The 140,624-nt window shown below is 47.3% G+C and overlaps 5 protein-coding genes across 7 annotated transcripts in view; all 5 read left to right on the plus strand.

Moving 5' to 3' along the window:
• LSG1 (large 60S subunit nuclear export GTPase 1) overlaps positions 1–5,641 on the plus strand; it is a 12,389-nt gene extending 6,748 nt beyond the window's left edge. The window contains exons 8-14 of the mRNA XM_059822690.1: positions 1–390; positions 693–794; positions 1,596–1,739; positions 2,054–2,177; positions 2,820–2,899; positions 3,562–3,735; positions 5,092–5,641. The exon at positions 1–390 is cut by the window's left edge and continues 21 nt beyond it. Coding sequence (XP_059678673.1) covers positions 1–390; positions 693–794; positions 1,596–1,739; positions 2,054–2,177; positions 2,820–2,899; positions 3,562–3,735; positions 5,092–5,271 — 1,194 coding nt within the window. The 3' untranslated portion in view covers positions 5,272–5,641. The remainder of the gene's footprint in view (positions 391–692; positions 795–1,595; positions 1,740–2,053; positions 2,178–2,819; positions 2,900–3,561; positions 3,736–5,091) is intronic.
• Positions 5,642–54,172: 48,531 nt separating this feature from the next.
• ATP13A3 (ATPase 13A3) lies at positions 54,173–89,693 on the plus strand. 3 transcript variants are annotated; one of them, XM_059822342.1, is made up of 32 exons: positions 54,173–54,251; positions 56,177–56,350; positions 57,127–57,312; positions 57,623–57,693; positions 61,357–61,437; positions 63,112–63,181; positions 64,052–64,186; positions 64,971–65,043; positions 65,777–65,908; positions 66,936–67,115; positions 70,002–70,159; positions 70,822–71,010; positions 71,933–71,994; positions 72,586–72,736; positions 73,201–73,317; positions 74,304–74,321; positions 74,413–74,566; positions 74,653–74,773; positions 75,996–76,120; positions 77,053–77,231; positions 77,698–77,820; positions 77,904–77,983; positions 78,632–78,674; positions 78,771–78,880; positions 79,724–79,820; positions 80,711–80,783; positions 81,619–81,796; positions 82,440–82,627; positions 83,082–83,170; positions 83,359–83,439; positions 87,288–87,377; positions 88,906–89,693. In XM_059822342.1, the coding sequence occupies exons 1-32, from the start codon at positions 54,201–54,203 to the stop codon at positions 89,101–89,103; spliced, it is 3,777 nt and encodes a 1,258-aa protein (XP_059678325.1). In that variant the 5' UTR covers positions 54,173–54,200; the 3' UTR covers positions 89,104–89,693. The 3 variants fall into 3 exon arrangements, with proteins under 3 accessions (XP_059678325.1, XP_009819500.1, XP_059678326.1); XM_009821198.2 differs by lacking the exon at positions 87,288–87,377; XM_059822343.1 differs by lacking the exon at positions 61,357–61,437.
• Positions 89,694–96,355: 6,662 nt separating this feature from the next.
• Positions 96,356–99,106, plus strand: GP5 (glycoprotein V platelet). Its single transcript, XM_059822854.1, has 2 exons — positions 96,356–96,425; positions 97,152–99,106. The coding sequence occupies exons 1-2, from the start codon at positions 96,395–96,397 to the stop codon at positions 99,104–99,106; spliced, it is 1,986 nt and encodes a 661-aa protein (XP_059678837.1). The 5' UTR covers positions 96,356–96,394.
• Positions 99,107–108,326: 9,220 nt separating this feature from the next.
• Positions 108,327–113,450, plus strand: LRRC15 (leucine rich repeat containing 15). Its single transcript, XM_059822587.1, has 2 exons — positions 108,327–108,353; positions 110,051–113,450. Exon 2 carries the CDS (start codon positions 110,056–110,058, stop codon positions 111,781–111,783), a length of 1,728 nt encoding a protein of 575 aa, XP_059678570.1. The 5' UTR covers positions 108,327–108,353; positions 110,051–110,055; the 3' UTR covers positions 111,784–113,450.
• A 2,006-nt stretch (positions 113,451–115,456) lies between these two features.
• Positions 115,457–117,256, plus strand: CPN2 (carboxypeptidase N subunit 2). The gene has a single exon (XM_059822855.1). The coding sequence runs from the start codon at positions 115,457–115,459 to the stop codon at positions 117,254–117,256; it is 1,800 nt and encodes a 599-aa protein (XP_059678838.1).
• Positions 117,257–140,624: the final 23,368 nt, after the last annotated feature.

The raw sequence follows: 140,624 nt of genomic DNA on the forward strand, positions 1-140,624 counted from the left end.
GCGGAGGACCGTACTGATTCTGAGGATGAAAGCTCCAGTCAAGAAGACGACACAGCACAAGATAGCGCAGAAAGCACATCCACAGGCAATGCTTTGCAAACTGTAAATCAAGTTCTGGTTAGTGATGATGACAGTAGTGATGAGTATGAAGACTGTGAAGATGATGAAGAGGAGTCCTGGCAAACCTGTTCTGAAGATGAAGGCGAGGGCAAAGTAAATGCTATTGCCCCAGAGAGGATGGATAGCAGGACTGATGGGGCTGTAGTGCAGGAGCAGAACAGGAACGTCAGGAACTTCAGCCATCTGGTACAGAGAAATGAGCTGTTGGAGATATTCAAAACCATGCACAATGGACCAAGGGTGAAGGATGGGGAAGTAAATGTTGGGCTGGTGAGTTGGACTTGTGCTTAAATGGAACTTGCTTAATGTAAATTTTAATTCAGTATGCATTCCATGGGAAAAATTCATCCTGTAGCCTGGCTTTCTATGAGGGTGAAAAACTAGCAAGCACAAACCACTGAAGGTTTTGTGCAAAGATTAATTCTGAAGTTCCTGGAGCTCAGTGTTCCCCACTGCTTGCCTTAATTTTTTTAGTACCTTTTTTTGAAGTACTTTTGTGGCAGAGTTCTGCCAGTCTTCTGGCATCGCCCTGCCCAATATCACTGTTACCGTTCCACTTCTTTGTCATCTAGGTGGGTTACCCTAATGTTGGCAAAAGTTCGACCATTAACACAATCCTTGGAAATAAGAAGGTGTCAGTGTCTGCTACACCAGGCCGTACGAAACACTTTCAGGTATTGCTAACAAAGAGTGTTGATTTTCCCCCCACCCCTGACTTCCAGTGGAAGAGAGCTTCATTATGAACTAGTTGGCAACCACGTGGACTCACTGAGAACTCTGTTTTGCCAACCTGAACTCTGCCCAGCAGAGTTCAGGTTGGAGAGGGGGGGTTGATGTATATAATTTTGGAACTTTAGTTCTTGCTTCCAAACCCTTGCTACAGTTTGAGAGTCACTCATGAGAGCTGCCGTACAGTGGGAGATACTTTCCATCTCCTGATTTTATTTAGGTAGCTTGGCCCTTCTTTTTTTGATACCAGTTATGAGGAGAGAACCTCTGAAAATTGAGTACTCCTCTGAATAGCTTAAGGTCAAGCTTTCAGACTGTCCTTCTTTTCCATAGTTGTTGCTGTGAATAAGTCTAATTATGCTGCTGTTTTCATATTGATCAAGCTCTTAATTTTGAGGTGGCAACTCCAGTGCTGTAATGAGCAGTGTGGGATTTCAAAAGGTCCAACACAGTTAAAGGTTTCTGGAGTGATTTCTCCTCTCCCATCAGATTGGAGAGCTGAAGATCTTGCTGCCCCCATCCGGACACCTTATTTATGAACCTTGGAAGTGCTGCTGTCTTCCACATCAGATTTCCTTAATTCACTGGCTGGGGCCAGCAGGAGAGATGTGTCTGTTAGTAGAATTTCTGCTTATTCTCATCTGCATCCTTGTTTCATCTATGCATTTGATTTTTTTGTTGTTGTTCATTTTTCGTCCATGGACACTGGCTTGCCTTGGTGAATTCATTGGTTATTTATTGTGTAGACCCTGTATGTGGAGCCTGGTCTGTGCCTCTGTGATTGCCCTGGTCTGGTGATGCCATCTTTCATCTCTACCAAGGCAGAAATGATTTGTTCTGGAATTCTGCCTATAGACCAGATGAGGGACCATGTGCCCCCTATTTCTCTAATATCCTTTGCGTGGTGTTTGTGAGGGTGTCTGCGAGTGTTGGATCTGGACTGTGCAATGTAGCATGTTCCAGCCCGGCTAGGGGCATGCGTGCTTATGCGTTGAGGGTGGTGGGGACACACTTTGGAAAAAACAGCCCTGCTGTGTTGGTCTTTCTCCATCTTATTTCAAGTTTATCCTACTGCCAGACTTGTATTGTTTTTCTGGTTTGCAGCAAAATCCAAAAGTTGTTCTTAATGTGTGCTCTTGGAGTGACTAGGGCAAGATTACTTGTGTAGCCGAAAATCACCAGGTGGTTTCCTTCACTAGCTTACGTTTGCCAGCATATCCCACGAAACATTTTGGAAGCAACCTATGGAATAAATATCATAAGGCCAAGGGAAGATGAGGATCCAGATCGAAAGCCAACAGCTGAAGAGCTGCTAACAGCATACGGACGTGAGTGATGATCCCTTTAAAACCTGTTGCCTATGCTGTGTGCATGGTCCTGAACACGGCCTTAGGAGAACTTTTTAAAGTTAGGCCCAACTCAGGTTTGTCATGCATTGAACCTCCACATTAGGACTTGCCCTCCTCTCAGGAAGGGCCTTTGTTAACAGCTAATCTCATGTGTGTGTTGCAGTGGTGCTTTGCCAGTTTTGTCCGACAGATGTAGTGGTTGTGTTGAGGATGTTGGTGAAATGCCCTGCCAGTCTGTGAAGTGTGGTGCTCTCATCCTTTTAGATACCTCCCATCAACTGTGTCTTGAATTAGACTTTGAAGAATGCAGTGAAGGTTTATCATCTCCCTCGTCTGATTCTCTGATGCAGTTAATCTTCTCTGGCCTTAAAACAAAAATAAAAAAACAAATCTCTGGTGGTAGGCAGATGTCAGCTCTCATGATTCTTTTCAGGTTAGGATGCTTCTGCAGTCCCTTTAAAATCAGCAATGTTCCCTTTTTTCACTGCTTTTCCCAACAGAAGCCTCTTTCTAAGGGAGTTTTTTTGAGAAAGGATACAAACGTGCAATTAGGCAGCAGAGAAGAATCTATTGAATCTCTTGTTGTACTGACACAGAATGTACTTTGCATTTGCCTTCCAGATATGAGAGGCTTTATGACAGCTCATGGACAGCCAGACCAGCCGAGATCAGCTCGATATGTGTTAAAAGACTATGTCAGTGTGAGTGCTTCCTATGTCTGGGTTTTCTTTCCTTCTAGGAGGTGAATTGAAGGTTTCACTGGAGCATGAAGGAGCACAATAAAGTGAATTCTGTTTCTCTGGATAAAATCACCGTCTATCAAAATACTCTTTAGATTGGGCAAGTGTTATGTTTTAGAAGAATAAATGGAATTTCTCAAGCTGCTTAATCTTAAAAAGCTGATTGCTTAAAAATATGATGCTAATTAAATAAATTATCATATCTCTAAAACAGGCAGCAGATATTCAAGAAACGAACCCATATTTTATAGTTGGACCAGTATTTGGCACTAAGGACTGTAGTTCTGAGTGTTGTAATACTGCGTGCTTCTACAGCACCTCTCGGCAACTTGTTGTTGAGTATTTCTTATAGGATCCTCCAGTAGTCCTGAGAGTTTTGCACTGTATTGTTTGCAGCTGGACACTGCAGCTGGAAATGGTGCTTTGAAGTGGAACAGTACTTTAACTTAGAAGTCAAACCAGTTGTTGCCTGGGAGGAGAAATAAAGTGTACTAATAGTTAGTCTGCCAGTGTGAGCCCCTGGACTTCCGGGACCCTTCTTAGGTTTGGAGTTCTTTTCTTTCCTCTCTGTGTCTCTCTCTCTGAGGTTTTTTGGTAATAACTGTATCCTATTGCTTTCAAAGGGGAAGCTGTTGTATTGCCATCCACCTCCTGGCATTGACCCAAATGATTTTCAGCACCAGCATCAAAGATGCCCAGAGAGCAGAACTGTGCAGGCCAGTGAACAGGTGAAGCCTGAGAAGAATACCAAAGCAAAACAAATTGAAAATGTGGTGGACAAAACATTTTTCCACCAGGTAAATTCCAAAGAAAATGTATTCTAGGAGTTTTTACTGCAGCACTTGTGTGGCATAGTTACTGGAAAAAATAGCTTTGAGGATGGAGGGATGCTGGGTTGAGTTAATGGTGTTGGATGCTATGGGATCTGCATGTAATTTCTACCCAAGAGCTGTCCTTTTTATTATCTCATAAATCACTGGAATGTCATAGGTGACTGAAGGATAGCTAATGAGGTGTGCATAGTTGATTTTTAAAAGGTCAACAGGGTGACCCTTGTCATTATGGGCCTAACATCAATCTTCAGCAAACAGGAGAGTGACTAGGAAGAAAGACAAGGAAGGAGGGTGGTGTGACACAGCAGCTGACCAGGAACATGGTTTTGGACTAACAGGTCCTTCGATGTAACTTTGCTTTCTTGAGATGATGTATTTAGGGAATGTGGTTACGTTTCTTTAAGACAACTGATTTAGTACTACATGGTTGTTTTGACTCAGAACCTGAAATTAGATGAAAAGAACACAAACTGATTTAAAATCTAATTGAGAAATCTCAAAATCAAGTGGAAACTGGGAATTTTTCTTAACTTGTATGCTTCTTGTTAGGTCCCACAGGGATCTGTGTTGCCCCTACACTACTGAAAAATTTATTAATGACTTGTAGTGAAATGTCAAATCTGTAACTAATTAAGTCTGCATACCTGACAAAGATCAGAACAGGGTGTTTAGCAGTGAAGAGGATGGGTCATAGATAGCATGACCTGTTCTGTTTGATTAGCTGGATATGAACAGTATTTGTTTCAGCACAGATAAAGATAGTCATGCATTTTGAAAACAAGAACTCAGGCTCTCTTCAAAAAACAGTGAGCTGTTTTGGAAAACTACGACCTGAAAAGAATTTTTGGGATTACCAGACTCTTCCTCTGGCTGCCCAAAGTGCTGGCACGAGCTGTGAGCCCCGGCAGTGCTACCCACGCTCCAGACTTCAGCAAGTTATTTTAGTCTCTGGCTTTCACAGACAACAGATTTATTTGCAAAGACAGTTTGTTGTGTGCAAAGCAGAGACTGTGAGAATCAGTCCTAGTGCCACAGCTAATGTCTGTCAGAGCTCAATGTCTCGTCAGCGCTCTGCCTTTGCTTGCAGTGGTAGATGCTGAGGTCCTGGCACAGCAAGGCATGGCTGCAGACAGAACTGGAGAGTGCTGGCAGGCTGTGACTCAGCTGTGTGACGTGACCTTTCCTGCAGCTCTGGAGCTGAGGACTGAGCAGATCTTGATGGGTTTGAGCTTGCCTGTGTCTGCTTTTATTAACATATCACAGTTCCTCGTGGTTAAATATCTTCTTATCGGTCACTGGTGATTATATCTCATCTTCCAGGAGAACGTTCGCGCCCTGATGAAAGGGGTCCGAGCTGCAATGGGATACCGGCCTGGCAGTGGCCTCGTGCCTGTGACTACGTCCAATCCTGGGAATGTAGTAGGAAAGCCCTGGAAAAAACATGGAAACAGGAACAAGAAAGAGAAAATTCGCAGGATCACTAAGCACCTGGAGGCTTAGCTGTGGCACTGTATCTGGCCTTTCCAGGGCAGGGACTGCACTGTCCTGCAGGCTTGAACTGGGGGCGGGGGGGAAGGGTAAGTGGGCACCACTAGCTCACCTGGGAGCTCCGTGCTATGGATTGGCCTGGGCAGGGGATAAGAGTGGGCTCTGATAGTTGGAGCTCATCCCTGCTGAGAACAAAAGAGACGTGGCCGTTCGTGTTATCTGGAAGCCAGCCCAGATGTTTGAGTGCTGCTGAAACGTCCTTTCAATGGGAGCAGATGGAGCCATGTGGGACTGTTTTTTCCTTCCATAAAGGATGTATTTTATAGCTGTTGAGATCAAAGCAAGCCCTGTAAAACTGACTAAAATCTTTAAACATCACTCATTGAGATTCAACTGTTTATTACATTTTGAGACGCTATTACTCATCTCCTTTTTTTTTTTAAAGCTCGTTTGTTGATTTGACAGAATACGTTAGTGTGTTGAAAATGAGGTTAAAGGATCTTTGTTGCCCTCTTCCTTCTCTGCTATATCTGCCCTATTCTGTAGAATCCGGTACTGAAGCCACTCCCTGTCTCCCAGCTTAAGGCAGAGCAGAGCATGGCATATGTGCAAGGCAAATGCTGCTTTTCTGTCCTTCACACTGAGCTGGTATCAGTTGTGACTTCTGATGGTATTTGAAAACAGCTCTGTGTGACTGGCCAAAAATCTGGTGCTAATTTGTCCTTAAATATAGTTGAGATTTTACTTCCTATATGGTGTCATATTCTGTCTCACTGACCTGTTAGGCATTGACCTAGTTGCCAAAGTGTCATAATAGCAGATTTTAATGTGTACGTGAGTATTTGATGCTAAAAAGACTGTATTTACTTGGGGTCAGACTTCAGTGAGATTTGCTCCTTGGTTGCCCTGCTGAGACAATGTTTGTGCACTTGGTCAGTGCTCTTCATTCCTAGTCCAGCGCAAGGAGTAATGATAGGACTGGAAAGGCTCGCAGAGACAAGTTGTACTTTATTTTTAGGTGGTGAAGGAGAGTAACGGATGACACTGATACTAAAAAAGGGATTGCTGTCTTGTAATTTTGTGCTTTCCAGGCCTTAAGTGTGAATGGAGACATGAAAGCAACTGCTGAGCAGAGCCACACAGCAGATGTGGGGCATGCAACCAAGCTGGTTTTGTCTTTGTGACCTTTTGTGTGCTTGTCCTGTACAGCCAAGTTGCACTGTGTATGCAGGGGGTGCCCTGACAACAGAGCTCTCGCCTCAGCTCCTGCTTCCCCTGGAGTCCCTGCTCTCAAGTTCTTCATAACAGCACTGGAGGGAAGATATTTCCCTGCCACCTGTAAAACTAAAGCATAATTATACTGAATGAATATGGTCAATGGTATTTTAAGTCAGTGTACCACAGCAGAAAATAGACTTTCAGGAGAGGCTATTTAATCTGGTTCTCCTGGAGAAGTTGATTTTTGCCCTTGTTTCCTGAAGAGGTTGTGCCCTAGCCAAATTGGTCTGTGGTCAGGCTTCCCCACCCTCCTTGGAGGGATGGTTTCTGCTTTTGTCCCTTATAATATTTTAGAGACATGATTGCTCAGAAGTGCTCATTTCTTTTTGTCCTGTCTTGTGTGAAGCTATTATCTGTTAAATTACCTGTCAAATTGAAGTTGGAGTATCCTTTACTGAAGTTTGAATATTTTTTTCTATTCTATTTCTCTCCTTTCAAAGTGTTTTGAAGTCTTAGTTCATGTTGCATGTACCTGAGTTTTCTTCTTTTGGGTTCCCTGCCCTTTCTTGCCAGCTGGGTCTCTGTGAGCCTCCTTGCTGGACAGGCTGTGTCCTGGTGTAGACCCTTCCAAATCTAGTGAATAACAGAAATCCCCAGCGCCTGAGGCTTGGGACGACTCTGCTTGTTGCTCACACAAACCTTTGGCCATAAGGCCTGCCAAAGCACTTGCAGTGTTTGCGTGAGTGAATGGGAGGATAATGTAAATATGACTGAGCAAATAATGTTTGCTCAGGTTTGTTGAATGCAAACTGCTTCTTCCTGTGTTAAAGGACTCTTGCCTCGATAGAAGAAAGACCATAAACAAGAGCTGTGGACCTAAAGGCTTGTTAATATTTTATGCTGCTATTGAGCAGTGGGAAAACTAGGTAATAGGTGAGGACCGTGGTTAAATTAATGCCTTCCTGTGGTGGTTTGGTCTGTTGCTGAACTACATCCACCCTGCCCTAACCTTGCCGGGGAACGCCAGCCGGGCTGTGTTGACAGCTCAACACAGCGCATATAAGCAGCTGGCAGGCGTGAGGCAATGTGGGGACTGCTCTGTTGTCAGGAGCCCGCACAAAGGAGACGTTGTGCTTTGCCCTGGCCACCTGCTGAATGAGCCTCTCTCTTCTGCTCCCGTTTCTTTCTGCAGAAGGCAAGTTTTCATTTTTGAGTGCTGTTTTCTTAAAGCGCCTTCTGCATGCAGAGGGAGCAGGCGGGCTGTAGACAGCTGCGGATCCCAAAGAACAGACTGGAGCACTTTCAGCACCCCAGTGGTCTCCCTTCCCTTTTAGGGGGCTTTGCTTTACAATGCAAGCAGTTTGTTTTCCTGGCTGATGTCGTTACCTGCTGCACTGATACCTGCAGCAGAAGTGCAGAGCCATTTTGGGAATACGGTTTGAAGCTGAACCTCCCTTTTACAGTATCTTGGATTTGCATCGTGAACTACAACTCTCTTCCTTGCAGGGCAGGAACTGGAGCTGCTGTTCTCCTCCAGGTCTCTTCTGCCCAGTTTAGGGGGCCCTAGTCCAGCCTGGAGTCTGCTCCCAGCAATGCAAGGTGCTTTCTACCCCGGGGGAGCTGCTGGGTGCTGTACCGTGGGCAGAGGGTAGTGCTGGGTGCTGCACCTGCAGAGCAGTGCTGGCAGCCCGTGGTGGCATTTCCTGCCTGCCCAGGGACGCTGGGAGCCAGCCATGCAGGGGACGCTGGCTGTGGGGCACAATGGCTTTGCCACCTGGCCAGCAGCTTGCATGGCTGGGGAGCCGGGCTGTGTGTCCTGGGGGCTCTGGGTGCTGGCTGTGCTGTGCTGGATTGCCGCCTGCTCGCTGTAACTCCCTGGGGCTGGGCTGGGCTGCGGGAGGCTGCCAGGCTGCTCTGCTCTGACATCCTGCAGTGCTGAGCGCGGCTGGAACAGCCTGTCCCTCTGCCCTGGGCTGTCCTGTGGGTGCCTGGGGCAGGGCTGGCAGCGGCTGTCCATCTTCTGCCTCCTGTACAGCTTCCTGGGCCACATCTGCAACGCAGTTGGGGCACTGCTCGCCAGCCAGCTCGGCACCCAGGTGAGCAAGACTCCGTGTGGCAGGGTGGGGACACCCCCCTGCACCCTGCCCAGCCTCTGCCACGGCCATGGGACCCACACCTGGCTGCCAGAGGTGCTGCTCTGCTGCCCTGGGCTGCTGGGCCTGAAGGGGGATGGATTTTGGCAGCCTGGCTCGAGACAGCATGGCAAATGCAGCCCCTCATGTGGATGGCTGTGAGCTGCTGCCTGAGGTTTTGCATTTCAGGTAGGTTCAACCTCCCTGTGCCATCGTGTCTCTCCCCAGATCCTCACAGGCGCCTACATGGCTGTGGCCAACGTTGTCCGCTTCCTGCTCACCCTTTTTCCCCTGTGCCCACCCGAGTCCCAGGAGACAGCAGGTGTGTGCAGAGATGCCCCTCCTGCCATCGGTGCACGTCAGCGGCAGCCTGCTCCGAGCCGAGGACTTCGGGGAGTACTCTGTGCCCCTGGCTGGGCACCGCGGCACGGGGATCTTGAGGAGAGCAGTGTCTGGGGTAGCAGCGTGGCACCATGGGCAAGCAGGGGATGGCTGGGTGGCCCCTGGGGTGGGTGAAGAGTGTGGCATCCAGCACAGTCCATGAGGGTGGGATGGGGCAAAGCCTGTCCCTGAGGATGACGCCCTGAAAGTGAGCCTGTGTCCCGTGGAGGTCCACCCCGCCGGTGGAGCAGGAGGAGGCAACTGCAGGATGACATGCTCACCCTCACCCTGCCCCTGTCCATGGGTGCTGGCAGGTCTCTGCTGGCACCCAGCCCCTGGCTTTCCCGGGAGGTGCTTGAGGGAGCCCAGCGGAGGCTGCTCGGGGTGGTGTTCAAGGTGAGCTGCCCCCTGGGCCGGGTGGGCAGCGGGTGGAACCTGGGCAAGCACAGGCAGCTGCCAGGCTCTGAGCACCGCGGTTTCGGTTCGGTGGCATTTTTCCCTTAACTACCTCTGGCGTTGCCCAAGCTGGCATCTCGGCTTCCCAGGGCTTTGTGTCCCTGGGGTGCCCAAGGATGGTGTGGGGTGCTTTTTGGTCGCCCAGGACCCACCCCAGCCCCTGCACCCCAGGGGGTGAGGGCTGGGAGAGGCAGCCCCTGCACACCGTGGCACTTCTGGTCTGGCAGGTGGGGGGTGAAATCAGGGGGGATGATCAGGGGGCCTGGAGCAGCTGATGGGGGCAGTGGGAACAGGGCTCCTGCCAGGAGGTGTGCGCTGGGCTCTTTCAGACCCCTTCTCTGGGCAGACTGTGATGGAGATGTTCCCCTGTTTCTTCTCCCTCCCTCAGGACAACAGGGAAGCGCTGGGTTTTATCCTGGGGCTGCTCTCCGCCCTCATTGCCTTCACGGCCAGGATTCCCGCACTCTCCAGAGCAGTAAGTGTCTGCCTGGCATGGCTGCCCTTATGCCCCCCCAGTCCCAGGCATGGCTCCCTGGTCATGATGGTGATTTGGGTATCCTGTTGCAAAAGCCTTGGGGGGGATGCAGGGTGCCCATGCCCCCTGTACCGCCCCTCCCGGCTGTTTCGTCCTTGGGGCGGCTGCAGGGTTCGGCACAGCAGCCCCGTTCCCAGCAGGGTGCAGGATCCCCGTGCCAGCTGTGGCAACGTCCCCATCTGGGGATGGGGTTCGTGACTCCAAAGCAGGCTCTGGGCAGCTCAGTGCAGGGGGAATCTGTGCCCGCAGAGGCAGCTGTGGGCCACCCTCTGCTCGGCTGCAGCAGGCATCGTCCACGCAGCACGACAGGCAGCCTGCGCATGTCCTGAGGGCCCTGCCCTGGCTCCTGATTGCCCTGGGCTCAGCTGCGCTGGATGTGGCCGTATCCTTTCCAGCTCCTTTCCTGGGGCTCTCGGCTGGGACGTGGAGGTGGGTGGATAGGGCACGGCTACTCTCCTGGCCCCACTGCCCAGGCGGTGGTACTGGCATGGGGAGGGCACTCTGGTGTCACTCCAGAAATACCCTTAGCGGGGGCTCAGGTCTCGTTCCTCGCCTGCACGGCCAAGAGCCAGATGGGCCAGCAGCTTGTACCACCGGTCCCTGATGCCTGGGCTTTCCTGGCTGGAGAGGTACCGGAAGATGACAGGAGCAGAGAAAGAGGAGGGGTTTTTTTCTCTCTCTCTGTGGTTGAAAGGCGGGAAGGAGAGCTGCCCTGCTCAGCAGCATTACTGCTCTGTCTCCCTAGGGGAGGGTGGAGGGATGTTGGGGGCTGGGGCCCCACAGAGGAGAGGTACGGAGGGTCAGCATGCTGCAGGGCACAGCGGGCACTGGAAATGTCACCCTCACAGGGCCACATGCATTTTCCTGCTCTGCTGACCTGGGAGCAGCTTGGCATTGGTGTGCAGCTCCCAGATGCTCCACCAGCCCCAGCAGTTGGTGCAAGGGGGGGAGACTGGTGGGGGTCCCTCACCCCCCCCCCCCCCTTTCTAGGCGGTGTGGAGGGCCTGGCTGCAGGATCTGGATGCATCAGCTCAGCATCATCCTGCACCCACTCAGGTCCCCGGTTTGTGGTGTGGCTGTTGCAACACTGGTGTTGGATGGGGACGGGTGCTGTGCCCCTTGGCGCAGGCTGTGGTGCAGGCGCAGCTCTACTGGTTGTAGCTGATGTGCCTTGCTCTCCTTTGCAGGCTGCAAACTGGGCCCCGCTTAACATATTTCCAAAACCCAGGTCTGGGCCCAGGATGGTGGCAACCAGCCACTGCTTAGACCTGATGATCAGGCTGGTGCAGCAGGTGAGAGGCTGCTGGGTCTCGGTGCACCCCTGGGGCTGGGGCAGGATCCAGGGGTTCAGGGATGCTCTCACCCCTCTGGCAGAGAATGGGCTCTCTGGATGCCTGTGGGGTGTGTGCCCAGATTTTGGGGGGGGGGGGGGGGGGGGGCAGCAAGCTGCATCTGCCTTGCTGTCCTGCACAGCACGGAGAGGCCAGCAGCTTGCATATGCTCTTGCAATGTGAGCCCTGAGGTGCTGTGCATGCACTGGGGCTGCTGGGTTTTGGTGCTCTCCCCGGTGATGTCTCCCTTTGTCTTCCTCTTGCTTTCTGTCACCTATCAGACTGGTCATGGCGTGGCGAGGCTGCCCAGGGATGCACGGATGGGTGTGGCCCACCCTGTGCCACAACATCCCTCTGCCCTGCGCATTGGGGTCTCCTCATGCAGCTCTTCTGATGCTGCCTCCGTCAACTCAGAGCTCGAGGTCAGTGCCTGCTCCTGGCTCTATAGACGCTGTTTCTTCTCCCTTTGGGGCTCTGCCCTGCTGCAGCGTGTACATTAAGGCATCCACCCTCTATGGTGACAGTCCTGGCTCCGGGGGCAGGTCTAAAGCCCTGTTTGGACAGCAGTGCCCAGAATGCTGCCCAGGTGCACAGGCTGCTCTGCAGAGCAGAGCTTAGAAAAGGAGCATGGAGACTAGCTTGTTCTGTAAAGGCGTGGGTGAACCACCACGGCATCTCGGCATCTCCTCGCACAAGTGTGCCAGCCCTGCTTGCAGCCTTGCCTGCCCACCCGGGGATTCCCCTGAAAGGGCTGGAGCCAGGGTGAACTCCAGGCTATCCCAGGCTCACTCAAAGGTATTTTTACTCTGAGCTGTAGCTGATGTAGTCCTGCAGAGAAGCTGCTGTGAAATGAGGGGATTTCACAGGGCTCCTCTTGGTGGTGTTACATTGGTCCTTCTCTTTTTTGTCTGCCTACTAGTTAGCAGAGTTTTATTACCAGGAGAGGGGCAAGACTTGTACCTTTTCAGAGCTTCCTTGCTACCTCCTGGTAGTCTTGCTCAGTTTCTCTTAAGGGCTTTTTCCACTCAGGCTGCTGCTGTTGGCTGCAAGAGGGTTTCAGTGCAGGTCTCCCTGGTGCAACACTGGTCCCAGTTCTGCCCTGGAGGTCCAGAAGGCTGGGGCTGTCCTTCACACACAGGACTTGCCATTGCTTGTCAAAGCTGCTGCTTAGGCTGTCCATCTACTAGAAAATGTGCTTTGCAGGGTTTTGTTTTGGGAGAGAGCAATATTTTTCACTCTGTCCCTGAAAATGGAAGCATTGTAGGTGAGCAAGTGAGGGGGATGCCAGGATGCTCTCATTGACTGCAAATCCCTGAGCTGCTCTGCTGTGGTGCACCGTGCTCTTCTAATGCTTCTCCAGCTGTCCACAGCAGCTGATGTAGGAGCCTCACCTCTCTCAGCTTTGCAGAGCCAGCACTACACAAAAAAGTCCTTTTCCCCTTCGCGGACCAGGCCGTGTGGCTGTCGGGGTCAGGTTTCTCTGATCTTTTCCTGACGTCTCAGCACAAGGATCCATGGGACGATGACTTTTGCACCAGGGAGTCCCACAGCGAGGGGCTGCCTTCTGTGCCCCTCGCCAGCTTTCTGTAGTCACCACCTGGTCCAAAAATACTTCATTACTTCTCTGGAGGAGGCTGAACGCCTTCTCTCCTGCCGTTAGGGGCCGGCCTTTCCAAGGCAGAGGGAGAGCAGCCCTGGCCGCGCAGACGGGCGTCCCCAGTGCAGCAGTGTTGGGTCCCGTTGCAGTGAGGGATCCCAGCAGAGGTGCAGGTCCGAGGGGACTCCCGCCGCACCACCCCTGCAGAGCAGTGCACAAACAAGCTGTTCCCAGCAAGCCTGCTCGAGAAGGTGGTCAAGAGGACCACGGTGGGCAAAGTGGCTCTTGCCCTGGCAAGTGAGGAGCTGGGTCCAGGGCCTTGCAGGCTGCTTCTGCCAAAGTTAAGCAGCTCTTTCCTGGTTGTCCCGAAACACTATTGCTTTAAAATAAGAAGCAGCCTTTTTTTCTTTTTATCTGCTCACAGCTCCTTTCCTGCTCTCACAAGCTTTATGCCATTGTCTGGCCCCAGCAGGTTCTTCTACCCCACACATGTGCTCTGTCACCTGCTCTGTGTGGTGGCTCTAGTCCAGCTTTTTGTCTTGAGGTTTTTTCTTTTTTCTTTTTTTCCCTTTTACAAAAAAAATATTGGGGAAAAATATTGCTGGGCTGCTGAGAGAGAGGCAGGGAGCAGCTCCCTAAGGCACTTCAGAACACAATCTTTCAGGGCTAAATGCCTGAGGTGCCCAAGACATCTTGGGACATGAAGAGAGGTCATGGTGAGGACAAGAGGAAAAGAAACCACTCCTGAGTCAGAAGGACACCAGTGATTTTTCTTGCTGCAGCTGTGGGAAAAGGGTCTGTCCCATGGGTGGTGTCAGGGCAGGAGGGCTGAGCTTGCTGGGTGGAGCAGGCTGGGGTCTGCACTCCTGGAAATGTCCTCCTCTGATCCCCAGCCCCTTGTCACTTGGGAGTCACAGCAGTTGAGGTAAAGAAACAGAAACATTGTCCTGTTGCTGATGGGAAGTTCCCATAGTCCAGCCAAGCTTTTGCTGCCTGCACAGAGTCAAGTGAAGCTGGAAGTCTCTATGAAGCCCCTTTGTGTGGCTGGTGTTGGTGAACCAGCCCAAGCTTCATCTGGGGCTTCACAGGGATTTTAGCAAGGGTTGTCTTTGCCTGGTGGCTCTCAGAACCAGCTGTGCTCACAGCAGTGTGGGGGGATGCTCAGGAACCGTTGCTGTGGAGGTTCCAGGGAAAAGGGATTCTCCCTCTCTTGACATACGCCATGTCTCGCTCGGCCACCACCTCACGTGCTCCTCAGCCCTTGCCTCACGTTGCCTGGGGGGTAGGGAAGCGCATGAGAAAAATGGAAACCAGTGTTGTTCTGCTTTGAGCTTTGCTTGTGTTGTCATGGAGAAAGGGAGAACCAAATACTTTCTAGTTTCAAACGTAGCCAATTCCCCGTTCTGGAAAGAGGTGGTGCGGGTGCTGGGCTGCCCATGGGAGCAGTGCTGCCCAGGGCTCCCTCGCACCCGGCTGTGGTGCCGCCTGACCCTTTCTCTTCGCAGTGGGACTTTGAAGACATGACAGTGCAGTGGATCTGGCCCAGCCCTGCTGCTCAGCTTCACTCCTTGCTGTGCCCAGGCACCTTCAGACAACCCGCAGCCCCTCTGAGATGCCCTGAGAAGCCATTCCCCTGACAGAGCAAGCAGTGAAGAGCAGAAGGTGCTTCCTCAGGGCTCTCCTGGGAGAGGTGATAAGCTCTGGGGTGCCATTACAGGCTGCTGTGCCGTGCCTAGAGCACTGCCTAGGTGGAGCAGTGGCAGCTTCCAGCATCTCCTTTCACCCTTGTCCTGCTGCAGCAGGGTGTGGATGTCCCTCTTCCCCGCCACTGTTGGCTGCACTCCCTGGGATTGGGGCTCACGGCTGGGTTTAAACCCAGCAGTCTCCTCTTTTGGTTGGATTGGTGTTTTCAGCATTGGGGGTTACAAGCCCTGCCCAGTCATGCTCTGCAGGCTCTGGAATTGAAGCCTCCTGATCTGCCCAGCAAGGCAGGAGATAGGGACAGTCCCTACTGTGGCTTCCTGCTGATGGCTGCCATGCTTCCCGGTCATCCCTGGGTGCCAAATACTACCACCACGAGCCAGAGACCAGCGAGACAGAAACCCACCTGGAAGGTTATATATGTCTTAAGTGCTGTATGTGGGGGATTGACCATCCGCTTGTGGTCTGCTTGGCAGGTACCGTCTGCCCCCACTGGCTGCCATAAAGGAGAGCGCTGCCAATTCCTGCGATGGGGAAGTGAATTTCTTCCCCTGGGATGATTTTGTGCCTCAAAATGTGTGTGGTGGAGGGCAGAGGAAGCTGCAGAAACATGGGAGCCCACGCAAAGGTCAGGAGGGAGCAGCCAGTTGGCATTCACAGCGCTGGGCGCGTTCAAGTGCCTTGGGCCCCGTGTATGCTGGTGAGGCTGCAGCTGCAGTGTTGGGATCCCTAGGACCCACAGCCCACGCTGATGGATTTGTTGCACATGAAATGCTGCTTTGTCTCAAACCTCATCTGTACCTTTCAAATCCATGGGCCATGCCCTGCTGCTGGGAGGGGAAGCCCTGGGCGTGCTGGACAATCAACTAGAACAAGAGGATCCAGGGCAGGGACTTGGGGATCTGCCTGGCTGCTTTCTTGCTCCTCTCTGTTACAGAGTACCGTGGAAGAGAAGAGCTTCCCACACAGGAGAGCGGTGGAGAGCACAACTGGGGCCAGTTTGCTTCCTGCAGCTGAAGCTTAGCTCTTCACCCCAGGATGGGTGGCGGTCACTCCTAGAAGGAGCACATCAGGGAAAGAGCCTTTCCTATAGCCCTGAGCTGATGGTGGCTCCCACAGCCTTTTCTGAGGTGCTGATGGCTTGTAGCTGTGCTTCCTTCCCCATGGCACGCATCCTGCCCTGGCCTCCAGGCTCTGCTCCGGCTAAATAAACTGGAAGGAAGAAAGAAACTGGAGACCATGGTGTTTCAATGCCATGGTCAAATCTCATCAAGCCATGCTCCCTGGCACCATCATCCCTCCAGGTGAATGGCCAAGCTGGCACCTGCCTCGGGCAGTGGAAAATGTGTGGCTCATTAACAGGGTGAGGATGGGCCTGGGGCAGCCAGACCCTGCCTGGTTTCCCTGCAGCAGCAAAAGGAGCCTTTGTAGAGCTCCCGCTGATAAGAAGCGCCTGCATTCATGTTTCCAAAGGCCCGAGCGAATTGCTGAGTGGTGAGGCTCAGAAATCCAGACGCCAGACAATGGAAAGGCTGGAAACATAAAGGAAAGGAAATTCTTCTGCTGTATTGCCTTTCCTATAGCGATAAGATAACCCAAAGTGAAACAAAAGTCTCCGCTGCAGACGGTGGGGTGGGCACCTCAGCCACTTTCGAAAGCGGCAGGAGGATGTCTGCATGAGCTGGGATCTCCTGCGCTCGTGGGGCACAGACAGCATGCGTGGCTGTCGCACAGGTATTCACCGGACTGCGGTGTTTGCGGTGCTTTGCAGTGAGTCTTGAAACAACAGGTAACCTGGTCTGTTCCTGCTCCAGCCCACGGGCCCATCCATGTCCTTCATTTATGCACTGACAAGAGAAATCTTACTTTAAATGCTCTGGAAGAGCTGAGAAAAGCGGGGCCACAATATTTGCTAGTGATACATAATTATTGGGTGTATGAACATCCCAAAGCTGGTGGCAGAATGTGTTGAAGGGGTTTAGCACTGCTGAGTGACTGGAGTGCAGAGTGACAGGTTATATTGCATGTCAGAGTGGCAGTGACAGGGACAGGGAGCGTATCCACGTGAGCAGGGCTGGGAGCAGGGTTAGCTGCTGCCGTAGAGGAGGCTGGTCGTGGGAGTGTGGTGCCCTGTGGGAGCTGCTAGAGCAAGGGCTGCAAGTGAACCTGTGCCATGGCAGTGTGTGTGCAGTGCTGGGCGTACCCCATAGCATCCAGAGCTATGTAGGCTATGAGAAGAGGAGCAAGGACGGCAAGGGGCATGGATGGCATCTGAGTAAGGAACAACTAAATGGGGCGAGCCTCTGAAGAGGTGTCCTGTCCCAAGGAGGGGATGTGGTGGGGTGCGTACCATCAGGGCAGCAGAGGAAAGGGAAGGATGAGTGCTTCTGCTGTGTCTCGGAGCACAGGGACAGGGAGCTCTGAAGTGAAACTGGCCAGAGACAAGTTCAGACTACAGCCTGCGTGCTCACAGAAAGCCCAAATTAACTGCGGAAATCATAGTGGGCTATTTTGGGCAGTGAGACGGGGATGAATGATGACAGGAGTTCAAGGAGGCAGGCCAGGGCTGCCCCTCTGGCTCAGGAAGCCCCCGGGCTGTGGCCACTGGGACCCGCAGGGCAAGCTGCAGGAGGTCACCCTGTGCTGCCCTGCTCTGCTTGGCCCCAGAGGTGAGTCTCTGGTCTGCCCCAAGGGCTGCTTTGGTGTCCGTCATGAACAGTTAAACTGTGGGACGGCTGCTGTGCCTGGTGGGGCATCGCCTGCTCCCTTCTTGTGGGGGGTCCTGGAATGGGCACTGTGAAGGGGCACAATGGTGTTTGCTCAGGCTGCAGGGACCCGGGCAAAAGGAGAACCTGTGCGGGAGGGTGCTGGGGCTTGGGCATGTCACACTTTACTGTGGTTTGCAGCTCTGCAGCGGCTGCACTCGCTCTCTGCCCTGGGGCACAGCAAGGGGAAGTCAGTTGTCTCAGCCCTTTCAGATCTTGTGTTCAGTCCACCTGGGTTTTTTCCCCTTTGGTTTTACACTGATGGCTCAGCTCTGGAAAGCAGAGAGCTGAGCTGTAGGCATGGGGAAACATGCAGGAATCAGGACAGCAGCAGCTTCGGTTGGATGGTTGTGACGCTTGCAGTGCCTGGTGATCTGTCCCTTTGTCCTGCCTTGGGAAGCAAGACCCGGCAGCAGAGCAAAAAAGGGCACAGAGCATTGTAACACTGTGCAGGATTACGCATCCATGCAGTGTGGTTTGCTGTAACCTCTCTGCCTGCTCCCTGTAGCCCTCAGTGGCTGCTTCTGCTGGGGTATTTGGGGAGCTACCACTGGCACCAGCACTTCTGATGGAGATGACCCTACCAGGAACCAGTCAGCCTTGGGGAAATGAAGAGCTCTTCCCCATGCAGGGCACACTGGAGCATTCCCACCGCTGCTGCCAGGCCAGACCTACTGCAGCCACACATTGCACAAGCAGTCGCACAATGAGATTGGCTGCGTGCACCCGGCGTGGCCCCTGTGCTGTTGCCCCTTCTGGGCAGGTGAACAGAGTGAGCCAGGCAGCCATCCCCCTTGGGACATCATTGCGGGCTTGTGCTGGCTGTCCCGATGGCCGTCACAGCTGCCTTTCGGGTCTCCTCCTGCCCTGTGGCTTGCAGCAGAGGTGAGCTGAGCACCTGCTGCTCCCTGCGGTGCCAGGGCATGTGGTTTGTGGGATATCTGGACCTGCTCAAGAGGCTCTTTTGGCCCTCCCAGCCTTGCGGGGAAGGTCCCCGGGTGGCCTCGAAGCAGCGAGGAATGGAGAGATGGCAGGAGTCACTCGCTGTCCCCCCTGCAGGGATGCTCTGCCAGCAGAGCTGGGCTCGTGGGCTGCTATTGGGCTTCCTGGTGAGACGACATAAGCTCTTCAGGGAGGAACCTCTTTGTCCTGGGACTGGGAACAATGTGCCTCCTGTTGCAAAGGGTGTTTCAGGGACCGAGTTGTCCCTGCGGTCAGGCTGAGTGTCCCAGGGGCAGGATGGCCACTGGCTGTGCTGGGTCTCCCATGCTGTGGCGGCGCAAGGCTGAGTGCCTTTGAAGTGCCCTGCACTGCTCTCTGCACCACTGTTGGACAGAATCTGAGCAGCCATTGTGCAAAGCAAAACAAACCCTTCCTATCGTGTCGGAGGCTCGGAGGGTGGCTCTGCTTCCAGCTGCGGGGCAGCTGAAGAGCAAGCGCAGCCCTGCCAGAGCCTGCTGATAACCATCTCCCCTTGCAAAAGAGTTCAAGTCTCCGCTCCTGGCAGGTGATATGACCTTATCAGCACTTGAAGGCTTCCGATAAAGGGATCAATCTAACTCCAACTGCATCCCCACCGGGGCTGCAAACACAATGTACAGGGCGCAGTCAAAGTGAGCACAGCCGGGGCCCCGCGTGCTCTTTCACCTTTGGGAGGGTCGCGGCTACCCAGACCCCACATGGCGCAGCGCCGGGGCCGGGAACAATAGTGGCCGTGGCATTGCTGCGGCCAGGGTGGGCGATTACTGAAAATCATGTGCTTACTCCGGCTGTGACAGAGGCAATTTGTCAAAGTCCCATTTTCCTTTCTCTGATAAGATAGGGCTCACGGAGTACAATAATGCTTTCCTGAGATACAATTGTGGCTCTTCTACCCAGCGCACAAACAGGGGAGGCTAATTTTGGCCTCGCTGGGCTGGCAGGGGGTGAGAGGAGGCCTCTATCTGTGCCGGGGCTGCAGTCCAAGGGGCAGAGCAGCTCTCTGAGCCCCGAGGATGAGGACAGCCCGGGGGGCAGCAGGGTCATGTTGACTCCCATGGGCTGGCATGCTCCCTGCCCGCTGCCGGCACTCCTGGAAGGTGCCATGGCTGCAGAAGGAGCTGTTGCTGCTGCCTTCATGACATGCAGCTGATACGATGCGGCACAATGCTGTAGTCCTGCCAACACCTGGTAAACCCTGCCTGAGGCTGGGGCAGCCAGGATCATCAGTGCTCCTCCTTACCCTTGCAGGCACCCAATGCATGTAGCTGCACCCTCACACCCTCTTCCCTCCTGTGCTTTGAACGTTATCCCATCCGAAAGGCAGCACCATGATGCGAGGCCAGTGTTCATGCCCTGGCTGAGGAAAGCTGCCCGTTCCCAGCTGTCTGCACCGTGGCTGGCTGTCCAAGCACGGGCAGGAAGGTGATCTTGGCTGCCTGCTGCAAGCCGGTCCCTCTGCAGGCAGCTCCAGTGCCACCACAATCTCAAGAAGAAAGCAGTAAACAGCACCATTGACAAAGCCAGACCTTATGAATTCCCCAGCCTCCCTGGGAACCAGACCTTTTTAATAATATATATAATATTTGTAGGTGCTGGATCTGGCCTTCCTCAGGAGGGTAATGAGCAGCACACCCCTCCAGCGGAGCCGATGTTTCCATTTTGGCATATTGCTTGGGATGCACTTTCTGCACAGTTTGAAATCTGAGCATAATACTATCGTCACGAACCACATTCACCAGTCTGATAATGTGACCCGACAAAAGGTCAATGGAAAAGTTAATATAATTTATTGGCTGATTTAAAAAAAAATCTAATCATCTGTTTTTCCTTTTTCCTGACCCCCCACCCGCACCCAGCGCCCTGCTGACATTTTCCAGCCATTCCCAAAACAATAGCCAGGGTGGGAATGCTCTGAGCGGGTGCAGCTTTGGAGGAGGCTTTTCCTGAGGGGCTGCGGCCGCATCTGTCTGCTCAGCTCCCCCTCCCTGAGAGGTGTGCAGGGGATGCTGTGGTCAGACGAGGTCACCAGCCTGGCCAGGGACAGGGCTGGCACCAGCTCAGGTTTGGGCAGACCTAGTAGTTTCAGTACGTTTGCTGGGTGTCCTCTGCTCCACGGGGTGACTTGAGCTCACCTGTTTTGGGCTTGAATGGGGACATTCATCTCTGCTAGTTTTGTAGGCGTGGACAGGAGGGAAGAAGGGTCCAGCCAGGTCCCTGGGTGTCAGGCACAGCTGCTGGAGCAGTGTGGCCAGATGTTTTGGATGAAGCACTCAAGGGCCCCGAGAACATCCTCTCCATGGACACAGCGCTTTGGGGAGATCTCCATCAGCACGTGCCACGCTGCCTCACGGGAAGGCTGCAGGAAGCCCCAGTGCGGTGCAGAGGCATGTGCATGTGGGTGCATACATTTGCACGCATGTCTGGGCAGGTAGGACGTGCTGTCACGCAAGCACCCTTCTTCCTTGCACAGTCATCCCTTTGGGTTTCCCAGCCACCAAGAGCATGCTGCTGCTCGCTCAGCCTGGGGCAGGGGTTTGAAAGCTGCTTCACCCCATAGCTACTCAACAACCACTTGTCTCCTCACGCCCTGGAGCCTGCGCTGTCTGCAGAGCCCCAAGAGGTGTCTGGAGCAATCAAGCAGCCAGATGGTTGTCAGGGCATGACCTGTCTCGAGGAGGCAGATAAGCTTGCTTCGTTAGGGTGGAGCTGCAAAAATAAGTACTCATTTCTTATGCTAATTCCTCACAGTTGCAAAAGAAAGGACCCCAGAGGGCAAGGGATGGTGGAAAGGATCTAGCAGTTTCTTGTTCAGCATTAGCTGCTGCTTAGAAGTGGTGGCTCTGGCACTGCCACCCTCTTATGAGCCCTGGGAGGGAGAGCACCGGGGGTGACATCTTCTGGCATGGGCTGGTGGAAGGAGAAAGCCCAGAGCTGACCGTTTCTGTCACGCTGCAGCACTGCTGAGCTCTGTCATGGTGCTACCATGGCCAGGCATGGAAAACCCCTGCTCTTGTCAGCAACCCCTGCTCCTCCCCGGCTGTGCAGCTCTGCCTGCTGCCCACCCTGCCTGGTGTTCCGGAGTTCTGCTGCCCGCCAGCAAACCCAGCCTTCCCGAACAGGGGGAACTGGGCTCCTGTGCTGGGTTCGCTCCCCTGCCTTGCTTGGGGAGCTCAGGAAGGGAAGAGAGCTGGAGGCAGAAGCCCAAGGCCTGGGGTCTATGGCAGGTAGCCCTGGGTTTCTCCAAGCCTTTCACAAGCAGGAGCCTTTGGATGCTGCTGTGCCCAACAGTCCAGCGCGCAGGTACCCCTAGCCAAGACCAACAGCAGGCATCCCTTGTGCAGAGCTGCTTGCCTCTTGTCGCTCTGCAGTTACCAGACTGCTGCTTGTGTTCCCAAGGCTTTCTGCCCGCCCTAGGAACTGCTTTTCAGTGTCTTGTGGGTGAGCCGATCTTCTCTGGCCTTTGCACAAGATGTTCTTTGTCCACAAGCACATTTAGTTCCTGCTCTGTTGCAGCTGGTGCCGGGCCCGGCAGGGCTGGGCTTGCCAGTCCTGATGGCAGCAATACTGCCGATCTGCGGGACGAACAGGGAGCCACTGGCGAGGCACAGGGCATAGCAGAAGTATAGCTTCTCAGACCGTAATAAACTTATGGACTTTGCCCACTTAGTTGAAATAATGGAGATGAAAAAGTTATTCATGAGGCTGACTGACAGTGGGCCAAATAACCAGAAAGCATAACTTGCTCAGCCTCCTTCTCCAAGGTGCCATGCCAAGGAGAGGAGATGCACACAGGCTCTGGCCCCCTGTGCTCTCTGAAAGCAGGCATGACCCAACCGTGCTCTGGAAAGCACAAAGCAGAAGAAAGGCTTCCCAGCCCTGCGCTTTGTTGTAACAGCACGGACTGCCAGTCTGCCAAGTGGTTTCCCAGGAGGTGCTTTAAGAACAAGGTTGCATAAGTCAGCAATAACTCTGCTTGCTCTGCCCTGGACCACGCTGTTAAAATCATGTCCTGTCTCCAGGCACAACAGTGGTCAGGAGCTGTCCCTTAGCCTGGCAGGACAGGGGCATCTTGGTTTAAGATTTGTGATAAACCCCTGGAGAAGCTGTGGATGCCCAACGCCTCTGTCCTGCCCATGTTGCAGTCCCTGTTGGCACAGCAGTAAAAGGGAGATTTCTGTTTGATTCCCTGATGGGATGGTATGCAAGCTGTCCCTTCACCCTGAATTTCAGTACACTTCAGCTCCTTATTGCATGCTTGCCTGCTCTGGGCCAGCTCCGGTCAGAGACGGATGGGACAGTGGTCTGGAGGGACCTTCAGCCTGGCCCAGGATGGCTGCAAGATCTGCTGCTTCTCTGCAACTGATATCAAAGGACAGAAGGTGAAAGCAAGCGTTGCATATGCTCTAAAAATCAAATCCAGGAGTTTTTTTGGTTTAATAGGGGAACTTTGCTACGATAAATATGTCTCGGAAACTGGGAACCCAAACAGCAATAGTTCAAAGGCATTTTTCCGGTGCCGCTATCAAGCTGCTCATCACAGCATAGCCCTTGTTGGGCTAAGTGTAACAGGGATCACGTCCTCCCTTCCTGCCAAGGGTATAAAAGCAAGGCACTAATTCACAGAGCTTGAAGAATGTGCCAGTGGTATTTCAGCAGCTCTAATGCTCTGTAGCCTGTGAAGGCTGCACAGTAACTGAAAGGAAATATCTTTGTTTTTATTCACTTGGCTTTATTCCTAATTCACTCTTCGATGCCATCAGCCTGGGATAATACATTTTCACAGATATGTTTGAAATTAAGGAAATGAGTCTGATTAAGTCCTTTAAACATACTTTGAGGGAGAAACATACAACAATAGAGGTATTAAAGGCCCTATTTTCAAGCAATTCTAATATGAAATCAAAACATCACGCTGCTAGATGGCAAGGTCCATTAGCGGTGTGTGTGCATTCTTCAGCTGGAGACGATATCTCCTTCTCCAGCTAGGAAAGCTGCCAGAGAGCTTGAATCTGTCCTCTGTGCTGGGTGGACAGTGAGAGGCAGATTCATTTCACAGACCCCTTACTTGCAGCCAAATAATAAATGCACAAGCACTTGCCCTTTGCCAATTGTACTCTGCTAAGTAAAAGTAATGGTTTCTCAAGAGTCTTGCGTTCAAGGTTTGCCTGTATATTTTTTTTTTTTTAGCTCTCTCTAGAGCTTTGTTTTTCTTAGCTGTCCTGGGCTAGTTTATCTGTAAATAGGTTACCTGGTATTATGTTTATGCTGTCCATTGGTGTGGGTGGAGCTCCCCCCATTTACTGGAATACCTCCCAGTGAAGTCTGTAGCTTTGCAGGTACCTGCTGGTTCCCCTTGGCAATTTTTCCCTCTGGCTGGGACAACTGCTACCAAACTCAACCCTCCTTCACAGTGCAGCAGCCTTTGCTCTGCTGTTACCATCACCAGTGCTGATGTGGTGCCCGAGGATTTCAGCCCAGCTTAGGGGGCTGGATGTGACAAGCCCTGTGCAATCCATCAGGAGACCGGTGTCCTCGGTGGAGACGAACCCATCAGAGAGCTTTTGGGAGTGCGCTGCATGGCAGCATTAAGAAATAATACGGTAGAGGTGTGAAAGCAGGTAAAGGCACTCAGATCCCACTTTTCTTTAGGTATGCTATGGGCTAGGCAAAGTCTGACAGTCCTATTGACTGAAAAACTTCTGCATTATTTAAAATAAAGAGCGAGAGCGGAAAAGGACAAGTGCGAACCAAAAGGATGTGCCAAGTAGCTCCACAGTGATTCAGTTACGGCTTTGTGGCAGCAGGGAGCCAGGAGAGGAGAGGGGATGGTAACTTCTGGGGAGGGAATAGTCTTTAAAGGGTCTGAGAAGTAACCTGGAGACAGGCGTGACCTCCTTTACTGCTTCCCATGGCAGTCGTGGGGAATGAGAGGAATGGGAAAGCACAGTATTATTCATTCCATCTACTACAAAAAGTGACTATTTAAGATCTTGTTCAAGTAAACGGAGCAATGAATTCCCTTTTCACTCTGACTGCTGCTGAAGGCATATGACTTATTAGATACGCTGTTGTAATGGAACTAACTAGCCAGGCTATTTTAAACCAAGAAGAACTGGATGTCTGGGGAAAGGGGGGAAAAGGATTGGGTGGCACAAGAGAAAAGAGAGGCTTCATCTGTGACAATCTTGGGCACTTGGTACAATTTACTCTTTAAGTTGTTTCACAAGCTCTTCTGGCAGAGAAGTGATAATAAATTAACAACTCAGGCTTGCCAAAAGTAATTTAAGGAGCTTTCAAAGGACACTTTTAAAGACTTGTGTCTTTCAACTGCATGTGAATCATCTTCTTGAAGAGTGAAACTGTAATTGCAGATTGCTAACCACCATTTCATGGGTCACCATATACCTGTCTGTGTTTTCACGAGCTCTGGCACTTGGTTCAAGAGTCAGATATTCCCATGCAGATCCCATGCCCACGTCCAAGAGCCCAGTGCGGCAGCGATGCCATTGCTGTTGCCAACCTACTAAACTTGAAAATCTCAGCTGGCAGAGCCTGCAAGCAGCTGAGGTCAGGGAAAACAAATAAAGGTAGGAGGAGGAATGTCGCGTCCACCCACAGCCAATTCCTTCCCCTTTGTGACTCGGGGAAGGCATGGAGCTTTAGCCATTCTCAGCCCCTTTTCTTATGAGGCTCTTTTTATTTGCCTAAGGATGTATGGGGATTAGAGAGAACAGGCCATGGGGACTTCATCCCCTAAGCATATAATACCCTTGCCAGGCAAGTCAAACAAACAGGGCCAGAGGTGTCCCCCAGGAGGCCCCACGGCTGTCCCCAGGGAAGGCTGGATGGCACAGGGCTAGCAGAGGTGTGCTTGCAGCATCTGGGACCAGATGTGGCCAGCTGGGTGCCTGTGCACTGTGGAGGTGGGTCCCATAACCTCCTCTGAGCTAAGGCACATATTTATACAGCCCTACCAGAAAAGGCAGGGTGGAACATGCTAATGTATACACATTAAAGAGACTGAACAAATAAACAGTAGGTTTTGATTTATTTTCTCTGCTACTTGGATATCTTAGTTTTGGCACAAGATAGATTTCGTACACAAACACGATCTCCAGATATGCTCTTGTCCTGGCTGATTTAGAAATCATGTGCCAAGGAGAAAAAAAGCTTTGCAAATGTTCTTAAAGCAAGATGATTTTTATGCTGTGTACTGCCAAAGCACGTAAAATCCTTGGGCCCCGTCAGCTGGGTAATACACAACAGGCAACAAAGCTGGTCTCTGCCCTAAAGGATTTACAGTTTAAGATGAGAGATAACAGTGGATACAGTCAGACTGGAAAGGACATAAAATATGATTAGTCAGCCTGAGACTCACTAAATGCCATACACCTAATGAGCATCGTTCAGCACATCTGTGCCTCCGCCTGGGAGAGTGCAGGGTTTGCTGGGGCAAAGCCGGACATGGAAAACAGCGTACGCCCTTGACACTGGGGAAAAGGTGGTGGGAGGGAGCAATCAAGAAACATCACCTGTGAAAAATGTTCTAGTCACAGAAAGTCGTAAAGGAGCTGGTAAGTTTTGATTGTGGGACGTGTACCCAGTTCAGGTGGAATATATGTGACTATGAAATCAAAATAGTTATGGTAAGCCCATTAAGAAAGGCCACTAGAAATGATCTAAGCAGGCTGTTACAGCTCCTCTTTCCTCAAGCCCCATGCTGCTTGCCTGCTCCCACATTATTGAGCAAATCTCGAGGAATTACACTGGCTGTGAACAGCCGTAACATTTCCAGAAGCGGTGACAGTGCTGGATTGCGTGCTCTGGCTCATTTCCTCCTGTTAACCAGTCTCACTAAGGTGAACCGAACAGAGAAAAACTGTTATTTCCCTTGTAATTTTTTTTTCTTCTCATTTCTAACTAGGTTGAACACCTGATGCTTTAAAAGCACTGAACACCATGATTTCTGTGTAAGTCATAACTCATGATGCCCTGTGACCCATCCCTTCCCTAGAGAAGCTGCAGCGATGCTGCGGGAGAGTGGAGCTCGCCAAGCACTTCCAGCGGTGCAAACTAGAGTAATGCCAAGAGAGCTGGAAAGCAGCTGAGAAACAGCTTAAGGAGATGGGTGGAGGGAACGTACCAACCACAAAATTAATCTCTGGATTAATAAAAGCCTGCATGGTCTGAGGTTTGTGAAGCAGTAAACGAGCTCAAATTTGCTAGAGACTGAAAAAGAAAAGCAATTAGGTGTTAAGGGAAACCTTCTAATGGGGATAAAGATAATACATTAGAATATGCAATGGGTTAAAAAAGGTGATGAGAAATTAATCTTTAATTGAAAATTGCTAAAGGAATTTTGATGAAGAACATAGAAATGTATGTATCAAAGCAAATCTTTTTACTCTTATTACTAATAGGGAATGACAGAATAAGAGCTTCTGTTTAATAGCACTAATAACTTAGTGATTTTTTTCCTTTGAGTCATATGGTAGACTCTCTTTATCAGTCAATACTTAGTCCAAAAACATCTTCTCTTGGACTTCTCATCATCATAGTCATGTTTCTGGATCTGTATGGATGTCTGCTACTTCTGCTTATGTGTTTTGCCTCCGTTTTTCCATCAATATCCAGGAGGAATGGTACCCATCTCAATCTCCCTGCCTTCGTATGACTCTACTGGGGACACTGCTGCCAAGTTTGAAAGGCTAAAAGCAGTTACGAGCAAAAGCATACCTGAGGAAATACTTCAGTGCACTCTGAATGGAAATTTGGGGAGTTCTTCACCAATGTGTAATTAGGTGACTCAAATGCTCACAATTTCAATGTCACCAAAGGAGGCTTTTCTGGTTTTAAAATGAAACAGAATCACAGAATCACAGAATCATTAAGGTTGGAAAAGACCTGTAAGATCATCAACTCCAACCATCAACCCAACACCACCATGCCCACTAAACCACGTCCCACAATGCCTCGTCCACACGTTCCTTGAACACCTCCAGTGATGGTGACTTCACCACCACCCTGGGCAGCCTGTTCCAATGTTTGACCACCCTCTCAGTAAAGAAGTTTTTCTTAATATCCAGCCTAAACCTCCCCTGGCTCAACTTGAGGCCATTTCCTCTTGTCCTGTCACTAGTCACTTGGGAGAAGAGACCAACAACCACCTCTCTGCAACCCCCTTTCAGGTAATTGTAGAGAGCGATAAGGTCTCCCCTCAGCCTCCTCTTCTCCAGGTTAAACAACCCCAGTTCCCTCAGCCGCTCCTCATCAGACTTGTGCTCCAGACCCCTCACCAGCTTCATCGCCCTTCTCTGGACACGCTCCAGCACCTCAGTGTCCTTCTTGTAGTGAGGGGCCCAGAACTGAACACAGTATTCGAGGTGCGGCCTCACCAGCACTGAGTACAGGGGCACGATCACCTCCCTACTCCTGCTGGCCACACTGTTTCTGATACAGGCCAGGATGCTGTTGGCCTTCTTGGCCACCTGGGCACACTGCTGGCTCATATTCAGCTGGCTGTCAATCAACACCCCCAGGTCCTTTTCTGCAGGGCAGCTTTCCAGCCACTCTTCCCCAAACAAAACATCCTGCTCAAAAGGGGAGGTATAGGCAACAATAAAGAATTGTATAGAGGTGGAAATTTGGCAAGCTGATAGCGATGGGTAGATCAACGGTTTGGAAACAGGGGTAATGAATTAGGGAAATTCAGTGAAAATATATATATGGCCAATACAATTGATAACCACCCAGCGGTGTTTCCTTGAGGTATAAAGAAAATCCTAGCAGTGATTTAGGTTGGATATTAGACAAAGACAATAAAAATTCAGTGAACGAAAGCTGAAATTATTCAGTAAATTTCTGTGTTCTTTGTTTGGAAAATGGACAGAACAATGTCCCCATATTTAATGGAGGTATTTTTGTCTTCCACGTGTAACCAGAGCGAATGAAAATCACTGGTTAATACCCATCTTTAAAACTTGCAGGCAAAAGTGTTTTAAAAATTGCCTGAGAATATCATCAAACACTTAGTACTGATTTCTCAGCAAATATTGCATCGCTGAATTTCCAGAGAACCGGGGGAAGTAACTGTGGAGTCGTATAAAAACCAGTAACTGATGTGTCCCAGGTAAGCAGGAACCAAAGCTCAGCTGGGCTGACACCAACCTTTGGCAGAAGCAGTGAGGAGGGTGACAAAGCATGCAGTCAACACAAAATTAAACTGCAACAGTACTAGAGTTAACACATGAACAAAAAATAGATGGGGTTTTGGGTTTTTTTTGAGTAGAGGAAGGTGACCATTCTGATTTGAGTCAGAGCAGCTCAGTATTATGCCTGATCTGTGGGCAGCTACAAAAAGGGGCAGTTTTGTTTCTCCTTTTCTTTTCCTCTCATTCCCTTAAATAGTGGTCACATGCCTGTGGGGTGAATCAGCTCAACTCACTGGGCCAACAGAAGACTATGTCTTTTCTTTTCTTTTTATTACTGGCAGAGTTTCCTGCTGGATCCCCGTGCTGGGCTGACTCACCCCGGAGCTGTGGGGTCACTGGAGCTGGCGTGGGAAGCCGAGAGCGCTGCTGGGGCGATGGGATGCTCTGCCAGATGGATGTAGCCCCTGTTCAGTCACTGCTGGGGTTGCATGTGATGAGACATAATGGTCAACGGCTCCCTTAATCTGCAATGGAGGAGAACTATTGGGAAAAAAATAGTGCTATGTGAAAATAAATATACACCCTATTGTGGTCTACAGACCCCCTAAATGGTTTACAGCGCTCTTCAAAATCTTTAACTGATGCATCTGAAAACTTAACCCACCATCCACCTGAGGGTACGTTTAGTGAAGTCACACAGGTGTCCCTTCTTGCCCTTACAATATTGATCACCTTTATATGTTACCTGGAAGTAGTAAAAATAATTTCTGATGTAGTGTCTGGTGAGATGCCTAAGTTGGTGGGACAGTAATGGAATGGGCCGTCAGGCATGCCGCCACAGCTGGCTTTCTTGGCTGGGCCTTTCCGAGCAATGCAAATATTATAAAATTAAATGCCGGCTTCTAGGCACTGAGTGCACACAAGTCCCAGCCGAGCATGCCATGGAGAGCAGTGCCACGGGAGAGGGCTGCCGCTGAGGAAAATAACAGGCAGCTGAGCACTGGGCATGTTCCTTGGATACCATTACATTTCCAGATAAGTGTAACGTTAGCTGATGGCAAAGGCAGTTGACAGAAGTAGAGATGGGTTATTAAAGGCAGGCGTGTATCTGACAGTGGGGTCTGCAAAGACCTCTTGGCACTCGTGTCGGGTTGAGGGGAAGAGGAGCTAAGTGCCCTCCTGGCTTTTATAAACAGGGGGCACTGGGTTGTGTCCCACGCCTGACCTGGGGTGTGCAAGGGAACCCCGCGGCAGGTGGTGCCTCTGCTGCGGCGTCCCAGGGCGCGCAGAGGGGACATGCATCTCTTACAGGGAGGTTTCCACAAGCCGTTCCCCACCCTCTCGCACCACCGTGTAACATATGGAGTGCTCAGATACAGTTACACAGCAGCCTGCTCCTCTGGGTGCCGCGGCTGACTGTCAAGCCCGCCATGGCGTGAATGCCTGTGCTGGATGGGGTCAATTTCTCCAACAGAGGCTTTAAAGGCCCTGGCCAGGTACCCCCTGCAGTGCCGCTCCCCATCCCATGGCAGCTGAGGTCTGGGGGTAACTCAGGATGGTAACTTGAGGAGTCGGCCCCTGACTCCATGGGGGTGTCTGCCCTGCAGCTTTTAGGGGCAACGTCCAGCCCCCCAGCGCCTGCAGGACACCCCACAGCCAGTGCCTGTGGCCTGGGGGATCCCCGGGAGCCTCTGCTCCCACCCTGGAGCGAGGCCTCGCAGCCCAACGCCCACCGCCACCCCCAGCCAAGGGCCTTGGTGCGGCCCCACACATGCGGGTCCCCAGAGAGCCCCAGGCCTGCTCCCGCAGGGGCCCCACCCCTGTGCAAAGCGCCTCCCTGGGCCCCACAGCCCCAGAGACCTGCTCTCGTGCCCCACAGCGTCCCCCATAGCCATGTCCCCCCCGTAGCCATGTCCCCCCCTACAGCCATGTCCGCCTTCGGGGTCCCCCCCCCCCCCCCCGGCTCTCCCCTGCCCCACAGCTGCTCCCACCCCCTGCCCAAACCCCGCCCCCTCCCCAGGCGAGGCCCCGCCCCTCCGCCGGCCCCGCCCAACCCCGGAGCCGCGCGGCACCCCGGTCTTCCGGCGCGTGACGCGCGGGGCGGGGGGCGTGTCACTGCAACGTCACTTCCGCGCCCCTCCCTGCCCCCGCCCAGCGCGGCCGGCGCGTGGAGCCGGTTGGCGGTGGATCCGGTCGCGCCTCACGAGGCAGCCGCGGGCGCGCCGCCGGGCGGGCGGGGTGGGGCGGGGGAGAGCCGGTCCCGCTCCGGTCCCGCGCCCGCCCCGCCGGCATGGGGCTCAGCTGAGGGCGCCGCCGGTGAGTGGGGCCCCGGGGCAGCGGGCCCGGCCCGGCAGGTGAGGGAGGTCCGCGGGCCGGGCCGGGCCGGGCCTCCAGCGGCGCCCGCAGCCCCCGCCACCTCGGGCTCGGCGCGGCCGCCCGCAGCGCCCTTCAGCCGCGCCGGCCTCTCCTCTGCCCGCAGCAGCCCCCGCAGGGCGGCCCGGCTCGGGCGCGGAGGTCGTGGCGGGGCCGCTGCCGTCAATAGCGGCCCCCCGCGCTCCTCGGAGCGGGTCCCGCCGCTGGGGCAGCCGCCGCCGCCGGGGAAGGGGCGGGCGTGTGGCCGCGAGCGTCTGCGCGGCTGCCCGGGGTCTCCCGGCCGCCGCTCTCCGGACACGTGCGGCGCCTTCCCAGCGGCCCGGTGGTTCCCCCGCCCCCCCGCTGCCCGGCTTTGCGCCGGCGGCGCCGGTCCGCTCCCGAGGCTGCTCTGGGCGCTCGGGGGGCACCCACCGCAGCGCGGGCAGGAGTCCGCTGGCGCGCCTTCCGTCTGCTCCGCCCGGCTTTCGGTTCTGCCGGCGGGCTCTGGGTACCGAACACCGGCGCGTGAAGCGTGTCGCTGCTTGGGCGCACGTCGGAGTGTTCCGGGGTCGGTGGGCGATGGTAGCGCTCGTGTACCAAAGAGCAACTTGCCCGGCCAAGTGCAAGAGGAGGACTCAGTGCATCTCATCCATTTTTCAGCAGATGAGTCAGTGCGTTATACTGCTGTTGACAAAGGTTACAGAGTACTTTTCTATCAGCTGAGCCGTGGAGACGGTGATCTCACACTGCAAGCACCTCTGACAACCACTGCTTCACCCCAAAGAGGGGGCCTGTTTGTGCTTGTTTAGGGATAAACAACTACTAGGTCAATTAAAACACTGAGAATTGAAATGGAATTGACAGGGCAGTTTTTCTAGAACTGCATTGATACTTCAGGTGAAGAGGAAGAACTTGAGCATCTGCAGTATTGGCTCTGAAAGCTTGCTGCTTCCGCTAGTGCTCTGGCTTGCCCACCGGGAACCCTGTATCCCTCTTGGTGCTGTGGTTGGCGGAGGCTTTTGGAGCCATTCAAGAAACTGTTGTCTCCCTCAGCTGAGGTAACATAGCCTTCAGCAATGGGAGATGGTTAACTCTAAACTGTTCTAACGTGAGTGCTGAGAGTTGTCTGGCTGCACCAACTGACTGCTTCCTCTTCACCTGAGCTTGCTGAGAATTTTGTCCTGTTTCAGAATTTATTACCGTGATTTCTTTGCTGTATGCACTCTCTAGAACTGTACGGTATTTTCTTAGCTAGGGCAGTTAAGTTTCATTTAGCCTATTCATTCCTCTGACTATTTTTTTTTTTTTATTGCAGGTGACTCAGCCATTGTATGTATGAGATTTGTCCACACACTGGCTCTTCAGACAGGTTAGCTATATTTTGCTGCTATCAGTTCTATCATATCTGGAAGAATTGCTACTTTTACCTTTTATTAAAGCAAAACTGACTTCCGTACAACACTGTGTTATCTCCTGTAGAATATTGATTTCACAGAATCACTACAGTTGGAAAAGACCTGTAAGATCATTAAGTCCAACCACCAACCAACACCACCATGCCCATTAAACCATGTCCCACAATGGCACGTCCACATGTTCCTTGAACACCGTTTCTTGAACCTGTGGAAAACCAGCTTTTTTTTTTGCATTATATTTAAATATAATGTATGGTATAAGTCAGGCCCTAATAAACTTAGTGTCCATGCAGCAGTGTCACGGGTGACAGCAATAGATCTTGACTGCATGTACACTGAGGAAATGTTTGTCTTGGTATGTAGCGTGATAGTAAGGGCCGCATACTGCTAGTTTTGTAAGCTGATTTTTCTTGTTGGCTAATTGCAAATACAACTCTACACAGTATGTCTTCTTTAAAATTTGTAAACTTTGAACTGTATAACTGACATGAAAATTTATTGGTACTGACTAAATTCTCCTGACTTCTAAGAAGCATATCGTTAAGATGGCTTGGTGAAATAAAAAGTTAGTGTATTGTTGGTGTAGTCACCTGTGAGGAAGGACACTGGCTTCTGGCAGTGTGCAGCATTCCAGTGCGAACACCTAGGTCAGCTAGGAAAGACTGATGTGCTCCAAAGTACTCAGCTTTTAAAGAGCTTTGGAAAATGGGTGAGAGAGATCTGCTTGTTACCTTTGGCTTTGGCCGAAGCTGACTGTCCATGCCACAGTGAGGAGAAAGCAGTGAAAGGGAGCTGAGCAATTCTGCAGACTCTGTCTCCAGCAGAGCCGCTGGACAGCAGCTGCCGCCTGCCTGAATGCCTCCCAGGAGCAGTGGTGCTGTTCCAGGTGCTCTGCTTGGTGTCTAACAGTAGTGCTCTCTAGACTTTGAGCTCATTATGCTCTCACTCGTTAATTTTTTTGTTAGTTGTCTTCTGGAATCAAGTGTCTGTTCCTGTTCTTCTTCATTCATCCCTTTCTCCTCTAGGGAGGGCTTGATGACTTGGGCAGGTACTATTTCATCCCTAACCTGGAGAGAGAGGGATGAAAGGTCTTAGCTGCTTGGTAAGGGAGTGAGGGAGCTGCCTAACAGGGGTGGAAGTTGCATCCTGATGGCTGAATATGATTGAGAAACTTTGTGATTCAGTCCTCTTCTGCTCGTGTGCCATGTGACAGGCATGGTGCATCAGACAAGCTGTTTTGCTGTATTCCTAATAAATTATTTTAAAAAATAAATTAAAAAAAATTGTATTGACATGGAGCCCTCAGATTAATTTTTACCATTTGTCTTGAGGAGATAGTATCCTTGCTGTCTTCTGTGTGGAGTGTAAAACAGTCAACAAGACAAGGATTTTCAGTGGTATGGAGACAACTTCAGTTTATTCTGTGGGAGTAAAATACCTTTTTATTATTAAAGCCAGGTTCAAGTGGGTTGCTCAAGTCATAGAAGAAATCTGTACTAGAACTGGGAGCTGACATGGAAAGGCCAGCTTTTCATCAAGCACCTTAACCATTGCACCCTTGTTCCTTTTTCTGGAAACCTTCAGACACTGCTTTATTTCTGTAAAATACCATCGGTGGATTACTTTGACTTAGCTTGTCCAAGGTCTGTTGTAGGAATTACTACTTTGGTGTGAAAAATGTCTTGAGTTGAGCGGTACCCTTAAGCATGAGAGTATCTGCAGTATTGTTCTAACTGTTCTAACACTTTCCTTACTAAATGTCTGTCTGGTATGAACCTGATGGTAGCTGGCATGAAGGGAAGAGGTTTCATTCCTTTGATACCTTGTGAAAGAAAGTCCTTTAGTTAATTCTTCTAAAACTCTTTGAGTTTTGAAAATTAGAAAATTCCTTAGATTTCATTTTCTCAATGCCCAAACAGTATCAGCATAACGTAAAAATGTATGCTTCTTCAGCATACGTTTAGACTCATCTTTTAAGGCTTAAAGACTTGCATTGGAGAACTGAGTGTGTATGTAAGTGTATGCTTTTTTGGGCAGGGATTCCCAGTCTCCACAGTATGGCATGTAGTATGGCCAAGCCTGCTTTGGGTCTGTAGGCATGGTAATGTGCAAATTAGTAGGTTTTGTGTTCTTTCAGTGGCGAAAAAAACCCCAACATTCTGATTAGTGCTTGGATCTGGTTATGTTTGGCATGGGAGAGTTCATACAAAACAAATCCTAGTTCAAAAATCCTAATTTCCCAATTAGACATTTAAAAAAATATTTTAAATAACAGTAATGCTGAAGTGTTTCCCTTTCACCGTTACACAATGAGATAAAAATAGTTTTCATTCATTAAAAAAGCTAATTCCTTTGTTAAATAATCTGCTTAGAGAACAAAAGTTCAGTTTGTAGTAAACTAGTTGTATTATAGCTTCAAGTCTGACACCATTATTCCTGATTGAAATAAGACTGTAAACTTTTATCTTCGGTAGCTGAAGGGCAGACTTAAATAAAAAAGGATGGGTGATTCGCAGTTGCTGTTCAGGAGTTATGGACATGGTCTCCACGAAAATCTGAAGTGCTGTGTGTTCTTGTTCCTTTTCTGAAATACGTAACTTCAGCACCATCTGCATGGAGTGATGTGCACGGGTTGGGATTAGGAAGGGGTCTCTGTGGCCATGGAGTCTAGCTGCTTGCTCTGAAGTGGTGCAGTGTCAATTGTGTTTGTAATCCTATCAGTCCTACCAGAATTAGCTGCATTTTGCATTCATTCTGTATTTTCCTTTTTTCATTCTGTATTTTTCCTTTGAAAGAATTTAGCCCTTTTTTGTGGTTCTGGTTTATTACAATTGTGGCATTGCATTGATCATCTTAAAGCAGGATTTTGGAAGGGGACGAGGTACTGGAAATGGTAGCAAGTCCATTACTTTAGTTGGATTGAGTTTTTATGTGGTATTTAAGACCAGAAGACCATCCTTCAAAATCAAAATACCTAACTCTTTCTTTTTTGACCTTTATCAAAGTTATGTGATGGTGACATTTTTGGTTTAGAAGGCACATACAGCAACAAAAATGGCAACTCCTTTAGATTTTATTCTAGCTAGAGGATATCAAAATGAAAGGTGATAAATGGCAATGGCTATGAAATCAGAGCTCGTGATCCTTATAAAGGGTAGGAGACAGAACAGCAGAACGGGAAGGCTTTTGGGAAATAGCAAAAGTAGTAAGACCAACTTATATTATGAGCTTTTACTGACTTTGGATGCAAGAAAAAATGTTTGTAGAGCGTGAAAGTAAGTCATGTTATGAAGAACATGTATAAAAGAATAGTAGAGGCAGATATTGGAAAGGCCAAAGTGCAAATAGAATTGCAACTAGCAAGAGGCATAAGCTAGCAAGGTTCCTGTAGAAGTATGTTAATAGCAGGAGGAAGATTGGAAAATGTCTCTCTTGATTCAGTGGAGGATGTATGTATCTACAGAAGGTACAGAACACTTAAAATGTTCAGTGCCTATTTTTCTTGTCTTCTCTAACATAATGTCATGCAGGTGCTCAAGCTTATTAGTATTTTACACTAGAGTGTACTTCCATTAGATGTTCCTGCGTCAGCTGGCCCTGATAAACTTCACTGTACGATTCTCAAAACAGCTCAAAAAATGCAAAAATACTATCTAGAAATACTGAGAAGTACTAGAAGACTGGCAAAGGACGAGTCTTCAGACTTATAATGGAAGAAAGCTGAGGAAGAGGATTTGAAGTCTGACAGTTCGCTTTTCTCAGTATTTTCCATCAGTTGAAATTAATAAGCAAAACTTTCTATTTTCAAGTGCTTGAAAGATAACTGTGAGAAGAATAACAGCATGAACTGATTTGTGGGAAAACTAATTGTGTCCACAGTCTAATACCTTTTTACTGCAGAGCAGAAGGCTTTGTGGCTATGGCAGAAGCAGTGGCAGTCTTGTCTCCTGATTGATTGATTCATCTATTTAATAAGGTTTTTCACATTTTAATGGCCTCATAAGTAAATGGAGACATGATCCAGGGAAAGTAGTCTAGGAAACATGCAAAATTGGGTAGATGATCCTATTTAGAGAACAGTAATTAATGATTCAGTGTTGAAATGAGAGATTATGTTGAAGGGTTCTGTCCTGGGTACGGTTGCCTTTAATGGAAGCAGCAGTCAACTGACTGATTAAATGGGCTTATTAAATTCTCAGGGACTATGTGTTGGAGGACATGATGGGAGTTCAAAATGACCTGAAAAATAGGATGAAATTCGATAGGGACAAATGCAGAGTACTGCACTTAGGCAGGAATTATCAGCCGTGCAAATGCAGGGTGAGGAATAACTGGTTAGGTGCTAGAAAAAGGACCTGGGGGTGTGCTGGATCACAAGTTGAACATGAGTCAGTGTCATGCTGTTTGCAGAAACGGCAGATATCTCACTGGGATGTTTAAACAGGACTGTTGTCTGTGAGATGTAAAGTTTAAATCCGTCAGCTTTATTTGCTGTTGGTATACTCTGTATGCAGACAGCATCTGTTTCGGGTGCCAAAATTCAAAAAGAATTTGGACCACTTGGAAAATGTTCAGAGGACAGAAATGCAAATAATCAGAGTTCGAGGAAACAACTTTATAAAGATTGAAGAAAATCTGAGTTATTTTGGTAAGAGATGGTTAAGGGGAATGTAAGAGATTTCAACTATTTAAAAGATTTGTAAGAGGGAAATGCGGTTTTCAATTACCATGATGGGCAGGTTGAAATGGGATTAAGTTTCATCAAGGAAAACACCGATTAAGCTTTTAACTTTCTCACAGTAAAAGTGGTACTTTAAGAAGTCCTTTATTAGTGGCCATTAAGAAAGAGTTTGTGTGTTGAGAAAGACTGGTGTAGTTGGTTTAGGTTGGGGAATAGACTAAAGTCTCTATTGATGTCTCTTTCATCTCATTTTATAGTACTCTAGTTTTAGTTTGTGTCAAGTTTGGGCCAAGGAGGGAGAAATGCACAAGAGTCTTTTTGTCCTTCACTTGGTGATACCGTGTGAGTTTAGACCTTGCACAGGTTCAAATGGCTAGATCGTGGTGCTTGTATCTGTTTGGAAACATACAGTGTTCTGGATGTTACTCTCTTCTCTGGGATACTGCCTCTTGCAAATGGAGCAAGTTTCTTGTGCTTTCGGGATGTTCTAAACCTCAGTGGTGGAGGTACAATGGGATAGCAAGGGGTGTGTGTGTGTAACTTAAGTGTAGCAGAGCACTGAGACATTTTCAATCATTTTAGTAGTCTTAGTAGCTTCAGATTACTGTTTTAGACTCATATGGTAATCCTAATGCTTCTGACCCATGCTTAGAAAGGTCCATCTTTGGCTTTGAAGATCTTTTTGAAGGATGCGTACTTCGGTATATTCACCAGTACAGGGAGCCTAAGTGAGGACGGGCAGATTTCAAAGTGGAAAGTCCAACTGAGAGTCTAGCCAGGCTATTTTATTTATCATTATTTTCATGCACTCTTGTAATTGCTTTTCATTTTCTGCAGTAGCTTGCATGACAAAACAAAGGAGCCAACTATTCCTCTTATTTATTCTGATTTGTAAGATAACTGGAATGTGTTGAAACATTTCAATTAATCCTATGCATTTTGCTGTCATACCATGTCTCCAAATCAATGAAGAAAAGTACAGTTACCCTTGTGAACTCTGGCCTTTAGATCTGCCACAGTGTTTAATGTCAACAATAGCAAGAGCTTATCTTCTGGGGGATACGTTTAATGCAGTAGTAGATAGCAGGAAAGTTCAGTGATGTAGATAAGGGTTGGCCTCCAATATGGTGGTTGTGCGGTGTGTTGGCAGTTATGTTGCGTTACCTGCCTGGCTTTACCTTCACCCCATAGTAGTATTTATTGAACTGTATAACTTTTGGGTACAGATGAATTTCCTGAAAAGTCCTGTTACTGTTGAATTGCTAGAGAATTTTTTCTCTTGGCAGAGGTATAGTTTTTATTACCTGTTTCTTAAACAAAGGAACTGTTTTTATCTTACAGGAGTGGAGGAATCTTAACATATCTGCCATTGTCACTAAGTTGTGAAGACTTGGTCCAAAGCCCAGTGAATTCAAAGGGTTGTTCCATTGGCTTGAGCAGTCTTTGGCTGAGGATGCTGCTGTCTAAAACTGGTGCTTCTGTCACTGTAGCAGTACTCCAGATCTGACAAGCCAGAAAAGAGTTCTTTTCAGACCAACTGGTAATTCAAACAGGAACATAAAAGGGCTGTCAAACATGCAGTCTTGCAGAGTGCATTCTTTGGATTAACCCTATCTTCATGTGGTCCATTTGGTGAGGACCACAGAAAAGTTAAGTAGTATTTCAAGAGAGGGTCTTGACATTACTTTCCTGCATCATAGCCCTGCTTTGTTGCCAGAGGCAATCTACTGAGCCTTAATACTGGCAATATTGAAGACCTGAAGACTCCGGTTTGGACAGCCAAGCTTTAAATGCCAACAGTGTATGGATGAAACACAGCTTCTGCCTATTTCTTGTTCTGTGCAATTGTACTGCTGCAACAGTTATCTAGTGCTTGGGTGAGATCAACCCATGGGCGAAGGGCATATGTCTGGAGCAGAGGCAGATGTAACGTGCCTGAGTGAACAGAAGCACTTGAAAAAGCACCGTAGTGCAGTCTCCACTGGTCGAAAGTGTACTCAGGCTCCTGACTTCTGAAGTTTCATTAGTTCGTCTACAAATGTTATTTTTTGTTTGCAATGTAACTTGCATTTTTTATGACCATGTCTTTTCCAGCAGAAATAGCTTTACTATAGTAATAAACAGACAAAAATGTAGGAGCACAAATAATGTTTCACCACACAAATTGTATGCGTTTTGTAGGGGGAGAGCACAATGAAAAATAACTTATGGTCTTGTCAGTTTGACAGAGTCCTTACCCTATAGCATGCAAATGTAGGTATCCTTGTAGCACTCTTCCCTGTGCCACCCTTTCCTTTATCCAGCAGCATCATGTCCCCAGAGAGACGGCTTTTGTCAGTAGCGAGGCTGTTGGCATAATTGTGTTCTGAGCATGCGTTACGAAGGATTTTTGTGCCTCAAGCTGGTACTGGTATGCTAGTAGCATTTGTAACACCAGTTCTTAGCCTGTAGTAATTTCAGTAGTGGTTATCTGGTGCGTTAAATTACTGCTGTCTCTTTGCTGGAGATTGCTGGTCTGTGTAACTCCATTGGTAGAATGGATCATAGGAGTGTTTTGCTCAGGTTTCAGTGCAAAGTATTTTGAATTTGCATAGTCTGCATCTTGTGTGTGGAACCAATGTAGAGTGCCTCAGTTTCTTCTGCTTGCTGTTATCCTCTGATGGCATAAAAGCCTGGGAAGCAATAGTATGTTAAATGCCATAGTCGTCTGTCCAGCTGAAGTCGGGTAACACTTGTTATATGTAACATTGATGGATGTGGTAGGAGAACTTACACAGACTATAGTCAGACAGTAATTGTGCTGGTTGATTAGCTACTGTCAACAGAAGCTGTATCAGGTTGAGAATATTTTGGTGTGCACCCTGAGAAAATCCTTTCTGTTGACTTATTGCTAAATTGAAGTGGTTCACCTTTTGTAAAGCTCATTTTCCTTGGAGACTGTGATTTTTGATATTGTGGACATTGAGCTATACCTAAGCAGCTGAGTTTGCTAAGTTCATGGGGCAGTATTTTGTGGCGAATCATCTGCTCAGTGTTTCACTGTATCCTCCCATCTTATCTTTGCTAGATACTGAAGTGTGTGTTTTATATCTATGCTTTTCTTCATCAGAGAGCATCCTCATTCCTTGGATACTAATTTTGATTTTAGCTAAGTTAATATTTCTTAATTTTGAAAGTGTCATAGTGTATCTATTAAATACCACTATGAAAATGGGCTTGACATCTATAACATCAGCTTGAAAGATAGTAAAAATACAGTAACTAGTGGCTGATTCCCTTCATAATGTTCCACAGAAATAAGGTAATGTTCAGAGCTTCAGTCTTTTTCAAAACCTTTTTGATTGTTTTGCTTTCATTGAGATAAGTAGTTGCTTGTGAATTTCCTTTCCTGACTGCTGTGGCCAAGGAGAAACAGAAGTACATATTCATACAGTGAGTTGCGATAGTGTTTAAGTTGGGTCTTTCCTAAGTTCTTTTGTTCTACCTTGATAAATGAAGGCATTTTAAAAAACTGTGAGGTGGTTGATATGTTTGCAGGTAAGGTGGGAGTTAAGTTAATGTCTGTCAGAAAGTTGCATGTGTGGCTTTCTAACTGTATTAATCACACTGGTTTGCTAGGTGTCTTGGATAAATTTTACTGCATCTGGAATCAGGCTACTCTGCTGTAGTTTCTGTAAGGAGCATACAAATTTGAGGACTCTGCAGACCCTGTACAAGGGATTCAGTTTACGCTTAAGTCTTATGATCCCACTGAAGCTTCAGGGTGAGGTGTCAACTTTGACAGAGCTGCCCTGTGGTCACTTTTATGTAAACAGTGAATGTCCACCCCCTCTTCCTTTGTGTAGAAAGCCAGGGTAAAAAAACATTGCTTGCTTTGTGTTTGAAGTGTTTTCAGATATATTCTGTGCTCTGCCCTTGATACCTTTACTGTGAGGTTTGAAGTGTGTGACAGGGGTGAGGATTTGGATGCTGTGACTCCATCTGGAATAGAAGCATTAGCTTCATCCTGTAAATCAGAAATCCAGAAAGACCTGTGCCCATCAGAAATGGCATGTGGGGGTAGTCCTGATGAGAACTTCTCATGTTCTAGAGATACTTCAAGGATCTGGGACTTGATGATGAGGAATTTAGTACCTATATAATTGCAAGTTTAATTCCTTGATGACTTGTGCAAAGTCATTAAAATGTTTGGTTTAAATCTCTCATCTTGCAAGCCACCATTGTTTCAACGTTCTTTCATGAAATTGTACTGGGTATGGTAAGTGGAATTGCAGACTCGCAGGAGGGTTGGGGTTGGAAGCCCCTCTGGAGGTCATCTTGTCCAGCCCCCCTGCTCAAGCAGGGCCACCTAGAGCCAGTTGCCCAGAACCATGTCCACATGGAATGTATTTTTTCGTAATATACGTAATGATATTTAATGTTTCTATTCCATAGATGATTTTTTTTAACATCAGCACTTAAATATAACCAGCAGGTGCTTCTAGGAATGTGTGACTTCTTTTCCACTTACCTGTAGAGACTGAGTATGTATGAGAGAAAACAGACACTTCTGCTCCTGAAAAAAGGTTTTTAACCAATCTTCATTAGCTATTTGTGTAGTGTATTATTTTCTGATTTATTTGTAGCATTAGTGTGTTATTGGCCATGTGCAAATGCTTATGGGACATGAGACATTGTAAGGAAGATACATAGCAGAATTGTGAAGGATGCTGACAAGGACGATCAGAAGTATGGAATGACCTCTAAGGGAGGCTGTTAGTTGTTTCTGCATGGAGAAAACTGAAGGGTTGGGGATAAAACAGTTTGTAAAAGAATGACAGGTGGCAGGGGGGGAGCAAATAAGTCATGACTTCACTGCCCCTTCAAATACAAGTAGGAGGCTTCAGCTGAAACTAGCAGATAGAGAAAAACATCCTTCCCCATGAACTCAGGAATTCTTTGCTGCAGGATGTTGGCATGCTTAAAATGTACCCCAAAATAATCAAAAAATGAAGAAAATTCCACTTAGTATTAAATTGGATGATATGGTATTTGGCTGACGAAGGTCATGAACTGCAAGTCACTGGGATTGGAGAGAGTCTACTGGGTAGTATCATTATACGGCTCTAGCCGTGATGGCTCCTTGGCTGCTGCTCTTCAGGATGCTGGGCTAAGTGAATGTTTGATCTGACCTTTCAGGGACTGTTATTTTGTTGCTCTATGAGCCTTCAGCCAGGCTTTTTATTCTTCGGTTACTTTCATTCGAAGGGTATAGAGTAAAAGTTCCTCATGCATTGAATATATGTGGAGGATCGTGGCAGTCCTTAACGGTGCTTTAGAAAGCTGACCTCTGTTTTCACCTAATATTTATGAGGAAAAAAAAAAAAGGCTGATGGGGGAAATCTGAGTGGAGCATCTGGACGAGAGGTATCTGAGAAGAGGCTGCTTCTGAATATTTGGCTAGACCACGGTCACATTTGAGTTAGTGAGGTCAACAGTTGAGGAAAGAGTGCTCCTTGATACATTTAATGTGTGCACTTAGAACATTTCAGTCTTGGTTTTAAGAAAACTAACTTTTCTCCTTACAGCAGAGAAGATGAATACATTTACATCTCTTAGTACTGTTATAAAAAAGTTTATAGGCTAGGAAAGAAAAAAAAATTCTAAAAAAGGTAGCTCAAATGCAGATGTAAACATTGCTCTAGGCATGATACCTTAGAGGAGAATTTCTCCTTTTAGGTAAGCGTGCAGGATAAAAGTTAACTATTAATGGAGTGATAACCAAAAGCTATTGCTTACTGGAAGAAGCAAGTCTGAAGACCTTTACTGACTGTCATCATCAGTGCTGAAAAGATTGCAGCAGTTGAAGGGAGATCATGTGTCGGATTTTTGCAGTCTGTTTCCATTCTACAGAAGATGTCTCCCACTGCTGATGCTGTGGAAATCATTCCCAAGAGATGCACAAGCACTGCAAAGTATCATTTAGACTGAGCTACTTAAGGCAATGATGAAACGTATTGTAGTAGGCTGCTGCGAGTTCATTTGATTTCACGGATTGTAGAAGCCCTTCTCTGAGGGATAACTGTTTACTAAATCTCTAAAGCTCTTCTGGGTTTGTAGGACTGTTCTGAATGACTGGGACATAGTAGCTAGATGGACGTGGGCCAGAGTTTACATTACAGGCATGGAGGAATTGAGTTAAATGTTACAGTCCTGTATGTCTGTTCTGTTCTTGTCTTTGTCAAACTTCAGTTCATGCAGACACAGAGTGTAACTTTCCCCCTTGGTTTTCTCATCTTACCTCATATGGTAGTTCTGAGAGTAGATTAATCATTTTCAGGAGCTAAGCTGTCAGGTTGTATAAATTCCTGTGCATGAGAAAATCGTCTTTTACAGCAGTCTCATCTCTGAATGGAACTTGTTTGTAGATTTCTCTGCTACTTACTTCAATTATGAGAATTTGATCAAGGCAAATAAATTGTCCTGCTTGACATCTTAAATTGTGTTAAATTCTCTGATGCAACCTTTTAACTTTAGTTTTTAGTGTTGTTATATGATATTTGCTGTTTTAGCTATTTCTGTCATACATAGTATTTCTGTTGATTGGTGGGTTGGTTGCACACAAGAAGACCTCCCTCCTTGAAGTGTTTCTGATCTAAGTAAAGTGAAGGTGCCATGTACTTAAAACTTTGTATCAATTTATTGTGACACTTTAAAAAAGTTGTACTTCCAGTAAACATTAGAAAGCTCCGGTTTAAGTGCTGAGGTTTAACCTATTTGCATGTATAGATCTTCTTACAGAATAAATTTTTAGAAGTGGATACAACTCAGTGCTATTTCTGTTAATCTGGAAGATACTCTATGTGTGTGCATTTAGCGGTCACATAGTTGAACTTGAAGAGTCTTTAAGTTTTACATCATGACTTCAGGAAAGTGTGAAGAAGTACTGCTGCTTTGTCTCAGAATACTTGGCTGAAAGCAGTGAAAGGTACTAAGTCGTACTTAAGATGGGAAAGAAAAGAAAGACGCTAAAGCAGATTGCTTGCTTATGATGAGCATGACTGGTTCTCGAACCATGCTGTAGTCATAGCTGTATGCCAACTATATGTGCTTTTGATGAAACGAAAGTTGAATGTTTAAACTTCAGAGGAAAGTTCCTCTCTTGTGATTAGCCTGGTTGTACTTGATGATCTCCTTGTAGGTGAACAGAAAATTGATTCAAATGTTCTTATGTTAACCTCAAAAATATTTTCCAGGAATTTAGAGGAAGAGGAAAAAAGTCATTGCCTCCTTTTACTGAGCATCCATACTACAAAAGCAAATATATCCCAGGAAGCAGATACTCTACATTGCACAATAAGGCAGCAGCCACACAGGAAAGGTTGGGCTCTTGGCACAGCCCCTGAGGGGAAATGCTTCCTTGAAAGGACCCATTGTTGCTGGATCTGGGTCTTCAGACTCCCAATTCTCTGCCAGAATACTTGTGGTTCTCTTGGTGCTGGGATGGGGCATCTTTGCCATCTCCATTATCTGACCATAATAGTCTTGGTTATTTAATCAAATAGAAGGACTGGGTAAAGTTCATGCCCCATGCGAGAAAGGAACGTCTTTTTGGAAACAGCCTCAGTACTCAGCTATTGAAAACTCACGCTGGGTGTAATGGCGCCATGCCTTACCCAAGGTATTTGAAACAGTTTAACTTTCTCTTCCAAGAATAAATAAAACATTTCATTGTCCCTGTTGTCAAAGTCTGTGAATTCTAACCCAAATGTCTAGTATACTCTTTCAAGAGAGGAAAGAAACAATAAGCATGTAAAATAAATGTATGCTTTAGTGGATTCCCTGACTGTGGAACAGACCTTCTTTCCCTCATGGCAGCCAGGTAGGAGATCCTGAAACCTAAAAAGGAAACAAGGAAAGATTGTATTTCTGTGTGCCTGAGAGTGGGAGCAAGCTTTGGGCAATTTTGACTTTTGGTGCCTGATTTATCAGTTGAAAATCTTCATTAATGTAAATAGGTGCTGCTTGAAGTAAGATAAATGAGATGCCACGAAGGTTACGTGGTGAAGTGCTTGACTAGTTGTCCTTGATATGAATGACTGCTTTCCTAAATTCTCTTCTAACATGTCTTCAACTTGTGCATGTGCTGTTACATTAATAGTAATTTTTTAAGTGGTCTGAAAATAATGATCTGAAGACCAGTTAGAAAGTAAGTTTTGAGTATAATATTGGCTATAGTACTTTGTTATCATGATGAATTGCGATACTGAGTTTATTGTTGTAGAATTATCTTTCCTTAATGTAGCATGTATTCTACTATAAACATTGCAATTGCTATTGCAGCCTGCAAAAAGTATACTTTGCAAAGAATACACTCTACAAATGTAAATACAATTTTGGTTTGGTGATTGTTGGATACAATGGTCTTCCTTAAGCCTAAACACAGAAACAAAAGCTTGTATTATAACAGAAGGCCCAAGATGGGAAGTGATAAAATAGGTATTGAGTGGAGGGCTTTGTTAAAATTTAGCTCGTGTACTTGTAAAATTTCCATGTATTCATTAAACTATTATGTCATTCTTATTGTTAGAGCTTGGTTAGTTGACTAAAGTGTTAAGCTTTGTTTGCAGTACAAATTATAACCTTAACTCCTTTCAAAATATAGTTGGAGGATTTTTGATCTTCCATAGTTCTTTTAGCTTGTATGTCTTATCCAAACATTTATTGTACATTATGTGGATAACTTCATATTTAAGGGTTCAGCTGCAAGCTGCTGGAGAACTGCAAATTGCATTTGGCTTCCATTCACGTAAGGTGCCTTTCTCAGATTGAAGGTGCCTCTCAAGGAGAGTCTTTTGCATTTGTAGTCTGGACTACAAACTTATAATAAATATTAATGTTAAAATAATACTGAAAGTGTTACAAATAAATTTAAATTAACACACGTAAGCTCATCCTAGTGTATGTTGAAGTAAAATGTGGTAACCTTTTTTTTTATGGTCATAAAAAAGTGATATCCGCAGACTTTTGGCTACGTTGTATCAGGTATAAAGTGATCTGTTTCAGTTTTGAAGTGATCTTTGAGTGACATGGCTTTTATGTTTTGGGGGCAGGCAAGGAGAGGCTCTTGCACATGGTTTCAGGCTGGCCAGGTGGTGTGAAAAGTCTCTAGCATTGTGCTGCAGCTCAGATACATGGATCCCTCCGAGTCCAGGGTGCAGCATAATCCCATCTGCCCCAAATCATGGCTGTGGTCCTAGATACTAAGTGGAAGTTGTCACTGCAAGTGGTACACATCAGAGATGCAAAAATGCTGAGCGCAAGCATGCCTGTGTTCAGAAGCTCCTTGAAGACTGTAAGAATCTATAAAAAGGAACTTTGGAAACTGTTTTCTCTAGGGAGATACCAAGACTAATGGGTGAGGGATGATGAACTGGAGACAAGATGTCGTAATGTGGATTTTAGCAGGGCATTCTTACAGCCTTTAAAATCAACTCCTAGCTTTTGTAATTGCAAGTCTGTTTAAAAATGGTCCTTTTTTCATTTTCAGTGGCTGTAGGTTCTGCCGATCTTTTCAAAAGCAGCCAGTGGAGAAATTTTAGGAAATAGTACATTATTTTTATAGGTGCTGAAATAGGATCTGTTACGCAAAGGAGGAGGACTGGAAAGTAAATATGGGACTTATGCCCAAGACAGTGTGGGCAGAAGCTTTGGTTTCAGCTCTTGAAAGCTTGAAATGTTCTGTTCAAGTTTGCTTTTTTTGGTGATTGATTTTTAACGTGTGCAGCGTGTTATGTGATACGGTTTGAGAAGAATGTGCTCCTAAATATTTTTTTATCTTTATTTTTTCTGATCCTTACATCTTCTTAGCCTTGTGTTCTTGGCCATTTATTTATTGGTACAGCACATTTTAAATTAAGTCAGTGGTATAGATTCAGCTTTTCAGGTATTGTATGTGGAACTCATTGGCAGCTGGCATGGGCAGGAGCTGCAAGCTCAAGTAGTAATAGCTGATAAGACTTTTCCTCCTATTTTTATAGCTCCATTTAACAGTGTGCTTTTTCTAGAGTATGGTCTCTTAAGCTATACCTAGAACTTCTTTCCTCGGCTGCTGGCAATTCTGACATCAGACTAAATATTACGCATGCATTGAAAGCAATGTATTGAATGCAGCTTTGCATGCTTAGCGCTGCCAAGTGTTCTGTAGACCAGGAGGTCTCATTAGCAGGATGGCAAAGGAGATCTTGGGTCAAGAACAGTTTTTGTTTTTGTTCTTCCCTGCTGAGAAATGTTTCCGTGGTCCAGGGAAAAGAGTTCTTAATTTTTCTGGAATAATTTTGAAGAAGCTTTTTCATTGTTTTTTCACTGCTAGTAGCTGGATAGGAGGTAATTTTTTTTATATGCATGTGGGCATATTGTAACGTTCAAATTTTGGAATACACTTCAATATTCAGAGCAACTTTTGGCATTCAGCCTGATGTACGAGTGCAGAACTGTCTTCCAAAGCACCGTCTCCTTGGATGTGCCAAGTGCTCCCGTGCAGCACCTGATACACAGCCCCTGTAGCGTGAGGTGGAAAGCTGACTTCGTGGAACGGCAAAAGCATGTGCTTTTCCTCTGTCAGTCGCTTTGTAAAATTAACTGCCATCCTCTTCTGCTAATGGCGAGCTATAGCCCAGGCTGTGTTTTCATCTTTCCTAAGAAATGGAATGTATTTTGAAACTGAATGTATTCTCAGAAGATACACATTCATACCTTTTCCTGGCCTGATATTGCTCTTTGAGTTTGAGTCGTTCTTCAGTTTTTAATTCCGTAACTGCTCGTATGGCAGACATTGAGCATTAGTTGGTGTTTTGTATATGTAAAGCAGTTGCTTACCTCCTGTAGGTCCCTTGCATGAATGCCAAAAACCTTTACCATAATGTGTGGAAAAAATGGACTCAGTTTGGTAACTGCTCTGAATGTGTGGGAACCGCGTGTTACTGGAACAAGAATAAGCCCTGGTGGTAAACATTGCCTTTGTAAGGTCTGTTACCGGGTGAGGTTGATTCCTTCTCATGGTAAAGCGTTGGAAGTATGGCTCTAAAGTGCAGAAATGTTTCATTTCTGAGTGACTGAAAGAATGTTTGGCTTTCTAGTTTCAAAATGAAACAGGGTTTTTCTGTGTTTTGACAGCTAGTCAGGGTACAGTTGAAGATGATGCCTGTCTACTATGCAACAGGCACTGTCTGCAGTTAAGAATGACTGTTCAAGATAATTTTTAATTCCGAAATCTGAAAGACTTGTAATGACATCAGGCCATTTAGAAATTTAGTTTTCTGCTCCAGAGTTGTGAAGTGTCTCTTAATGGAGGATATATTTGTTGTAAATAAGTTATTGAAAGGGACTTGAAAAGTCTTTCAGTAGCCTTTAAAGATACCATAATGGATCCTTCTGGACCCAGGAGAGCCAGATTGGTCACAGATTGGTAAGATACTAGATCAGATTTCAGGAATATGATTCATGTTTGGCCTATATTGTGATGTTTTTCTAGACAGGCCAATTGTTTGGGGTTTTTTTTGTGTTAATTCTCTTCCTGTAGAAATTTACAGTGCTTGGTTTGTTTAATGACAGTGATTACATGGGGAGCTGAGGATGATTGACTCGTGTTAATGTCTGCACATAGGTGGTTTTTAAATTCGGCCTCTGTCATGCATGTCTCACTCTTCCTGTCTGCTTTGCTAGATCTTTTCATTTGCCCTTTGTGTTCTTACCAAAGTGGTGCTGGTTGATCCTTGTCTTGTGCAGAAAAGTAACTTACTGCTGCAACGTTTGGGTAGTGACCAAGTTCCCTGTTTTAGCTTTGTAGCACTTGATCTCTGAAGGTCATCTAATTTGGTGTATGCGATTGCTTCATTACGCTCTGTGATAAACTGTAAAATGCCGAGAGTGAGAAATGTGTGTATTTAACTGCTGCCTTTATCGTCAGTTAGCTCCTCAAAATGAATGTTGCCTTCACTCCCAACAGCTGTAAATATAAGGAAGGGTTTGGTCAGAAGCACATATGCTTTTAGCTGGGCAGATAATATCAGGACTCGTGCATAGACCTGAAACTGTCTGCGGGCTCCTGGTGAGGCATTTGTGGTTTGAATAGAAGGAGCTGGACCGGGCGGCTGATGCCTGGAAGCGCAGCCTCTGCGCCAGCCCGGCCACAGTCTTGCAATTGTTCGGCCACACTGGAGGGAAGAGAAAAAAAAAAGGCATTCCAAGCAGTGCCAAATTTTCTTTGATATGTTAATCTTTTGATAACAGTTTGAAAAGCCCTTGGAGACTTTTTTTAGATTTTAGACAAAATAGTTCGTTTGTCAGGACTTCCCTTGTAGATAGGGTCTCAGTTATTAAGAACTGCCTCACTAACTCATGATAACAAAAGCAAGTGCAGAGGACAGCTGCTGGACTGCTTGTTGGTAAGAGAAACTCTTTTAGTTATCTCAGGATTTTTACAAATACCTGAAAAGAATAAACTGGGGAATGTTTAAGATGTAAGTTTGTAAGTTTATTTACACGTGTATTTTAAGCAGATGAATGATGAGAGAGCATAAGCATGTGTAACAACTTGGTGATTTTTTTATGCATATCCATACATGGATTTTACTAAAGACTTGAGCTGTCAAAATTATGCTTTCATCTGAGAAACTTGGTATTTAAATTACCCAGTGACTACAGGAGAACTCCAGAGTTTCTTCTTTTGTAGCTGTAGTCTTTGCGGACCTTGGAATTTTGAAATTATGAAACTTCCAGTTAAACTGGAATACTAGAAGAATAAACTGATGGCAACAATGTATGTATGCTAAAGCAGAATTAGTTTCTAAGGATTATGGACCTGGAACAAATGTTGAGGGGAACAGAGGGAGGATCTGTTTGCTTCCCACCCCCCAAATGAAACTTGATGGGTAATATTTGCACTGAAGTAGTTTCTTAATTATGCCAACTATTAGAAAACTGACTTCAGGTAAGCTAGTAGTCCTCAGAAAGTATGGCTTGCAGAACTCTTCAGGCATACTGCTTGAGACTCACTGTAGTTCTTTACAACATTTTCCTTAAACATCCCAGGAGTTCACTTGCACCTTTTATGTTGTTGCCACAAATGTTTATTGCCTATAAATATTTTGGTAGAACTGCTTGCTAACCGGGTTTAATCAGGATAGATCAACAAGGAGATATTTGTGTAGTAATTCAGAAAATGTGCAACATTTTATTCACTGGGGGGATGCGTGTAGTTTTATGGTTCTGTACGCTGTGCTAATTTCTCTAGTGATCCGATTTGTGGTCTGCTTTAGCTCCAAAATAATATTGACTTAAATTTGAAACTGCAGGTGCTGTCCTGCTCAGAGCCACAGCTACGTACTCATCAGGACAGAAGCAAATAGCAAATGCAGCTTAACTTAATTTTGATATACTTTTTTTTACAAAGTTGCAGATTTGCTGTTTAAGCTTGTGATTCAAATGTATGCTCTTAGAAGTACTGACAGTTCAGACACTGTTCAGCTGATTGCTGTACCATTTGCTAAATTTATACCTACCTTGTTCTAAAATGTTGCAAGTGATTTCATTCTCTTAGTCTCAGTGGCAAACAGCATTTCTTTTACAGACCTTTTTGAGATTTTCTACTTTTCTGACTCTAGAATATGTTTAGCTATACAATAGTAGCTCAGTGAGTAGAAATTATGTAACTGGAGCAACAGTAACTTTCACCGGTTCCATTGGTTTTGGCTCCTTTCTCTAAAAGGAATAAATAGTGCTTTTTAGTTGCTATTTTCAGTTTGTTAGAGGGGGAAAGGATTTCTCTAGCTATTCACTCCAGGGAAGTTGTGCTGGAGAGAGGCTGAGTGGCAACCCTTGCATCAGAGGCACTTTACGTTTGAATATTCCTGAGTCCACTTTGCTTCTTGAGTAGATTTCAACCTCACGTCAATTCGAGTACTCGTAAAATATTGTACTCCCTTGTAGTCTGAAAAGCCCAAGGCTTATATTTAAATATTTAATTAAATATTTAAAGTATTGAAATGTTTAATTTCCCATCGTAGTATAGAAGTACAGATCAAATGCAGATGGCGAAAGTCTCTTTTGAATTAGTGAGACGCTGCTACTTTCTTCAGTTTGACCCAGCAGCCTGAAGCCTCCTCCAAAGAGGGCAACCTTGTGGTGTTCGACCCCAACTTTCAGCAGGACAGCGAGAAACAAATTCAAAGCAGTTACGTGTTTGAACTCTTGATGATGAGTTTGGGCTGATGATGTGCCAAAAGGGCTAAGATTGCAGAAAGGGTGCTGTTCTTCCTTGCTGAATAGTAATGATTTTCATGACCCATCAACTAAGAGAAGATCTCTAATGTTTTTTAACTTCAGAGGTTTGAATTTGAGTTTAATACGAAAGATTACAGGCAGTATGTGAAATACTGAGAATGCGTGTGTTAGTTGAAGGTTTCTCAGTACATGAGCCTGTATAAAATAATGCAGATGGAGCTAAAGATGTGAGTCAAAAATAGCCTCCTAGTGCTCCTCACGTATTCCCTGTGTCATTCTACCCAGATGTCCAAAGAACTTACTGAATCACAGGACTTACTGCTGGTGTTCTCGGTGCTGAGATTTCCCTTTGTGCTTCTTCACACCAACAACTTGACGCTCCTTCCTAGCTGTGGAATGGCCCTAAATTAAAGCAATTGCACTTCTCTCTCATCCTGCCATGGTGTCCCATCAGGTGCCTTTTCTGACGTGTTGACCATATAGAAAACTCAGTTGAGATTTATTGATCGTGAAGCTGTTTGCATTTATTTCGCTGCCTGGTGCTTTCCTATGTCAAGTACAGCTGTTGCCAGATATGTTCATGAAGGTTGGAGTTTGGCCTGCAGCCACTGTTTTTGATGTTGCAGCATGCTATAGCAGGGAAATGCATGCTCGTTTAAGAGCAGACTAGTTCAGGTATGACAAATCTAATAATTCTCTCATGGAGCTGTGAACTCTATTAGAAGTATAATTCTGTAAATAGACAAAACTTTTTCTGGCTGCATGACTTCTTGATTGAAAATGTGATTTGTATGGTGTGCATAAAGTTGTTTGATATTATTAATTCAAAGGTTGTTCCTAGGAGATTTCTTAGCAATCATAGGTTTAGGACAGATTTTAACTGGTTTCATAGATGTATCTTTCCCAGGATAAAAAGCTGTTTAGTGAAGAAAAGTGGCAATTTAAACAAAAATGTGTTTTAGAACTTGCATGGCTTGTGTAACAGATGAGGAGGTATCAGTGGTGCATGTCTTGGCTTAATTTCCAAATTAACCTGCTGTAAGGAAGGTATTCATAGTTCAGTATTGGATAGTAATAGAGAATTTTCAACTTAACAAAGCAAGGAGCATGTGAGCTGGTGTTTCTCTCAAAGGAGACAGTTGTTATCAAATTAGCTTCCTTTGATACAGAACAAAATACAAACTGTATCAAGCACTCAATTTATGAAGTGCTGAGTTGTTTTTCATCTGTGACTGAGCCCCTGTGTTGGGATGCAGTTCTCTGCTTCGAGTGTTTCTTCCACTAGGACCTTATTCAGCAGTGGGAATAGATTTCTGAGGAGACCCAGATTTGGGCAGCAAAAGAAACCTTTTCTGTTGGCTTCCTGCTTCATTTGTTGGCTTAATTGGAAAGGAGGTGGTAGCTTGCAGAAAACACAGGAGGATGTGATGATGTTGATAAACTGCAGGAGTTGGGAGGAAGGACTTTTTGAAGTTGGCATTGCTGCTGAGTGTAAGTGCATGGATCCAGGGGCTGGCTTTGAGAGAATCTGACTTGGAGTCTGGTGATTTGATTTGTGAAAATATTGGAGTTAATGACAGCAAAGGACTTGGTAATGGTTGTGCTTTTATCATAATGCTACCTAATACTAAGTATTTTAAATAATGGCATCCTAGTCTTCAGTGGACAGCTGAGGTGAAGTTAAGTGGGTGGCTTTCACCTTGGTGGCTTTTTTTTTGTTTCTAACAGCCTTCCGTCTGAAAAATGATGATTACAATAACTACTTGTGCTATGACAGTGAATTCTTAATACTTGAGGACTGCTTATATGCTGTGGTAGTAAATGCTGTCTTCTGAGAGATTTATATGTGTGCAGTAAGTAAAATCAAAGGCTGTACAATGTCAGAGCAGAGAATGATTGATAATCCATGTCTTGGCAGGTGAGCAATGGCTATTCAGTGGTTTTAACTATGGTAGGTGGTCCTGTGGGAATACGATATGGGTGCATTAATTATAAATTGTATGCAATTTATATGTACAGGGGTGCCCAAATGAAGGTTAGATGCAGTTTTAATTTAAAAAATGTAGCTTTTTGACTTGGTATCTTTGATTTTCTTTGTTTATGTGATGTTGAAACTTCTGATGAGCCTCATGGTATGTTGTAGCCTTTTGCTTGTAGTTCTTCCCTATTGGAATAGGGATCTGTGTGCACTACGTTCATCTCATAGACAGCTTCATATTTTTCCAGGCCTTTCCCTATTCATGAAACTTGTGATCATAATCTAACCTCAAAGCACCCTTAAAGATTTGCAACTATGAGATTTACAATAAGAAATGAACCCATTGATACAGATTGAACGGTAAAAGAATTAGAAAGAAGGGAAAAGACTAACTGACCATTAAGCATGTCTTGATTTGGAAATATTAAAACTGGGGACTAAATTTCTTTTAGCATGTACTTATTTTTCTGCTCAGATGAGAAATTCACATCTCAAGGGTACAATGCCTTTCCTCTTGAGGGATAGCCTGGCTTCTTGAAAGCATCTGATTGGAGCTATTACATATAGAATGATAGAAATGTGTAATCTTGACCTACTTTTAAGCTTTTTTTACAGGTTTAATTTACATTTCCATCCTGAAGTTTGTAGAATGCATCAAAAGCTGCTTGCTGCATGTAGAATGTAGCCAAGTTAAATTGGTACGAGCTCTTTTCCCGCCTTCAAAGCCTGCTGTTTCTGCAATATTTACTTGTATTCATCCTGTGCTCAATCTTAAAGCTTTACTAGAGCTCCTTGGGTTGTTACTACTGGAAACTAGTAACAGTGCACATTTAAGATCTATATTAATAGGTTGTCAGTGTGTTTTATGTGTATGCGCTTACAGAAAATAACTCAAAGCAACCTACTACTTAGGTATAAAATCAGTAATGTTGCTTCAATTTTTAATTATTTTGTTGTTAAAGGTCTTCCATATCTCAAGTTGAGAAGTTCCATATCATACTAAACATGGAGAAAGAAGAAAAGAAATTTGTCAATAAAGCAGAGGAAGATGAGATGGTAATGAATTCTGTTTGTCTATTTTCATACAGTGAAAGAAACACATTTTCAAGGTGTTCTCTCTAAATGGGGCATATTACATCAGGAAGTGGACTGTCTCGGGTTAAATCAGTTTAGCAATTTTATAAGGTTATCCTTGGTAATATTTTTTGGTATTAAGAAATCTAGCCTTGGGATAGGGAATGTTTTTGTTGAAAGCCTTTGCAAAGGTTCTGGGTTGGCTACATTGAGGTCAGTAGTCCAATAGGTAACAGATTTTGGTACTGAACTTTTTTTTTAAAGGAAAATGGAAGCAAAGTGGATTGTGGGTGGTTTTTTCCCCTTCAAATCCTGGAGCTTTTTTCTTGTCATTTAAAACAGGTTAATGCTCCATAATCTGACTGTACTCTGCATACTCTTGCATATTCGTATTCATGCAGAAAGGCCCACTCCCTAAAGCATGGCAAGCAGTTTTAGGGGTATCTGGTAGCACATAAACTTTGCTTTCTACTGGAGAAATGATATCTCTTATCGTTTGTCCTGGAAGATGCAGCAGTTGGCTTTGACAGGAAAATAGTCGCAGCGGATCTTTAAATTTCCAGCCCATTCTAGAGACAGCAGAAACTACTTGGGGTATATAGGGATTTTGGTTTTAAAAAATGGTGGATTCCTGTGAATTGAAGTCCTTGTTCTGTCTTTGCGCACACTGCTAGGAAAAGCTGCTCTTCACTAGACCAGTTGTAATATAGAGAGTAGGCAAATACACCTTACAACAGATGCTTATGAGCACTAAAATGAATGCTTTTCAGAGGAAATAATTTAGTTTTGCCCCAAAAGAAGCATTAACCTCTCCCACTATCTTTCACCCACCTGTTTTTATTGGTAGGGAGTGAATACTGGCTCCAGTGTTTTGGGGGTAACAGAAGAATGGGTTTTATCTCTGCTTTTTGTCAGCTGAGAAGGCTGCAGAACAAACTTGTTGAAAAGCCTTTTCTTAGGAAAGGCGTTTAAACAGTTTCTAATACTGTTTAATGGCAAGTACAAAAAATTCTCAAGAAGTTGGTATCAATATGAACAATGTGGGTGGGACTCAATGGGAAACTTCATTGCCCTTTTGCAGCAGGAAATATAATCTACTGATGTAATGTAAAACTCAGGAATGTAACACAGCATCTAGTAAGTCACTGAATTATTTTCTGTTCCTGGCTGTCATCAGGTTAAGTTGTTACTTGCCTTTGACCAAGGCACACTTAATACTTTGTGGGTTTTTTCAATGGGAGGAGAGGATTTTTCCAGCTGGTGCCAGTTACAGAACTTTTGACAGTGTGGCTTGGCTTCTGATGTTTCACAGTAGCATTTCTTGTTAACTGGCAGGCAAAATAAGCTAGTTTCTCTACTAAAAAGTAGTGTCTGAGAAATATATTTACAGGCTTGTTTAGAAAGTATGAAATTCAGCTAGCACCAGTAATTCAAAACTATGTATGCTAGCTAATCAAATGCTAACGTGGTAAAAATCAGCATTTGACAAAACCACATATGCTTTTGCTCTTAAATGCTTAGCTGACTTGTGCTGTGTCATGGTCAAAAATTTGGTGGTTCACCGAGAGTGAAGGCAGGTTGTGTTGCAACCTCAGTCCTTAGGGAGCAGTGCAGAGAGGAGACAGGTCCTGCAATGAAACGTTTTAAACAATGTGGACCTTCTGCCCTTGTCAGACTTTTACTGATGTTTGTATTTCTGACCGAGCAAAACAGTGTTCCTTTTTGTTGCTGCTCCATCATGTATTAAGTTTTTAAAATCTTTCCTTCCCTCAGAAAAAGTAAAAGGAGAAAATGGCTTTGAAATTTGATTTGCTTTCAATACCGCACTTTATGAAAAATTAATGTTGGCTTCCCGAGCCAGAGTAATTAAGAGGGTCATTGTTATTTGTTTCTCTGTTTCCATGCAGGAGATTTATGGCTATGATCTATGTCGCTGGAAGTTGGTGCTAGTTATTGTAGGAGTGATCTGTTCTGGTGGCTTTCTTCTCCTCCTCCTCTACTGGATGCCTCAGTGGCGTGTGAAAGCAACATGCAAAAGGACTACGCTTAAGGACTGTGAAGTGGTTCTGCTGAGAACAACTGTAAGTCTATAGGAAGGTGTGCTTCTCCCAGTTTGCAGTTGTTTTGCATCCCTCTTGCTGCTTGCTAAAGTACACAAATCCTTGCCTGCAATGTAGACATGATTTTGTTTTACGGCACTGCAGAACTGTACTTCTTGGTACTGACTGACAGCTGTTTACAGAGGACATAGCAAAAAGAAAGTCTTTGCTTTTGGATTTTAAGAATTAAATATATGAACACTGTTGTCATCAAAAGTTACAAAAAATACCTTATTCATATAACCTGATAACATGGTTTTCAGGTTTCCCCTCCCTTGTTCAGCAGATACATTTGTTGAATTAAGGTGTAACTGTGGACCCAAGTGTGGTTTGATTTCAAGTGATTTTCTTCCTTCACAATTGCTGTGTACAGACCCTGGTTATGATCTTGTGTTAAGTCCTCAGTTATTTGAAGTTGCAGGGTGGGTGCAGCTGAATGCATAGGAATCCCATAGTTCCTCCTACTACAGAACAACTATATTAAATTGTGAAGGGCTGAAGATGTCAAAATTCAAGTACCAAGACTCATTGCCTAAAAAAAAAAAATAAAATTCTTTAGTGCAAAAAATATGCTTTTAGAATTGTGGAAAGAAACTGTTTTCTTAAGGTAGCTGATATTAGCTTGCGGATATCTTCCGTAGTTATGTATGGGCTCTGCTGATCTGTCATCTGTTGTTGACACATTTTGCTACAGCTGTTGCAGTAAAATGCTGTTTAAATGCTGTTTCAACCAACTCATTTTTTCCCCTCTTTTTAAGGATGAATTCAAGATATGGTTTTGTGCAAAGGTTCGCATTATGCCTTCTTTGGGAGCTAATCCTTTACAGAATCCTAACCCTCTTGTACACAAGGTTTCAAATGGCCATGCTGTTCATTTCTGTGAATCTGCTGCAGAAGAGAATAAAAATGATTTGAAAAAATATTTGCCTGTAAGTAAACCTGCAGTACTACTCTTGCTAATTTCCAAAGTGTCTCAAGTAGTATCTAGAGTAAACACACACAATACAGTACATGTGAGCTGATACTTTTGTCTAAAAGGCTAACTCATTCTTTGGGTGGAACACAAATCTTTTCCTCAATAACCTGTTACTGGAAATTGTGGAATGCTTGAAAGATTATTTTGAAAGAAAAGTATTCATTTTTCAGTGAAGTTTTTCTAAATTCACTTTCTTTCGCTGTTTACAGAATAAAGTCAGTCAGAAGGAGAGGTGTTAAGTGGTGCTAGTTTAATATCTGTGTGTGTTGCCCTTGCAGATTCGTTATTTCACACATCACAGTGTGAAGTATTTCTGGAACGATTCAGTTCAAAGTTTTGATGTTGTACGGTAAGAATACTTTTTTCTTTTGTGTTGTGCTTCAAACTGCATTTTTTTAAAAAATACACTAGCATGCCTAAGAACATGGTAAAAATTGGTATCGTATTCTGAGCAGCTGTTTTAGCTCATTGAGTCTTTGAACCATAGTGAGAGCGGGGAGATTTTTAACTCGGTGTGACTTTGGAAGGAAGGTATTTGTTTAATCTACCTTTATCAAGCATGATTCATATAGGGTGACAGGCTGCATGCCTCTGCAGGCCTTTTGCCTGTTCTTGGAGTGTTATTTGAGAATCGGAGCATCTGTTTATAGACAGTAGTTCTTCTATAAACTCTTAAACTTTCCTTCTGATGGAATAACTTAAATTTTTTGCATTGCTGCTGAGCTAGACCCAAAAGGAGTATCTAGAAAGGGGAATTCACAGAATACCTTGTTGCTCACCTTTGTGTGGGTCTGCTGCTACATTTTAGTCCAGTTGAGCTGAATTTGATCCCTCTCTTTGTTACTCTTTAGTAAAAAAACCAGGTCTCTTGCATTGATAGAAAACATCTTTTAGCGGGCAGTACTAGCTGAGCTCACGGAATGTGATGCACTGTATTTTCTTTTATCCAGCAGCATGACGTTAGGGTTGAAGAAGAAAGTTCTTTTTTCTGATGCTGCTGCTAATGCCTTCTCACAGTGCTAACAAGTTAAGTGAACACAGGCTTCTCAGTTTTTGACAACTGCTTGTTAAAATAAGAAGTTCAGATCAGAAATACAACCTCTTTTTAACTTAAATCAATGTTCACTGCATTGAACCATCATGTGGAAAAGTCCAAGCACTATATATAGAAAAAACTAATGACCATTTACTGAAGGAAAGAAAAATAGCCAAAATTTCTGTAAGAAACAACATACTCTGTAAATGGTTCTTATGTTTTTGAAAAAAAGTGTGTACAAATAGTATGGGAAGTTATCAGCAATTACAACAATTCAAAGAAATTATCATAATACAAGCAGTTACAAAACTGAGCACTCTTCCTCTGGGAGGGTGGAAATGTCTCAGTTCATGTGTAAATAATTAAAAGCTTTGTATGCATTTTTTTATGTTAAGCCTCCCATAAATTACAGTGGTGCAGGTAGTGATGCTTGTCATTTTGCATTACAGGGTCCTGTTTTCATGCCTATAGTGTTGCTAATTTAAACTGTTCAAAGGGCATATTTCCCACACATGAGATTAAAAAAACTCAAAATTATACTTTCATGCTAAGAACAGGTATGGGAAAAAATCATACAACTCCACGTGTTTAGGAAAAAATGTTGTTCCTTAGCATTAAAGCAGTGACTTGAAACTTGGCATTTGTTGGCTGTTTGACTGTGCCTTTTGATGTTCTTGTGATAACTCAACCAATTTATAAGCCCCAGAAAAATCTCAGATATGCCTCTGAAGTTATGTGAGCATTTATTCAATCACATTCTTGCTGATATGCCAAACTTTCATTTGTTTGAGGTATTAGCAACGATTGAGCCTGACCACTTGTCTAGTCAGGTACTGTAGCTGAGCTGCACACCATTATTTAGTAATTGGATAATAAAGAGGAGAAACAGCTGGATCTGAGACGTACCCAATACTGGCAGAGTACTAAGTCTTTTGCACAAGGTCAAATAAAAATGAAAGTTTGCTCTAACTTCTCTAAAGTGAGTTAGGTAAGATCATGTAGCAAAATACTAGATACCACCTGCAAAATAATAGCTGAACTTAGGAATGATAAATAGTCTGAAAAGAAGTCTTAAAAATCTGTCTTTCATCGAGATACTTTTTCTTAATCTGCTCCATAGTTTATGTAAAAAACAGAAATTGGTATTACCTAATAACATGGTAGAGAATGAAGTTAATGTTTGTAAAGAGACAGGATATGAGATTGAGGGCTCTATGAGAAAATCCATAAGGCAAGCAACACAGTTGTATTGTGCTTAGATCACGACGACTGCATCATAAAGACAGATTAATTCTGTGCAGTCAGTTATGCAAGTATCCAAACACAGAACAGTTTGATCGCATAATTAAAGACTTAGCACAATACAGAAGGGAAGCAAATTAAGATTTCTTGGGCAACTAATTCAGTTATGAGAGCTTGAGTTTCATATAATTGTTCTTTTTGTAATAACATAATATTAAGATCACTGTTTTAAACACAGGAAATGCAAGTGTAATTGTTCTTAAACTAAATCAGACTTGGTCACATAGCCAAAGAGGATGCAACTTTGACCTTGCATGTCTGTTTTGTTTTAGCTAGTGTCAACTGAATCTATGAGTGAATTGCTGAGTGCTTTATGTAATAAACTGTGTGCACACAGGGTTTTTTTTTAAATGTCCTGGGAATTCAGTACTGTAACAGTACTGTAAAAGGCAGATAACATCCTGCTAGAAGCTTTGTTTTTGCATGGATGTTACACACATAGGTATGCATATTTGCATATAAAGCACTTATTTTTGGTGACCCTTCTTAAACCCACTGTTACATTCCTTTTTGTGCAGGAAAAGAAAAATTGAGTCATTTGGGATAAAATAGGAGGAAAGGCACAGTTATTAACAGGGAATTGTATATTTATTCATCTAAAAATCCTAATTTTAAAATATTTGACCTTGAAAAATTTTAGGGAAACCTTGTAAACCTGTGGCCAGATTAACACATTAACATTTTCACCTTCTGTTCTTTTATGAGAAGTTGGTGGAAACATGGTCCTAGCCTTTGCAGTAGTGAGAATGTTTAAAGCTGTCCCTGTCTTCTAGAGAATGGAAATAATTGTTACTATATATGCGCAATAAAGAGTTTTTTCTTCACTGGGACAACTCTGAATCCTTTTTAGTAGATAACTTAATGGATATCCAATATAAAAAAGACTTGTGTTGCATAGTGCTGGTTTTGTCATGTCATCTGTGAAAGCTTTTTGGAAGGTAATGATATTTTCCTGTGTATCCAAAGTATGTCCACTAGAAAATGCCTGGATATTGGGCATGATATGTCCGATTTACTGAGTTTGGTAGTTGAAATGATCCTATAGCTGTAAACATAATGATATTTCAGGTGTGCTGGCTTATCTGCAGATCTTCTAAATTATAGCATTTGCTTTCACAGCATGTAAAAAAGTCCTGTGAATATGAGTCTTCCCAGTGATAAGGAAGTACTTAAAATGTAGACTGTACTTCAACTACTCATGGATAGCGAGATGCTGCAAAATGGCTTCAGTATAGATTTATTAGATAAATTGATTAATAATTGTTTCTAAAATGCTTCCATTACTACTTAGAGACAAATGAAGATAATTTGAAGAAATATTAATCCATATTGAATTCACACAATGGTTTCTAAAACTTGCTCACTTTTTCTTTTTAGAGGCCTTTGAATACTAGTTAGGCTGGTGTTTTACTTCCTTTAAGTGTATTTCTATATTGATTGAAATAGATAATACTATCCTACAGAGTAAGACGTGTCAACAAGAGGACTGCTTTTAATATCCTATTGGTATCTGCAGTTGTGACAAATATAGCTAGGAAAACATTAATCCATAGACTTTGTTCTTCTATAACACAGTGTAATTCTTGGCAAAGACCTAGCTCATTTGAGTTACTGAATACTTCATTTTAAATATCAGGTTTCTTAAATAACTCATTGACTTTTTCCTTTACTTAGAGGTCTAGATGAATCTACATTCTGTTCTTCAATTCATAACGAACACAGCACAGGACTGACAAAGGGAATGCATGATTACAGGTAATATTACAGTATTTGAGAGAAGAATTGTTTTCATTCTATTACCTGTGCTCAAAGTGTTAACAAAACTAGAAGACAATTGAGTGATTAGTGTTCACAGACAGGCTTTTACACTTCCTTCAAAGAAGGCTGTTAGATGTATGAAAATCTTGTTTTTCTTACCTATACGTTGAGTAGGAACTAGACTCTGATACTGTGGTGAGTTACTTTTCTCAAACTACACTGACCATGGGAACTGATCAGTTGATGTAAAACAAAGTAGTTATTTTTTCCATATAACTCACCTTTAAGTGACATAAATGTTACCATAACATACTGTTGTTGTTGAAAGGTGTGTATGGGTTCACAGGCAAATAGACTGATTCCTTGTGGAAAAGTCCAAGAGTTCTTTAGCTGGAAAGATGCTCGTGTGTCTCAAGCTGCAGATTGTTGAAGGCTTGAAGGGAATGCTGAGGGAGATCACTGCTGCTGCTTCTTTTCTTCCCCATCCTTGGCTAGTGGTCATTGTGAGAGAGGTGATAGTGTGCTAGGTGGCAAATAAGGAATATTGGATACCAGGAAGCAGCAAACCTGGCCTAAACTGTAACTAATTTCTTATTTTAGGAAGATCAGGCTGAAAATTCTCAGGTCTCAGGACTTTGGCTTTAATTTTAAAAGCTGAGTTATAGTATCACAGGTGTGTCCCATAGCTTGCATGGATCTGTCTCTAGTTGGTTGGGGCTAAATGCATTCCCCACTTTTTCTTTTCATTCTGGTTGGCAGGAAAAAAACGGGGGAAAAAATACTAATTTTTTAACGTGCTGTTTTAGACTAACGGTGTAAATATGCTTGTCAAAGGACACAGCTGAAGTGCATAGATAGAGAAGAACTTAGTCTAGAAAAAACCTTTAAAATGTAACTTTAATGGTAGATAGGTCAGGGATTTCTTGGTTCGCAAATGTGAACAGCAAGCTGGAATATTTCTTGTGAAAATGTGGATTTGTACTTAATTATTGGTGTTCTAATTTATTGATACACTACCCAAACTAGAATAGTTTGGGTTCTGTTACATTCCTGGCTGTTTTTTTGCAAACGAGACCTTCTTAGAGTTTAAAATGTGGAAGCATCTGCTTGTTCATCATTCCATTTTCTGTCAAATTGGGTCTTTTCCTACAATAAAAGCATTTTCCTTAAGAACATCTTTTAAAGGCTTCTTCATGTCAATGTCATTTAACCAGCTCAGATCCCATCAGAGGGTTCGTTTCTTGCTCCCCTTTTCATGATTTGCCTTTCTTCATGCTAAGAGTGGTAGTAAGATACAGAACCATGAAAACAGTGTCTTACTGCAGGGTAAGAGTTAACACTTGTTTGAGTTTAAGTTAATGAGAGCCCCATATGGCTTTCAGAATGACATGTTTAATAACATTGGACCTATACACAGTTTACAGGGAAATCTTATTATGAAAGAACCTAAAAATTAAGTTACAGTTTAAATTGAAGTATAAAATAATTATCTTTGTATTGGATTATCTCACTGGGTAAATGTTTTCTGATAAACGCCTTTTGAAACAATATGATAAATAAAAGGGGGCACAGATTAAGTAATATTTTATTTTTTCTCATATTAATGGGATTACTTTGAAGTGAATAAGATTTCTAATAATTTTAACTGTCTTGGTATTTTTCTTAATGCAGAAAAGCATTCTATGGAGTAAATGAAATTGCTGTGAAAGTGCCTTCCATTTTTAAGCTTCTGATTAAGGAGGTAAGATCTTTACTTAAATTAAAAAAAAAAAGTGTATCGTTAAAAGTTACTTTAAGTACAATGACTATTGGACTGGTCTTCAAATAATAATGTAAAACAGAAACCTTCCCCCAGAGCCCACCATTGTAAAGCAAAATGATTTGGACCTTTGTTTTTGAGCTCTCCAAACTTAAGAGGCCTTAACTGTAAGCTCTTCAGAGTTCACAACTTGGTGACTTAGCAAGGACATTAGAAAATGTGTCAGAATTCTTTGAGAGGATATGCATCTTATTTTTTTTTTTGTTAATTTCAAACATGAAGTGACTGTTTGTGTTCTCCATTATCAGCCCAGGGATTCTACATTACAACATACACATCAAATCAAATGTGTTCTTGCATATATTTTTGTTGGATTTGTTCCATTTTCCTTGTATCAAGTGGATTTGAATAATTGACTTGTTATCCATGTGCTATAACATTGCATGATAGAAACTTTTGAACAAAGAAACTCTCCAACCTGAACTAACAGAGTAAGAACTTGAAGTGTCAGTGCATTTATTAATAAGAAATAGATAATAACATCCAAATTAATTTAAGAATCGTAACTTAAGGTGCATCAGATGTTCCTATCATTTTGCTTTGAGGTGTAGGGGGAAATGCACGCAGTCTTAAAAGTATGTATTCATGTATTATTTTAGTGAGAACTGTGCTTTTGGGGGGTTGAAGAAGTAGTGAAAAAGAGGGAGTAGTTTGGCAAAACCAACAAAAATCACATATAACTAACTGAAAGGTTTATCTCCTCCATGGAGGAGGAGGATGATTCTGACTCTATTGTGACGGAGAATGCATGTGACCTTTTGGTGTAACTTCAGTGTTCTGTCACTCTTCTAGGTTCTCAACCCTTTTTACATTTTTCAGTTGTTCAGTGTGATATTGTGGATCACTGATGAATATCACTACTATGCATTAGCAATTGTGATCATGTCTGTAATATCCATTGTTAGCTCACTCTACACCATTAGAAAGGTAAGTTCAAAGAAAACATGCATCAGCTTTTTACTGATTGGTTTATTTTGATGTGAAATTGTCTACAAATCTTTAAGAATTTTTCAGAGGTATATGTGTAGAATATTGTTTTGGGTTTTCCCTCTTTGAGCTGAAATAATTTGGATTTACAGTTCTTTTAGAGACCCTTCTCTGCTGACTTTCGATGCTGTTGAATCAGTATGTTGGCCTCAGATAACAGAAACACTACCTCACTCAAATACAAGTTTATGTACCAAGTTGTATTGACAGTAGTGATTCCATCTTGCATTGTATCCTTCTGTTTGAAAAAGTCCAACGGAATTGATCACCAGCCAAATGTGTGGACTCTTAAATTGGTGATGCATTTTTCTCTGTAGCCTTTGCTGTAGCTGATGAAAATCAAAGTAGTAATTATCCTTTAATTGCAATCTCTGAATTCAGACCAGAGACAAAAAAACCCCTGTTACCTTAATCCAAGTTCATACAATTACTGCAGTTTTTATTTAAGTATGTTAATGACCAAACATTTTTGACATTTTATATGGCAGTGTATATTTGTTCCCAGAATGCTGTTAAAAGTAGGAACCTGTCCAGATTGATGCATTCAAACTTTATTTACCCGTAAGTTTCCTAAACTATATTCAAGAGAACGTTTTGAGTAACATTTTGTTGTAAAAGAATGTTAGTAAAGAATCTCATCACCTCTACTTGTAGAGATAGAATGTGCTTTTAGAAGAAGACAAGCTGTGCTTTTAAATAATGAACTGTTTTCTCCCCTTTGCAGCAATATGTTATGTTACATGACATGGTAGCAGCTCACAGCATTGTCAGGGTTTCTGTCTGCAGAGGAAACCAAGGTAAATTTCACAGGTGGTTTGGAAGGTTGAGTTTAAATTGTTTATTAAGTGTGGGTGTAAAGTTGGTGTGCATCTGTGCTTTCTTTGATCAGCTTGAAATGCTTGCATTTCTTAGCAAAATTGCCTGGGAAAAGAAGTTGCAAAGTGGAATTTGGATAGGATAATCACCTGTTCAGGATTATCCTTCCAGATATTATTTTTAGTGAGTATCAAGTTTGTTGTAGATTCCTGTTTCTCATTATCTAGCACTCCACATATGTAATTGTCACTGTAGTTTCTTTCTTGGCTTAAAGATGCGCATGTGTGGGGTTTTCATTACAATTTATTACCCAGCATGGGCTGCAGATTGATTTCTGGACTTTTGGTCGTTTGGATACCACAGTAGTTGAAGATGGTTAGGTTGTGGTGTGTGATACTGTTTTGTAAGACATGCATTTGTGTTGGACTCGTGTCTTTATGCTGAAGTTATACTTCAGTTAATTGTTAGTATCTTTTGTACAAGCTTGATTCCCTTTGTTAGTTATGATGAACTATATCCATGTGCTCTAAAATTTAATCTGTGATGGAATTGGGTTTATCAATGGCTTTTTCTGTATCTTTTAAAAAACTTTTTATAATGCCATTAATAAAATGGAGTATAATCTTAATTGTCATCCTTAGCTGTGAGGATCTTTATCAGGTTGTGTAGATGGTGGCTATTTTCAGGTAAACTTGTTTGTGTTTTAACACTCAGAAATAGAAGAAATCCTTTCCACCGACCTTGTGCCTGGAGATATCATGTTGATTCCATCTAATGGGACAATTATGCCATGTGACGCAGTACTTCTCAGTGGTACTTGCATTGTAAATGAAAGTATGTTAACAGGTAAGGTAAACTTGATACAGTTTTGCGTAGCTAAATGCATTAGTTTATACCTGTGTGCATGCTTAACTTGCACTGTGCTCTAGCAGAAGTGGATATGTTTATTTTGCTTGAAATTTGTATGTTCTTGGAATTATATAGGCTTTTAAATGCTTTTGTACTTGTGTTCTGCTTATCTGCAACAGCTACCTGGTACTGCTTGGCACCTCCAAAAATGAGTGATAGTTTCTTGTTGAAAAGCTTTCTTCTTGATAGTTTGTTGTCTTGCCTCTTGACTTGGTGTTCTCAGTGCAGATTGAGTTCTACAGTACTTTTCTTCAGAAAATTTTTGCCCAAACTTTTTAGCTGCTTCCAAGAATAAAGGTAGTGAGTAGAATGTTCTGCTGTATTTAAAACCAGTAATTATTATCTCAAGTTGTGCCTGCATACTCTGAAACCAGAGACCTGATGTATTTGAAGGACAGCTTCAGTGAATAGGATGGACTTTTTGTTATTCCTAGGAAAATCTGTCCAAACTGGTAGGATTTAGAAAACTAGTTCAGAGATTGTGTGTTTTATCATGTTCAATTCTTTGAATATACTTGAGCCTCTGGCTGCTGCTAGCAACTGATAACAATTGATTGCAGCCTTATCTTGAGTGTACTCAGTCACCGAAGGAGCTGAGAATAATTTTCTTCAGCTTCTAGTTTTTCTGAGTAGAGATGGGGTGATGCCTTGCAGCAGGAGAAGAAAGCTTGTCCTGTTTTCTTTCAATGAACTGTATTTTACACCTATCTGATTTGAAGTAAGAGGCACAAAAGCTGTATTGGTGAATAACGAACAGAGTTAAATAAGATTTGGATAAGGAATCTGGTGAGCTGAGGCTAATGGGTGAGAGATTACCTAATAATGTGTTCAAAGGAAGATTACTTCTTCCATAAGTCTGCTTCTGTGCTGATGAAGTGAGATTATATTGTTCTACTTGAAGTTGTGAAGGGAAAAAATGTCTATTCTTATTTGATCTTGCTTAGAGATTCTTTTTCCATTTAAGGTGAAAGTGTTCCTGTCACAAAGATTAATCTACCAAATCCTTCAGAATATCCAAAAGCAATGGGAGATGAAATATACAGTCCAGAAGTGCATAAACGGCATACTTTGTTCTGTGGAACCAATGTCATTCAAACCCGTTTTTATACTGGAGAATTGGTCAAAGCTCTAGTAGTGAGAACAGGTATTGATTAAGTTGATCACTTGTTAACATACTACTCGCTTTTGTAGGTGTACGTCAACTAATACTTTGGAGTATTGTGTTGAATGTTGCTAAGCTTGGATAAATGAGTATCCCCCAAATAATTTGATAAATGTCTTTCAACAATAGTGGAACTAGATAATGGCCTGGAGAGTATCAATTGGCAAGCAAGAAAGTGAATCAGTCTTTAGCATCAATTTGAAACTTATCTGAATGCATTTTCAGGTCCTTTAGATGTATTTTACGGTGTGTTGGTTGAACTACATATGCCTCTCTGAAAAGGTTTGGCATACCATCGAATTGGGTGGGTAGGGGGGAATGGCTTATTTTAGAGGAGTCGTTGGCCATGTCAAATGTTTTTCTTTGCCCATAGTTTTGTCAAAGAACACAACATTTCGTTAAATGTGTTCGATCTAGCCCTTTCTACAGAAGTGCTTATTCATAGTAGTATGTTAAAGGTTTGGTTTTAGATAATACAGATGTTCTATTAAAAACTATTGCACAGACTAATGTAGTTGAGGGATTCTGCTTTACAAAGATGATCTTAAGAAAACCACCACAAAACAGATGAACGTAAGCTATAATCCAAGCTCCAGTAGAATTGGATAGAATAAATTTGACTACATTGATAGAATACTACTTAAAGCAAGTTTTCCAACAAGTAACTTCATCCTAATTAGCCTCTTCTTTCTCTGGTGTCTTCTCTTCACCTTCTGTTAGTCTGTTTTAGCAGTAAATGTTCTGATTTTTTTTTTTATTAAATTCATTAATGTCTTTCTAGAGGCTTTTATTAGTCTTTTTCAAAGAAAAATATTTCCCTTCTCTTGAGCACATCTCCCCTTTAATAATGTCCATCTCAACTTCTTTTGTTGCATAAATAAGAAATTTTACATGCCCAGCCTGGCATGTATATACAGATAGATGGTCCAAAACAGGAACAGAAATGTACTGCTGAAGTCTTATTTCTTCTACTCTGCAGGAAGGATAATGCCTTTTTTTTTAAAGTCTGGAACTCTTACAAGGAGAACTGTAATTGCTTCCAACACACTAAGTCTTACTGCCCTGACATCTGAATTAATTTTTTCAATCTGCACTTTGCCCATGACAGGTCAGAGTTAGCACCTATGTTGTAAACAGGATGAATTTAGCTCTGTGGACCTTGTTCAGATTTTACGTGTGGACAAGTATGCTTTTCCTACTATGACTATATATAGAGAGAGAAGCAACGGGATATGAAATCCTTTCTGTTCTCCTCTCTGGTTTACAGGGATGGCTTTTAGGCAAGTAGGGAATTTCCCACTTCACAGAACTGGATAGATGCCACAGCGCTTGTAGCTTCTCGCTCCTAAGATGTTCAGTAGTAAGAACTAAAGTAATTCTTACCTAGTGACATACAAGTAAAAATCCCTTTATCTGAGGAAGGGGGATGACACAAAATTGAAGATACTAGAAAATTTACTTTCTTTTAGAATTCTAGGAGAGCAGAACTCCATGTGGTTGTGTGCAAAGGTGTGTAGTCTTAATCTTGTCATAAATCAGGACATAAGATTAATCTGCTGGGACTGTACTCACAGTACTCTTCAGAGTTAAGCCTTTAACATGAAATGTTTGAAATGTAAAGCTGAAATATACATAAAATACTGATGAACTAAATGTATTCATTTTTATTGCTCCTGAAACTCAGTTCATGGATATGTTAGTGTGTATGTCATTGTGGCTCCTATTGTAGTTGTAAAGAATCTCTATGTCCAGTGTGTTCTCAAGACACCACATGAGGTTTTCATTTATTGTTTTACCCTGCTGTGTTCTAGCCTATGTGGCTACAGACCCTTCTGCAAAACCATAAAAAAAAAATCAAAAGTAGTTCTGATTTCTTCTTTTGATGGCTGTGTCGAATTATAAAGCATTTTTGACTAAATAATCAAGTACATGCTGACATGATGAACTTTGCTGAATAGGCTCATGGTTTGTATTCTGCAGTAGCAAATTCAAAGCCTGGAGGCTTCACGCCTTGCTCCTCTTGTGATGAACATCCTCTTTAAGACTGATGCAATAGCTGCTTTGTTCTGGTAGAATCTTGTATGCCTCATATCAGCGCGGAGGGCTTAGCCTTTGCTATGATGGCTTGCAGACTGAGAAGCTGTCGAGGAGCTGTCACTAATGCCAGCAGACCGACGTTGATATTGAGGTTGTAGTAATAGACTTTGAAGTCTAAGCAGATACAAAATGTTTCGGGCATATGAAATTGGGCACAGGCCTCTTCAAATGTTGGGGCAAAGGTTCAAGGAGGATCTCAGGGTGTCTATTGGTTGTCTCACTCTAAGACCCTTAGAAGTCTAGTCTTCTAGTTTAGGTGTCAAAATGTGATCAAGAGGTGGGTTTGTCCAAAAGATGACTCTGTGCACTGCAGTGTTTTCTGAATCTTTCTGGCTGTCGAAGGAGCTTGCAGAGACTTGCCATTTAAGTACTTAAGGTTGGACTCTATGAATAACTTCATTTTCTTTTTGCAAGGACTGGCTTAATTAGTCAATTAATAAATATACCCACAAGCTCTGCACTGTGACGGACAAAATGCAGTACAACAAACTCTTCCAGGCCAAACCATTTGAGGGTTTACTGCTGCCTGTAGAAGCGGGGTTCATTTGCATCAGCTGCATGTCCTTGCCATAGGAGAGAAACACTTAGTATGATGTGCACATACATTTTTGAAGCACCTTAATTACAGTATTGCAAAACATCTGTTACTGTGTATTGAGAAACAGTCTTAATGAAATGAGTAGCTTAAGGGTTTCATTGAGGTTTTTAATATATTTGAATAGCTTTGCTCTTGTTTATACTTTCACTAACTTACTCCTTTTTTTTTCCTAGGCTTTAGTACTGCTAAAGGACAGCTTGTTCGTTCCATACTATATCCAAAGCCAACTGACTTTAAACTTTACAGAGATGCCTATTTGTTTCTCTTGTCTCTGGTAGTGGTGGCAGGCATTGGGTTTCTTTATACGGTTGTCAATAGCATCTTAAATGAGGTATGTTTTCACTTCTGGTCCAGAACCGCCTTATTTTAGAAAAAGCGTTGATCGTGATTTCCAGTACACTTCAGATGATGAGAAACAATTTGATTTTAAGTGAAAATGTCTTTGCTTTATTTTGTATTAATGGAACGAGAAAGACAAGCTTACCGAGAAGAAAACTGGGCAGAGAAGCAGAATTTGAATATATTACAGTGTAATTTGAATTTACCTCAATTTCTACTGACCCAATTACTAGATTTTTATCTTTATTATATGCAAGATTACCATCTGACTGATATCCAGTTGGAAGAAGTAGGATACAACACATCTAAAGCATGCTGCAGGCAAAAAATCCTTCCCAAGAAAATGGTAACTGATAACTGTAACTTTTTCTCTCCAAAAATTTTGTATTATTCAGTTACTGTTTTAAAGTGATATATTTGCAGGGGAAAAAGTGAAAACCTGAAGTTATGCGTTGTGGGTAATTTAGGATTGGATTATCGCGGTTGCTGATGGTGGGTGAAGATTGTGCTAAGTTTCTGGGCAATCCAGAACATGTCATACTGGGGAGAGCAATGTGTGGATTTTGCTTTTGGTAACAGTGATGTAATGCTTCAGTGGGATAGTGAATCTTTAAGTAGTGAGTTCTTGTTCATTAACTCTGATGTTTATTGCAGGTTCCAGCTCATACCATCATCATCGAATCTCTTGACATTATCACTATCACGGTGCCTCCAGCACTCCCTGCTGCCATGACTGCTGGCATTGTTTATGCACAAAGAAGGTTGAAAAAAATTGGCATCTTCTGCATCAGCCCACAAAGGATAAATATTTGTGGCCAGTTGAATCTTGTGTGTTTTGATAAGGTTAGGTGAATTCTGAAGCTTTGTGTTGCCACCTGGAGAGGCATTGTATTATAAATGGGAATTTGTATAAACAAGCAACTACAAGAAAATTCATTACTTTCATATAAGTTAGATCATTTTTGTCCTGTTAGCTTTCAGGTATTCAGTGTTTACCACCTGTTAACTCAATTCAGTCTGCTCTAAAAAGTTGTTATAATACAGAGCTGCTTTCTTATCTCAAGACTCCCAAGTCCTAGCTTACTACTGGCACCCCAGAAATGTGAGAGTTGGGATCTATTAGGGGTTTTATTTAGTAGGCAGGCTTCTGAAAAATGGAAGTGTGAGGTCAGACTTGTTTCTTATTTTCATGTATTTCCGTGAAAAGCCAAACCATCTTTTGTTATTATTCCATAACAGAAACATTAGAGAAGCACAGTAGTGCACTAGCTGGAATCCTTTGCTTTTAGCTAATTCTTAGATAAAATTTATTTTCCTCCTTAGATTTTTATCTAAAATCTTAAGTACACACACTAAGTTTATTATTTCCCTTGTAAATATATTCCAGTTACTGTTTTAGCTATGTAAGAAAGTAGTACTAAGAATTTAGTACCTATTTTCTGTTGCCCCCAACCCCTGAATACAGAGTGTTCAGCTATCATCTTTGGATTTTAAGGGTCTGTTTCATTTGTCCTGCCTCCAAGGAGGGGCATGTTTGCTTTGAATGTTTTTAAGTTATTTAACAGAGTTGGAACTTAGTTACTAGCAAAAAGCAAGGGAGATACTGTATTTCCTGTCCTGAAGTCTTGATTTTTAAGTGAAAACAAAATAAAATATATTGTTCATGTGTAATTTGGTTAATTAGCTGTTAATTTTTGCTTTACCTGAGGATAACTTATTTCTGAAGGCTTTTTCTTCTTTCCATGTCCTTTTGTTTGTTTTGCAGACTGGCACGCTTACTGAGGACGGCTTGGATCTTTGGGGAATTCAACGGGTGGAAAGTGCTCGGTAAGGATAAGCTCAGAGCTGATCGCAAATATGATACTTAGCTGTGCTGTAACAGCTTCAGCAGAATAGAATAGAAAATTCAGTGTGAGCTCATATATGTTTGCATTTCTGTAATGAGCTGTAAGAATGCAACTGAAAATATGGTTTAGGTGTAATGAAAGTTATAACTCTAACAAATTAAATTCCACCTCAGCCTCATAAAAGTGTGAGACCTCGTTAGGTTCATACTGCAGAAATGATGCAGTTAAAGTATAGCATGTTTCCTTAATCCTGTCCTCCTAAGAGATGTCTCTTTGGGCTGCTGAAATGAATTAGCTTAGCTAATTTGAGTTAAGTACAAAGTGATAAGAGGCCTCTGTATGAGGGATCAAACTAGACAGTGAATTAACACAGAGTTTTTGAAGGAGGCAGAAGTTGTGACCATTTCTGAAGATTCCAGCCCAGGGTCTTTATCTATTTGCTGTGATGTGTGAAAATACAAGTGAAGAGACTTGTGCAGTCAATTTTCTTCCGTTAATCTAAACAAACTTTTTGAATTGGCTCATAATAAATAATTATAGTGCTAAGCATATTATAACTTCATTGTTTTAGTTTCCTTTTGCCGGAAGAGAGGGCTTGCAGTGAGAGCTTGCTGAAGTCCGAGTTTGTTGCTTGCATGGCAACTTGTCATTCCCTTACAAAAATTGAAGGGGTACTTTCTGGGGATCCACTTGATTTGAAGATGTTTGAAGCAATAGGATGGGTAAGTGTCTGCTTATTTCAAGAGAAGCAACTTTTTTAAGATTAGCAATCTAGAATTTCCTATGCTGTTATATACAAGATAAGCCATTATATGCTGTTTCAAGCTGTAACTGTAAAATGGTGGGCTTTTGACAACACATGTGTGCAAAGGAGGTCTTAATATGAAAATGTTCAGAAAATGTGTTCTGTGCAACAATTCATAGAGCTGAAAGAATCTGAAGAGCTAATTTACTGCTTTCTGATGTTGTGTGTGGCAAGGTTTCAATACATATAATAAACGTGTAAAATAGCTAGGTGGATATTAAGTTAACTGCTAAATTAAGACACTTAATTCTCACAGGAAATCTTGTTTAGAAAGATCATTGCACCTTGGGCTGACTTCCAAGGCTGTCTTTTTCTGAAAATTACATTATGAGAAAATCAAAGTTAATGAATGTATAAATTAGTTGATTATTTTTAATACAGATTTTAGAAGAAGCAACTGAAGAGGAAACAGCCCTTCACAATCGAATCATGCCAACAGTGGTTCGACCTTCAAAACAACTTTTCCCAGAATCCAAGCAAGCTACAAATCAAGAAATGGTATAAAAATTCAAAGCAGTTCTTTCAGTTAAAGTAATCTTTCGTGTTTAACAAATACGTTTTACTGTGTAAATAAATTTTTACATTTATGCTGTGGTTCTGGCTGATATAATTCCATCAGGATCAAAACTATGTGGTTTTTGATGGCAAAGATAGAGAAGACATGTTTAAACTGTTGTTGAAGGTAGTGGTTCAGTATATGCCACTTTAAAGGTGAGAAGACTGATTGCAAGCACCCTTACAGAGTGGTTATAAAGTGCTGTAATGCTTTTTGAGCCTATGCATTTTAATATTAGTATCATTACCAAATTCTTTCTGTGCTAATGAAGGGCTTAGGTGTGCTCACCTTGCAGGTTCAGTTAAAACAATCGTTTCTGTTAATGTCACTGCATGGTGCAGAATTCTCGCCACCATTGTACCTTAGAGATGTATGTTTTAATTAAGTGCCGAGTTAAAAATAAAATGTCCTTGACAGATCTAAAATTTTCTTCTACCTGCATTTTGAAGTATTTTTTAAACAGGAGAGGAAATTTTAAACATGTGACTGTATATCCAGATTATCACAGAGCAGGGTAATGGGAGGGTATATCAGGTTGGTTCCTCTGTATGAGTGTTATTCTAAGTGGACAGAAGTGTCTTTTTTTGTTCAGAATTCAGTGTACATGCAAGCAGTAATTATTGTGCAGTAGTTGACACATGAACATTCTTGAAGCTTATTGCATGATAACAGACACAGGTTGGACTATGAAAGGTCTTGCGAATTCTAATCAAGAAATCAGAAGTTCTACTATGTCCCACTTAAAGGATACTAAACAGATGCAGTATATTCATATTTAGCTTTCATGAAATCCATTGCAAAAATGGTGTGACGTTATATAGAGAGTGCTCTGTAGATTCATTTACTGATTTATGTTGAAATAGTTTGTAGCTGAGAAAATACTTAAAAATTAATACTTACACTAAATGTATCTTTTTCTTTTTTTTAGGAATTGTTTGAGCTTTCGGTACGTATGCTTTTTCAATTAAACATGTACCTCTTTTTTCAGAATGTATGTGGATGTAACCCTTTTCTTCCTTCCTTCCTGTATGACACAGACCAGTTATGAGATTGGAATTGTGCGCCAGTTTCCTTTTTCTTCAGTTTTGCAACGTATGTGTGTAATAGCGAGAGTTCTAGGGGAGAAGAGAATGGATGCTTACATGAAAGGTGCCCCTGAAGTGATTGCCAGCTTGTGTAAGCAGGAAACAGGTAATGGAACAAACTATTTTTATTTTTTGTGTAGCTCAGCTGTAATATGAATAATTTTAATAACTCTAAACTTGACCTTTTTAAAGTTCCTGTTGACTTTGAGTGTGTCCTGGAAGAATACACTAAGCAGGGCTTCCGAGTTATTGCTCTTGCTCACAGAAAATTGGAGTCTAAGCTTACATGGCACAAAGTCCAGACTATTAATAGGTAAGAGTGACTTCACTTTTTTACTGAGTAACAGACTTTAAAGAGGCATGCTTTGAATTAATTATGTAATGTTTATTTTTGTTTAAATCAATTACTGCTCTTCTTTAGCTTTCTTCTGTCTTGACATATGTAGTTCCTTGCATTCTCTGTTTGTGCGCTGGACAACAGAGAAATTTAAGATAAGGAAGTTTTTCTGCAGTAATATGAATTCTGAGGAACATCGTTAAGCTTGAAATTAACTGTAATAATATTTCTTCATGAGGTTTAATTTATGCTAGTGTGGCAGAAAACCTCATCTGATTTCTGATTTTTTTCCTTTTTTTTTTTTTTTAACTTGAGCATATAATCTGTGTCTATTGAAGATAATGGCATATAGTGGAAACCCTCCTGGGCATGTTTGATTTAGTTTCTTCATCTGGCAGCATGTCTATTTTCTCATTGTAAAGCTTGTCAGAAAGGTTTGCAAGGTAGAAAGGTTTCTTCCTTCAAAGAGTAGTATTTCCTGTTAATTACTTTTCAGCTGGTCCTAGTTTTGTGGATAATGCTGTCCCTTCCATAGTGTTTGAAAGTGTAGCATCTCTATGAAAATGCCCACTTTGACTCTGTTTTTTTGTATCAGTGCTGTGCACAAGATGAACTTTTTGCAAAACAGTACAAAGCAGAGAAATGGGTTTTCCAATTTCAGGTGTGAAAATCTACAGTAGCAGTAGAATACCCAAGACTTGTAAATACACTGACTTTCATGTAAACTAAAGTTAATTAGTTGCTTTACTTAACTAGCTAATGTCTATTAATCTTACTAGCCTTGGTAACATAATTCGGTAGCTTTGTATGTTGAGGTTCAGCTAGTTTGGAAATCAGAGATCTGCATTCTAAACAAATCTTAAAATTTGGTTGTGAATACAGTTAGTTTCAGAGCTTTTTTTCTAGCAAAACCCTTTCTTTTTGAGATCGTAATTTCTTTCAGAATGAATTATTGTGGAAGAAACTGAACAACTGTACTTGAGTTGTACATTTTCTCATACTGGTTTTAAACTAAAACAAGGGAAATAAGTATAAATGAATGTTAATGATGGTATCTCTCAGGTCACTTTTTATTAAGCAAATTCTTCACTCTTCTAATCGTTAAAAATAAACATTTCCTTTTATTTTGATAAACAGAAAATCAGGCTCTTTAAGCTGCATCTAATAATTGTTCTTTTCCTTGCCTCCTTTTGTACAGAGATGCTATTGAAAGCAACATGGATTTTATGGGGTTAATTATAATGCAAAACAAGCTAAAGCAAGAAACCCCAGCTGTACTTGAAGATTTGCATAAAGCCAACATTCGCACTGTCATGGTTACAGGTTAGCATGTAAACATTCATACTTGGATAAAATCTGTCTCTTTTTGACGACCTTTTAATTGTAGTGTATGAAGTAAAATTTTAGTGTCAATAGGCTGAGATTACACTGTATGTAGAGCAAGAGGGAAGTTTAGAAACTATTGTGAGAATATTCAGACACCAGTCGGTTTCTTTTTGGATGAAATTTGCTTTGATAAGTCAGAGATCAGAAACCAACATGGGGATGAATTCTACTTTGTAGCTTCCTCTCCCTAGCTCCATGCACAGGTTACTTTATACTGAATTGAAGGGTGAAAAACCTTGGAGGTTTTCTAAATCAGACTAGCTAAAAGTCCTGGTCTAATCTTATGACTGACCCTGCTTTGAGAAGGAGGTTGGACTAGATGACCTCCTGAGGGTCCCTACCATTTTTAATTACATTGTAAGTCACTTTGTAATGGATCTTTTTCCAAGAATGACTTCTTACGTTCCCTTAAGTGGCCTAGGTATCTGTGCTTAGTGTTTTGCATACAACCTGTGTACGTGTTTTTTTTAAATCACAGGTATTGCAATGTTGGAATAGTGTTTTGATAGGCTAGCAATACAACTCAGTGTTTGTCTTGCATGATCTGTGACCATGTTTAAAAAGCAGCACTTTACATGGCCCTGTGTTTTCTGCCTGATTTTAGATTTGGTCAATAAGAGATCTTTGTGGCTGAAAGAAGCGAAGCATACAGAGTTTCTAGTGATGCTAGTGCAGGGGAGGGGTTTAACGGGCTAGACACTGAATTTTGTCTGTAGACTTGGTTTGCCCTAAGGTTGTCACTGATACGTTAGGCAGTTTTCTTCCTAGTTTAAAACTGCCTTTGTTAGCTTTTCTCTTATGTGGAATGTCAGTGTACGCTATTTATCCTTTTCTTAACTTAAACCTATTTACATGCAATTGTTTAACAGGGGATAACATGTTAACTGCTATCTCTGTGGCCAGAGATTGTGGAATGATTCTACCTCAGGATAAGGTCATTATTGCTGAAGCACTACCTCCAAAGGATGGGCAGGCTGCCAGAATCAACTGGCATTATGCAGATACCCTCGCAAAATGCACTAGTTCATCACCAGCCATAAACTCAGAGGTAATATGAGCATTATTATGCCCCTGGAGTGTAAGCAGTTAGTTTTACTGTTGAGTTTCTTTTTATCATATTCTGTTAAGTAGCAAATCTGCTGTTAAGTGTCAAATCAAAACTGATGTACTAGTTAACTTTCAGATCTTAAAATACCAAAGAGTAGAAGAATAGCTGGGGGAGCTAGGTTTTTCAACTGTGATGCAACATTTGACACTTCATTTGTGCAGGAGACAGGTTTTTTCCACATTTCGATCTGTTAAGACTGCTCTAGCTGCTTGTAGTTGAAACATTAAACCACATTTTCTTATTACTAAATAAGTGTTTTCATTGTATGAGGTTTTCTTTCAAGTAACGTTCTTAGAAACCTCTTCTAGTGTGGGATCTCTAGGAATACCCCTCTGAGTATTAGCTTGAAATTGCAAGGTGTCTGTGTAAATACACTACAGCTGGAGTATTAAACTACTTTTGATAGGATATTCCAGTTAAATTGGTCCATGAAAGCCTTGAGGATCTCCAGATGACCAAATACCATTTTGCAATGAATGGAAAGTCATTTGCAGTGATTTTGGAGCATTTTCAGGACCTGGTACCCAAGGTGAGCATTTTACTTGAGTATGGGCACTTTTGACGGTGAACAGACTTTGTCCAGTGAGCATTAAGAAATCTTCTGTCTTCCAGCTTGTGTTACATGGCACTGTGTTTGCTCGCATGGCACCTGATCAGAAAACTCAGTTGGTGGAAGCTTTACAAAATGTAGAGTAAGTATTTGCTTAAGCATAGAAAGCAGGAGAGTTGACAGCGTTTGGTGTGGTAGGAGGAAAAAATTATGTATGCTCCTAGCTGTTTTGCCAAATGAAAAAGGCTGGGCTAATACAGCTTCCTTGAGTCGGTAAATCAGCCCGTTAGCTGAGCTGGAGTGAGAGTAGTACCATCTGCTGGCTAGTTGTGAAAGTTTCAGACTTTTCATGAAGTTATAAATGATGAATAGCTAAACTGACTAATATGTTTTATAAATCTGGTTGCTCGGCTTAATAAACAAATCCATCAAATGTCGTCTGTGTGTTAAAGAAGTATTAAAGGGATGACTTCTGTTCACATATGGTCAATATACCACTGTCTGTTGGAGTCAGGCCTTGCAGCTATACAAAATACTACAGAAGTCTCTTTGCCTAGAGCAAAGATGCTTTAGACCACCTTGGAATGACAGGGGGCTGATAACCATTATTGGTTACTTTTCTGTCTACTTCTTTATAATGGCAACAGTAATAGCTTTCAGCATTAACGATCGCTCATTATTATGCAAACCCTGAATAAGTCAAATAATATAGAAGTATTTAATGAAGTAAGCTAAATGGACTATGATTAGGGAATGGTCCAGAATGCTGACATCTGTTTGGTTTTTGTAGTTACTATGTGGGCATGTGTGGAGATGGAGCAAATGACTGTGGTGTAAGTATATTTTTATTTTCCATACAGAACTGTTCAGTTAAATTTTACAGCTAAAGCAAGTTTTAAAATGTTCTCTATTTCATTGTTAACTGGCAGGCGCTAAAGAGGGCACATGGTGGTATATCTTTGTCTGAACTTGAGGCTTCTGTGGCATCACCGTTCACTTCCAGGACACCTAGTATTTCCTGTGTGCCAAAGCTGATCAGGTAATGCCACTTACTGTGAACTTAAATGCATCCATGTAACTCGTTTTGAATACTCTGTATTAGTATGTGTTTGATGCTGTAGGAGGCCAGTTTGAATTAAACAAGCCATACATTTTCAGTAGTTCTGTTTCTTTACTGAAGGTACTCTGAGCAAAGGCTTGCCATATAGCATGATGTAGTATTTTGTTATAAACCCTTCTGTCCATGTAAAGTTAATTTTTTAGAGTGTGAGCTACTACATGTTAGTATTTAATTTGATGTCTTAGTGACTATGCTAGTTTCCATAAAGGCTGTGTGTAATTGCAAGCAGTAAAATCCTTCAGATAACTGTTCAGCACCATACAAAGTAGAAAACAAATTTTCTAAATAGGGTTTGACCAATTTTTTATTCTAGAATTGGAAATTAGGTAATAATTTTGGATAAAGGTCAGCCAGAGAAGAGTCTAGTTAAGTCTGTGTGGAACTAATGAAGTAATGCATAATCGGAAACATTTCTGAAGTCAGCAACTCTGTGGCTGACTGCATGTTCATTCAATCCATGTAGTAAACTAGTGCTTCATAGATGCTTTTGCAAGCAGACCTTAATTTTAAAACCTCTTTTGGAAAACCACATAAAGTCCAAAGAACACTGAAGTAATGTGGTGGCTCAGTTCAGAAAGCATGCTCACAACTTCGATGTACTTGAAAGTGTACCATTCTGACCCCTTTTTCTCTGGATGCCTTCAGCTTAACGTCCCTCAAAGGGTTTGCCGATACGTTTAATTGCAGCTAACGTTTTGCTAAGCAGAATTAACTGCTTGCACAGAAAGCTTTCTAGTTACATGACTGCATTTGTTTTGACAGGGAAGGCCGTGCTGCTTTAATAACTTCCTTCTGTGTATTTAAGTTCATGGCATTATACAGCATTATCCAGTACATCAGTGTTACTCTGCTATATTCTGTAAGTATTCTGTATGTGCTTAAGCAGTGTCAATGTGATTCAGAGATTTGAAAATTGATAGATATTTAATATAAATTATTGTAAGTCTCTTTGAGTACACAACACCCGCATTCTAAAAACTGTCTTTGGACTAAAAGTATTGTTAGTATTTTTTGCCTTTTTTATATTAACTGTATGAAAAACATTTTAGTATCTATTTAAAAAAGGCAGTAACTAATGTCTGTGAATACAAAGTCTCTATAGTGGGAAGTCCAAATAAGCATATAAATTGAACAAAAATACAATTTTCATTTATTTAAAAACTGTCAGCATTTTACAATAGCCTAACTTTATTTAAAGGGCAATGCTTTCCTTTTATGTAAGGATTGAAAGAGATCAGCTTTCAAGTACTGAGTTAGGAGGGGGGAAAAAAGCGAAGTGGAGTATTTCCTGTTAATATGATTGGATTCACAGTCTGGTATATGGTAGAAATTCTGTATTTTAATTTGTATTCTGAGTAAGCTAAACATAACAAAGTATTTAAGGATCTCTGAGGTGGAAGTTTTGACAACTGTATGACTACGTAGTAAGGTTATGGTGTTTAGAGAACTGTGGGCCTAAGCTATTATGTCATTGGTTTGTAAGATTCAGTAATATGCTTGATTACAAACAAATTTCAATTACAAATAGTTTATGCATCTTGAAACTGAAATTGTTTCATACCTTCATACTTCAGGATTTGATCTGTGAATTGTAGAGTACTCAAGACTGCAGATAAAGAAAGCCAGTTTGACAAGAGACTGTCTTGTTTGTAGAGTGAAATTTAAAGAATTAATGCCGTAGGAGTGTCACTGTAAGATGTTTCTTGGTGTGACGAAATTACCAATGTTTCAGTTGTGATTTCTGTCTAGATCCTGAGCAATTTGGGAGATTTCCAGTTTCTCTTCATTGATTTGGCAATCATTTTGGTGGTTGTCTTCACTAGTAAGTATTGTGCTGAATTACTGCTGCTGGCTTCTATGAAGCAGTTTTTGCTTGGTCAAATTTTCTTTAATATCTAATTACATGCTGTTTGGAGTAAGCACTGTGACACAGAGTTAAGATACTATGACTACTACAGTATATGAATTAAAAAAAACAAACCAGTGTGTCCTGAGTTAGATTCATCTGAAGTTTGTAAAATGTCCTCATACAAAAAGCAGGTTGTGGGCATGATCTTAGAAAAGTAGTTCTTTGCAGTACAGGAAGTCATAAATCTCTACTGACATGAGAAAACTGGTTTTGGGATCAAAACAGGAGTTGTTTCAATGTCATCTTCTGAAATGTTTTGATTTCTTGCATTTTTAGTTGAACTTCTGTCCACAAAATGCTAAATGCAAAAACTATTATCTAGTGAAGTATTTGATTCCACATATGAACCTAGCACTCAGTTTACTGGCTAACAGTAGAATTCCATTTTCAAGTTTAATAGAAACTGCCTCTTTGAAGCCATGGCACACCAAAACTGAGGAGATGGGCTATAAGTCCTTGTGCCAGACAAAGGGAATTTGGCCAGACATTACTAATTCCTTAAGTCTCGTGGCTTCTGTTGTTGTCCCCTGCTATCCTGTGCTGCAGGGGGTAACTGGCCTGTAGAAGGCACTGTGGCATTATTCTAGTGCAGTATAATCTTTTCAAGGTGGTTTTACGCTTGCAGTTCTGGACTAATTTTTAGAGTGATGTCATGAGCAAGCCATTCTAATTCCACAGAATGTGAACAGGGTAACTCTTGAAAACCATAATGATGTAATGTGTAATTTCTTTTTCTTTCTCTTTGCAGTGAGTCTGAACCCCGCTTGGAAGGAGCTTGTTGCGCGAAGGCCTCCATCAGGTCTTATCTCAGGTCCACTTCTGTGTTCCGTTTTGTCTCAGATCATCATCTGCCTCGCTTTCCAAACCTTTGGGTTTTTTTGGGTCAAACAGCAGTCCTGGTATGAGCCTTGGACAATAGAATCTGAGTAAGTGCTTCAGTGGCTCCGTGCAAGACACAGTAATCATCGGAAGTTATAGGCAATAATTGCTTTCTTCTTTATTGACCCCCTTGGGGGACTCTGTAAATAAAGCTTCTGTATGGCAGCTTGTTGGTCTGCTTAATTTTTTGTGAAAAGCATACTAATACATAGGAGTTAACCAATGGTTGAAATGCAAAATTGGGTCAGAGCCACACTGCGCAGCTGGCACAGTTGAGATTGAAAATAATGGTTCAGACCTATTTTAACTCTTCTATATTATAAAGGGTTTTTTCCTGTTAGAGCTCCAGTAAATCAAATTCATATTTCTGAAAATGAAGATGTGTTTTAGTCTTTTAGACTGTGATATTTTCTTACCTGTCTTCAACGTGTATCTACAGTGATAGTTTCTAAATAGTTCATGTAGTGAACTTAGAAGTTGGAAGCATAAAAGAACTCGAAGCTTGGAATTCACAAAAATCACTATGTCCCTGATGGAGTTTTAAGTTCTTTCTTACTACCTGTAATAGATTTTCAAGGATAAGCTTTTTTAACTACTGTAGCAATTTGTTCTGTCATTACTTTTGCTAATAAGTAGGCCTTGTTTGCATATCCTCCTTAACTCAGCGTTAAATGTTTTTTTATGTTGTAGTGCATGTAATGTATTGGATGCCACAAACACCAGCTCTTCATACCATGAGAATGAGACTCTTCATGATGAACATTACATTAAAAATTATGAAAACACAACTTTGTTTTTTATATCCAGCTTTCAGTACCTCATAGTGGCAATTGTCTTTTCTAAAGGAAAGCCCTTTAGACAACCGTGCTACAAAAATTGTAAGTACTTTCTTACTATATACACTTCCAAGTAAAACTCCAAGTGACTGTGCACTTATTCATCCATGGCTTGCTTACAATTCTGTTGTGCCACTTCAGCAGTAATAGTGTTGCGAGGAGAACATCGTACAATTATCCTCTGATAATCGGAGCTAGAAACAGGGAAGTAGTAAACTGTATGGAGAAATTTGTGTAATAGTTGCTTTGTTTGTAGAAGTATATGTGTATATAGATTCCAGCTCCACAAGTGAGCCAGTGAGAAATTGAGTCTGGCCTTCTGTCTCTTTATGGCTATCAGTGCAACTTGTATTGCCAAAAATCTGCCTGGAAGGGGTTTAGAGGGAGAAAAGAGGTTATTTCCAGGGAGTAATAAACCCATGATACATGGGAAAACTGTTTAAAACTCTGATTGTGAGATGGTCCGATTAAAATATTTTTTTTTCGTCTTTTACAGTTCTGTTTGTTATGTCTGTGATGGTTCTTTATGTCTTCATATTCTTCATCATGTTGCATCCTGTTGAATCTATTGACACATTCCTTGAGGTAAGATTCAGCAGATATGCAGGCGTCTGTACTTCCTGGGATAACAGGTTGGCTGCTTTTTGGGCAAGCTTGACCCCTTTAGAGCTTTAACTCTGGGGGGGAAGGGAGAATTTATAACTCTGAGCCTGTTTGGAATGTGTGTTTACTTCATATGTATGTTGCTAACCTCTGACAACTTTTTCTCACAGCTCGTGTGTGTGCCATATGAGTGGCGCCTAAGAATTCTCATCATTGTTATTCTCAATGCAATTGTGTCTGTGCTGACGGAGGTAAGAAATTCCAATGGAAAAAATGCTTGCCTGTTAAGTGGGTTTTTTTCAGGGTACATGTTTGTCTTTTGTTTAGAAGGTCTCTCTTCACAACTTGCCAATGTAAGTGGCTGCTGTTTTCTTGTTAAGTTTGTATTCCTAAAGATGTCCTTGTAGGCTAGATTTAAGGTGTCAAGGTTTTTTGTGTTAAAAGCATAATTTTTAAACATTTATTAATTAAAAAAGGGGGGGAAAAGTTGAAAGACTTACAAATTATTTCATAGGACAATACTCTCCATATTTATTTGCTGTGTTAATTCAGTCCAGAATAACATAACATAGTGAAGAACTATGTAAAATCCTTAGGGGGAAGCCCACCTTCAGTCAGTTGGATCATACACGTAGCTCGTTGTTAAGAATAATGCAGGTCTATAGAACTTGTTCATCTAATCTGATCCAAGTCCAGAAGTAGACGTGTTCATGTAGATCTGCTTTTTCCAGCCCTGAACTTGTCCAAAATCAGTCACTCTGGATATTGACCTCTTCTGTTGTAATTCCAGAGTTAATGTGGGCAGAAACACGCCCTACCTTTCATCCAGGTACCCCTGTGTTGCTTCCAAGAATCGGAGTTTGACAGATACATCTTCCAGAAGGAGTCCGGATTCAAAGCCAGTCATTTATTCGTGTGGCTAGTTCTTCTCCCTGTTAAATTGATGCCTGATTTCCAACCTGAATACATTTGGGTTTTGGTTGCAGCCATTAGTCACTTTTTTTTTCTGCAAGATGAAAAAGCCTTTCAACATTATCTAGTGCTTGCACACTACAATTATCTGTTTTTGCCATGTAACATTTTCTGCAGCTTCTAGTCAGTATTTCCATTACTATGTGAGGGATTGCTATCAAGGTAACCAGCATAATGTTTGCTTGGTTCATACCGTTTTGGCCTTTGAAGATTACTACAGCATTAATATTCTTTCCAGTTGACTAGTTTTTTCCCTTTTGTTTGTAACTTAGTAGAAATAAAATCAACCAAGGTTTTTTTGATACTTCAGTCAAAATTATCAAGGCTTTGTGTTCAAAATACTGCAAATTCTATTTGGAACAACATATGCTATTATGTTGCTCCCTACTGGAACATGTTTTTCAGTGTTTTCACATGATAGGCAATAACATGGCAGTAGATACTAAATTTTTTGGCCTTTGCCTTGTTGTTAACAAGTTTATCGTCTCCTAAAGATCCTGTGCCTTTCTTACATTATCCTATATTTACTCTAACCCTGCTTGTGATGGAATTTTCCTTTATGCCCTTTAATTAATTCTTCCTTTTTTGTACTACTAAACTCCTTTTTTTATTTGTTAAAAGTTAAATTTTATGTATGTTGCTGTCTGTGCTACTGAAACAAATAGTTATTCTGAAGCTGCAGAATTGTGGCTTTTTTGTCTTCTGGTAAGTTTAAAACAAACCTCCTAGATAGAAATGTTTTTTCCTGTTTACTTTTTCTAGTCAGTTTTTTGATGGTTTTTACCATCTCTGGGAAATGAGCTTTTTTGAAGCACTAAGATTATTCCTTGGAATTGAACTTTGTGTTGATCCGTGGAGTGTAAATAGGTGGTGGTTACAATTTTCAGTCCAGTGATAAACATTACTGAGAGAAATGAATTAAACTTGGCTTCCGCTGAAAAATTACTTTGTTCTGCAGATGATCTTCCTAACTTCATACAATCTGGTGATGTTTCTGTTCTGGAAGTGTCAGGGCTCTAGCAGAAAGTCTGTACAGTGTGTCAGTCCATGTATCAGCACATGTCTCTCAAGGACAAGTGGTTCTCTGGTTTAAACATTCATAAGGTTCCACTCCTGGGCCTTGTTGGTTGCCCCATCAATTTGTAAATTCCTGAGTTAACCTAAGTAATATAATTACTGTAGAGCATTTGCTTTCACCCGGTATTTCAAACCCCACCCCACTCCTCTTCCCTGTGCAGGTGTGAGTTAGCATCTTTCAACACTTCAGTCAGTTAACTGTCATTACCAAAACTGGTAATATGATTTGTCACATTCCTTTTAACCAGACTTGCCTATTTATCTTGTTGCCCATACTTTAGTAGTGGAATAGAAGTAACTATAGGCTTCAGTTTTCTTGATATTAACTGTTTGGGATGTTCTGCTTTGACTTAAAACCTATTTCTTCCACTTTCACTGTTAGTTCAATGCTTTGTTTACACAGAGAGACAAGTTGTCTTACTGTACAGCAGGTATCCAACAGAAGCATGGTCTAGTGATCCTCAAATCCCAAACCTTGTTTTATGATACACACTTCACCTTCCATAACTTCAACCTGCATTTGTCCCACCTTTTGAACTGTATTTGTCCAACTCCAGCAGTATCACTCTAGACTCCCTGAAACTTTTTCGTGTGGTGCCAACTCTTTGGGTCCAATGTGTTGTGTAGAAATTGCAGGCTATGCCATTCCTTCACTTCCAGTATAGCTTATTGCCCTCCTGTCCTTGTGTGCCTGGCTGGATTTTCTGCTCACTACTTTTCACTACAGAGTTACTGGGTACCACAGGTCTTATTCTGAGTATCTAGGAAAAGCTGCTGATGGCATCTCCTTATTACTTTTAACAAGGTACTCTGTAGGTATATCACCTATAGTTTGTTCTGCTGAGGGTAATGCCCTGGTAATTACCTCTTTAAGTGTCTCATAATGATGAGATACATGAGGGATTGGATCTATCCTCTTCTGTCACACTTGCCAGTTTGACACTTTTGTGTCACACTACAATCATATGTAGTTTCTTTAATTGCTTCTACAGCAGGAATGATTTCTGACTGTGGCTGTCCCAGACATGTTTTCTGAAATGCTGTGTAAAGCTTTTGCTTCTTCCATGTGAGTGCCAGATTAGGTTCACAAAGCACACATATTCTTTCTACCAGATGGTAGAAAATATTGCACAACAAAGGCAGATCCTAGCAGATGTTCCTCCTTACCCTCATGGCTGGTATAGACATACTTAAACCAGACTGGTTCAGAAATGAGTATCTTAACAATCTGAAGATTTGTTGGCAAATGCTTTATAAAAGCACAATAAAATTCTGGTGTCTTGTAACATCATAACCATTATAAAATATATTATAAAAGTCTGGCTAATCAGCTCCCCTTTCTCAGTGTCAGAGGTTAGTCAGATGTTAGAAGTGGAATCTGTCCAAAGATCAGAGCTGTAGGCTCAAGGCCATGGAAGACACAGGTTCACACCTGTGTTGCCGGATTTGTTCAAGGCTCTCGAGTCTGCCCACGCAGCTGTATGAGAAGAACCAGATGTACTGAACATACTGTTCACCTTCTGCCCGCTCTTCCAAAATCTGGAAGAGCTCCTGCAGAATTCCTTCAGACTTCCTGCTGGTGGCTCAGCTTTGCCACCCCGCTGAATCTTTTCTGGGACTGTCACTGGTTTAAAACAAACTACGAACAAAGCGTAGCTACAGCGTGCAGTACGCTATAATGTTAAAATGGTTTGAGGGGAAACTGCTCTAAGCAGTCATGTCTGCGGTGTTTAACAGGTTTTTTAGAGTATTGCAACACATTAAGAATGTGTATTTATGAAATTTACCTACTGTATTGATGGATGCAGTTTTGATCATTGTTGCTATTGATTTAAAGTACATGTTCATATTCTTAAATCTCATGTGAGCACTTTTAAGAGTGAAAATGTTTATCGCTTAAGTACTGACAAGTAATGTAAAACTGTCCGTTTTGCCTGGCACTGAATTAGTTATGCCTAACACTATTTCAGATTTTATTTGTAATGTGCACACTAACAACAAATGATCATTAGTTTCTTTAATTCTTCCTGCTCACTGCAATGTCTCACAGAATGTCCTCCTTGATATGATCCTTTGGAAGGTTGTGTTCAATCGAGACAAACAAGGAGAATATCGCCTCACCATACCCCAGCCGCCTCAGGTTGGAGACTAGTATTTTGCTGTCATCATTTGAGTGCATGCAGATTAATTCAGTTTTGTCTTTTTTGTGATCTATAAGCGTCTGTTGCCTTATCTTAAGCTTAAGACTGTTTAAATTAGATTCCTATAACTTGAATATTAAAAGGAAAGGCTTCTGGTTTTATATTTTTCTCCTTGTTGACACTTAAAGAATTTAGCTCTGTACAGCAGAACTGCGAAGCAAAACCAGAGGATTGCTTTTAAGACTTTTCTCACTTTACCTTCAGTTTGCACATTAGCAAATTTTACCTGCATTGTCACAAGTTAGCATGCTAGGGCTGGAGAACGTCTTGATTTGCTTGGAAGCAGAACTGCTGATGCTGGGTCTAACCCAGTTCTTCATTAAATTAATTTGGTTTAGGGTTTTACAACATTGTCTTGTGAGAGCAGTAATTTATAGCATGTACAAATGAAACAAAACGGGAAATGAAAGTGTGTTATTACTACTTCAGATGGTTTGAGAGACTGAAGGATGAGCTTCTGCTTTTCAGGTGACCATGGATCTTGGTCTGGTCTGCCCCTCTGTCAATAATATATGAAGGAAATCTATGTGAACCCCATAAAAAAAATAGCTTTTTCTTTTTTTAAGCCTGTTGGCTTATTATTTTTAGTTGGTTGTAGGTTTGTTCTTGTTAAAGTTACAACGGTTTATTTCTCAGCACCAAATTTTATTAAATGTATTCACCTCAGATTCACATTTGTCCTTTTGAGGCTGTTGCAAGAAAAAATTGCTTTGTGTTCACTGAAGAACGGAAGTTGTGCTTAGGACTCATGTTTGGTTCGGTTCACCAATTGATAGAAATTCAGAGCATTAAGAAAACTACAGAATATATAGCCATTAAAATGTCAGCCCTGTGGACTACAGGTTCTCTCAGAGACATGAGAGGGATCCAGTCTTCAGAATGAAGAATGGTGTCTCTTTTCTCCAGCTAGTTAAGTTACAAGCATTTAGGACTGGGAGAGGAAAAATGGGAAGGAAGACTTAAGTTCAATAATTTGTGTCTGTTTTAACAATTATTAATACCTGTAGGACTTAGGTTTCACAGTATCAGCAAGTTAAATTCTGCCACTTTTTGGCTGGCTGCCTGCCTTCAGTTAAACAATTCATCGCTTAAAACGTGTTTTGAGACTCTGGGAATTTGACTGCTTTTGCTAGACCAGGCTTTTATTCTTCAATAGTAATGTCATTTAATGGTGCCTGTTATACCTGTGTTCATTGAAACTACTATAAAATTGGTGACCTTAGATGTTACGATAATGCAGAATACTTGGTTTTTCTTAATGTTTTTTAAATGTCATTGCTACCATAGTATAGCAGAAATGACACGACAGAAAAATTTCCTGTACTATGCTTTCTAGGTCCAATGTGACAATGAAATAGTAAATTAGAAACTAAAATAATAGTTTTTCTTCTAGTGATTTACTGTATTGTTAGTTGTATTAATTTTTTCTTACGGTAATCCAGTTTTCAAATCTGTTTGCTTCTGCAGGAGGCTGTGGATCGCTGTGGAGTCTGTTTCCTTTCTTCCCTGTTTGGCTGTAGAGAGAGGACACCAAAAGCCAAGTATATGCATCTAGCTCAGGAACTGCTGGTTGATCCAGAATGGCCACCAAAACCCAGAACAACAACAGAAGCGAAAGTACCACCCCAAGAAAATGGTTCATATCAAATCATCACTGTAACATAACAGTGGATCTTGGTGGCATGTGTCAGAATGTAATTTTAAGGCTTTATTTGAAATTGCAGTATACTAAATGTCGAATTCTAATGCAGATATTTCCAACTGTTTTGTCTCTCTGAATGCAAAGTTCAGAGCCAGACATCTTATGGCTATAAATTTTAAAAATGTAGGTTACCTTAGGCAGAACTAAAATGATTGTGTTTCCTTCCACCTTCTTTCAAATTTCATTATTCCTAAATGAGATGTATTTGAAGGTTTAAACTGCAGGGCAGTTAAAACAGGTTCAGTTTATTTGCCTGGAGTATCTTAATCATTGTTCTAACCTGCTTACCTGGGCACATGTTCATGTAAACCCTACGGTGTAATGGTTTCATGGTAGTACTAGAGGCACATAATAACCTTGTCATGCTTTTTTTTATATATATTCACTGTTGAAAAAGCTTTGTGCCTCAGAACGGTTCTAAAGTTTTGGTGTGTGTACCTCTAAGTTTGTCCCTACTAGTAAGGAGTGTTTCCAGGTGTAAAGTTTGGATTTTAAGTTTTAATTCTTTAGTCCGCCACAGCAGGAATTGGGAATGCTATAGAAGCAATATGCTCTGTCCTTAAAAAGAAAGCACATTGCTTTCAAGTGGGTTCTTAGCTTCTTTTCTAGCTAACCCCAAGGAAGGGCTTAGGTGGCCTCCAGAGGAGGAGGCATTTGGCTACTCTCTGCAGTTTTTGGAGGAGGAAGGCTGGAGAATCTTAACACTTTCTTCTGTCTCATGTTTTATTACGTTTAGCTATGCATTTCTCCACAGACCTTGCTTTTTCCAGCAGAAGGGTTGGATTATACCTTTGTGGACCATGTTTTATTTGTAAATCTTAAGATAATTTTCCTATTTACCTTGAAGTAGTAAGGCCAGAGTTACTGCTGCAAGGGAAATGGGGGTGGGAGGAATATTTTCACATGCCCACACTTGGGATTTGTGCATGTTGAGAACATATGCATTTCAAAGAGTCTGCCAGCGTCTTAAGCACTATATGTAGCTGTATGAAACAAAATTAAGAGAAAATAGATGAGCTACAATCTGTCTTGCTGCAGAACTATAAGGCTTATGTGGATTTTATTTAAAAAAAAAAAAAAGGAAAAAGAAAAGCTTGCATCACCAGTAATGCTGCTTAAGCACTTGGGGTAGCAATACATTATTTTGCCATTAGGCGGTGTCAAAACACAAGACCACTAGAAAAGAGATCTGCAAAGATGTAGAGGCAGGGATAATCTTCATATGCAACGCTTAAAATTTTGTTTTCTTTTTTTTTAACCACAAATTACTTATCTCCAAACCATCTTCAACTTGCTCAACTTTCAGAAAAGTCTTGTTTGGTGTCTTTGGGAAGATGATAAAAACACTGACTCTTGATCAGCTTGTTTTGACCAGATGCAACTGACTGGTTCAGACACCTCTAAGCTTTGGGAGAGGATCTGGGATTTGGGGAAGTCACAATTCTGTAGAGATCCTTTAGAGAAGGAAGTCGGGTCCTTTAGAGTAGTCGTGGAAGGAGGACCCCAAACTCCCTGGCCGGCTGGGATCCGTTTGAATTGTGTGCGTTCTAATGATGGAGTTTGAGGTTTTGGGTTTTTTTTTTTTAAATTTCTGTGGAGATGATTCCATTCCAGCATTGTTAAAAGGGGATTTTTTTCAGGTTGGGCCTAATTGCCTTGTGCTGTTCTGTAAGGCAGTATGGACAGTGTCCCCCACTGCTCATGTTATGGTTTCTGCAGTGTTGAACGTAGTGTGCCGATGGGGTGCTAAATGGTTTGGAAGACTTTTTCCTAGAACTTGGGGGCTTAAGTTATTACCACTCACTCCTCATAAATAGTACGCATATAGTGTACTATCCTCTAGTCCAGCTGTCAACTGTTTTCCTGATTTTTCTTTTTTTGTTGTTTTTTGAAGGGTGGAGCAGGAGGAAGGGGGAAGTGGTTTTCTTAACATTCATTCAACAGAGCAATGTAAAAGTCTTATTATCCTGGCTTCTGAGGGTCATAAACATCGAACAACATCAGTAGCTTTTAAGGGGTCTGCAATTGTGGACTTGGATAAATTTATTAATCATGAACTTGAGTCGGTTGGCTAATTTCTGTCAATGTTGATTTTACAAAATCTTTGTAGCGTGGAATAATTGAAGAATAATTCTTAGCTGCGTAAGTAGTATTCAAATTTAACAAAAAGTAATATTTTGGTTGGAAAACGTTCTGAAGCTATGCATCTTGGACCTGGGAGCTGTGACTTATCCTTAAATGCATATGCTTTTGCTTTCCATTTCATTGACCATTTTAGCTTGATTGTTACATCAAAAGTGAAAGAAAATATGTGTCTTTCCCTCTTATATGCTTTTGCTTAATACTTTCTCTAAACTGATAATTTCTTTCAGCTTGTTTGGTTTCTGAAGCTAGACTTTCAATCATACGCTAGTTTATTAGACTTATCTAGAAATTGAGTAGGAAACAGCTTATTAAAGTGGGCTTGTCTTCGGAGAACATTTTAGGGAACTCCTACTAAAACTGATATTGCCAAGTGTCTCCACTTGAGTGACTAATGGGTCATGAGCCTATTTAAACTTGAATATTTTGCAAATGGGAGTTAGTTTCCTCAAGGTATGCGTTCAGAGTTAGTAAATGTTCTTGAGGTTGCATGCTTGAGCTCTGACCTATTTGCTTCTGACGCTTAGTCAGGAATAATAAATCAGCTTTTCTGAGAATCCTTCTTGTTGTTGCAAGTTCAGCCACAAAATAGGCTTTTGCATCTTCTGTAATTATTGGGATTTATGCCTTCCTGCCCAAGAGCTGAGTTTGGCCACCTATAATTTTTCTCATTTCAAGCAGTTTAGTTTTTCTGGTTTTCAGAAATGCAGCAAACTAGATCTGCGCTAGCATATTCAGTTTCTGCTTTGAAGTAAGATGAAGTTCAGTTTGTAGTGAAAAGAATCTCTTCTAATGTTCATCTTGGAAGTCTAAATTCAGGTGAACAGACTGATTTAGTGATCTCCACTAGATACTTGGTAGACATTTTCTTCCTGCTGTATATTTTGGCCTTACGTTGAGGAGTTTGATTTATTATTAAATTATTTGTGTATGCAGACTTTAATCTGTACGTATTTTACTTTGATGTATTAGGATTTGTAAATATTACTGATTTTTAAATATTATTTATGCACATACTTAAAGGACTGGTCTACCCAGAAAAGCAATTGCTAAAGAATAAATGTCACTTTTTAGAAATAAATTGCAAGATCATTAAAATGTATATCCCTCAGGGTTATTTTTAAAGGTGGGGTTTTTTCCTCTTCCCTTCAGATTCAATTAGCAGTAACTCTAGTTTCATGTACTATAGAATTAAATCTACTGTAAAGAAAATGCTGCGAATAATGCTTGAGTAGAAGCGCCTAAAACACCCACAGAACCGACTGTCCATATTCATTGTAACTTTAAATTGGAAACTCTTACTGTTGCACTTTTAAAAAGTTGTTGGATTTTTATTTATTTTTTTTCTTCATGAAGGTTGTGCTGAACAGTCATCCCAAATTGGGTAAATAATCCTGTACTGTATATGTGTATACAGTATAAAACTAAGCAGATGTGGAGTCCTTTTTATGCTGCAAATTTTTAATGCTTATGTTGGTCATCACAAAATGAGAGAGCTAAAGTTCTGTAGGATTTCTCCCATGAAATTCTGAATTGTAAACTTAGGTTTTTGTATGTCTAAGGGAAAGCTGTGGGTTTTTGACAATTTTTAGAGTCTTGAATATGTTGATTTTATACAGTAAAGCTTCAGGTTTTTAAAGCTATTTTCAACAAATTGCAGCTTGTTTGATAATTATGTGAACCAGAAACTACTTGGTTTGTCATGAATTCCTCAAGCCTAACACAGATTAAAAGGCTCATCGTTACAGCGCTCTCTAGAAGCTCAGCTTCCTTTTTATTTTTAAATCTGAAATGATACTACATCTTTGTATTTAAAATATGTATTGCTGCTCTAAATGGTACCCTGTTGTCAAGAGGCATACATAAATAACTGTACAATAGAATTGTAAATAGACTTGTAAATCATTTTTGTGACTGAAGCTCTTTGAAAATAAAATTAAAATGAACAGATATTTTAACTCTTTTCATTAGTTTCATGAAATTGTTTTTAATTAATCTTTATACAATTAGATCCAAAGCTTGTTGAAGAATACAGACTTACTCCCACTGATGTCATGGGTATCTTGCTCAGTGCCTCTATTTTTGAAGATGGGGGTGGAGAGGTATGCATGCCATGTGTTAGCAGTGCATACGGTAGCGCTGCTGTTCTGCAGTAGCATAATATTGACCGTACTTTTGTCTGGTGGCTTATGAGAGCCATTTAAAGCCAGACCTTGTACATGTGATAGCAGCTTGTTATCCAGATGTTCCTTCTGTTCTTTGACGTGTGGGGAGGTATTATCTTGAAAAGGCTCTTGGGTAGATGTTTCTGATTGTGAGCTGTTGTCGCAGTCACCTTCAGAAAAATCACACAGAAATGAAGACATCTCTTCTATCCTGTGGCTCACCTTCTGTTTAAACATTCATTAACAGAGCATATTATTTTAAACTTGAAGATAAGGTGTTTGAAATACCTGGTTATTACTTCATTACAAAAACTTAATCTTTTAATTTCAAGTTAATATTTTGAAAACTTAAAGCTCTTCTCTCTTCAGAATCTTTCAGGCTTTCGGTTTTGTTGGCCTGTGACTACAGAAGACTTGGAGGAAAAATAGAAGCCAGATGGGTCAACCCTGGATTGTTTAGCCAAAGGGTTAAGTAGAAAAGTCTTCATTCCTTACCCAAATTGCTTTGACTCCAATCCTGCAAGAAAGTAAAAGAACAGCCTTGTGAAGGTACATATCAGTCACTTGGTTGTTTATAGTAGGTGTGTCCACTCCTTCAAAACCTAATGCCCCTGTGTAGCAGACCACAGTGAAGCTTAGTGTCTAACAAATTTGAAATTTCTTTCTGATCATAATTTGTGCTGAAATACAGATTTCTAACTCCAGCCAGATTTGCATTGAGTTGGTTGAAGCACATACTGTAATACCACTGTGAAAGAAGCTACAAGTGTTTTTTGTGCTGCTGCATGTGTGACTTCAAACTTTCTCCTGTTTCGTGAGTGGTCTCAAGTTCTACTTTTGGTGTTGCATACAACCTATGGAAGCTGGTTGCTTACAGAACTAAATGTAGGCAAAATCTGCTCTGAAGCTTAAAATATCCTTTGGCCTTTCACAGTAGTTACGCACATATGGGTGGAAGTGTTATCTAGAGGATGCGTTTTGCTGTTTTACTTCCCATTTAAAGTGCAGAATCATGGTGAAGCCTGATTGCCTGCTATGCTCCTAGTAAGTTCCTCTAAAAAGCAGATAAGTTTCTAAGGTACTGTTCAAAATTCCTTCTTCATGCTCATGTGCATTTAGAAACTTGCAAGAAAGTAAGAAAGTTAAGCACCATAGTAAATTATACGTGTGCTCAGTATTCTATGAAACTAAGTACAAAACTGATTTGTGACTTTTAATATACTAACAGTATTAATGCATTGCTTCTGGCATCCTTTCATAGTCTTGAGAAACATTAAAGGAGTGGTAGAAAGGGAAAGAGGCAGTAGATGAGAACGTGGTAAATGACCAGCCAGGCTGGTGTCCTTTCTGGAATGGCAGGTGCCTCACATGAGGGTTTGAGAAAATTTTAATACATGGGAATGTATAAATATGACCTTTATGTGGATCTTACTGTATTCTCTACTATTAAAATCTTCAATTGTGGAAGTTTAAATATTTCTTCAAAAAATACCATTAGCAGCTCTAGATGTTTGAGATTCATAGGATTATCCAGTTCCTGTGCCAGTCATACACTTGTGGCCTTAATCTCTTGCAAAGAATTTCTACCATTCCATTGTCTGTTTGTGAAAACGTATGTCTTCTAGCGCTTCTGAGTGTCTAACCTTGTGTCATTGAATACTCTCTTATCTTCTGTTATGAGACCAGGACAATGGACATCCCCAGTCTACAGACTAGCGTTAGCCTGTTTCTTATGTTACAGACTCTGGCCTGCAGTCGTGCCCTCTGAGGGACCTGCGTCTGCAGTCTGCAGGTTTTTTTTCCCCATTTGTTTCTCTACATCCTTACTTCTCTTGTCTTGCTGAATCCTGTAGTTCTGCCGTGGTCTTGGGTTGAGTTGGTGCAGGTTGAGATGCCGGTCAGGGTTTGAAACAGAAATTTCTTGGTGCGTTTCTGTCCCACATGGGGGGTTGCCCTCGTGCACCACCCAGAAGCGGCTCACCGGCTGCCTGCTCTGCGTGCTGCGTGCTGTGGGCTCAGGTGCTTGCCCTGGGTGCACAGGGATGTGCTCCTCATCAGCGTGCTGAGGTGGGGCTAGGTGGGACCAGGGCTGGGCTGGCTTACGAGTTTATTGAGGTGAAGGCATCATTGATTTATGTGAGATGGTCTGTTTTGGAGTGGGGGGATTGCTAGGAGGGTGAGATTCTCTGAAAGATTCTTGTTTGACACAGAAAAGTCCTTTGGAAGGGTAAAATCTCAAGGCCTTTTTTTAGTGACTTACGGTCTCATTCAAAGAGTTGTAGAAAGCCCAGTGAGAGCTCGCTGTGCGGCACCGTGTTGCTGGTAGCTGGTAGTTGATACCACTATGTGCCATGTCCTTCCCTTCCCAAGGAAGGGATGCAGATTTTACCAGTCTTCAGTACTCTGAAATTAATAACTTTTTTTTAAAAAAAAAAGTACTCCCTTTTGGTTTTTTTGATGCAGCAGCTGGTTTTGATCCATGGTGGTACGTTCTTGTCAGCAGTTCATGCATGTGAGAATTGCTATCCCACCTGATTTACTCCTTTTTAAGTGATAGGGTTTGTACCCATGTCTGTTTGTGGGCTTGGTATGGGAGAGCTTCATCCTTGCCCCTGGAAAAGGGTATGTTAGGATGGAGCCTTCCTCTCCCCCGGTGTTCTCGGTGCTGGAGACTGACACTGTGTTAGATATGCCAGTTAGGTCTGCAGAACTTCCCCAGCTATTCCAGCAGCCCTAGCTGCTGCTTCTCCTGCTGATCAGCCAGGTGCTTGACTTCAGCTTTCTGAATCGCTTGGACTTGTTGATTTCACTAAGGAAGTATTTCTAAACTGTGGATTTCTGTTTGACTTGTTCTTTTAAATATTATCATTATAGCTACAATGATTGCTTTCCTGTTCCTTTTTTCGTTTGGAAATCTATACTGCTTTCCAACTTTGTGGTATGTTTCATGCAGATCTACCTTTATTGCTACAGCTTTCTAGCTAACTTCGTGGCACTTCTTTCCTCTCATTTCATTGTATTTTTAATACCACTGATAACTTAGTATTGTGTAAGCTGTTGAAATGAGACTCGTTGGTTATCAGAGGCTCACTACTGTCCTGTGCTGCATGAGCTCTTGTTTGTTATTTCAGGCTATGTCAAAAATAGCCTGTTGCTTCTTGTGTGTTCTTGGGCTGTTCCAAGAAGTGATCACTTGAAAATACTGAGAGATGATTTAACAGACCTGTGTGCTGTTTTGCTTTTGGCCACTTTAAAATATAGGACACCCTTTTTACCTCCATTATCTATTTTTGCAGGCTAAACATTATTTTTAAACCTCAGGTAACCTTTAATAAAAAAATATTGTGGGTGCAGGACCTTTTGATAATTTTTTTAAGATTTTCTGTGTGTAACTTAGTATACTGCTTTTTTGTTCAAATAAATACATGCCTTATGACTACTTAGTTTTATCATGATTTTCATATGCTTTTATTATCCTTGACTAGTACAAATACAAGGAATACTTGATTTACAAAAGAGCTTTATCTGTACTTCTCAGTGTAAGCACAGCACCTTAGAAATATTTGCAGTCAACCATAATAGAGATCTTGAAGTTTGCTTTCAAACACACGTTTGCAGATTTTATGATATATTCGCACAACTTTGTTGGCTGCTAAGTTATTAACAACCTGTGCTCAAACCCTGACTTTCTCTTATCTTTGTAACAGCTGATGTTCCTGGCACCTCAACAAGGATGTTGGTGTTTTGTTTGTCAGTGATGATCAAGCTTTTCTTCCAGTTGGATGCATCTGTTTGTCCTGAGAAATGTGAGTGCTCGTCAAAAAATGCAATTCATTGCTCTGGTCCCCACATAAAAGACCTGGAATCATTAAATCTGCCTTGCAACATGACAGGAATTCACATAACGGACACTAACGTAACATACTTGCAGGATGTTTTTTCTGGGATGGTGGAACTGCAGCATCTCATCTTGTCTTCAAACAACATCTCTCTGGTTTCGCCAATGGCTTTTAAAGGCTTGAGAAGGCTAAAAGCCCTCAAGCTGCTAGATAATAAGCTGGTCGAACTTCCCCCAGCAGTGTTTGATGACATGGTACAGCTTCAGCAATTGATCCTTGAAAATAACAGGTTGAAATCCATTGAAGAAAATCTGTTTGACAAACTAGCTAGTTTGGAAGAGCTTTTCTTGAACAAAAACCAACTAACAGCACTTCCTAGTGGCGTGCTGAAGAAACTTGCCAAACTCAAAGTACTGAACTTGTCAAGAAATTATTTGGCAGCACTGCCTAGAAATATATTTAGTGCATTAACCAAGCTTGAAAAGCTGATGCTGTATTTTAACAGGCTGTCTTCAATAGAGTCTGGTATGTTTGATAGCCTGAAGGAGCTGCTGGAACTCTTCCTGCATTCCAATAACATCCAGTCCATCGCCCCTGATGCATTTCATTGTCTTCATAAACTGAGAAGCCTAACGCTCTCCAGAAACAAGCTTGAGGTTTTGCCTCCTGGGCTCTTTCTGCACTTGCATGACCTGTCTAAATTGACCTTGTACAGGAACCCACTGAAGTCTCTTCCAGAAGTGTTGTTTGGAGAAATGAGGCATCTTGGTAGCCTGTGGCTGTATGACACAAAGCTCTCAACAATACCAGATTTTGTGTTCAGTAACTTGACAAATTTAGAGTTTCTTGTGCTGAGTTTTAATCCAGAGCTTAGTGTTCTTCCTGAGAACGTATTCAGTGGTCTGAATGAACTGCGGGGCCTTTCTCTGCATACAAATAATATTTCCAGTCTGCCAGAGGGCATCTTCCTGAGCCTTCAGAAACTGCAGAACATCTCCCTTTTTGATTCGAGGCTTGAGGCTCTTCCTAGAAACCTCTTTCATAATCTCAAGCACCTTCAGAAGGTTTACCTCAATAGTACTAAGCTGCAGTCTCTTCCTGGAGATTTCTTCACTGCTTTACCTGCGCTGCAAGAAGTCTTCCTTGACGACAACCCTTGGAAATGTGATTGCCAAATTCTTGGCTTCCAAGAGTGGCTCCAAAAGAGCATGGAGATAGTTAAAAATGTGCCATCTCTAATGTGTGCCAGCCCGCTGGCACTACAGAATATTTCTCTTGTGGCTCTAACGGATAATCACCTGAAGTGCCTGCCAACCACAGCCATTACATACCAAATGTTCAGCTCCACTTATTCCCAGGCTTCGACTTCTCTTGTGACAGAGCACTTGACATCGTCTTGCCAGACTAATGTAACAGTGGCATCCGACATGGATACCAGCACACCCACATCTATTCCTCTTGCAACTGCAGGTTTTACCTACTCGCATGTTCAAGATGTTGGACGGCCTATGTTTCACTTCTCAAATGTTCCAACCCAAGCTTCTCCCAGTGCCATAGTAGAAACCAGCAGTGTCAGAGGAACGGATTTAACTACTCTTGCTTGGTGGGATGAGCTGCCAGCCCGCAGGAGTGCTAAGCTCTATTTTAATACCAGAATTGCTTATTGTCAGCTGTTCTTGTGCCTTCACACTTTCATTGTATCACTCCAGGCTGTAACCATTGTGCTCAGTCTGTATGTGATGGGTAAAACAAGGCAGCTCTTGCACTCCAGAAATATTCCTGCTCAGCCTGTAGTTCTGATAGAATTTTTAAGAAGTTAGAGAATACCAGCCAACGAGAGGATTAGAAGCACTGTTTTGGATGCATTTTGAGCATCGGGGCAGTTCACATTTGATTCAGATATGGATTACAAATCTTCATAGCAAGAATCATAAAGACCTTGCTTTTACAGCATAATGAAAATGCACTTTTATGTACCTTACAGTGTTTGCGAAAAGTGATTGTAATCACTGTACGTTGCTACAGCACTTGGTGCATGAGCCCAGAGGGAGAGCTGAAAGAGAATCTGTGGTCACCTCTACGTGTGTGCTACTAGTTTCCTGCTTTGGACTGCAGCCCTGTCCCTGCCAGACACCACTGCCTGCTGTCATGCTCACGCTGCTCAGATGGAAGTGGCATCAGCGTAGGGAAGTCTACATAGGAATACGACTTTAACCATGCTTTAAAGGTTGCCTGTAGTACTCCAAATGTTATTATGCTTTATGCTGCCTGCAGTGTTTTGTCTCCTTATTGAGAAAAGAAACAATATTTTTGGGAGGAGATGCTGGAAAAGACCTTTTGAAAATGGAGATGAGGGCATAATGATATGATGCAAATGTCTTGGTTTTTGCTTACTGTCCTCAGCCCTTTTCCAGGACACGGCAGGAGGAGGGGGTACCATTTAAAGCTAACAGTGCTTTTCCTCTAGCTTAACCAGAGGACGATAAGTAAGACGCTGGGCTAGGAAGTATAATCTTGATGTTGTTTGTTTTGTTGGAAACTTTGTAACATTATGACAAATCTGAATTTTAAGTAAAGACTTTCATCCTTAAACTTTGACCAGTGGTCTGAAAAGCAGGGTGTTACTTGCTGCATGATGTGGCGAGTGTTGAAACCGGAGTGACGGGCAGATGCCCAGGACTTGGCTCCAAAGGAGCATAGTTGGTTTGAGAGCTGCTCTTGACTCAGCTGGGAGAGAAGGGGTTGGTCTCTCCTGGGCTTGGCTAGCAAAACATAGGCGTGCAGCAAAGTGGCAGGGAGCCTGCCTGATCTGAGGGCCCTGAAGTGTCACCACCTTTTTTTGAAGTTGGCTGGGGAACATACTCATCTCTGTCAAATTGCACTATGCAGTAGCATGTTTAGTCATATTCAGTCTCAGTACTTTTTCTTATTCCACAGTATTACTTCCTGACTTCCAGCCCTTTCAAGTGTTGATATGCAAAGACAACTACGAGGCAATAGCGTGGGTTTTGGTCTTCGTACTGAAATGTTTTTTTTAATATTATGAATGATAGTATCTTAGTTTGTAAGTAGACTGGTAGCTGTCAGACTGCATGTGCTTTGGTAGCTCTTGGATTTAACTATTGGCTTTTATCTTAATGATGTGACTTAGCTTGTTCTTAAAAGCTCTGATGTTGTGATCAAAAGCTAGGGCTGGATTAAAGAGCCTCTGGATGTCGTTCCCTGGCTCCTTGGGCAGGAGATCCTGTGCTCTAGGAGTCCTTTTGTAGTCTTACTGACTTTCTAAGTATTGGGGTCTTTTCTGGATGGCCTTAGAATGGCACTTTACAAGCCTGAGCTGAAGACAAGTTTGCATTTGCTGCAGGTTTGTGGCTTGTTCCCTGCTGTGTACTACTCTAGGCAATGAGAATAAACTACAGACTGCTTTGTTTCAGGGTGCTCTGCTGCTAGATTTGAATTCCTCTTCCAGGCTGTGAAAAGAGGCAGTGTGCTTCTATGGTGTTAAATAACCATCGTCTTGCAGGTGAGGTTTAACGAAATTTAGCAAGCCTGGCTAAATGGTAGGTAGAGCTGTCTCTAAAGGAGGAGAAATGCAAGTCACTACAGCTGGTGCGAAGCAAACTGAGACTGGATTCATAAACAGAAGCACCTGAATATTTATTGCAATATATTTAAGAGAAGCACAAAGCCAACATGAAGCTTTCTTGGTGGTGGTTCTGGCTTATTATATGCTAGTGCTTAAAAGAAGACAGTTGTTACAACTTTAGGTTCTTGGTTGGACAACTGTAATGACCACTTAATGTTGTTCCAGCTCCAGTGCCGTCGTACCGGTGCCACACAACATCTGCTCACAGCAGGCAGGAGATAAGTATATTCTGGACTAACAAGGAAATTGTTTTACAAACCGTGCTGGTTATTGTTTGCCTCGGTGAGGCACTGAAGAAGTGCGCTCGTGGCTACAGGCACTCAGATGCACACTGTCCGATTTCTAAAAAAAAAAAAAAAGCAACAATTGCCATATGGGCGTACGACACCCTAATGCCCAACCTCTGGAAGACCAGCGGGTTAGCAGCAGCTGCCATCTTTCTGAACCCTCCTTTGGCTGCCCCAGCCCTGCAGTGGGGCCAGCTGGGTCTCTGTGCTGCTCCTTTGGCTCCCTTTCTGCAGCCATTGAGCTCTGGCACGTGGGGGCTTTGGCACGCGGCTGTGTACAGTCAAGTGCTCAGAGGAGGATGATTCGTCTTAACATGCTGTCATCGGGCTTTCCCCGTGCTTGAGCCAGACACGGGGAAGTGAAGTCAGCAGACAACAAAAGGCTGGAGCAATAAGGGCCTGGGGTGTTTTACTAACTGTTCCTCTGAGGTGTCCTGTTTTGAGCTGCCTCTGATTCATTTCTTGTTGCCCAGCGGAGCTCAGCCTTTCCTGTAAAACTCCCTGGCCTGGGAGATCCAAGGACATGCTTGTTTATATCCCATCTCCGTTTCGCCTGGAGAAGGGACGGTCTTCCAGGTCAGCGTGATGGCGGCTGTGGCAGGTGGGGAGGCAGCAGGGAGGGCTCCTCAGGGAAAAGTGCAGCTGCACCTCAGAGCCTCTCTCTGGGCAGCATTGCCTTGCTGCCATCTCAAGGCACCGATGGCTTGCCATCGCCAGTGTATTGGCAAGGATTTTCCCAGTCCCCGCAGCCCACACCTCCATGATCTACTGCCCAACCTTCGCCCCCAGGCTGGGCTTAGGGGGACGGTGGGCTGGAAAAAGGTTGGAGGTATCTGATCCCTGGTCCGGGGGGTCCCTGCTTCTGGGGAAAGGGTGGATGCAAAGCATGTCTGCACTCAGTGGCTGAGGGGACTGGCTCCACACCCTTGGCTCCTGTACGGGATGCAGAGTCATGGTTAACAGTCCTGCATGTTAACCAGACCTCCGCGTCCAGGAGCGGCCTTCAGGAATGCATCCGAGTTGGGAGCACATGGGGTATATTACCAAGGCAGCCTAGCCAAGGGTCTTCTGTAACTCGCTCGGTTCCCTCAAACACTTGTTTTCTGTGGCGGTTGCTCCTGCTCTCTCTGCTTTAGGAAATCCTGGAGCAGTGGGAGCTCTTACCCCCTGTGCCGGACCATGGGAGTACACGGCGTGTGTCTAGCCCAATGTCACTGCAGGTGCCATTCTCCTTTGCTTGTTGGGACTTGGATGCACAGAGTCCCTGAAGAGCGGGGTGTCGAAGAGGGAATTAACTGCTGCTGTAAGTGCTGGTAGCTCTCTGCCTGTTTCCTGGCTGCTGTAGGACCCTTCCAAGCCACCAGCACCCCTCTGCCCATCAGTGTCACCTCTGCCCATCCGTGTCACCTCTGCCCATCCGTGTCACCTCTGCCCCATGAGACCAGTAGCTGCTGGAGGGCCTTCGCTGCTTGCAGAGGGGAGTGAGCTCAGGTGGGTGCCTACTAAATGCAGCTCAGCCCCAGCGTGTAGCAGCAAGATTGGAGCCTGCACCTCGAATCCTCCCTCTCCCGGTGGCAAAAAGAAGCCAAGCGATGGCAGATGTGCTTGGAGAAGATGCCCAGGAGTGTGTGCAACCACTGGCTGTGAGGCAGGAGCTCTGGGAGCCTCTGGCTGATGCTACGGAGCATTGGCTGTGTCTCCTCCAGGCCTCTGACCAGCACACATCGCCTGGGGAAGCTGATTCAGCAGCTGCGATACTGGAGCACAGCGTTTCCTAGGGATGACGGAATAGCTGGGAGGAGATGCAGCCAAAGGCATGTACCCGTGGGACAAGGCTGGGGTTGCGGGTGTTTACACACTCTCAAAGTGATCAGGAGGCCTGAAGCTCCTGCTTTGCCCCTGCTTTGTCCAGAGGTGTTATGCCTCCATTTTCCTAGTTGGCATCTGGGTTCACATCCCCTTCCCTCCTGGGTGTTCATGGGCACATGAGCCTGGGCAAAGCCTCTTGCCTGGGCCATGGGGGGTGAGTCCTGCTTCATTGTGGGGTGGGGGTCCGCTGCTCCAGCGGCACCCGGAGGCATCTCACCACTGGGCTCGGCCCCTCGTGTGCAATTGTTGCTATAGGACTGTTGTATTTCTCTTCAATGTGCCAGGCTTCCAGCTGTGCCTTTGTGTCTCTCTAGATGAAAAAAGCCCAGGGCAGAGAGCCAGCGACGGCTGGCAGCAGCTCCACAGCCTGCTGTGCACTCCTCTGCCAGCTTCCCCTGGGCACTGGGGGAAGATGGGGCCCCTTCGCCCTTGGGATGTTGGGAAGGGGGTCCTTGGGGCACTCCCTCGTGCCAGGGATGGCTTTACGGAGATGGAAAACGGGGCGAAGCTGGTCCAGCAAACACCTCGCAGTGCGAGAGCAGGGACAGCCCCCCCATCATCGCCTCCCACTCCAGCCGGTCCTTCCCTGCTCTTGCAGCGCCCACCGGACAAGCTCTTTCCGCTTTGGATTATCTCTCCAGGCGGACTTGGCCGTGAGCCCCACATTCCTTCCAGCCTAGCCCTGCCCTGAGCCAGTGCCAAGCCCTGCGTGCTACTGCTCTCGCTCAGGGCTCAGGCCAGGGCCGAGCCTAGAGAAGATGGTCCTGCTGGCCAGGCAAGCCCCGCTGGCGCTCGAGATCCTAAATGCCATTTTCTGTGAGCTCCTGGAGGGTTGTGGTGGGTCTCGTACTGGTGCTTGGATGGCGGTTAGCCTGATGGCCATCCCTGCTGCCCATCCTGGAGGGACCATGGCTGCTGCTCCTTCCCAAAGCTCCTACCCTGCGCATGCACTTCCCCAGGGAAGCAGAACATGCACCCGCCTCCAGCGAGGCAGCCCTGGCCCTGCATTCCTCAAGCAGGGAGCTGAAAATGCCACAGGGGCTGGACTGCTTGGCCCTATGGAGGAGCCCTCTGGTTTGGGCTTCTCGAAGGGTTAGGGTAGGCGTGTGGTGGGGAAGGGACTGCTGGTGCCCCCCTAATGGGTGGTGGGGGCCCCAACACCGGTCCCCGCGGGACTAATGCACCTTCTTTCACCCCTCAGCTGTGCCTCGAACCTACGTGTCCTGCTGCACGGCTCAGGCCCGGAGGTGTCCCTCTGCGCTGGAGCACCGGGGGACCCCCTCCCTTGGCCCCTAGCCCAATCCTCCACCCTCCTCCGCTTCAGCAGAGCAGAGTTTGGCCCAATGCCCTGGGCCAGCCGGTCTCTGCGAGCGCCGGGGGCCACCACAGGGGTTTCTCATAGTGTGCTGGGCAGCTTGCAGCAGTTCAAAGTAATGGCGGGGGGGTGTCGCAGCCCTGCGGGGAGCAGCAGGGCCTGGGGACGTCCTGTCCCTCCCAGGGGTGTGAAGTCAGGCAGGAGCTGGAGGTGTGCGAGGAGCAGGGGCTGGGGGGAGCCGAGGCTGCTGGGCTGTGCAGCCCTGCGGCGTGGGTGAGCGTGCTCAGCTGTTTGGCAGATGAGCAATGCGCTCTCCCGGCCAAGCCTGCAAGCTGCTAATTTTAGCGATTACATGAATTTTTCCAAGCAGTCTTGAGTCCCTTGGTGATTCAGAGCCGCTTGGCTTTGCTGCATCCGCCACCCCGGCTGTGGGGATGTGCTGGAGGTGTGCCAGCATGGACAGACCTGGGACTGTCCCATGTCCAGGAGCAAGGCTGACCTCCCCAAAAACGGGTGACGCTGCTGTTCTGGGGCTCCCGGGACCTCCCTGGCTGGTGGCATTTTGGGACTGAGCTTGGGGCAGGGTGGGGACCGGGGCTTGTGCAAGAGGTCACAGGACAGACAGGAGCCCTGGCTGGGAACCCAGACTGCATAAAATGCAAGTGGCTCAGCGTGGCCAAGGGTTGCCCATTCCTGGCCCTGCCAGCCTCTAGGAGCCCCAGCCAGGGTTACGTCAAAGCGCAAGGGTAACGCTAGCTGGGACAACTTGCCACAGGACCTCCATCCCTCCTGCAGGCTCAACAGCATGTGGAGAAAGGCCTATGGAAAGTGCCGGGACTTGGGTGCAAGGGCACCTCCCTCCTGGGCTGTGACTGCCAGCAGTGGCTGGGCTGCGGGGCACCACCATGTGCTCTTCCTTTTCTCCACGCAGCACTGTTTGGCCACTGCCTTTAGTGAGGAATCGGAAAACCACGTTTGTGCAGGCAGAAGAGATGGCAAGGAGGGCTGGGGACTCTGGGGGAAGGAGCCATCCCCCTAGCACAGCCATGACCCCAGGTTTCGCTGCCAGCCCCATTTCATGGGGGCACAGGGTCTGGCAGGTGCCCATCCTTGGGTTCCATCATCCCCTTAGAGGCATAGGGACACAGCAGTGACTCCATGCTGTCCCGAGCTTGGTCTGCGGGGTTCAGCCTTTCTCTGGCCAGCGTGGCTGGAGCTGGGGAAGGTCCCCAGAGCACTGCTGGACCCTGGAGCTTTCCTATGGCGCGAGGCTTGCTCCACTCCATCCAGTACCGTGCGAGCTCCCAGCTATGCAGAGCAGCCTCCCTTTGCAAAACACTTATCTCACCCTCAATAACATCCCCATGCTCTCTCTGGGAGCTGCCTCTCCCCTCCAGATGTGCAGAGCGTGTCTGTGCGTCTGTCCCAAGATCTCGCACCCCAGGCAGCAGCTCCCCTTCCCTGCCTGCCCCCCCCCACCCCGGCCCCCCCCTTGCATGTAGCCTGGGGCAAGCTCCTGTGTGCTCACCTCTGGGAGCGGCTCCCTCTCCGCTGTGGGTGCGGTGAGCGGACTTGTGCCGTTACTCAGCCTTGCTTTATTTTTAGGGATATCTCGAAAACAGACTCATCCTTTCCAGCCAGGGGCTGGAGCCAGGTTCCCGAGGCCTGGGTAGAGGCAGCTGGATTTTTGGCAGGGCTGTTTTACTCGGGCTCCTCTGCATCTTCAGGAGCTCTGCGTGGCTGTAGGTAACATAATCTGATCACCTCCCTCCCTGGGGCCAGGGTGTTTGAGGGTACCCACCGCTGCATCCCCATCCCTGTATCCCCCCTGAGGCAGTGTTGCTTGGAAGGAACAGAGTCCGACATTCCTCTGTCGGACTGGGCTTGGGGTAGTGTTTTTTCGGAAGTGCTGGCGTTTAATTTCTGTGTTGCCTTGCTGAAAAGCTGTGTGCTTCTGGGATGAGTCAGAGCAGGCAGGAGCCCAGCAGCGCTGGTGCTGGCAGCAGGCAGACAGAGCCGGCGATAAGGGTGCGATAAGACCACGAGAGCTGTGCTCTTGTGCCAGGGCTGCAGGGAGTGGGCAGCTCCCAAGACCGCTGCCTGACCTCCAGCTGCACCGCTGTCAAGGAAGCGGGGAGGTTATTTTGGGAACCATGCTGCTGGGAAAATCTGCTATGTCAATAGAGTGTGAGCTAAAGCACTTTGTGGATGGTGTTTTCGAAATACCTCTTCTCTGTGCCCAAATCCCTGGGCTTTGCCCCAGGAGCAGGCAGGGAGCGTGGCCGGGGGTAGCCCCAGTCTCGGTGCTTGCTCCCTGGCCGGGGAGGGGTCCGTGGCCATCCGGCATGTCCCATGGCAGTCGGGCCCCCCGTACAATCTCACATATCGGCAGCTGTTGCCTTCAGCTGAGGTCCCACTCCCTACGCTCTTCCCACGATCCCTGTCGCCTTCCTCGGGGTCTGTCTGGGAACTCCCCTCTCCATCCCTGCAGTTTGTTGTTTATCCTGGTCTGATCTCCGCTTTGAACAGGGTCCCCATCCCCTGCGCTGCCCTGCGCCCTCCCACCCCTCACGGCACAGCACGCTGTGGCATGGGGATGGAGGCAGCCTTCCTCCCCCCTCTCCGGCGGCAGCCCAGTGCTGTTCCCATCTCCAACAGCTCGTTAGTGCCGGCTGGGACCTGAGCAGGGGCTGCTGCGGCCGGTGGAAACATGGGTGGGCTGAGACGGGATTAGACGTGGTCAGGGAAATTCCAGCTGCCCCGTGGTGAGCACGGGGCTGCTCCAGCAAGCCGGCTGGGGCCATGCATCCAGCTGCTTCCTCCCGAATATCCGTTCCTGGAGGCTGCTGCACTGGGGCTGCCAAGGAGAGGTGGGCAAGGGGGGGGGACCTGGGCTGGGCAGCAGGGACCAAGGGCACCCCTATGCACCCTCGTGGGCTGGAGGGGAGGTGCCCCTGAACAAGTGGATGGGATGGCTTGTGCCCTGCTTCCCAAACACCCCTGGGTGCTGCGCTCCATCACCCATATGTCAGGGCTGCTGAGGATGAAGAGCAGCATATGGACTGCAGCACAGCCATGGCAGCCCCTGGGAGATGGCAGCCTGTGCAGCTTTGGGGCTGCGAGGTTGCCTGCGATCGGCATCGAGGGAGTTTCTCAGCGCCCACAGGCACGGCAGTGCTGGTGGGAGATGCTCTGGCTTGCTGAGGGCTCTCTGAAGCAGCCTGGCCTCCGGTTGGTGCCAGCAACGCCACTGAGCCCTGCTTGGTGCCCACTCCCTGGCTGGGCTGGGCAAGATGCCTGTGGGGCAGAGCCCTGGAGTTGGGTGCTTGGGGGTTCCTGGTCCGTTTGCATCTGCAGTTGCGGGGAGTGAAGGAGAGCTGTGACCCTGGGCAGGGTCAGCGTGCTGGGGGGCTGCCTGCGTTGCCGGCCCTGGGCTGGGGCACGGCGGAGGTCCTGATACTTACAGGGGCTGTAGCCCGGGAGGCAAACGCTGTGCGTGTGCCGAGGCAATGTCGTGGAGTAGCCCTGGTGTGAAGGCGTGCCAGCGAAGGGCAGGATCATGCCCGGGGGCCTGGCTTTGCCTCACCTGCCCCCATGATCAGGGCACCCAGCTGTGTCCCAGGGGTCTCCCGGGGCCGAGCTGCTACCTGGGCGCTGGCTGACGTGAGCAGCATGTTCGTGGGGCTGGCTGCTTGTCTTCAAACAAGGGCACTGGAGTTCAGGAGGGGGAAACCCAAAACTTCATCCTTGAGACGATTGCTGTGTTTCCCGAGGAAATAGGAGTTGGAAGCAGCTCTGCTCCAGCGCTTTCCCTAACCCTGACGCTGCCCCTGTGCTGATTCATTGATTTGGACGGGTTATATACTGGGAGGGGAAGCATGAACCACACTCGGCTCTCTTGCCAGCGCGGAGCTGTGCTCACTCGGTGCTCGTGGCTGCAGGACACTCGGGTAAGTCTCCTCTCCACTACCACCCCTGTGAGCGGCCCCGGGTCCAGGGGCTTCCCGGGGCAGCTCTGAGGGGTGGCAGCGTGGCGGCGGGGTGTGCATGTTCAGCATCTTTTGATTTGATGGAGATGTTTGTCTTGCAAGGGTTCTCCAACAAAGCGAGACCTCTTAGGCATTGTGGGAGCTGAAATAGTTACATAGGCAACATATCTTAAATAATAACCAATAGAGAAAATTAAGGGGGGCAAAGTAACATTTAGGGGGGCTGAGGTTAGGAGCGGTGGAATGCTGAGGAGCTGAGCGGTAGAGCATATTCAGCCCCTTGGTCTGTAAGCTTTTTGTCCCTAGAAGAAAAAAGGAGATAAATTGTTTTCAGCTGCCTTTCCTGAAGGGTGCTCCAGCGTGGATGCTCTCTGAGCTGCCTTACCAGGGAGTGACATGAGCAGGGCTTTTGATGTGCAGAGCATTTGGGGAAGTTTATAAATGGCTTGCTATAAACAAAGCTGTTCTTGGATGCAAATTGTTTCCATATGGGAAGCATAAACTGCGCTGGCTTGTGGAGGGTTCCTCCCTCCCCGCCGGAGAGCAAGCGTCTTCCCTGGAGGGAGGCTGGGGCGGAGGGCAGGGGCTGTGTCCCCAGCACCCTGGGGTGCTGTGCTGGGGGGGGCACCGTGCCCGGACCCCTGTGCTGCCAGACTTGCCTGTCTGGCTGAGCTGTGCTCGGGGACAGGGGAGCCGCAGGTTTTCTCCCTCCCTTATGCCACTCAAAGGTGTTACCGGAGGGCTGCTCCATGCCAGCCTGGCATAAGGCTGCTGCTTTAATCTAGGGAGTGAGGAAGTGCCCAGGCCAGAGGAGGGCGGAGAGGGTGTCCGTGGTGGCTGGGCTTGTGGGGTGATGGAGGACCTCGCTGTCAAGCCCTTGTTCCCCCCAGGCTCCAGGGCTCCCCTGGGCACTACCCTTGGGACCAGCCCGCAAACAGGTGCCCACACCAGACACCCCGGTCTCCTGGCCAAAATTGGCCAGGGCTGAGACTTTCTGCTGGGGATGGGGTGCAGACAGGGCCAACCCTGTACCCAGCCTGGGCTGGGGAGCTGGCAGAGGGCCCGGCTGATCCAGGCTCCTGCAGGATTGAAGCTAAAGCATGCCCGGGCAGCGGGTGCCAGCACTGCTCTTGGCTCCGTGACAGGAGCTCAGAGCCCTTGCTCCTGGGCAGAGTGAGGAGGGTGCTCAGGGGTGCCTTTCTTCCTGCCCCCTCCCAGCATTCCTGGGACCCACTCGGCTGTGGGTGCCGTGGGCTGGCTCTGGTGAAGGTCTCGGCTGTTCGGTGGTGCCGGGAGGCCGGTGCCGCTGGTAGCAGCTTGCCACGCTTGCTGCAAAACAGGAAACCGCACTCCTGGCTGCTGCAGGAGCTGAGCGAGGGGGATGCCAGGGATGCCACTAATAACTGTGGTATGGCAGCCAGGCACCACAGCCCCCGGCTCTGTCCCGCTCTGCGCTCCTGCCTGGGCTGTGCCCAGCCCTGCCTGCCTCCAGCCTTCCTCGCCTGCCCTCCTCTGTCTCTCTGCTGTACTGGGGGCAGGAGTGTGGCCATGGACTTGGTGGCCCTTTCCAGGGAGAAAGCAGCATCCATCCCCAGCAGCAGCCCTGGGAGGCTGGGAAGCTGCAGGGGCTGAGCCCTGCTCCTTTGTTTTTGCTGCAGGCCTAATGGAGCAGGGAGGCTGGTGGCAGTGGCTGCTGCTGCTGGTGGGCATCCAGCTGGCTGGTGGCCAGTGCCCAGAGCAGTGCCAGTGCGTCCGCACTGCCCAGGTGGAATGCTCTGGTGCCGGCATCACCGCAGTCCCTAGCCCCATCCCTGAGAACGCCATGACCCTCCAGATCATCAACACGCGCATTGCCGAGCTGGGCGACGCGTCCTTCGGCAACGCCTCCCTGCTGATCGGGCTGCGCATCGAGAAGAACAACCTGTCGCGCATCAGCCCCGGGGCCTTCCAGCACCTGCCCGACCTGCGCTACCTCAGCCTGGCCAGCAACAAGTTGCAGGAGCTCCCTGTGCAGGTCTTCAAGCCCCTGGACAAGCTGGAGTCGCTGCTTCTCTCCAGCAACCAGATCCTCCAGGTCGAGCCTTCCCACTTCGCCCACCTAAGCAACCTCAAGGAGCTGCAGCTCCACGGGAACAACCTGCAGGAGCTGAAGGAGGGGGTGTTCGACCAGCTCACCAGCCTCACCAAGCTCAACCTGGCCAGGAACAACATCGATCGCCTGCCGCCCCAGGCCTTCGAGCGGCTGGCGCGGCTGCAGGTGCTGCGGCTCTACGAGAACCGGCTCCGGCAGATCCCAGCGGGCGCCTTCGACGGGCTGCCGGAGCTGCAGGAGCTGGGGCTGCACCAGAACCAGCTGGAGACGCTGTCCCCGGAGCTCTTCATGCACAACGGGAACCTGCAGAAGCTCTACCTGTCCAACAACCTCCTTGCTGCCTTGCCAAGCGGCATCTTCTTGCCCCTGCGTGCCCTCGCCAAGATCACCCTGCACGTCAACCGCCTGCGGGACATCTCCCCTGGTGCCTTTGGGCCTATGCCCAACCTGCGGGAGCTGTGGCTCTACGAGAACGAGCTTTCCACCCTCCCTGCTGCCGTCTTTGGCAACCTCACCCAGCTGCAGCTCCTGGTCCTCAGCAAGAACCGGCTGCGCTCCGTGGCGCCAGGGGCTTTCCGGGGCTTGGGGGAGCTGTTGGAGCTGTCGCTGCACTCCAACGCCCTGCACCGCCTGGACGCCCAGGTGCTGGAGGGGCTGCCCAAGCTGCAGAACATCTCCCTGCACCACAACCAGCTGCAGGTGCTGCCGCGGGGCCTCTTTGGGGCCACCCCGGGGCTGCGGCACCTGCAGCTGCACTCCAACACGCTGGAGTACCTGCCTGCTGGCATCTTCTCCCCCCTGGCTGCCCTGCGGGAGGTGAAGCTGCACAACAACTCCTGGCGCTGCGACGAGGGCATCCTGCCCCTGCGGGGCTGGCTGGAGGACAACCCCCACAAGGTGGGCGAGATACCCCCCCTCTGTGCCCAGCCCCCTGCCCTGCGGGGCACCCCCATCGCTGGGCTGCCGCGGGACCAGCTCCTTTCCCCCTGGTCCCCCACTGCCTCCCCCCATCCCAGCACCCCACTCCCAGCTCACCCCTCTGAGGCAGCATCGCCAGAGGGTGCCTGGACGGAGCCCCCCATGGGGCTGCCGGTCTCCCCCCGGGAGGAGGAGAAGGAGGAAGAGGAGGAGGAGAGGGGGCAGTGGGGGCTGACGCGCACGCAGAGCGGGGTGGTGGTGGCGGTCATCGTGCTGGTGTGTCTGGCCCTGCTCGCCGCTCTCGTGGCACTGGTGGTCTACGGCTGTAGGAAGAAGAGCCACGTTGTGCTCATGAGGATGAAGGCATCTAACGAAGCCTGAGCACCCGGCAGACCCTGGGGGGAGCGATGCTGGAGGGGCGTCCCCTCCCCACTGGGCCAAGGGACACAACAGCAGCTCTGCATCAGCTGCCCTCGCTGATTCGGACAGGCCAACATCACCCCACGTGCTGTGTGTCCCCCTGTCCTGCTCTGCTTTGCCCTGTCCCTGCTCTGCAGCAGGGCCTCCCCCTGGGTGACCTCCCACAGCTGCCCTCTGTCCCCAGCCCCTCCTGCCTCCAGCGCAGCCTCTGTGCCCATTCCCTGCCTGGGGGCAGCAGCCAGGATGTGGGGGGGGGCTTTTGAGAGGGACCCTTCAAGCAGGGAGCCACAGCCTGGCCGTGATGGTGCTTACCCCAAACAACAAAACTTTCCCCATCCTTCATCTCACATCGTCCCCTCCAGCCCTGCCTGCCCTTGCACTACCTGCTGCCCTCCCCTAGCCCCTCTCCCCCATTTTCCCCCCCACCCCATGCCTTCAGCCTCTGCCCCTGCCTGGGCAGGCAGGTGCTAGCCACCATGCAGGGCCAGGAGCTGAGCGAGCGCTTTTGCCCGCAGCAGAGCTGTGTGTCCTTGTGCTGCTTTGTAGCTCGCCTGCATCTGGGTGGGGATCCCCGCAGGGCTAGGCTGCCTGGGTGGCACACCCTGAGTGACTCGGCCGCGTCCAAGCTGCCCTCCCTGCCTGCAGGCAGCATGGGCCAAAGCAGAGACAGCATCTTCACTCACCCCAAGCAACCTCCTGCTCCCCTCGCGCTTGTGCATCTCCTGCCAGGACAGCTGCGGCGCCATGTGCCGGCGTCTGGGTGCAGCGGCAGATCCCCTGAGCCCTTGCCTCACACTGGTGCTAACCCTCCTGCAGCCATGCCCCTGCCTGCAGCGCCCTGCTCCAAACCCATGGGTGGCCGGGGGGCTCACACCAGCTCCTGCTGCAGGGGGATTATAGAGGTGGGGTGCAAAGCATGCACAGAGCTGGACCCGCTGCCTGGCCGTGCTGGCCACCCCTTCCCCTGCAAGGGCTGTCTGCCAGGGGCTGGGAGAGGCTCCTGCACTTGTGCAGCGGGGCTGCTAGAGCATGCTTGAGCTGTTCCTGCTGCACCCTATCCCTGGTCCTCACTGCCTCGACACCCTCGTGCATAACCCACTACCTAGTGAGCAGCCTGGCCCTGCTCTGCCTGGCAAAGCTACATCCTCTCCTCCCATCTCCTCGTCCTCTTCCCACCCCGAGTGTCCCCCTGTGTGTGTGCCCGGTCCTGCTGCCTGCTCGCAGCCCTCGGGCAGCAGGGATGCTGGGGGGGCTGTCAGTAAGTGCTGGATGCTCTGCAAACTGGAGGCAGGGGCCACACTGTCCCCCAGCAGCACCTGTGTCCAGAGGCCACTGTGCCTCTTCCAGCTGTGGCATGGCCATGGAAGCTCACCTCTGCGTGTGGTGTGGTGGCACCGGGCTGCCTGAGGATTGCTGCCATGGGACAAGGATCATACCTGTGCACCCCGTGGTGCTGGCTGCTCACAGCGCCCCAGGAGCTAGCGCTGGCACAAGCAGCCCCACGCTCGTGCACATGATGGGATGCTCCTCCAGGCTGGGACCTGCATGGCAGCGGGAAACACGGGACTGTGCCGCGAGGCTGTTGGGTGCTGCTCTGTGACCTCCCCATTAAAACACAGTTGTCCACCCCCAGTGCCAAGAGCTGTTCATTTGCTCCTCTGCAGTGCGCAGCCAGGGAATGACCCAGCAGGGATAGGAGCTGCGCTTGATTTCATCTGCTATGAGATTTTTTTTCATGTTGAGGAAAAGCCTGTACGGTCTTGTAGGGCTGGGAGAGCGTTAGCGGGCTGTGCTGCAGAGCCCCCGCTGGCCTGGGCTCTGACCTGGGATGAGAGACCCAGGAGGGCTCAGCCATCCAACAGCAGTAGGATGGCTTTTGGAGAGTGAGCTGAGACCTGGGTGAGCTTCTCAATGGAGACACCGACTGCCTCCTGTGCAGTCCTCTCCCTGGGGCAGGGCCCTGAGGGTTTCCCCAGCTCCACCCTGGGGTGGTGGGGAGCTCACTCGACTCCCTCCAGAGTTGGCTGCCACTGACTTGTGTCAGCTGAGGTTCTCCGTGCGTCCCATCTACTCCATCGGTCCGGCTGAATGCATGTAAGTGTCCCTCCTCCTGCCCCCGGGAGGTGCCTCCATAGCCGCTGCCACCCCAGCCCATTCCAACACAGGCCCTTGCAGGGCAGCCCTTAAGGTGGTGTATGCTGCTCCCCCAGGCAGGCCACAAGCTCCCTGGGAGTCCAGCTGGTGCATGGGTCCTTTTGGCCATCACGCTGCTGGCTGGGTGCATGTCCCAGGCTGCAAAGTACCTGGTGCATCTCAACATGATGGTCCCAGGGTGGTCCCCTCCCCATGGCATTGCGTTGCCTCGCTAAGCTGTGCCTGGTCCCCTCTCTCATGCAAGGGACGTTTGCTAGCCCCATTCACCACTGAGATTTAATAAAGTCCAGGGGGGCTCTCAGGGGGCTGCTGCAAGCAAATGTGCTGACCTCGGTTTGGGAGCGGTGCCACCCCTGACAGCACCGCCCTGCCACCGTCCCGGAGCCAGTGGACGTCCAGGGCCAGGACCCCGCTTCCCTGCCAGGATGCTCGCTGGCAGCTGCCTCTGGCCTCACCTCCAGTCCCTCTGGGGTCGGGTTATTTTTCGAAGCACTCCAAGGACACGGGTTGTTGTTGCCGATAAGCAGCGAGGGGCAGCTCCGCCCCAGCAGGAACGGCTCGTCAGCCGGCTTCCCATCCGCCCCAGAAAACATCGTCCCATCTTGGTGAGCAGCGTCCCTGCAAACCTGCTGCAGGCTTGGTGGCGGACCCTACGATGCCACACTCGGTAAGTGGCGGCCACACTGCTTGGGTGGTTTGGGGGGGGCCCAGGACACGTCGAGCTGCTGTTGGCTCTGCTTGAAAACAAGTGAGATGGAGGAAAGGAAAAGCCAAGCCCAACGCTGCTCTCGAGCGCTGATATAAGTCCAGGAAACCCCGACTTGTGCAGGGTGTCTCCAGGTGGGAATTGCCATGGGGCAGGCAGCATCCCCCATCACCCGGCAGCACTGGCAATGTGTCCTGAGTAGGGAGGGACTGGCAGAGATCTGGAGGCCACTGCTTTGCTCAGGTGGTCAAAAAGTGCCTCCCGTGGGCTGGGAACAGGCATTTGGTCAAGCCAAATGTCCCTCGGGCAGGTTTGATGCTGCTCTGGTTGCTTGCGGAGAAAGAAGTACTTGATGGGCAATTAGAAATACAACCAGTGGTGTCTGCTCCTTTTGTCACTGAGCGCAGAGAAGCCCTGCAGCGTTGTCCCCGTCACCCAGTGTGTGCAGCACATCCCCATGCTTCACACATTCCCCTGCCCCATTGGCCAGGTCCGTGCCCACAGACATCTCCTGAGGCGGCGAGTTCCCCTGAGACCTCCGCAGGACCCCGCAGCTCCCACCTCGGCCACTGCTCTGCAGGACGTGGGGGCTGTCGTCGAGGGTGGCACCACCCTGGTTATCACAGGGTGGGCTGGAGCAGGGCTGGGGTGCAGGCGAAGAGCCCCGACCCACCACATGGGGCAGGTGGGGAGAGATTTGGGAAGGAAGCGCTCCCCGTTCCCACAAGGGGAGCGGTGGGGTGGTGTGGGGGTCTGGGGCTGGAGGGATGCCCCATGGCCGGGGCAGCTGCCTATGCTGGCAGTGCCCCAGGGCTTGTTCCCCTGTGTTTCTGGCTGCAAAAGCTGCTTCCCCAGCAGCAACCACCTGTGGGTGCAGATGTCTGCCCTGCTGAGGCAGGGGATGAGGCTTGGCTCCTTCTCCAGTGCAGGCTGGTGGTCTACGTGCTGCTGGGGTTGGGGTCCCTGCTGGTGGGGGGGCTGCCCCCACCCTGCCCCCCCGCCTGCCAGTGCTACGACACTTCCAAAGTCTTCTGCTCGGAGGAGAGGATGCAGGAGATCCCGGCAGGCCTGCCAGGGAACGCCACCCAGCTCTTCTTCGTGGAGACGGCCCTGAGCAGCATCCGCTGCGGCGCCCTGGGCTCCAGCACCATCCTCACCAAGCTGGTCTTCCTCAACAATGACATCCAGGAGCTGGAGGCCGGCGCCTTTTGGGGGCTGCCCAACCTCACAGAGCTGGAGGTGTCGGGCAACCCCTTGCCAGCTGTCAGCCCTGGGGTGCTGGTGGGGCTGCCCAGCCTCAGCAAGCTCTCCCTGGGTGCCAACACCATCCGCTCCCTGCAGCCAGGGCTCTTCGCCGCTGTCTCCCGCCTGCAGGACCTGCGCTTGCCAGGGAACAAAATCGAGGCGCTGCACCCCGGCATCTTCCGCCCGCTCCGGCGCCTCCAGACCCTGGACCTCTCACAGAATGCTCTGGCAGAGCTGCCAGCTGGGCTGCTGGCCCCCCTTGCCGCCCTCCGCCTCCTCAAGCTCAGCGACAACCTCCTGGTGCGGGTGCTCCCCGGCGCTTTCGGGGCGCTGGGCCAGCTGGCCGAGCTCCACCTGGACGGTAACCGGCTGGAAGAGCTGCCGGCTGGTGCCTTCGCTGGGCTGGGGGAGCTGCGGCGGCTGCAGCTGCAGCACAATGCCCTGGGCAGCCTGGCCCCCGACATCTTCGCCAGTCTCCCCAACCTTACCATCCTCAGCCTGGAGGGCAACCGCCTGGCCACCCTGCCTGCCGCCCTTCTTGCCGGCACCCCTCACCTCCTCCACCTCTCGCTGGCCGGCAACCAGCTGGAGACACTGCCCCAGGGACTGTTCGCCAACCTGTCAGCGCTGCAGACCCTGGCGCTCTCGCACAACGCCATGGACCATCTCCCCCCTGGGGTTTTCCAGGGCCTGGCGGGGCTGGCAGCACTGCAGCTGAGCCACAACAACCTCTCCAGCCTGCCGGCTGGGCTGCTGGCCGGCCTGCCCCTCCTGGCCTCCCTGGTGCTGGACCACAACCGCCTGGCCCGCCTGCCCCCCGGGCTCTTCGATGCCAATGACCAGCTGGCACGTGTGGGGCTGACCCACAACCCCTGGGCCTGCGACTGCCACCTGGCCTATCTCCTGGGCTGGCTGCAGGGCTTCGCTGAACCCCTCACCCATGCACAAGCCTCCTGTGCCAGTCCGGCCGCCCTCCGGGGACGGTCCCTGCTGGAGGTCCCCCAGGGGCAGCTGAAGTGCCTGGGAGAGCCCAGCATCCCCCCGGAGGAGGGCTGGGACAGGGTGCCAGGGGAGGATGCTCCAGGGCAGTGCACCTACAGCAATCCTGAGGGCACTGTACATGCGGCCTGCGATGCCACAAGCTGCCAGCAGCTCAGCCTTCGCCTCCCTCCTCCTTCTCCTCCTCCCAGGCAGGCAGTGGGGCCAGGGCCAGCGTACCAGGGCGCCTGGGTGCTGCGCTCCCACTGTGGCACGCTGCAGGTCAGCGTCCTCATCACAGCGCAGGGTGGGGATGAGGCCACATCACCACGTCTTCCCCCTGAGCCCTAGAGCTCAGGCAGGCACCCGCTGCTTCTCTGCTCTTGCATTGGCAACCTCCAAACCAGCCTGGGAACTGGCATCCCGCCTCGCTCTGCTGCCTCTACCATGGTCACCGGCTGTCACCGAGCTCTCCGCAAGAGCTGGCCTGGTGGTATTTATTCTCCCAGCTATGTGTTTCCTGTGTATTTCAAATATTATTAAAATGTATATATTATTTCTGTGCAATCAGCTCCCATGGTAGAGAGAGGAAACACTTCACCCTGTCTCTGCCTGCGTATTCGGGGGAAGCGTATTCAGGACCCTGTGGTCCGGGGACTCGGCTGGGGCTGTGTGTGGTGTCCCATGGGTGCAGGTGCCTGGCGTTGAGGAGGTGCTGCTCTCTGGTATGCTCATCTCTTCCCGCTGCAGCTCTCCAGCCCCACCTCCTTCTCCGTTTCCCTTGGCAGTGCAGAGACCCAGCTGCAGCCTGGCACCAACCCCCAGGGTTTGGTGTGGGGTGTCTGAGGGAGACAGGGCCAAGTGCTGCCGACTGCCCGGCGAGGGGCCCAGGCTGCAGGGTGGTCTCCAGCCCAGGGCCGTGCACACAGCCCCCCGCCCACCCTGGCAGGGCTTGGCCCACAGGCCCGCCATGGGACCCTGTGGTCTGCCCCAGAGAGACTCGGGGACCCTCAGCGATGGGATGCAAAGTCCCAGCAGAGCTGCCGGCCCAGGGGATGGCAGGTAAAGTGGGTGCTCCCCTAAGAGAGCCAGTCTGTGTGCATGCACATGCGTGTGCCTAAGTGTGTGTGTGTTCGTGGGTGCACGGGCGTGTGCGTGTGTGCAAGGCGCAGGCTGCAGGCAGCTGCCCGCCGGCAGAGCCCGTCTCCCGCCGGCCCGGGCCCGGGCTTGCGGGGCGGTGTTGCTGCACCCTCTTGCGGCCGATGGGACAGGGGCTCTCCCGGGCCGGGCAGAGCCGGGCGAGCCCTGCCTGCGCCTGGCCACGCTCCTCGGAGCCAGCCTTCCCCGGCCCTGCCTGCAGCAACGGGGGAGCTGCCGTCCTTGCTTGGGACTGCGCTGGTTTTGCTGCCGGGCTGTGCGTCTCTGCCAGCCCCTTCCCCGCTGCTGCCCAGCCGCGGGACTGGGAACACAGGGGAGGCTCCGTGTTGTCTTAGCTCCTGGGGGGCAAACGGGCAATGCTGCACCCCCAGACACGATCCCACACAGCCATGCTGCCCCCTCACCTGCACAATGGACTGCCACTGCTGTGGCGATCTCCCAGGTGATGCTGCCATGGCCACCTCCAAGCCTGGACCGGGGAGGTTGGGGTTGGCTGCAGCTCCCCAGCCCTGGCACAGCAGCCCCACACACTGTGGGGTGTGTGTTTTCCATGGCCCAGGGAGGCTGGTGTCACTCCTGCTGCAGGCTCTGTCCCCTTGTGCACCCTGGCTGTGCCACCCTACAGCCTCTGGAGGAGACTGGTACTGAGCAGGAATGCATACAGGGTTGATGTTGGAAAGGGGTAAGGCTGTTGAAAATATGCAATAGTTCAGAGTGTTTCTAAATTCTCTGGGAAAGCCCAGGAGCAGAAGTTGAACCCTAATAAGAGCAGGTGAAAACCAAAGAAGAAATGCTTAGATGCGACTAGTGCAATTATCTGGTGGGAAGCAATGGATGCCTTGTCATTTTAAATCTTTGCATCAGAGTGTTTCTTCCCACAAGATGCCCCAGGAGCCCCGGGTGTCACCGCAGGAGGGTCTTTGGCTCGTTCTAGGGTGGAGGGGAGCACAATGCTCAGCCCCAGCCCTACAGCCAGCGAGGTGTGGGGCTACAGAGCCCGGGTATCAGTGTGTCTGTCCAGCCACAAAATTCATCACCGTTACAACCTTAAACAAATGGCTTCAGAGCAGCACCTTTAGCTACATAAGCCAATTCCTGAGGAAGGAAACAGCTGGATATTTTTAATAGGAAAAGCTTTAAATAGGAAAAGCTCCTTTCTGTTGTGTCAGTGGGGGTGGTGCATGTGTAGCTGGTGGGTTACGCTGGTGGAACTATGGGACTGCAGAGACCATGGACTACAAAACAGGCTGGCCTGGAGAGCTTCAGGTTTCCCTGGATGTGTCTAGTCAAGTGGTGCCAGCAGATAAGGCCTGGGGAGTACGTGCCTGCGTCCTCTCCGAGAGGTTTCTGCAACGGCCTCCCATGCCGGGGGCACAGCTCCACTGCCCGCTCCCCGGCTGTCCCTTATCTCCACATGCAGACCTGCGCCCTGACCTCATGCAAAACCAAGCCCTGCGCCTGGGCTGTGGATAAAGAGCTGGCCAGGTGATGGGACCCCTGTCTGGTGGCCTCGCTCCTTGCACGGCACGGCTCGCTCCGGCGGCTGGACTCATTCGCAAGAACTCTGCCAGGTAAGTGATGCAAAATGCATTTTTTGCTCCTTGAAATGTGCCGGAGGGGCGGCTCTGGGGGGCTGTTGATCCTTGCCTTGCATGAAGGAGCAGGAGAGGCTGCAGCGACGTGAGCTGGGGCCGTCCCTCCGTGTCCCTGTGCTGCTGGAGGGTGGGACAAGCAGGGGACCACACAGAGGTTCCATCGCAGCCAGATGGGGTGAGGGAGGGTTTTAAAAGAGCTTTACAGCTCAAACCTGTTTATTTTCATGCCCATGCGCTCAGTCCAGCCGTTCCCACCCATGCATTTAACCCATTGCACTGTGCCTGCAGCTGAAGTGAAGCAGGCACTTTTGCAGCCGCAACGCTGGCTCCTGCACCTGAGTCTCCATGGGGAGAGGGTGGGCAGGGATCAGCAGCGGCTTCTGCCCTGGGGAGCCCCGCAGGAGAACTGGTACATACCTCACTTCCCACCAATTTCTCTTCAAGCCCAGTGGCTTTCAGCCTTCTGTATTTGCTGACTTCTCAACAGTTTTCAAAAAATAACCTTTCATAGCAAATTTAACCTCCCAGCATAATTTTTTTTTGCATGGTCAGCTTTGATGGACACCCAAGAAGAAACCCACAGCCCTTTCCCCTGCTCCCACCCAGGGCTGTGAATCACAAGCTGGAAACTACAGTCCCAGTACAATGCTCATGGCTGTTAAACCCCAGCTAATGTGTTGGTGTGTTGTGTTAGCTGAGTGTTTCCAAATGACTCGATGGAAGTGGTGGGCTTTACGTGGCTACTGATGGGTGTGCATCCGTGACTTCACTTCCTAACTGCAGGTCAGAGGCCTAAATGTTAGGTATTAAAGAGTTCATCTGTGGACATTTCATAGTCTTTTAACAAGCCTTGCTCTGAAGCTTGGTTGCTGCTCACAAGTTAACCATTTCTATCTGACAGAGCTGCATAACCAAGGCCAAAATACGATGCAGTTAGCAAGAATCCTGAAAGGAGATGCATAGAGGCAATGTTTTAAATTACTCCCCTGAACTGAGAGAAGCACCAATGAAATAGCAAGTCCATCCAGCACAGTGTGGAAATTCTGAGTAAACAAGGTCATATGGTCTTGGCTGGCTCCTGGGGCCCTCTCTGGTCCCTCATTAGCAAGCACAGGGCTGATTGCTTCTGTTGTTGCATGAATGGGCTATTGCCCTGCTGAGTAACTGGACCCACTGGGGCAGCGCTAATAGGCAGCAGCACTTTTCCTTCTTCACCCAGACGGATGCCAAGCCTACAGCCCAAATGTGGGAGAAGGAGGGCCAGAGAACAGACCGTCCAGCCCTTGTACCTCCTGGAGTGTCTTCCAGTGCCAAGCCATCAGCTGGCTCACTCTCCCTTCCTCTCCATCCCTCGGTACCAACGGCAGTGAGCTCTTGTAAATGCAGCATACGTTGGCTTGTACAATCTCTCTCTTTCTCATGAAATGAGTTACGATATGTGAATAGAAAAGTCCCGAGAGCTGAACAACAGCATGGTACATGATCTGTGGACAGAGGTTTTTTTTGTTCTTGGTAACTGATTTTTGAAACTTTTTTTTCAGGACAATGTACCAAAATTTCCTTTTCCTTTTCTTCCTCTCCTTCCATCCCCATAAATGCCAAGATCAAATCCTGGGTGACGATCCATATGAAATGCCCAAAGACTACCAGGAGGTCTACAGAGGGACAAAAAATGACGTCAAAGAGATCCCAAAGATTGCAAAACCCTTCATTTCTGAGATGATCTTTGTGCAAACAAGCATCACTGCTATAAGGAAAGGTGCCTTCAGGTACATGCCCAACTTGATCAAGATTTTGTTTATTGGCAACAAGATCAAGACAGTTGAACCTGGAGCCTTTGATAATTTGGAGAAGCTGAGGGACTTGGAGATCTCTGGTGCCTCATTAGAAGAACTAACTGTGGGCACTTTCCAAAACCTCCCAAGCTTGCAGAGGCTGGAGCTGAGAGACAGTCACCTCAGACACATCCCCAAAGGCCTGTTTGATGGGCTGGAGAATTTGGGAGAGCTCTCCCTTCACATCAATGCAATCCCTTCTCTTCCAGAAGGTGTTTTTGATTCTCTCGTCAATCTAACATTTTTGGACCTGGCTAGAAACAGGATCACAACTCTTCCTGGGGATGCCTTTAGCAAACTTCCCCAGCTGCAAGTCCTCCGGCTGTATGAGAATGAGTTGGAGGACCTCCCGGAGGGGCTTTTAGACAAGCAGCTGGGGCTGCTGGAGCTCAGCCTCCAGAGGAACAGGCTCAGGGCACTGCCACCCATGCTCCTGAGGAGCCTGTCTCACCTGGAGAAACTCCTCTTGGACAACAACCTCATCGGGGTTCTCCCATCTCAGGGCTTTTTTGGTTTAAACAAATTGAAGCTGCTGACTCTGGGTTCAAACCACATTACGGAGCTCCCCTGCTGCCTTTTTGACACCATGCCGCACCTGCGGGAGCTGGACCTGGGCAGGAACAGTTTGGCCACACTTCCAGGTGGCATCTTTGTCAACCTCACGTCTCTTGGCAAACTCATCTTGTCCCACAACCAGCTATCAGCCCTACCAAGAGGAGCCTTCACTGGACTCAACAAGCTCTCAGACCTTCAGCTGGACACAAATCAGCTCTCTGCTCTGGATGATGAGGTCTTTGCTTCTCTCCCAAATCTGAAAACCCTCAACCTTCGGAAGAACCAGCTGCAGAGTGTCCCCCGAGGGGTCCTGGACCCCCTGAAGAAGCTCAGTTCAGTGTATCTGAGTGGGAATCCATGGAGATGTGACTGCAACCTCTGCTACCTGCACAGCTGGATCCTGGGCAACAGTGAGAAGGTCAAATTGTCCACCCAAGTGTCATGCAAGAGTCCACCCCACCTGGCAGGGCAAGCAGTGACATTGCTGAGGGATGACCACTTAATTTGCCCAGCTACTCTGCCTCTTTCAGCTTCTTTTACCCCATCTCTGCCATTCACCTCCACATCATCACAAGGCATGTCAACGTTGCTGTCACCTGGAGCCTTGCCCACTGCAGCGCCAACCACGCTGTCATTGGCAGCCTTTCCCACCATGGCACAGCCAACCATGCTGTCGCCTGTGGCCACCTCTGCCATGTTGCCAACCATGCTGACGAAGGCCTTCTTCACTGCTCCATCACCAACCGTGCCATCTGAGGCCTTCATCACCACCCCATCATCAGCTGGGCTGCTGAAGGCCTTCATTGCCACTCCGTCATCAACCAATGTGCCCAAGACCTCCATCACCACACCATCACCAACTGTGCTGACGAAGACCTCCATCAACACACCATCACCAACTGCACTGCCCAAGGCGTCCATCACCACCCCATTACCAGCTGTGCTGCCTGAGGCTTCCATCACCACCCCACCACGAACTGTGCTGCCAGAGACCTCCATCACCACCCCACCACCAACTGTGCTGCCTGAGACCTCCATCACCATCCCACCACCAACTGTGCTGCCCAAGGCCTCCATCCACACACCAGCACCAACTGTGCTGCCACAGGCTTCCACTACCACCCCATCATCAACCGTAGTTCCCAAAGAATCCATCACCACCCCATTGCCATCTGTGCCACAGGAGGCCTTCGGCCTGCGTCCATCTCCAGCCATCATAACCCTACAGCCTCCTGGGGCCACCAGCCCAGAGCCTGCACTGTCCAGCCTAGCTTCTGCCGCCACACCAGTGCCAACCAGCCCGCTGGCAGCCACCACCAGACAAGTGCCTCCTGCTCTTCTGGCACCCACAGAGAGGCCAGCCACCATCCCATGGGAGACACGCAGTATCTCCCTTGTCTCAGCCTCTCCCACAGCACTCTGGCCACCCCCCAGGACTGCTGTGCCAGGCATGGTCCCGCTGGCCTCACACTCCCCGTCCCACCATGCTCCTGCACCAGACGGGGAGTGGGACCATGCCACTGTGTGGGGCTTGTCCACAGCTGGGACCCAGCCCGCTCCCGCTGCCACCCAACACGCTCCCATCCCTGCAGGCACCATCCTGGTCCCGACGCCTCCCGACCCCCTGCTGCCAGACCATATGAGCCCCTGGCCGGCGTCCCCACACCTGGCCCCCAGCGGCCGCCACACCTGGGGCTTTGCCCTGCGGACCAGCCCGCGGCACTGCGGGGTGTCCCTGGCCCTGGGCCTGGCCACGCTGGTGCTGCAGGCAGGCTGCATGCTGCTATGGGGGATGCTTGCCCTTCTCCTTCACCAAGCCACCCGCCGCTGGGGCCACCTCATGCCACCGGTGAGGCTGCTGAGCCTCCACGCCCTGGCTGCCCTGGGGTCCCACGAGCAAGCCCGGGCACCACTTTGAGCTTCACTGCCCCTGCATGACCTGGGCAATGCCCATTGCCCTCCTTTGGGGTCTGGAGCCGTGCTGGAGATGGGGGGTGTATGTCATGGGGAGCAGTCACCCAGGGGTGGGTGTCCCAGCACCCAGGCTGTTTTGGGGTGCCTCCCAGCTGGCCCCTGGAGATGCTGTGAGCCTGGGGAGCCTGTGCACGGTGTGACTGCTTGGCGGGCCCTTCTGCCAAGCGACACTAGATGGCATCCCGACACAGGCAGAGGGTGTCACCACACCGGAATGCCGGAGACCCCGCACCCAGCCGGCTGGGGACCTCGCTGGACCTCGGGCACAGCCCGCTCTCGCTTGCAGGGCGGCAGGCTGGTCGGGGCTCCTGCATCTCCTCCCCATCCCTGGCAGGCACCTGCAGCGTGCAAGCAGTCCTTGGGGAACGACATCCCAAGGCTTCCTGCCCCGTGCCCAGCTTATTCCCCACATTGTGGTACGGGATGGTGCTGGTACATCCGTCCTAACAGTCTGACCTCTTCCCCTCTCTTTCTCCCTTTCCTCGTCACTGACATTAAAGCCTCCCCTGCATCTCTGCAGTGCACTGAAGGGCTGGCGACAGGAGTGTTTTCATCCCAGGGCTTTTCTCACTGTGACCTGCTGGGGGGATTCTTGTTGCTTGCTGGAAGATGGGATCCCCAGCCAGTGCCGGCCATCAGGGATCAGTGTAGGACCAGGGTGGCACACCCTCCTGCAGGCAATGACACAGGGAGACAACAGACATGCTTTTCTTCCCCCTCTTAAATCTTGTGTCCCCAAAACCTCTTTGCAATGCTGCCTGCCCTGGCCTCTCTGGAAGAGTAATGTTTGAGTATGGCCAGCCACGTGGTTCTCATGCCATAACTTCACCTGATGCTGAGCCCTGACTGCAGGCTGGGCACCAGCTCTGCTGAAGCTCAGGAGGAAGGGGATAACTCTCCTCATAACTGAAGGGTTGTTGTGCGCCTTCACCTCTGCAGTCCTGGGCTGCTGCCAGGGCCAGGAAAGTGCCAAGCTTAAACAAAAGCGGCTGTTTCTGGGGGGCTTCTGGAAGTGCTGAAACTTTCATTAGAAAGCTTCAGCCTGTGAGGTTTTTGAGCTGATGAACACAGGGTTTGCTCCTTGGTCTGGGTCTCTGGGTTCCTTATTTTGCTCTAGGCTCCAAGCAGTGCTGACTTTGCCCTGTGCCAGGTGAGCTGCTCCCAAATTTAATCCCCCCAGTTACTACAGGGTTGCAGGTGTCTGTCTTCAACTTTGCTGCTGGCGCATGCTCCGTCCTGCCCTGCCTTTGAGTGCCTTACCCCAGGTGCGGGGTGTAGGGGCTGCCTGGCTTTGGGGGGTCTCAGGGGGAAGAACCCCTGAAAATTGACAGTCTGGACATGTGCTGGGCAAAGAGCTGCGGGGAAGCAGCTCAGAACCCTCCTGGCTGGGGAGCCCTGAGCACCCCAGCTACCCTGCCTGGTGCAAGACCAAGGGAGGGGGAAAGCGGCTTTGCGTTAGGGTATGTGCCTGCGGCTATGTGTTAGGGACCTGGATATATGTCTTTGCTAAGAGCCTGTGCAGCGTTACAGGCCCTTCGGCTGCTCCTTGAAGTCCTGCTGACGGCTGTGAAATATGGGAGGCGAGTGCAGGGCTGCACATCTGGGCGGGATGGAGCGAGCGGCTCCGGGGCTAGGCTGGCACGGAGGGTAATGAGACGCAGATGAGGGGAGGGAGTGTTTTTCCTGGCAGTCCAGATGGGCTCGACTTAAGACTTGATTTAGAGGGTTTGAAAGCAGGGCCTGGCTGCTGGGGAACAGACCCCGAGCACTTCCCGGGGCGGCAAGGGGGGGTCTCCAATGGCTTTTCAGATATTTAATGGCCCAGCGCAGTCTAAACAGGGAAGTACTTCAGGGTGAGATTAGCACAACATAATCACATCTTAAAAGGTCTTTAGAGACACAAGGCACGTCCGCTCTCATATTAATTACTTGTTATTAATAAAGCTGGGGTCAGGCTAGAGGTGTTCACTCTGGAGCGTGCTTATTCCCTCTTTGCAGAGCGGTGGTGTACGCAAAAGCAGCACAAAGCCCCGCAGCCTCCTCCTGCACCCATCCCACTCCGGAAACCAAATTGTCAACATTCCTACAGCCGCCTTTAAAACTAATTTGCCCCATAATACCCCAAAAGGGCCATGTCTTTCTAAGTGCCCAGAACACCTCTGAGTACTGTAAAATAATAGCCAGGGTGTGCTCAGCACGGGAATTTCCTGCTATGATTGATTTCTAATTTGCAATGAAAATACAGCCGCCCGTGTTCCTGGGGCCAGGCTGGTGCAGCTGGCTTACAGGCAGGAGACGGCTCCTCCCATCACCGTGGGGCCGATCCCCAGAGGGCTGGGAGAAATTAGTAGCCATTCCGTTTGCCCTCGCTTGCTCTGGTGTCCCCTGGGAGAAAAGGGGCTGAGAGGTGGGTCGGGTGCAGGGTGGCCTGGAGGTGATGGGCCTGGGCAGCCTGTGGGGGAACATGCTTGGGTTTCCTGATCGCTGAGCAGGAGCAGCCAGAGCACACGTGGGGATGGGGCAGGGCATGGGGGATCCACACTGGGGAGACCAGCATACAGGTTTGCTTCTTCGGAGCTGCACCTCGCTGTGATGCCAAGGAGAGACCTTCCTCTCAGCCATTGCACTGAGCAGTGCTTGATGATTTTTTAATCTGTGCATTTCTCTGGTTTCTCTGAACTCAGGTAAGGGTTTAGCATCCACACCCTGTAGTGAGGAGTGCCCAGCATTACCCACGCACCGAGCGAGGCAGCACCTCCCTTTGCTCTCCCCCTGCTCTCCTCTCCTTGCACAGGATGCCCCTGGATCTTGCAGTGGGAAAAAAAAAAAAGGTGAGCATCCCTGTGTGGCATCTCCAGGCTGCTTGTGACTCTGTAAACTTCTTCCCAGTTGCTGTGACTGCCTGAGGTCCTTGTAGTTAACCTCAGCTGACAACCAGTTAGAAGCAGAGACAGGAGTCTGTGTGTGTCCTTGAGCAGTGCTGGAACCGGGGGGTCTCCGGCTTGGCCTGGGAGTCCCACAGCCCTTGTTGGCACTTTTCCTGCTCTGTGCAGACAAGATGTGGTTCCCACAGCCCCCTCGCTCATGCTGCGGTACCGACCCGTAACCCCTCTGCCCATCAGCCCTGCCGGGAGCCCGCTGCGCTGCGGGTGCGGTGGCCCATCCCTGCCACCTGCCTCTGGTCCCCTTCCTGCCCCTGGGGCGCCCTGCAGGCAAGAAGGGGGCTGGAGAGCGACAGCCCTTTCTTGTGGCTGGCGGGAAGTGGGGCGACGAACACCTGCCTGGGGGGATTTGCACAATAACCCAGACAGGGACCAGACCTGGGCCTCCGGTGGGCAAGTTCCGCTGCCGACTTGCTGCTGGGAACCTGCCTCAGCCCGCTGCCGTGCTGCTGTGGCTTCCTCCCCGGGCACCCGCCTTGTGTGCCGGCCCCAAACACGTGCCATAGCTGCGCCGGGAGCAGCATCTTGCCAGCTGCTGGTGTGGTTTGAGCCACCACGTCTCCTATGACTGCCTGCCCTGGCGCGGTGGGGGTCTGGGGGTTGGCTGCCTGCCCTGCAGGCAGGGCGAGAAGGGGCTGGTTTGGTGCCAGGTCCAGTAGGAACAGGAAGGTGCTGGTGGTGCTGCCTGGAGAGGTGGGATGGGCGACATGGGACCTGTGGGGGTAAGGACCTGAACTGGGGCAGGTCCTTGGCAGAGGCAGCCGGGATCAGCCTAAGGACCAGCCGGACAGGCACGCGTCCCTCTCGTTGTGCATCTTCCAGGCTCCTCTCCCCTAGCAGTGTGCTGTCAGGCACCCATCCGTCCCCTGTTGTGCTCAGCAGAGATGACCATGGGCTGGCAATCATTGCGCGGTGTTGCTTCTGTGCCCCCTCAGTGCTGGTGATGGTTTTGAACCCCAGCACCACTCCTCCATGTGTCCTGCGGACGGTCTGTCTCTCCTTCCCCATCCTTCACCCACAGCATCCCTCCCCATACCCGCTCACAGCACCCGTCCAGCCACATTAGGCTGCTCCTTGCCGAGAAGCCCTGTGAGATGTTCGGGCAGGAGCTGAACTGGGACATCCATTCATCTGCTTTGGCCTTGGCATCTCCCAACCCTCCTGCAAAAGGGCTGCAGCCACATCCTGCCGGGGCAGGGGCCTGACCTCCCCCAGGGTGGCTGGGGCAGCGAGAGGAGACCCAGGCATGGGGATGGGGCACAAGGGGGTGTGTGGCTGGCACCCCCGGTGTTCCCATCCTTGGTCCACCTGCTTCACGCCTTGTGCTATCCATGCTTTTATCCAGGATTTGGGCAGGGCACAAGAGCAAGGGCAAGGAAAAGCAGCCGGCGCAGCCTCCCTTGGGTAGCGGGAGAGCCCGGAGGGGCGGAAGTCTCCTGTTTGTTTAAGGTGCAAACAAGCGCTGTTAATCTGCTGCCTGTTTGTATTTCTTTAGAGCCCCCGAGTGCGGGGGGGGGGGGGGAGCGGAGATGGGGTCTCCCCTTTGTGCAGGGGCAGGGTCAGGCTATTGGAAGCAGAGGTGAGAAAACACAGAGGGGCAGCTGGAACCTGCTTTGGGAGGGAAAGATTTTTTTCGGCTATTTATGATAATTAGTGGGAAACGTTCCTCAAGCGTTTCAGATGATTCTGTAATGAAGTTGGGCCGAATGTTCCCGCTTTGTTCCCCTGGAACCATTAAAAATCCCCCTTCTTTGGCTGCCTTAATGCAATGCTGAAAAGGCACAATGGCATAAAAGTGGCTCTGGGCAGGGCGGCACGCCTCCTGCCCCACCAGATAGAGCCCTTCAGAGCCCAGATTTTCTGGGTTATAAACCTCAGTGCTCGCAATGTTCATGTGAAGGCTGCTGCAGATCCCACGCCTGGGGCTCCTTCGCATCCCTGATGCTGGTCGGTGCGTGTGAGTGCCGGCCGGCCAGTGCTGCCAAGCTTGCGGCACGCTCGGGAGGGACAACGGCCGACACAAACACACTAGGGTGAGAGAGAGCAGGCACAGCGAGGGATGCCATCGCTCCGCTTTTATAGAAAAGCTGCTTTTGACCCGTGGTTGTGCTGGGAGTTTGCTGGGGTGAAATCCCGTGCTGGGCGGGGACCGATCCCTGTGCAGGGGGGAACGTGGAGTCCGGCCCCAAGGAAAGCACTTCCAAGTCAGTGCTGTTCTGGCCCAGATCCTGCCCTGCCCGCTGGGGCCAGGCACACCCAGGCACCAGTGCAGAGCAAGGCGTGTGAAATCCAGCTGTGACCCTCTGGGTGGATCACTAGCAGGCTACCAGAGCTGGCTCATTCTCCTCTTGCTTTTAGCACTCGAAGGCTTCTCCGGTGTAAGTGATGCAAAGAAAATCCACCTGCCTCATCTCATGCATCTATCAGCGCTGTTTTCCCAAAGATGATGTGTAAAGCTAATGAGAGCCCTCCTGCTAAAGCCATGATAAAAAGGGAAAATGGCAGGAGCTTTTAGCGTACTGGTGGGGGCTGAATGTGATGGGTTTTGGTGTCCCCATCAATATTCCCATCCGGACTCTGGCTGGTGAGCTAAGTGTCCCAGGCTGGGGCACAGGGCTGCAGCTGGCTGGGGGGAGCTGCTCCCCTCCTGCTCCTCCTTCAGCTCGATGAGGGCAGCTGGGGAGTGCTTGGCACAGGCACCTGGCAGCAGCAGAACCCTGCGGTGCTGCGAAGGCGGAGGGTGCTGTGCCTGCCAGCCGGGCGCCTTCCTTTCCATCCACAGCTCGCATTATTTAGATGGCGAGTGCTACTTGGGATCGCGTCACTCTTAATGCCCACCCACTGCCCCATGGCTGGAGCCAATGTGCCCCACTAAGGCATTAAATCATCAGGCTGGGGAGGAGAGGATAAGGGCTGCGAGCACGGCTCCCTGGGAGCTGCCCCATCTCTCCACCTCGCCTGTCCCAGCCATAATCAAGCGATCATCTCAGCCCCCTCTCTCCTTTCAAAGGGGGAAAATTTGCAGACAAATTCCTGCCAGCGGGATGTTGGAGCTCTCCTGCGTGGCGGGATAAAGATACCTGTCACCTCCGCCTGGCCCCGCTGCTGGCTCATGCTGGGAGCACAACTGGGGAGCCCGGTGCTGGCTGCGGGCCTGGTGACTCTGGGCAGTGTGGGAATGGGCCGGAGGGCTCCCAGGAGGAGCTGGAGGGCTCTCCTGTTCCCTGAGATAATGCATGGCCTGCAGTGGCGGGGCAACACAATGAGCCCAGCTGTGAATAGGCTGGAGCCCTTACCTCCGGTTTCTGTTATGGCCAGTCTTGAAGCACCACTTGAATTATGATGCCTTTGCCAGTCCCCGTGTCTGTCCCAGCAATCTTTTTTGGGGAAAAATCTCTAGATACACAGTAAATTTTCTTTGGGAGCCGGGGTAGAGGTATTTGGACACCTGCTGGCACTGGGATGGAGTATTTGGCTGGTGCATGTTTGGAGGCAAGGGTGATGGGTCCTGGGCGAATAGCGGTGCATTTGGTCTTGGAGTTGGGGTCATCAGCGCGGGGCGCTGCCTGCATCATGCTTTAAGCCTCCACACTGAGCCAAATTGCTCTTTTTGCAAAGTTCACCATGGGAAACTGGCTATCTCATTGTGTAAAGGTGATGATATTGAGCCTTGTGGACCATGGCAAGCCTATGGCTTCCTGAGCGGCGTGCAGAGGGTGGACACTGGCAGCACGCAACAGCATGTGTGATGGACCAGGCAGCTCCGGTACCATCCCCATCCCCGCCGGCACACCTCCACCCCTTCACTCTGCTTCCCGCCCAGGTTCGGCGATTGCTTTCCAACAAATTATTTCCATAAGCTCTCAGCAGTGGCTGGAGACAAAAGCTCAGGTACGGAGAGGCAGCGTGCTCCTGACCTTTCCCACCGCCGGACAAACGGAGCCGGCAGCACGAGGCGGGCGCACAAAGGCGCTGCGCCGGCCGGAGCGCTGACCCCGCCGTGCCACAGCTACCTGCTGCTCTGCCACAATGGCCCCGCGGCCTCGGCCGGCCTGCCGGGGCGATGAAAAAGGGTCCGAGATAATAATGAGCCTGACTACCACTGCTCTCTTCAGAGAACCGAGTCAACTCCTTGGGAAGAAAGGGGAAAAAAAAAAAAAAGAAGAAAAAAAAAGAAAGAAAAACCCCCTCTTGGATAATAAAGAAGTAACAAATGAAGACTGAAAGCCTATAGAAGGCGTCTTAACCCAGCGAAGAAAAAAAATGTCAACATCTGTGGAGCTGTCTGCAAAAACAGACCGAACCCCTAATGAATACCCTCTAGAAAAGGCATTCACTCGAGGAAAGGCAAAAGGCTACATTTTTCTATGGAGGTATAAAGATTTTGATGAATCTGCCCTTTCCCTTTCCAGTGCAGTTGAACCAAGCGCTAATGTTCATCTTCAGCTGTATTAAAGGGTGCCGAGGGGGGTGGAGGGGGGAAGAGTCTTGATCTGAAAGCTTATGAGGAGGGTGGATTTAGGGAGCCTGGATAGATGTCTGAGCGCTAAGGCAAGGAAGAAAAGCAACAGGCATTAGAGAAAATACTGTTTAACAAGAGTTTCTTTAGTCAGCCCATTTGAGCAGAGATTGGTGTGCCGTAAATGTAATCCTCTTAGTGCTGACTTAAACGTGTTTGTACAAAACAGGGAAATATAATATGAATGTAATAGTCACGTTTGCTAAAATGCTTAATAAAAAGACAAAAGTCCTTTATTTTGATCTTCAGCTCCGGTGCGGGCTTGGGGCACAGCAGATGTTTTCTCAGAAGACTGCTTGGAAAAAAAAAAGAAAGAAATTCAGAATATGGCTGTGGCCTGGCTGGCTGCGCCGCATGGGACTGCAGCATCTTCACTGGCCTTGCTGCCGGCGAAGCCAGCCCTTGCCTAACGGGCTCTCCGGCATGCGAGGCGAGCCGCCATGGTTTTGACCCTATAAACAGTTGATGAGGAGCGATTAGTAAACAGGGTGTGTTTCAGGTGGGAAGGCACAGGCAATTTTCTTTACTGTCCCTGGAGGCTTTGCTGGGGGGAACAGTGTTCAGGAACAGACCCCAAATGGAGAGGGTGCAGCTCCTCCGGAGCCGGGCAGAGTTTAAGCCCAGGGCTGTCAGATTCAGACCCAGCCGGAGCTGTTGTGGAGGGACCGTAACAGCCATCCCCGGGTGCTTCCTACCTTGTGCTGTGGACACCGCAGGAAAACCGACGGATAGAGTTGATGTAATCACCATCCTAACATCTGTGCTAATCACAGATGAATTTAAAAACACAAGTGAAATTTGCAGCGGTTTTTGTGTTTTTTTCTCTCCCCTCATCTCCCCTTTCTATAGAATAATCATGGAAAATGCTAAATTGAAATGGCAGTGCTTGGTTTTGACTTAGCTTTCTAAACTTTTGAGTAGTGTTGATGCTGTACAGCCATACTGGCTAATCTTAAATATACTGGATGTTTGTCTTGGGCACTGTTGGTGCTTCACATTGTGAAATGCCAGCAATATGGGCAGAAGATACGGTGATAAAATCAGGTCACTTTTCCAGAGCTAATAGTCAAACATAGCTATTCCACAGTAAATTTACCTTTCAGACCTTTCTTCTGACCTGGGACAAAGAGCAGTGCTGCAGTATTGGGCGGCTCACGCGGTGGGGCAGAAGAGGGCATCTCCGTAGCTGCCCTCGAGCCAGCACGACCCTGGGAGCCTGGTGGGCACACTGCACTCCTCTCGGCTCTTGCCTGGCACCAGGGAGCTGTTGCTAGGACTAAAATAATGTATTTTCATTTGTTTCTCAGACAGGTATCATCTTGCCCCAAGAGGCTGTGGTTCCCCCTTGGGCCAGCCAGGGTGGATGCTGGCCATTGGTGCTTGGTGGCCCACAGGGCTTGGGTCAAAGCTTGCGTCAAAGCTTAGGTCGAAGCCAGGGTTTGTGCTGCAGGTTTGGGTGCCTGGTCATGCCAGGGTGCCCCTACAATGCCACTACCCGGGGGTGGAGAGGTGGCATGGGGACAGGGCTGCTTGCTTTCTGCTGCAGCAAATGTCAGTGCAAACTAGGTAAAACTTGTTTCCTGAAGAAAATTTCCACTCTAATAGGAAAAGAAATGCCCCAGCGGTTTTGGAAGCACATCAGATGTTTTCTGGTATGGCCCACAATGTGTACAGCGAATGTAAGGCATGTTCTGTGGAGAGCAGATATTTTCCACAATAACAACATTTTTTGTTAAAAAAAAATCATCCGGTCTCCCAATTAAGGAGAAAGGAAAAAAAGCTTTGAAAGCAGATATTTTCTGACTGCCAGGGTCCTCTGCCTGGGCGCTGCAGCTCTGGGTGGGGATGGAGCAGCCCCTCGAGCTGCAGAGGAGCAAAGGGGAGCCTGGGGGGGGTGAGCTGGGCTAGTACCCGCTCCTGGCTCCTGCTAGCAGGTAGTTGCAGTCGTGTTGATGCCATGTGGTTCAGATACCCAACATCACCCAGCTCCTCTCGGTCACTTGTCACTGGGTGAGGAGGATGACAGGTCCTGTGTTTCCCACCAGGCACCTGCTTGGGAAGGTCTGTGGGGGCCACCGAGGCCGGTGGCAGCTCTGGAGAGAAACCAGGGGCATTTGGAGCCAGGCTGGTGGGGACATGCCTGTAACACAGTGCACCCAGATCTGTGCAGCTGGATGGCAATGGCTGATAAGCTCTGGTGCTGGTCTTGGCTAATCAGTTGTGGTTTGGGTGTGAAACAGTGAAAAAAGACTTAAAACAGCCAGCTTGCTGCCTGCAGAGAATGGTGCATTTTTGGTAGTAGGAAGAAAGGAAATGGGTTAATTATCTGGGTCTGCCATCACTTTTTTGGAGGCTGCTTCCTTGCCTAAGGGAAAATTACACACGGGAGATTTTTCCGTGGGGCAGGGAAGCTCTCGGTGCTCGGGGCTGCTCCGGGCAGCAGTGCCCTTGTTCTGCACTGGGCAGCAAACCCCGTATGTCACATCTTCCCAGGTGCCATGGGAGGTAGCACAAGTGCTGGAGCAAGGCAGAGCAAAGGGATCAAAACAGAGCTGAGGAGTTGGCAGATATTTGCTGTCTCCCTGTGACCCCTTGCATCCTGGGTCTGAATTTCCCAGGAGGCAGGCGCGGTGTGCAGCCCCGTGTCAGGGAGCAGGGGGGCTGAGCACCGGCGAGCCAGGGCTGGGGCGGATAAACGCAAAGGGTTGAAAGGCACAGCAGCGCTGGGGGTAGCAGTAGCATCTTCCTGGTACCTCCTCCTGCTTTCTCCCACTCCTGCTTTTTTTCTCTCTCCTAATAGCGATAGCAGAGCCTCCAAACCCCGCTATGTTTCCTCCCAGCACACCTGGTTCCCGAGTCTCGTGTGCGAAAGGCACATTTCCTCACCAGCAACGTCGTTACTGTAACGGGAACAACGCAGTTTACAACCCAATAAACCCCACATCCTTCTGTGCAGGATCCTCTTACGTGATGCTAATGCTTACAAGATGTGTAACGCTGCGGGACAGCCCCGGTAACCAACGCCCCAGCAAACGGCTCATGTTTTACATTGCTCTGTGGCCGCAGCCTTTGCTAATTAATCCCAGGGATGAGTCTCCTGCTATCGGCAGCCCTGCGGCCGCTGGGTGCTGGTGCCTGCTGTGGCTCCGGCTCCCAGCTCCACAACAGAGCACGAGGCTCTCTCCTGCCTGTGATGGGTGCCCCCAACCACAGCCCACCCTCAGTCCCCGCGTTTGGCCGCAGCTGAGGGCTGTTTATAGCCCGGTGCCGCCCGTGGCTCAGCGGGATGCCTGGGTGCTGGGGGAAGCGCAGCATTGTCTCGCAGCGGGCGTTGTGATCACACACTGCAGCTAACGTGATTTACATCCCATATTCGACCTCTGGCAACTTCAAAGCTCGGGTGAGAGGGGGATTAAGCGGAGGGGCTGGGGCTGGGGGACCCAGGGGGGGCCTGGCTCACCTTTGAGCTCCCGTCATCCCCTCCCTGCCGGACCCAGGATAATCATCTCCCATTGTGCTGCTGGGGAAAGCCGGGGTGCAAACACAGGGACCTTGTCAATATTGGTTTTTGAGAAGACTTTTTTCTATTCTCCCATGTCTGGAGTTTTTGTACCCAAATCCCCCTGGGGCTGCCCAGCCTTCCCCTGGGAAATCGGGATCCCGGGGGTCCCCGCTAACACTAGCCATTGATTGAAATTTCACACCCACCTGTTTGCACACAAGATTTAATTTGGTTGATTCTTCATGCCCTTTTCCTGCTTAATCGTCAACCTATTGACCTTAATATTAAAAGGGGCTAAGGGTGAGGGAGAGAGAGACTACATTTCTGTAAGGGAACAAAAGCTTCCAGAGAATAAAGTAGGCACAGCCAGCCCTGAGCTAATGAGTCCCTGCCGCACACAGGAGCAGGAAACCGTGTGTGCTGCCCTTGGCTGGTGCAGCACTCGTCTCCTGTGCAAACTGGGCATGTTTCACTGCCTGTCCTGTTCCTCGATGCCCTTTACAGGACCCACAAGTTTAAGGCCAGAAGCGATGGGAGACCACCCAGGCTGAGCCTGGGCACATACCAGCCTGTTGTGTTTTGCTTCCCCCCCCCCACTTCTGTGGGGCAAACATCCTTGCTGAAATGCCTCCTGTTTGATGGAAGATGCCGGGATGCAGGAAACTGCTCCAGCGCTGCAGCAACAGCAGCAGCAGCAGCAGCGGGCAGAGGTCAGGAGCATCCCACACACCTGCATGGCAAGCGCCTGTCCCTGATGTGCCCCAGCGCTGCTGGTGTGGCTCTTACACACACATCAGAGCAGCACCCGTGTGGCAGCGTGAAGCCGAGCCCAGCCCAGCACCACATCCTGCACCCAGGGGTAAAGCCGAGCCCTGCCGTGCTCCCGTGACCCAGCCGGCACACCCTGCGAGCTGGGGCTGGGCCAGCAGCCCAGCTGTGCATCCTTTGCCCGGTGTGAGGCAGCCCATGGGGAAAAGCTGCCCCAGCCTGTGAGCTAACTAGTGCACCAGCTCACTCAGCCCAGGGGCTGGCAGCCCGCAGGAGCAGCACTGAGGCGTGTGTCTACCAGTGCGCCATAGCCAGGCAGCCTCCCTGCTCTCCGGGGATCTGGCCACTCTCACGCTTGCTCTGCCTCTGAGCGCAGGCAGGGAAAGGGCAGGAGAAAAGGCTTTCAGTGTCCGAGATTGGGGGGGTGCAAAACACAGCCTTTAACCAGCCCTGTGGAAGGGACTGTCCATCCCTGCCGTTTGGCTGGCAGGAGGCACAGGAACCCACAGGGCAGGGCCTTGCGCTAATTTGCCATCAGCCCCGCAATGTGCTGGGCTGTGCCGGCACTGCTGGGGCAGCAGGAGGGCTGGATGTGCGGGTGAAGGCAGGGCACAGCCCGCATGGCCGGCGTGTGGAGTGCGCACACCCATGGGGACCGGTGTGTGGCTGCTGGTTGCCGGAGGCATGCGTCCAGCCCAGGGGTGAGACCCTGAGCAGCAGCCTTGGCTGTGGGGGTACCGGCCAGCCCAGACCCTGGGGGGCTCTGACCACCTTCCCTGCATCACCCTGTTTCACGGGGTAGAGTTTTTGGTGGTTTCTGCACTTGCAGATGCAATCTGTCTGCTGGGAAACACAAAAGGAAAAGGAGCTCTATTTATTTTTTCCATGCTCTGCCTTAGCTGACATGAAACCCAAGCTGTGTGGGAGCCTGCGAGCGTGTGTGGCTGCGCTCACACGTGTGTGCGGCGAGCCGCCCGTGTCCTGCGCCCTGGCCGGGGCTGTGCCGGGGGGCGGGGTGTGCGGGTGCATGTGCGCCTTTCCCCAGGGGGGCTGTTTTGGTCTGCAGAGTGCGGTCGTGTTTATTTAATATCTGACGTCCCTTCTGTCTTCAGCGCTGACATTAATTGCCAGACAATGAGCAATGGAGCCCAGATGTTCCCCGGCAGTGGCCTCCCTTCCTTCGCCAGCGCTATGCGGATGATAAAAAAGTCCAAGGGGGAGTCGCGTTTGGGCCGCTCTTGCTGCAGGGCCATTAGCGGGAGCACGCGGGGGACTTGCAGGTCAGCTCCCCCAGCTGGGGATGCCCACCCATGGGCAGCTCCTGCCCCAGCCCCTCGGCACCGGGAGCTGGGCACGGGCAGTGCAGCCATCAGAGAGCAGGGGCCATGCAAAGCACTGGAGGTGAAACCAACCAGCAGACGGGCTGATCTCCAGGACCTCCCCAAATGCCTCCCTGCCTGGGCTGTGGCAAAAGGCTTTTGCAGGCTGTGCCCGGCCGCCGCGCTGCTGGCATGCTCGCTTGCCAGCCTGAGATTAACACGGCAGCCCGTCATTTCATAAATACCCTTACTTGCGATACAAGAGGCTGTTTTACAGCAGATGTGGCCTTGTCAGAGAGCCACAGTGCTGCTGGGGCCCCCATGCATCCAGCTGAGCACCCGGGCTGTGGCTCTGTGGCTGCACGGGGGCTCTGGGTGCCCCTGGGATTTGTCCTTTAGACGTGGGGCAGGATTGGTGAAATACTGCTGATGGGTTTGCAAGGGCTGAAATGACTGGGCTGGACAGAGGAAGGCAGCGTCCCCTCTCTGTCCTCTGCTGTTGGTAGGACACGCCATCGAGGAAGATGCACGAGTGGTTTGTGAGAAGGCAGCCCAATTCCCTGCTCTGCAAGGGGCTTAGTAGGCACCCACTGCTAATCATTAGTCATTATTCTTTAATCGGCAATGAATTATTAAAACAAAGGGCACTGGAGACTAATGCATGGGATGGTGTTATTTTTAGAAATGATGTCTGTCATAGTGGCATCACTTCCTAAAGGGATGTGCGTGACAGGGAGTGTAACCAGCAAACTGGCCTGACCAGCAAATAACCCCTTGCACGGTTTCCATACTGCCTTTTTAAACAGGAAGGGAACATGATACAAACGCTATGCGAATTATGATCTGAAAAGTTTTCCTGGCAGGTTGTCACATGAGTTGTTAGTGTCATTCTTTGACATGCACACTCAAAGCCTTTCTGTACCACTGATTTAACCCGCTCGCCCTCCCATGAAGGCTGCTAGGCAGAGATTTTCTTCCCCACCTCTCAGGTCAGCCCTTTTCTCAGGTACCCCCGACATGTGATTTCACAACACTGCCTGAGCCGGGGCTCCCCAGCTGCCAAATTTTGGGTGCAGCTTGAGGGGTTGGTGAGCCACGGCAGGCAGGGGGACATGACGCCCGCTGCAGCTGCCCTCTCACCCCAGGGCTGCTAAGCTGGGAATTGGCCAAATAACCCCTCCTGTGCCCCACCTCCTCTCCCCTGGCACACTGGGGCATCCTCACCCCCCCAAAAGTATCCCCGGCCAAGGCAGGGAGTGTGCAGGGGCCCGCTCAACCCAGCGGAGCTGTGCGTGTGGGCAGGGGTCCCTGCCTGCGCATGTGCTCATCTCCTTCTGGGCTGCCTTGGCCATGGCTTTGCGCAGAGCCCAGCTGCGCTCTGGCCGGGGAACATCCGCTGTGGAAACCTGGGAGGAGCTGACAATCCCTAAAGATTGGCTGCACACCCGGCCAAGCAAGAGCTGCTGGCTCCCAGCCTAATTCGTTGCAAATGTGCTTCCATGTGGTTCCAATCTGGAGCCCCTGCTCCTCCCGCGCTGCCCCCCGGGGCTCGGCAGGGGCTGGGAGCAGCCGAGCGGGGCAGAGCCGGGAGCAGCCCCGACGCTCGCCCAGGCACGCGGCAGCCGCCTGACTCCCCGACCCTGAGATGTGTCCCCTGGCCAGTCCTCTCCTGGGAGGCACAGGGAACCTCCTCCCCTGCAAGGGGTAAGACCGGCTCATGGCAAATTCCCACTGGGGACACAATGCCCAGAAAGGTCCCTGCTGGGCCATATCCCATGGAGGGGCTAACATCGCTCCTTTGGTGCTTAGCCCGGCCCCAGGCATCGTCTTCCCATCAGGGTTTGATTTTCATCTGCTGCTGGGTGATTTGTGGGGGTGGCACTGGGCTGGCAGCCAGAAGCAGCCAGCATCCTTATTTAGCCTTTACTTCGCCCTCCCCAGCTGTCAGCCGGGGCCGCGGCTGCCTCCTCCCCGTCCTCGGGCGCAGGTGGGCTCCTGGGGCACAGCATCCTCTCTGCCCTCCCTGCCATCTCCTGCCAGGTTGGCAGGGTTTGGGGCAGGAGAGAGAAAGGCTGGGTCCCGCTCGCTGCATCCCGTGTGCGGAGGCCCATTAGGGATGCCAGCAGTGCTGCATCACTACCCCTGCGTTGTCCTGCCTGCGAGGCTCTGCTCTGCTGCGCCCCTCCGCACCACTGCCCGCTGGAGCTGCCCCTGGACAGTGCTTGTGACACCGCACCAGCCCCTTGCACGCTGGCTCCAGCAGAGATGTCCCCAGGTAGCACCTGGCTCCAGAGCCTGCCTGCCCCTGCAGTTCCTTGCTGGACTTTGCATCTCCCCCAGAAGCAGGGCAGCTCTCTCGGCCACCCAGGACTGGCACTGTGGGGACTCAGGACCAGAGAGGTGCACACTCCCAGCACCAGCACTTCCAGGTGGGTCTTCCCCTTGTCCCACGCACACACCTGGGTTTAACGTCTCAGACTAGTACAAGCACTATATGTTCATTTCAGATCTCCCATCTGATAGTCTTTCCCCATCTTTTGGAGTCCTTGCCTACGTCCTACAATGCCCCTTTAGTGCTGCCAAGCAACTTTAAACTCAGTTTAAAATTAGTCCAGACTCAAACACCCTCTTTCCCCCCAACAGATGCATTTGGAAGGAGATTGCATCAAAGCTTCAAAATAATCAATAAAAAATTGCCCTGTTAAGCAAAGTTACAGCCCCTCTCCTCTCTAGTGTTTATAGCTGGATTAAAAATGCCTGGCACAAGGTTAACGCTCGGAGCATTGAAATAAAATGGCATAAAATGGGTTCAGTCCTCCTCAGGTTTCAGGAGAAGCAGGGTGAACCATGCGGGGGAGCGAGCAGGGCCCGGGCCAGCACCTGCAATAACATCTTTGGTGTCACTGCAGGAGCGGAAAAGGAAATGAGCAGTCAAGGAGCCGGGAGCAGCACGGTGGTGGCGGAGCAGGCTGGGCTGTGCTTGCTGCCCCTCCACCCCTCACTGAATCCAGAGCTGCCCCCCCTGGCAGTGCTGTGCCACCAGCACCCCAGGGTGGCTGCACTGTGGCCGTGGGCAGCATGGTCCCCTGCAGTGCCCATAGCACCGGGAATAGTGACCTGGGTGTCTGGCTGCTGTGGTGGAGATGGGGAGACGGGGTCTCTTTGTCTCCAGCCGTCGAGGTGGGTCCAGTGCCAAGAAGGAAGAAATCTCCCCGGCAAGTACTTTTGGATCCTGGGGAATATGCGGCTTGGCTGAAATGCAGAAGTATCAATGGAGGCTGTGGGAGGATGCATCCACAGGCGTTGCCCCACAAAGGGCTTTGCCACACGCTGCCACTGCAGGGAGATGCTGGGATGAGCTTGGCTGGACCCTGCAGAGCATGGGCTGCACGGGAAGCCTGGGCTCCCCGCCTCCATGAAAAGCCAAGCTAACCCCTTTGGGGTGACTCAGGACTGCTGTCAACCTTGCAGGAGCCGTGTCAGACTTGCTCTAGGTCTGCACCAGGGTGGCGGGGGGAGAGCCGATGCCTGGATGCCCTGCGAGGTGTGCAG

The sequence above is a fragment of the Gavia stellata genome, chromosome 11, assembly GCF_030936135.1.
Source record: "Gavia stellata isolate bGavSte3 chromosome 11, bGavSte3.hap2, whole genome shotgun sequence".
In the NCBI taxonomy this organism is placed as follows: Eukaryota; Metazoa; Chordata; class Aves; order Gaviiformes; family Gaviidae; genus Gavia; species Gavia stellata.

Excerpts from the sequence above, each read along its gene's own strand:
- LRRC15 (XM_059822587.1), top strand. The coding sequence starts at position 110,056 with ATGGAGCAGGGAGGCTGGTGGCAGTGGCTGCTGCTGCTGGTGGGCATC.
- GP5 (XM_059822854.1), top strand. The coding sequence starts at position 96,395 with ATGCAGATCTACCTTTATTGCTACAGCTTTC. Across the intron at positions 96,426-97,151 it reads CCTTTATTGCTACAGCTTTC|CAGCTGATGTTCCTGGCACC; the intron begins TAGCTAACTTCG and ends TTATCTTTGTAA.
- ATP13A3 (XM_059822342.1), top strand. The coding sequence starts at position 54,201 with ATGGAGAAAGAAGAAAAGAAATTTGTCAATAAAGCAGAGGAAGATGAG. Across the intron at positions 54,252-56,176 it reads AAGCAGAGGAAGATGAGATG|GAGATTTATGGCTATGATCT; the intron begins GTAATGAATTCT and ends GTTTCCATGCAG. Across the intron at positions 74,567-74,652 it reads CTTGTGTAAGCAGGAAACAG|TTCCTGTTGACTTTGAGTGT; the intron begins GTAATGGAACAA and ends ACCTTTTTAAAG.
- CPN2 (XM_059822855.1), top strand. The coding sequence starts at position 115,457 with ATGGCCGGGGCAGCTGCCTATGCTGGCAGTGCCCCAGGGCTTGTTCCC.